Below are 144,179 nucleotides of genomic sequence, written 5' to 3'. Positions count from 1 at the left end.
CCTGATTTAATTACTGCTGCAAAGAAATCCAGCTAGCAATAATCACAAAAAACCTTCAGTATCTTCAGATCTCCAATTAAGATCATCTTTTAACCATCTTGCACTTATACTTAGTTTATATAGTAGTAGATTAGCTTGAGAAAGACAGGGAACAAATTCCTGTGTTGAGCTTCTGCCCCATTAGGGGTGACGCCATCCTGTCAGCATCAAAGATTATTAGACAGATTTGACCTATTCTTTCCTTTCCATATTCCATCAACCTTATACCCTCCAAGTTATTAAACTCTTGTTCAAACTTAGTCAGTTGGTGTGAGAATCCTCTGACCTAAATTACATGGGCCTGAATACATATACCAAAACCAGCCTCCATCTTGCCTGCTTCTGTGGCAGTTGGGATTTTATGAGAGAGATCAGCTGTGAAGGCATTTTGAACATATTATCCAGCCTTCATTGGGAATTAGATTCTGACAGCAAGAGTCTTCAACTACTTGTGAAATTATTCCTTCTGATATCAAGTTCATCTTGGAAGAGACTTAGTCAGTTAAAAAGCAGACACTGATTGACCATTTTTTACAGTTAAGGATCAGCAGCCAGAGTCCTGAACTACCAAGGGAGATGGGAAGAGTTCTATCAATTTGCTTCCCTTCCCCCACCTGAGGCTAGCGTTTCCAGCCAGGTCTCTGGTCTTGTTGCATCTTTACACCTCAAAGAACTTACATTCCAAAGGAGAAAGACAAAATGTAAAGATAAGATGGAAAATTAGGTACAGGAAGGAAAGTACAGGACTGAATATAATGGTAAAGTCCAGAGAAGAATTCAGGATGGTTGGACTGGGCCTTTTCTTCAAAATGAGAGATATTCTAGGAGAAACTGATGGGGAAGGAGGGTATAAGGAGAAGGACATTCCAGGGTCAGAGGTGCATCATGGTCAAGCCTGGAGAGTTTAAAGTAAAGCCAAGATAAGAACAATAATAGTGTGAACAAAGTTGTTAAAGTAGAGAGTATTACTACTGACAATCCACAAATCACTTATATTTGGCATCTGATAAATCATTTATTCTCTCTTGCCCATGAATTTTTTTAATACTTTCATTTAGGTTAATATCAAAATTAGTTTGTTTACATTGAACATATTATTATAGTAAAGTTAACAGGAAACAAAAAGATTTTGGAAATCAGAGTCAAACCAGTGTAGCATGGAAGATCTGATGGTAAACTAGGCAATTTTGTGGAATTGTATACATTTTCATATATTTAATAAAAATTTAGCTTAATAAATTTTATGTATTTAATTTCTTTAATAAATATTAACCTTCAGTCTGCAAAGCACTATGCTAGGTCCTAAGATTACCAAGATAGAGGTTATGTAGATCTTGTTCTCACTGAAGCTATAATAGATAATAATAACCTATAATAATAAAAAGGCATATCAGCATTGGTAGTACAAAGGAGAGTGTAAGTAGAAAGGAGCTGTCAAGATAAAGTATAAAAATTGAAGGAGGAGGGATTCCTGTCAGCTGGAGGTGAAAGGAAGGGATTTGGATAAATTGTGAAAAGTCAGAGATGAAAATAGAGAAGTATGCTGAATGCAGCAAATGGAATGTGAAAAGAAGCTTGCAATTTTCAATGGGGGTTCTGAGTGGCTGGTACTGACCGTTGGGGGAGAGTGAGGAGTTTGTGGATGAAGACACAGCTCCTAAACTGAACACTCTCCTGATCCAGTTGGAAAACTATCCAAATTGACTATCCTGGTTCCGGTTTTTCCTGAGTAATCCTAGCATCTACTGACTCCCAAGAAGCTATTACTACAGAAATAGACTTTGACTTCTGAGTCACCTCAAGTGGGCTCAGCCTACAGACTGTTGTGGCTAGGTCACTTCTGTCACCAATCAAGAATCTAGCTCCGACCTCAACTTCAATGACTGACTGGATGGATTTAGCAGAGATATTTTGACAGGGATATTGGGACTAGGCAGAGAGGGAGTAGTACAGCTCCAACTCAGTTGGACACCAAAGATGTCTGTGAAGACCAGTTTGAGGTCCTGGGAAAGATAGATAATATTAGTTAAAAGGGATTTTTTCCTAGCCCTCCTACCCAAACCCTTCTTTTTATCAACTTTAATAAACATACTTTGTTCAGAGGACAAGAGGGAAAAGAGATCAGAAAGGCATCACGAAAGAGATGGCATTTGCCCCTTCAAAGGAATAACCCAAGTATGTATTATTTTATTATATTATTATTATTATTCCTATTGACTCCCAGAGGAACATAGGGCCGCAACCATTTCACACCAACGGACTCTGTTCTGGGCAACTTCCCCCAACTGGGCCCATGTCACTCTGATGGTCCCTGTCTCGTTCTCGGCATATCTCCGCCAGGTCTGCTTTGGCCCCTCCTTGGTGGGCTCCAGCTCAGTGCCTGTCAGGCAACGCTGTCCTCTGATTTTCATAGCGTCCTGACTGATGGGACACCGAACCATTCCCCCCTAGAGTCTGGCATTGGAGATCCTCTCAGGCCATCCGATGTCCAACATGTGGCGCAGGCACCCGTCAACAAAGACCTGGAGTTTGTTGACTTTTGCCAGCACGTGTCATGGACTCTGTTGGAGAGCAATCTTCCAGACTAGGTGATCGTTGGTTTTGTTGGTTTAATGAGGTTGCAGTTTCTGTAGCAAGTGAGATTTTTACGGGGTGAGGTTGCTAGCCTCGCGCCCAACCCTCCTCCTTTTTCAGTCGGGCTTGGGACCGTCCTTGGTGGAGTTAACCCAAGTATATAGGAAGGGGAAATGATGTGAGCAAAGGCAGGAAGACAACAGAAGACAAGATTAAAGTGAAGTCCAATTTGATTGGAATATTGGAAGAAATATGAAAATATCTGGTAAAATTAGGTTGGAGCCAGCTTTCAGAATCTTTGAAAGCTAATTTATTTGCTAGGCAGTGGGAAGCCAAGAAAAACTTATGAGCAGAATGATGTCCTTTAGAAGGATGTTTTAAGAATCTGAAAGCAACATAATGTAATAGATAGAGCATTGTACTTACAGTCAAGAAAACCTGAATTCAAATCCCGCATCAGATGCTTACTAGCTGCCTGGCTCTCCGCAAAACGAGAACTTAATTCTTCAAGACTGTGGTTTCCTCAACTATAAAATTAGGGAGTTGAATTTTATTTTTATTATTTAACATTTAACATTTAACATTTTTTATTTATTTATTTATTATATCATCTTTTAATTATTCCAGTAGTAAAGAAAGGGACAGAATGGAGCAGAGAAAGACTAGCTTTCGTTGGTTGACCTTAAAAGCAGAGGTCAGCAAATCAAGGCCTGCTGCCTGTTTTTGTTTGGCCTATGGCCTAAAAATAATTTTTACATTTAAAGTGGTTGAAAAAGGATCTTAAAAATAATATCTTGTGATACATGAAATTATATGAAATTCAATTTCAATATCCATAAATAAAGTTTATCAGGTACAGCTTTACTTATTCATTATGTTTTGTCTATGGCTGCCACCACATTTCTATGACAAAAAGGAGACATAGATTTGGCATTCCTTACACTGCTGCTCGATACACTTCAAATTGCAATATGTTATACTGACAGCATTTTGACTACCATGTGTATTGCTGTGCCATCACATTTTTTTAAATTACCAGGGCATTCTCAACATGTCAAAACAAGAACAAAAGACAAAAATGTTTTATTATGACTTTTTAAGATGGAAATTTTTCTGAAAGAAATTGCCCTCAAACAAGTATTATGAACTTTTTAAAATCCCTACCTTCTATCTTAGAATCAATATTATATATTCATTCCAAGGCAGAGGACTGGTAAGGGCTAGACAATAGGGTTAAGTGCTTTCCCAGGGTCATACATCTAGGAAGTGTCTGAAGCCAAATTTAAAACTAGGATCTTTTGTCTCTAAGCCAGGCTCTCAAACCACTGAGCCACCCCATGGAACTCTTAATGGCTTTGGAAATTAGCTATTGCTGCAAATTTGATGTTAATGAATTCAGCATAAAATTACCAAGCAAAACAGTGCTTATATACAAAATTTGTACTGGGGCAAACCAATTCAACCACCATTGTTTGAATCACAACTAACGTGAGCTATTTATTAACTCCTTAGCTATCAAAACTTCAAAGAAAAAGCAAAAACTCCATTTCCACCCAAATTTGTGGATAGAGCTTATCAGCTAAAACTACAGTTCCAGCAATATTTTTTTTCAGGTCTTGATGCAAAAGTAAAAGAGGGGCAGCTGGGTAGCTCAGTGGATTGAGAACCAGGCCTAGAGACAGGAGGTCCTAGGTTCAAATCCGGCCTCAGACACTTCCTGGGCAAGTCACTTGACCCCCATTGCCTACCCTTACCAATCTTCCACCTATAAGTCAATACACAGAAGTTAAGGGTTTAAAATTAAAAAAAAAAAAAAGTAAAAGAAATTTATATATTTCAAAATCTATTTAATTGCAATTTAGGAGCTTCTACCCAGCTTTCAATTGGAAGTGATCAATTTAGAATGTAATGACAAACTAAAAGGCAAACATCAAGAAGAATTTTATTGAATTCCATACATGCCTTCCAAGTGATATACTCAATTAAAATCATATTCTCAGAGAGTGATATTAGTATTTAACAGTACTTGTGTGAAAAGTGTTATATTGATTTTATAACAAAAGACATTTTCAAAGATGAAATATGTAAAATTTCATTACAGATCAGCATTAACAAATCAACATCTGTAATTGATTTTGATAGGGAACACTAAACCCCTAGTAAGCAAAATGTTATCCTCAAAAACAGAATTCCACTCTTCTCAGTAGATCTACATTACAAAAACATTGTATTCCACTATTATCACATTTTGAATTTTGTTTAAAAATTTGCATCATATTGGGAAAAGAGATGGTAAAATTCCATAATGTAGATTGCTCGATTCTAAGAAAAATGTATATAAATATAAATATAAAAATTTGAATGGAATGAAAATCAATAAATGCTGTAGTAGTAAAATCTCCCAAGTTTTTATAGGGAGGCAGTAAGAAGTAGATGCTGACAGTCTAAAGTTATCTACATCCCAGATATTTGCTATTATCCATGATTTATTCTTAGGAAAGGCTTCCAACCTGCCAGAGTTGGCATAGCTTTTAAGAAACTAGGGTCATTTCCATTTTAATAAATCAATAAGCATTTAGTGAGTCCTTATTATATGACATACATTGTGTGATAAAAGATAAACAGTCTTCTCTAAGAAGAATTCTTAAATTCTTATGGTGTAGATATACTCTGATGAGTCACTGAAGGCAGATTTTAGTAGTGCATGCATACATATAAGGAAGCTAGGTGACATAGTAGTGTTATGGTAAAAGTAATAGAAATATAAATGAATTTAAATAAAGTTAAAGTTGGTTTGCAGAAGCTAGCATGACCACATGCTAGGAACTCTAGAGAAAAGATTCTGGCATGTGGGAGGAGACATTTTGAAGGAGCAACAACCAACTAGGCTCTTCATGTCCAGGAGCTGAGAGAGGAAGGAGCTAATCTCTGCTTATCCTATTTTACCAAGTCTGTTGGTGAGAGAAAGGAAACCTTTTGATTTCCTTTGGAAGTACGTTTTCTTACAAGAAGAAACCATCCTGAAAGATCTTACATACTCTCAACCCTGACAAAGAACAGCTTTATCCAGAGTCAGTTGTTGGTGTGAGGGCTGAGGGGTCAACCTCAGGCCTAGCCCAGCCGGGCTGAACTCATATATCTAGAGTTCATCCTTTTTCATCTTGAAACCTGTCACATCTTGATAAACCAACAAGGGAGGATTTATAGTGTCAGGAAGAATAGAGAGGGCTTTGGGGATATTAGCAAGAAGCAGGGAGTGAAAGGGAGCACCAAGTAAAAAGAAGGCTTTACCTTATGGTGAATTTAGAGGGAAGAAAGAGGGAAGTGAGAGACCTTAGTAATTAGGGCATCCTCGTTCCTAAATCCTCTCTCCTTCCCTTTTGTTTTACCAATAAATCTGTTAGTTTTTACATCAACTCTTTGGAAGACTGAGTTGCGCTCTGGCCTGGTGTGGTAAGGCCCAACTGCCTTATTGAAACAAAAGGGGACTGAGGTATGGTTTCAACATCCACACACCTCAGTGTACCCTACTCTTTCAATTGGTGAGCAACGATGGACAAGAACCTGAAAGATTTGGGGTTTTGAGGGACTAACAGCCATCTTAGGCCTTCTTTAGAACTTTGGTTCTCATAAAGGGGTCTGAGCAGACTTTAGAATCTTGAGAGCTGACAGGCTCAACGGAACACAGACACCACTGTAATTTCCGTGGCTGGGCCAGTAGGTGGCTCCAAAACCTATCTCCCAGGAGCTGTCACTCAAACAAGACAAGCAGTTTCATACAGACAGCTTAGTTTTGTTACAATGGAGGGGAATAGAACCTCATGTTTCCCTAAGGAAATACAGCTTACTCAAGAGATTAACTACTCCACTGTGACTACACATAGCACAATGGAGATGCTATGGTATCAGTTCACCATGACATTTTGCTTTTTCATTATTGTTCTGCCGGATTATTTACATGAGTTTTTGGGATTTGAAGCTCTACTTCCCCTCATGGACATGACTATATGTAGAATCTGATGAAGAATCTAATAAAATGATAAAAGAATTTAAGAGGGTGATTAAGATTTATGATCCTGATTTTGGGGATTTTGAATTAATTATGGAAAAGCTTCTGACAAAGAGGGAGAAACAGCAGTTCATAGAGCAAACACATAATAATCCTGATCTAACACCCTGGCCACTGCAGGATCCTCAATTGGAGATGAATTTGGTCAAATATTACAGATTTTTGAGGAAAGCAAGAGAGTCAGTTTTGGAAGTCATGAAAGCAAACTCTAAGCACCCAGATACTTGGTCTAAATTTGAAAGAATTAGACAAAAGTCTGGGGAAACACCTGCAAGCTTTCTAGATAGAATTATAGAAGCAGCAGAGCAATTACTTGGGATGGATGTTCTGATGGAAGAAAATCTTAACCATATTCACTGTCAGTTTGTGAAGAATTCTTGCACTGCTGTTAGGAATTTCTTTAGAAACAACTTTCCAACCTGGTATAATATGGGCTTGGAGGAGCTAAAGAGAACAGGTAGTTACATTTATCAGGCAGAAAAAGATAAACAATCTGAAGACAAAAGTGCCCTGAGATGATCTCAGGAAACAACTAAGGGAAGCAAATAAAAAACTGAAAGACAGTGAAATAAAAGAAGTGAAGGCAATTGCAGCTTTAAGATCATATAGATCCAAACCTAAGTTTACTCCCAATCTAGGAAAAATCCCCTAGGTGTTATCTGGGTAATCGAGTGGGTCATTTTATGAGGGAATGGTTCAGGGGACAATTTCCTGGCCAAGCATTCCGAATGAATCGAGGCAATAGCTTTAATAATAATAATAGCAATGGATATAGGCAGAATCAATATAATTATAAGAGCAACAGGTTCCATAATAATGTTTACCAGAGACAGGACCAGAATAGTTGCTGCAATCATGGATATTGCCATGGGTTCCAACAAGCTCCTGATTTGCAAACTATGCAGGATTTGTTAAGAATGGTGAAAGACCAAAATATTCTCAGGTGGCAGGGGACAATTGCCAGAAAGGGGATATGCAAAAGGGTACCTGTGCATTATGAAGGTGTGCACAGAACAACACAGTGATAGAACACAGGAACAAAGAGACAGATTGTGGGGAAGACTATATAAATAATGAAATCCTAACTGAGAGCAATGGAATAGATGCAGATTGTGAGAAAGGAAACATTGATATAATAACATCAAGTGTGAGCAATGGAATAGAAACAAAAAGAAGGTGTGGTAAAGCAAATAAGTCCTAGCAGAATAACAACAGTGTAAAATTCTGGCAAGACAGTGATGCAAAAGACAATGGGAGGGGGCAGCTGGGTAGCTCAGTGGATTGAGAGCCAGGCCTAGAGACGGGAGGTCCTAGGTTCAAATCTGGCCTCAGACACTTCCCAGCTGTGTGACCCTGGGCAAGTCACTTGACCCCCATTGCCTACCCTTACCACTCTTCTGCCTTGGAGCCAATACACAGTATTGACTCCAAGACGGAAGGTAAGGGTTAAAAAAAAAAAAAAAAGAAAAAAAAAAAAAAAAGAAAAAAGAAAAGACAATGGGGAGGTGGGATGTGATGGACAGGAATTAGAGATGCAATTCCCAGATCCAACCATTTTAGCACCAGTTATTCAAACTCATTCACCACCAAATAGCACAGAACCACATTTATCACTGAAAGTAGAGGAGCAGATTTATGACCTTCTTGTGGATACAGGTGCTAGCACATCTGTTTTGCAAACATCCCCTGAGGAGTGCAAATCTATAGGAATTATGGAGGTAGTGGGGGTAACTGGGAGACCACAAAGGGTAAAGAAGTTTCAACCTAAAATGGTATCATTAGGTCCTCTGTCTGTAGAACGTTCGTTCTTGTTTATGCCGAATTCCCTGGTAAATTTACTTGGCAGGGATCTTCTGTGCAAATTAAGAGTTACAATTCAGTGTACACCCTCTGGAGATATATCTTTAGAATTTCCAGAAGAATCCTTAAGCATATTTCCTGTGTTATTCTTAAACACAGGTGAGACAGAGGGGGAAAGAGGATCATTTATCAGTTATCTATTTCAATGGATAGAATGCCAGGGCTGGAGTTCAGAAGACTCATCTTCCTGAGTTCAAATCTGGCCTCAGATACCTGTTATCTGGATGGCCTTGGGCAAGTCACTTCACCCTACTTGCTTCAGTTTTCTCACCTGTAAAATGAGCTAGAGAAGGAAATAGCAAACCATTCCAGTGTCTTTGCCAAGAAAACTCCAAATGAGTCATACAGAGTTGGATCTGATTGAAAAATGACTAAACAACTGCAATAGATGGAGTTAGGATCTATCAAATTCTTCTTTGCCTTGTTTATGGTTTCCCATCTATCATGCTTTTACAGTAATATCATGGAGATTTTTCACTGTATCTTTTATTTTACTCCAAAGAAAGCAATGATTTTATTTTTACATATTCTTTACATAAGTCTTTGGAAAAAAGCAAGATCTAGAAATAAAGACAATAATGAATTTGCATCTGTCTCTTTCTACTAACAGTGAAATTAGTGATAATTGACTGTAATCTCAAACTGATTCCCTCAATCAATGTTATTGGTTATTGTATTATTCCTTGGTAACATTTGAAACCACTGAAATTTTGACTGCCCTAAATTGCTGGATGTTTCAAGGCTTATTTCATTTGAGAAACATGAGGATTTTTTTTAGTTATACTCTACCCTAATTTTTTTGTTTAGGCTGGTCTCTAATTCAACAAACATTTATTATGTTAACAAGGCTCCAGTGATAAAAGAAAAATGGACCTCACCTTTAAGGAACTTCCAATATGGAAGTGATGGTGGCAGAAGAAGTAAGTGAATACATATTTAGAAATAAATACAAAGTAACTTTTGCAGATATAGAACAGCTATTTACTCAGTAATTTCAAAAAGGAGAGAATACTAATGGAGGGTTTGGCTAAAAGGAGGAAGCAGATAGCACACAATTAAAAAAGGCCTCTTGTGCTTTAAAAAGCTGGGGGTGTTAACTGCCAGGCTAAAGATATTACATTCTAACCTGGAGGTAATAAGAAACCATTCTTGAGGTGGAGTGATAGGGGGCTTTAGGAATAATGCTTTTTTCAGCTGTATGTAGGATGGACTGGAGAAGGGGAATTCTTGGAAACAGGAAGAAAATTTAGCATGCCAAGACAGTAGAAAATGAGAGATGATAGAGCCCAAATTGGGTTAGAGTTTGTGTGGATGGCCAAAGCAGGACAAAAATAAGAGATGCTAGGAAGAGAAGATTAAAAAGCCTTGGCAACTTTTTGGGTATGAGGGTCACAGGAAAGAACCCAGGTAACTACAATGTTCCAAAATTAGATATCTGAAAAGATTGTGGTACCCTTGAAAGAAATAAGGAAATTTGAAGAAGGAAAATCTTTAGGGTTAATACAAGTTCTCTTTGGGCCTGTTTGTGAAGTCTATGAGATATCTAGGAGTAGGTGTTCCAATAGGCTGTTGGGAGTACAGGATTGAGGAGGGCAACAAATAAATGTAGATTGGAGTTAAGGTCTTCTCACCTTAGCTAGAATTTTCAAGAAGCACACATTATAATAACCGGGGGAACAAAATGTATGAATGTCTTACTGCAAGGCTGATGGAAAGGTCCAAGGTGTCCATAGGGTAAAATGGTTGGGTAGAAGTCAAATTCTAGGGGTCCTGGCTTTAAAATAAAAAAGTAAATTTTAAAATTTAATTATTGTAAAGCCTGATAAAGTTGTATTTATTCATGCAAATTAATATTTCTTAAAACATCTCAAATTTGCTAGTTATCAGGGACATAAAAAAAATAAGGAATAGTTTCATGCCTCAAGGAGTTTTGTGCTGACAGCTGACAGCCAAGTGGTACAGTGGATAGAATACCTAGCCTGGAGAGAACTCCAGGGTTCAAAGTTGGCCTAAGACATTTACTAGCTACGTGATTGGATGACCCTGGGCAAATCATTTAATCCTTTTTTGCCTCAGTTCCTCATTTGTAAAATGAACTGGAGAAGGAAAAGACAAACCTCTCCAGTGTCTTTGCCAAGAAAAACACAAATAAGATCATGAAGAGTCACATGTTATTGAAAAACAACACAAGTTTACAAATCAGGCACAAGAATAACACATAGGCATTAAGTGTCTACTATATACAATATGCTAGGTGCTGGGATTATAAAGGCAAAAATGAAATTAGTCCCCACCTATGAGGTACAAACATTCTTATATATACAAAGATATACAAAAAATATATTCAAGTAATTTGGTAAGGGGAGGAGTTTCTTTGTAGCATTAGAGGGTAGAACCATGAATTCCTCAACCTCCATTTAAGGAGGGGCATATGTACAGACATCTCACTTACTGCCCTGTTGTATTCATTTTGGATTTTTTTTTTTTTACTTTTTCATTGCCTCCCCATTGGGTACCTTTCCCATCTCCACATCTTTTTCCTTCCTTTGTGTGCTATCTTCCTTTGTTAAGACTGTAAGCTCCTTGAAAGCATATCTTTTTTTTCATATTTGTATCTCCAACACTTATCACAATGCTTAGCTCATCATAGATGTTTAATGTTTATTGACCACAGACTATGAGAAAAGGTCTGAATAGGGGGTATCACTTGAATTAAACCTTAATAAGTAGAGCTAAAGATTTCCAAAAGGAAGCAGTCTCTGCCCTCAAGGAGCTTACAACATACAAAAGGAAGCAGGAAAACCGGGGTTGAGGGAGGGGAAGAGATGGGGGCGTGTGTGTGTGTGTGTGTGTGTGTGTGGGGGGGGGGGGGGGGGGTTTCTTGTTGCTTGGAATTGAAATTAGTCAGGGCAGCACAGACAAATTGTAGTGCAACCTGATCAGGCTAATACAATAGCGAAAAGAGATTCTAAATGCTTGAGCTAGGATTATGGTTAGGAATGAAGAACACATTTACAAGAGATGATGTGAAGGTAAAAAGATTTAGCACTGAGTTGAGGAGAATGAGTAATGATGCAGCCATTACTAAAAAGAGTGGCCATGGGGAGGCTGTGTCATTGACAGGAGCCAGGTTTCAGAAGGGCAGTGCCAGGGCTGGAGTCATGAAGACTTATCTTCCCGAGTTCAAATCTGCCCTCAGACACTTACTAGCTGGGTGACTGGACAATTCATTTAACCCTGTTTGCTTCAGTTTCCTCATCTTTAAAATGTGCTGGAGAAGGAAGTGGCAAACCACTCCAGTGTCTTTGCCAAGAAAACCCCAAATGGGGTCACAGAGTCGGACTTAACTGAAAAACGATTGAACTGAACGTTTCAGTAAGAACTAGTAGATGAAAGGAGCGAGAAAAGAAAAGATTTAGGATGAAGTTTGGAATAGGCATTCCACAGGGCACAGTGGAAAGGCTGGATAGGGTTAGAATGAAACTTTGAGGTATCAGGGTTGAGAGGGATAAATAAGGAATCAGGAGGTACACGGTTGTTGAGAGGGATTTGGATGATGGTCTAGGATTTCGGAGTTTAACTGTAACAGGTATGACCAGATGTGAGATTTCAAAAAAGGTTTCAGACAAGTCTCGTATAAGATCCTCACCTCGCCCCCTCCCCAAGCCTTCAGACAAGTCTACCATAAGACATACAGAAACGCCAAGAAAAGACTTCAGTCAAATCTACCGTCAGACACCCCCCCCCAAAAGCCTTCAGACAAGTCTACCATTATACGCCCACCCCAAGACAGACACCCCCCAAAAGCCTTCAGACAAGTCTACCATTATACGTCCACCCCAAGACAGACACCCCCCAAAAGCCTTCAGACAAGTCTATCAATAAAATACCCCCTCAAAAAAAGCTTTCAGACAAGCCTACCATAAGAAACACCTTCCTAAGTCTCCAGAAAAATCTACCATAAAAAAGCTTTCAGACAAGCCTACCATAACACACAGAGAGACATCCCCAAAATGCCTTCGGACAATTCTCCATAAATGGAATCCCGGCTTTGTCACTTATTAATCTCTTAGGGCTCAAACAATTAACCTCCCTGAGATTCACTTTCAAGTTATAAGCACGTGACACGAAGCCAATCTCTCCAGCCTCTTCGTAGCTGCTGCCGGTGGGCAAGCCTGGCCCCTCCGTCAGTTAGGGATAAAAAAAAAAAAAAAAAAAAAAAAAAAAAAAGTAGATTCATTTCTCCAGCCTAAACTAGATCAAAAAACGGAACTACTCCAAGACCCTCATTCTTGCTGCTCCCTCCCAGACCGACCCGCCTCACTTCCGGATTCCTCTACCTCGGCCAATCGCCGGACTTTGTCCCTCCTCTTCCACTCGGAGGGGGCGGGGGAGCAGCCGGCCTGCCGCAGAACGACTTCCGGCGGCGGGAGCTGCGCGGCCCCTTATCATGGTGAGTGGGCCGTGGGCCCGGGCCCGGGCCCGGGGCGTGGGGTCTCTGGCCCCGTGCTGGGAGTGACCATTTCCCGGTGCCGCTGCACAGGCGAGGTGGGGCGGGGGCGGTGCGGCTGTCTTCCGTCCTTCGTCTCTCCGGAAGCGAGGCTACTGCTGCTTCCTGGAAGGTCTCTCCCATCCCTTCCCTTGTCGCTCTCAGCTTTCTCTTCTCATCTTTTGGGGCCCCAGTCTCTTGGTCTGTCGGAGCTGCGAGCAGCTTTGGGGTTCAGCCGCTCCTGCTTTCACTGGCCTGGGGGAAGCTGCGACTATCCTCAAGATTTTAATCGATGTCCCGCGCCCTCTGGCTGCCGAGTGCCCTGAGCTGTCCACAGGTGCCAACGACTCCGCTCTGCTTTTTTCCTTAATGTGAAAAATAACTGAATTAAGAGCCATTTCCCAGGGGGTTAGCGGACATTAGGAAAGAGTTTTCAGAATAAGAATTGCTAGTAACTCGAGGAGAGAATCCACGAGCATTTATTAAGCACCTGCAACGTCCCAGGCTTTAGGTACTCCCCATCAGTAATAAGAAAAATACATGTCAAAACAACTTAAGATTTCATCACCTCATTTCCCCCGAACTGTTAAAGATGACTAGGCAGGAAAAGTCAACAAGCATTTATAAACTGCTTACTAAGTGCTAGATCTTCGTTTCAGTCGTTTCCAACTCATCGTGATCCCATTTGGAATTTTCTTGGCAAAGATACTGGAATGTTTTGCCATTTCCTTCACCTCTTTTTACAAATAAGGAACCAAGGCAAACAGTTCAGTAACTAACTTGCTCGGAGTCACCTGGCTAGGAAGTGCCTGAGACTGCTTTTGAACTCCAGTCTTCCTAAGCTCTTCGCTCTATCCACTTGTACTTAGCAGCCCCCATTAGGTTATACACGTTTATGTATTTTCTGCATTATTAGATGAGTTTGGGAGCTGGGATTGTTTGTATTTGCTGATAGACGACATTGTTAAGTTGGAGTGTAAAAGGAAGGCCTAAGAGCTTTGGGGGGAACCTGAAACTTGTTGCAGAAAGTAGGATTTTAACTGAATCTTTTTTCTTTTTTTAAACCCTTACCTTCCGTCTTGGAGTCAATACTGTGTATTGGCTCCAAGGCAGAAGAGTGGTAAGGGTAGGTGATGGGGGTCAAGTGACTTGCCCAGGGGCACACAGCTGGGAAGTATCGGAGGACAGATTTGAACCTAGGACCTCCCATCATCTAGACCTGGCTCTCAATCCATTGAGCTACCCAGCTGCCCCCTTTTAGTTGAATCTTGAAGGAATTCAGGTTCAGGGTAATAAACTTGGATTAAGAAAGATTATTAAAGAGTATTAATATCTGTAAAGTGTATTAAAATCTGGCTTTAGTCACTGGTTGTAACTGAACCATTTTCTGTGGCTCATTTTCCTCATTTGTGAAATGAAAAAACTGAAATTCAGTAACCTCTAAAGTTTCTTCCAGCCCAAACCTGTAGGACACTAGAAAGTTTTCTAGTACTCTGGGAGAACTAGAAGCTAGGATGGTGTATATTTGCTTTGGAATATGTTATATTTACTTTTTCCTCACACTTTGTTTTCTTGGAGCTTAACACAGTAACTGACAAATGTTACAGTACTCAATAAATGCTAGGTGATTGAATAAATGACTTCTATTTTTTTCGTGCTGATTTTTTAACTCAGTGAAACTTAAGTGTAGAAACTGTTTAGTTTTGTCTTCATATCTCTTGTGTATCAAGCATAATTCCTAGCACATACTAGGTGTTTTGTAAATGTTTGTGAAATTGAATTGAATTATTGAACTGAGGACAGTGATGTCTGCCTGAATTAAGAGTGTGTGTTTGTATGTGTATGTGTTTAAGAACCTATTTTCAACTTTGTTTCAAGATTTCTAATCTTGTAACATCTCCAAGTCTCTGTTCCTTGAAGGATTTTGGCAACTATTTTATTGTGGAGGATATCAATTAAATGGCCACTAATTATTTTCTGTATACTTTCCAGAAAAATTTATTTGTTTAAATAAAGACATATGTTGGAAATACTTCATATCCATCAATTGACTTATTTTTTTATAATGCTGAAAGTTTCTGGCTTTTCCTTCCCTCTAAAAATTATCAATTTTATTTTGTTATTATTTTCACACAACTAGGAAGTGTTTGAGGTCAAATTTGAATCCAGCTCCTCCCAATTCCAGGCCCAGTACTCTGTATCCACTGTGCTACCTCGCTACCCTACATACCCATCAATTTTGAACTTTTTAACTTAAAGATTCATTAGTCATAGAGTTTAGACAATAGTTCTTTGAAGTATTTGGTAATAGGAGGTCCATAGCATCAAGATGAAAGATTTTGTAAAAGTCAATTTATAAGTTCTCCCTTTCTCTCTCTCTTTCCTCCTCTCACCTAGTCAATATGGCAGTAAAGGAAATTAGTAAATGTTGGAAGGGATGTGGCAAAATTGGGAAACTAATGCATTTTTGTTGGAATTGTGAATTAATCCAATCATTCTGGAGGGCAATTTGGAACTATGCCCAAAGGGCTATAAAACTGTACATACCCTTTGATCCTGTAATGTCCATACTAGGTCTGTATCCCAAAGAGATAATACAGAAAGGTAAAGGACCTACTTGTCCAAAAATATCTACAGCACTCTTTTTGTGGTGGCAAAAAATTGGAAATTGAAAGGATGTCCATCAATTGGGGAACAACTGAACAAATTGTGGTACATGTTGGAAATGGAATGAATACTACTGTGCTATAAGAAATGATAAGCAAGATGATTTCAGAAAAAGATAGAAAGATCTGTGGGAACTGATGTAGAACAAAATAAGTAGAACTGGGAGAACATTGTACACAATAACAGCAATCTTGGATGATGATTATCTGAAAATTTGGCTACTGTCATTAATGCAATGCTCTAGGACAATTCTGAAAGGCTTATAACAGGGAATGCACTTCCAAAAAAAGAACTGTTGGAGTCGTCTTGCACATAAGTGTATTTTTTGTTTTATTTTGGGGCTTTGGTTATCTGAGTTTGCTCTTACAATAGTGATCAATATAAAAGTGGGTTTCATATGACATTTTTTTTAAATGGGGAAAAAAGTGCTGCTTTATAACATGGATGCAAAAAGAACAGACATTATTAGCATTTACCACTTTAGAGTGAAACATAGATGCCTAGTTAAAATGTTACATTTAAGTAGGAAAGAAATACTTATTTGGGCTATATTGTTTCTTTTTACAGGGGACAATACATCTCTTTCGAAAATCACAAAGATCTTTTGTTGGAAAGTTATCACAGGAATTTAAATTGGTAGCAGCAGACCGAAGGGTAAGTCAATTTTAAATATATAATCATAATTATAATTTAAGGGAAGTAAGTAGAAATCATTGGCTTAATTTCAAATTTATTTGAAGAAAAATTTGATTAATGTTTTTTTTTAAGACCCTTAACTTCTGTCCAGAATCAATACTAATTATTGGTTCCAAGGCAGAAGATGAGGACTAGGCAATTGGGGTTGAGTGACTTACCCATGGTCATACAGTTAGGAAGGTCAGATTTGAACCAGGACCTCTGGTTTCCAGGCCAGACTCTCTATCCACTAGGCTACCTCTCTGTCCTTTAGTGTTTGCCCCATCATTTTAATTTCCCTTAATTGTGCTGACACAGTCTGGGATATATCATGCCATTCATAGGTCAAGCATTAAAGTAAAATAAAAGAAATAATTGGTCCAGCTAAGACTATTTAAAAATAGTTAAAGTTATGAATAGCATATTTTTGGTGAAATACTTTAGAATTTTTTTGGCTACATTGTTTCTGTTACCATCATTAGAATCAAAATAATAAAATACGACTTCAATGAAATATGGATAATATGCAGAAACTTATAGCATTGTAACATAGAACATAAAACTAATGAATAATTTGTACTGTAGAGCACATGGAAATCTACTGTACTCAGCTAAGAGGAAAAAAACCTTAAGAACTATAACCTATTGATCCACAATTTGATTTAACAGCAGAAAGAGTGAGGAATTATTGAACTGAGCAAATTTATATTCATGGGTAGCCCATTTTAAGACAAATTAATTATCCTTTGAGTATAAAGAAGCCTGAAGGTAGTGACTATGTTCATCTTGAAAGGATAAACTATTAAGAAAACTGCTAATTGGGGGTAGCTGGGTAGCTCAGTGGATTGAGAGCCAGGCCTAGAGACGGGAGGTCCTAGGTTCAAATCCGACCTCAGACACTTCCCAGCTGTGTGACCCTGGGCAAGTCACTTGACCCCCATTGCCTATCCTTACCACTCTTCCACCTATAAGTCAATACACAGAAGTTAAGGGTTTAAAATTAAAAAAAAAAAAAAAAAGAAAACTGCTAATCTAGTCCTCTGCTCAGCCAGGACCATTTTTACAGTGTCCTTAATAACACTGTGACCCTTACCCCATTAAACTATATAAGGTATATTAATCCTGTGTCCTGGCTCATTCCCACCGACCAGTGATGGGCAAACTTTTTAAAGAGGGGGCCAAAGGAAAGGAAATGTTCATCTGTCAGTGTGCTTCTAAGGCACCTTTTTCGAAGTTTCATTGTATTCATTCATTCATTGTATCGAAGTATTCATATGTAATGACATATATATTCATGTCATTCATTCGTCAGATTAGGAATAATGTCTTGGGGCCAGATAGAACATTTCAGGGGGCCGCATCTGGCCCGCAGGCAGTAGTTTGCCTATCACTGCCACAGAATACTTTGCTCTGTTTCTGAGCTATAAGATTATTGCCAGAGAAAAATAGCTTGACCTACTATAGAGTACTGTTGAGTGACTTCAATTAGTATCTTTACTGAATGCACCTCAGTCTTTTTTTCATCTGTCTCTTGCTGATTTCCTAAGACCCACCATGTCTTCTTTCATCTCCAGGCTCCATAACTGACTCTTTGGACTTTCTCTACCAAGTCCCTTCAGGGTACCTCTATATTTTCCCCTCATTTCAACTTTCTTTTATATGTTGTCTTCTTCCATTAGGATGTAAGGAATTGGCTTTCTCTTTCTTTTTGTATTCCCAGTGCTTAGCCCAGTGCCTGGCACTGTTAAGTGCTTAATTAATGCCTGTTGGCTTATTGGCTTATTAGCTTATTTGGAAGAGTATTTGCATGAAGAGGGGGGATGCAAATGCTTTGCACAAAGTGGACTCTTAATAAATGTTTGTTAAATTCAGTAAATTTTGAAACAAAGTCCTAGGGGAAGCAGGAGGAAATATGCTCAAAGTAGAGGTAAAGTCTTAATACTAAACTTATATACTCTTTGTCTCTTCTTTGGAGAGAGGATATCCAGTGAAAAGAGTATTGGATTTGGACTCAAAAAGAACCTAGGCAAGGCCCAACCCTTCTCTCAGCTTCATTTTTATAGGCAGCTGGGCTGCGTAACAGATAAATCATTGGGCTTGAGTTCTAATTCTGCCTGAGATATTTAACTGTGTGGATCTGGGCTAGTCACTTAACTTCTTGATCTCAGTATTCTAATCAATAAACTTAGGTTGTTAGATTTCATTGACTCTAAGGTCCTTTCCAGCTTTAATCCTGTGATGGGAAGAAGAAAAGAGAGAAGGTAGAGATGTTAAGATGGTTTAAAGAATGGATCAGGGAAACTGAGGATATATGATTTTAATGGAATATTATTGCACAATAGGAAATGACAGAAAAGACAGTTTCATAAAAACCTGAGAACACTCATGAACTGATGCAGAGTAACTGATCAGAACCAGGAGAACAATTGATACAATAACAACATCATAGGAAAGGAAAACCACTTTGAAAGAATTAAAAATTTTGTTCATTGCAAGGACCAAATATGATTCCAGAGGACTGATGGTAAAGCATGTTACCCACTTCTAAACAGAGAGCTAGGGGAAGCTAGATGGGTCAGTGGATAGAGAGAGCCAGGCCTAGAGACAGGAAATCTTGAATTCAAATCTGGCTTCAGCAACTTCCTTGCTTTGTGACCCTGGGCAAGTCATTTAACTCCAGTTGCCTAGCCCTTACCGTTCTTCTGGCTTGGAACTGATATTTAGTGTTGATTCTAAGATATAAGGTAAGGGTTTAGGGTTTAAAAAAAAGAAAGAGAGAGAGAGAGAGAGAGAGAGAGAGAGAGAGAGAGAGAGAGAGCGAGAGAGAGAGAGCGCGCGAGAGCGAGCACGCGCGCGCGCTGATGGACTCAAGATGTAGAGTCAGGCATACTTTTTTTTTTTTTAACCCAGAAAATATGGACATTTGTTTTGCTTGGAGGGGTACACACACGCACACGCACACGCACATGCACATATACTTTCTGTCTGTCTGTCTCTCAGTAAGTGAATGGCATTCATTCATTTATTGCAAGAGTTTGGGGCTTTTTTTTCCCCTTTTCATTGGGAAAGAGAGGGAAGTTAAGGATAGAGTAACCAAAAGAAAAAGGTCATTGAACCATTTTTTTTTAATCACAAAAGAGAACATAAGGCCAGAAAGAATCAAAAAGACAGCTTTGAAAGTTACATGTTAAGTTTATTTTTTTCTATTTAAAAACATTTCAAATCTTTTTTAACAATTCCAGAATTTCTCCTGTTATTTTCCCAAACCTCTTTCAGAAAGCCAGTCTATATAACAAATAATATTTTTAATTTTTTTTTGAATTTATTGATTGATTTAGAATATTTTTTCCATGGTAACATGATTCATGTTCTCTCCCTCCCCTCTTCGCTTCCTGCTCCCGGAGCTGACAAGCATTTCCACTGTGTTGTATATGTATTATTGCTCAAAACCTATTTCCATGTTATTCACATTGGTAATAGAGTGATCTTTTAAAACCAAAACCTCCAATCATATACCCATTAAACCACTTGATCAATCATATGTTTTTCTTCTGCATTTCTACTTAAACAGTTCTTTCTCTGTATGTGGGTTCTTTCTCATAAATCTCTCGGGATTATAAACTCAAAGAGCCCAACTTTTGGGACATAAATCCACTATTTGACAAAAACTGCTGGGAAATTTGGAAAACAATATGGGAGAAATTAGGTTTAGATCAACATCTCACACTCTACACCAAGATAAATTCAGAATGGGTGAATGACTTGAATATAAAGAGGGAAACTATAAATAAGTTAAGTGAACACAGAATAGTATACTTGTCAGATCTCTGGGAAAGGAAAGATTTTAAAACCAAGAAGAGTTAGATAAAATTACAAAATGTAAATTAAATGGTTTTGATTATATTAAACTAAAAAGCTTTTGTACAAACAAAAACAATGCAGCCAAAATCAGAAGGGAAACAACAAATTGGGAAAAAATCTTTATAACAAAAAACTTTGACAAGGATCTAATTACTCAAATATGCAAGGAGTTAAATCAATTGTATAAAAAATCAAGCCATTCCCCAATTGATAAATGGGCAAGAAACATGAATAGACAATTTTCAGGTAAAGAAATCAAAAGTATCAATAAGCACATGAGAAAGTGTTCTAAATCTCTAATAATCAGAGAAATGCAAATCAAAACAACTCTGAGGTATCACCTCACAACTAGCAGATTGGCTAAAATGAAAGAAGGGGAGAGTAATGAATGCTGGAGGGGATGTGGCAAAATTGGGACATTAATGCACTGCTGGTGGAATTGTGAACTGATCCAACCATTCTGGATGGCAATTTGGAATCATACTCAAAGGGCTATAAAAGATTGCCTGCCCTTTGATCCAGCCATACCATTGTTGGGTTTGTACCCCAAAGAGATCATAAATAAACAGACTTGTATGAAAATATTTATAGCTGCGCTTTTTGTGGTGGCAAAAAACTGGAAAAGGAGGGTATGTCCTTCAATTGGGGAATGGCTGAACAAATTGTGGTATATGCTAGTGATGGAATACTATTTTGCTCAAAGGAATAATAAACTGGAGGAATTCCATGTGAACTGGAAAGACCTCCAGGAATTGATGCAGAGCAAAAGGAGCAGAGCCAGGAAAACATTGTACACAGAGACTGATACACTATGGTAAAATCGAATGTAATGGACTTCTGTACCAGCAGCAATGCAATGACACAGAACAGTTCTGAGGGATTTATGGTAAAGAACGCTACCCACATTCAGAAGAAGGACTGCAGGAGAGGAAACATAAAAGAAAAACAACTGCTTGAAACACATGGGCATGATTGGGGATGTAGACTCGAAACTACCACACCAATGCAACTATCAACAATTTGGAAATAGGTCTTGATCAATGACACATGATAAAACCAGTGGAAATGTGCATCGGCCATGGGTGGGGGGAGTGCGGGGGGTGAAGGAGAAAGTAGGAGCATGAATCGTAACCATGTTAAAAATGAATATTAATAAATGGTTTAAAAAAAATTCTCTTGGGATTGTCCTCGATCATTGCATTGCTGTTAGTAGCAAAGTCTATTACATTTGATTGTGCTGCAGTGTTTCAGTTCCTGTGTATAATGTTCTCCTGGTTCTGCTCATTTCATTACACATCAGTTCATGGAGGTCTTTTCAGTTGATCAACCCTTATAACACAATAGTATTCCATCACCATCATATTTTTAGAACATATTTAGAACACTTTTTCATGTGATTATTGATGTTTTTGATTTCTTTATCTGAACACTACCTATTCATGCCCCTTAACCATTTGTCAGTTGGGGAATGGCTTGATTTGTTTGTAAATTTGACTTAGTTCCTTATATATTTGGGAAATTAGACCTTTGTCAGAGAACTATGTTATAAAATTTTTTCCCAGTTTGTTGCTTCCCAACAAACAATATTTTTAAGGGAAAAAAAAAAGAGAAAAAATTCAGCAAAAGCAAGAAGTCTGAAAATGCATACAATGTTCCATACCTGTGGACTGCCAGCCCTGCAGAGGAATAGGCTAGGAGTGTCTTCTTATATTTCTTCTTTGAATCCATAGTTGTTTTTTTATTTTTATTTTTTAGAAAAGTTATCATGGTTACATGATTCATGCTCTTACTTTCCCCTTCACCCCCGACCTCCTCCCCTCCCAAAGCCGATGCACATTTCCACTGGTTTTAACATGTGTCATTGAGCAAGATCTATTTCCAAATTGTTGATAGTTGCATTGGTGTGGTAGATTCGAGTCTACATCCCCAATCATGTCTGCCTTCAACCCATGTGTTCAAGCAGTTGCTTTTCTTCTGTGTTTCTACTCCTGTAGTTCTTCCTCTGAATGTGGGTAGAGTTCTTTTCTATAAATCCCTCAGAATTGTTATGGATCATTCCATTCCTGTTAGTACAGAAGTCCATTACATTCTATTTTACCATAGTATATCAGTCTATGTGAACAGTGTTCTTCTGGCTCTGCTCCTTTCACTCTGCATCAATTCCTGGAGATCTTTCCAGTTCACATGGAATTCCTTCAGTTTATTATTTCTTTTAGGACCATAGTATTCCATCACTAGCATATACCACAATTTGTACAGCCATTCCCCAATTGAAGGGCATATCCTTGTTTTCCAGTTTTTTGCCACCACAAAAAGCGCAGCTATAAATATTTTCATACAGGTCTGTTTATCTATGATCTCTTTGGGGTACAAACCCAAGAATGGTATGGCTGGATCAAAGGGCAGGCAATCTTTTATAGCCCTTTGAGCATAGTTCCAAATTGCCATCCAGAATGGTTGGATCAATTCACAACTCCACCAGCAATGCATTAATGTCCCAATTTTGCCACATCCCCTCCAGCATTCATTACTCTCCCCTACTATCATTTTAGCCAATCTGCTAGGTGTGAGGTGATACCTCAGAGTTGTTTTGATTTGCATTTCTCTAATTATTAGAGATTTAGAACACTTTCTCATGTGCTTATTGATACTTTTGATTTCTTTATCTGAAAACTGCCTATTCATGTCCCTTGCCCATTTATCAATTGGGAATGGCTTGATTTTTTTATACAATTGATTTAACTCCTTTGAGTAATTAGACCCTTGTCAGAGTTTTTTGTTATAAAGATTTTTCCCCTAATTCATTGTTTCCCTTCTGATTTTGGCTGCATTGTTTTTGTTTGTACAAAAGCTTTTTAGTTTAATATAATCAAAACCATTTAATTTACATTTTGTAATTTCTCTAACTCTTGCTTGGTTTTAAAATCTTTCCTTTCCCAGAGATCTGACAAGTATACTATTCTGTGTTCACTTAACTTATTTATAGTTTCCCTCTATATTCAGGTCATTCACCCATTCTGAATTTATCTTGGTGTAGGGTGTGAGATGTTGATCTAAACCTAATTTCTCCCATATTGTTTTCCAAATTTCCAAATTTTGTCAAATAATGGATTTTTATCCCAAAAGTTGGGCTCTTTGGATTTATCATACACTGTCTTGCTGATGTCACTTACCCCAAGTCTATTCCACTGATCCTCCCTTCTGTCTCTTAGCCAGTACCATATCATTTTGATGACCACTGCTTTATAGTATAGTTTAATATCTGGTATTGCTAGGCCACCTTCCTTCACATTTTTTTCATTATTTCCCTTGATATTCCTGATCTTTTGTTCTTCCAAATGAACTTTGTTATACTTTTTTTCTAACTCAGTAAAGAAGTTTTTTTGGTAATTTGATAAGTATGGCACTAAGTAAATAAATTAATTTGGGTAGAATGGTCATTTTTATTATGTTAGCTCGTCCTACGCATGAGCAATCAATGTTTTTCCAATTGTTTAGATCTAGTTTTAATTGTTTGGAAAGTGTTTTGTAGTTGTGTTCATATAATTCCTGTGTTTGTTTTGGTAGACAGATTCCTAAGTATTTTATATTGTCTAGGGTAATTTTAAATGGTGTTTCTCTTTCTACCTCTTGCTGTTGTGATGTGTTGGAAATATATAGAAATGCTGATGATTTATGTGCATTTATTTCGTATTCTGCAACTTTGCTAAAGTTGTTGATTATTTCTACTAGCTTCTTAGTTGATTCTCTAGGATTTTTTAAGTATACCATCATATCATCTGCAAAGAGTGATAGCTTAGTCTCCTCATTGCCTATTTTAATGCCTTCAGTATCTTTTTCTTCTCTAATTGCAACTGCTAGTGTTTCTAGTACAATGTTAAAAATAATAGAGGCGATAATGGGCATCCTTGTTTCACTCCTGATCTTACTGGGAAGGCTTCTAATTTATCCCCATTGCATATGATGCTTGTTTATGGTTTTAGATATATACTGTTTATTATTTTTAGGAAAGGTCCTTCTATTCCTAAACTTTCCAGTGTTTTTAATAGGAATGGGTGCTATATTTTGTCAAAGTCTTTTTCAGCATCTATTGAGATAATCATGTGATTTTTGTTTGTTAGCTTGTTGATATGGTCAATTATATGGATGGTTTTCCTGATGTTGAACCATCCTTGCATTCCTGGTATAAATCCTACCTGATCATGGTGGATAATCCTCTTGATCACTTACTGAAGTCTTTTTGCTAGTATTTTATTTAAGATTTTTGCATCTATGTTCATTAGGGAGATTGGTCTGTAGTTTTCTTTCTCTGTTTTTGATCTACTTGGCTTTGGAATCAGTACCATATTTGTGTCATAAAAGGAATTTGGTAGGACTCCTTCTTTGCTTATCATATCAAATAATTTGTATAGTATTGGGATTAGTTGCTCTTTGAATGTCTGATAGAATTCACTTGTGAATCCATCAGGCCCTGGCAAATTTTTCTTAGGGAGTTCTTTGATGGCTTGTTTAATTTCTTTTTCTGATATGGGATTGTTTAGGTATTCTATTTCTTCTGCTGTTAATCTAGGCAATTTATATTTTCGTAATTGTTCATCCATGTCACCTGGATTGCTATATTTATTGCCATATAATTGGGCAAAATAGTTTTTAATGATTGCCTTAATTTCCTCTTCATTAGAGGTGAGGTCTCCCTTTTCATCTTTGATACTGTCAATTTGGTTTTCTTCTTTCCTTTCTTTTTATTAGATTGACTAGTACTTTGTCTATTTTATCTGTTTTTTCAAAATACCAGCTTCTAGTCTTATATATTAATTCAGTAGTTCTTTTACTTTGGATTTTGCTAATTTCTCCCTTGATTTTTAGTATTTCTAATTTAGTTTTCATCTGGGGATTTTTAATTTGCTCTCTTTCTAGTTTTTTCAAGTTTCATGCCCAATTCATTAATCTCTGCCCTCCCTAATTTGTTAATATATGCACTCAAGGATATAAATTTCCCCCTGAGTACTGCCTTGGCCGCATCCCACAGAATTTGGTAGGATGTCTCATCATTGTCATTTTCTTCAATGAAATTGTTGATTGTTTTTATGATTTCTTCTTTGACTGGTTTTGGAGAATCATATTATTTAATTTCCAATTAGTTTTTGATTTTCCTGTCCAGGTGCCCTTACTAATTATTATTTTTTGCTTTATGATCTGAGGTTACATTTCTTATTTCTGCTCTTTTGCATTTGTTTGCAATGTTTCTATGCCCGATAACATGGTCAATCTTTGTGAATGTACCATGTGCAGCTGAAAAGAAGGTGTATTCCTTTTTGTCCCTATTTATCTCCATATATCTATTAAATCTAATTTTTCTAGGACTTCAGTCACCTCCCTTATCTCTTTCTTATTTATTTTTTGGTTTGATTTATCTAGATCTGAAAGAGGAATATTTAGATCTCCCACTAGTATGGTTTTACTATTTCCTTCTTGAGCTCTGCCAGTTTCTCCTTTAGGAATTTGGATGCTATGCCATTTGGTGCCTACATATTGAGCAGTGTTATTTCCTCATTGTCTATACTGCCTTTTATCAGGATGTAATTACCTTCCTTGTCTTTTTTAATCATATCTATTTTTACTTTGGCTTTGTCAGAAATCATAATCGCTACTCCTGCCTTCTTTTTCTCATTCGAAGCCCAAAATATTTTGCTCCAGTCCAGTCCTTCACTTTTGATTGTTTTGTGGTTCCTTCCATTTATATTGCAGTCATATCTATTGTTTCCTTGTGTCTACTTACTTTGTTCTGAATTATTTCTGGTAAATATGTTTCTGCTTTTCTGTATTTGTCATATTCATTGTTTTTTATGACACACTAATATTCTATTACATTCATATACCACAGTTTTTTTAGCCATTCTCCATTAGATGGGCATCCACTTTTTTTTTTCAGTTCTTTGCTGCCAAAGTCCTACTATAAAGGTTTTGGTGTATGTAAGGGCCATTTTTTAAAAAATCACTGATCTCATTAGGTTATAAACCTCCTAGTGGGATGTCTAGATCAAATGTACATGGACATTTCAATCACTTTATTTGTATATCTGCATTCCAAAATGGTTGTACTGATTCTCTGCTCTACCAATCATGCACTGGTGTGCCTGTTTTCCTACATCCCTTCTAACATTGACTATTCCCACCTGTTGTCATCTTTGCTAATTTGCAGGGTATGAGGTGAAACTTTAGGATTTTTTTGATTTTCATTTCTCTTATTAATGATTTTAAGCATTCATTCAAATGGTCAGAATTTATTATTTTTTTTTAGAGAAAAGCAAGTTGTATATAATAAAGGTTGGCAGTTTCACATATAATTCTTTTTTCTGTTTCATATATAGTTCTTTTTTCTGTTCTGCTGTATAGATGGAAATTCTCATTTGATTTTTGTTAAGTTCAGAATTTTTAAAATAAATTCAAATTTTTTTCTAAAAATAACCATGAGAATAAAAATTCTATTGCATATGTATGTAGCTTAAAATAGCTAACACAAGAATCAATAATTTTAGTAAAATGGCAAACAAGAAGGATATAGCACAATGGACTTTCTGTAGTTCTAATAAAGTAATCCAGTCCTTTTGATCCAACATTTTTGTTTTGTTTTTTTGCAAATAAGTACAAATTTTTCATTCACAGTCCTGGAAGATCTTGCTTTTTGGTGCTATAAACTTATTGTGTACTGGATTCCTGCTTATGTGGTGCAGTTCTACTAACAGTATAGGTATGTTACAGTTTTTACTTTTAGAAAGTTTTATTATATATAGGCTTCTGATTGTAAATAAAATGTGCCTTATTTAATACCCTAGATGTGGTCCAAAAATGTGTATAAATTTAATTTTTGTGAATTAACATTTTAAATGTACTTTCATATTTAAAGGATAGTTGATAAACACTGCCTCCTTAAAGCTAAAATTGGTTTTTAAAAATGTGATTAACCCCCTTAATTTTATGTTTAAATTTTAGATGCATTTTCTCAAAGCAGAGAATACTTGTGACATTTGGTGTCAATGATCTATTATTCTTATAGCACTGTTTTTCTCTGACTTAATTTATAGTAATGGTTTTTACAATTATACAAGAACGTTGTGTTTACCCAGAACAAAATAAAGTAGATCTTCAGTTATTATTTAGTTAATTTAATACAGTATTTTCAGTTTAAATGTATGAATAAAACCCAATTCTCTTTTGCTGTCTACCTTAATTCAACTAATGAGAAAATTGCCAAATATAGGTGTAGACAGCTAGAGGGTGATGACCTGAATAATGAAAATTGTGATGGCTTGACAATCAAATGTTCTCAAGATAGTTAATTCTTAACAGTCAATCCAATAACACTTCTTTTTTGTTTTTTCCTTTTTTTCTCAACAGCTTTAACTGCCTATACATATTTGACAATCTTTGATCTTTTCAGGTAGGTTTTTAAAAATTGAATTATTTTTTGCTCTTGTAGAATTACTTCTTTTCATTAAAGACTAAAGGAATTTTCCTTTTCAAAAACAAAAAAATGGAGTTTGAAATATAATCTGTTGAATGAAATGAGCCAGAGATTTTGCTGCTATGTGTATATCCCCCAAAAGATTTTTTAAAAGGCCTCATTTACATCAAAATAAACATAGCAACAGTTATTGCATTAATAAAGAAGTGGGATGGGATGCTTGTTGATTGAGGAATGGCTAAACAAGATGTAGTGCATGAATGTGATAGAATATTATGTGCTATTAGAAATAAATATGATAAATACAGAGAATCATGGAAAGATTTATATAATTAAGGTAAAATGAAGCAAAAGCAAGCAGAAACAGGAAAACAGTATATCCAGTGATTATAACTATGTAAATAGAAAGAACAACAAAATAATTAAAACTGATTGCTGTGAAATTATAATGATCATATTTGGCCCTAAAGACAACTTAGGAAAAGTCACCTCCTTCTTTTCTTTGCAGAGCCAGGGGACTATAGATATAAAACACTGAAGATGTCAGACTTTTTAAGTGTGTTGATTATGTTAATTTTGCATGAAACATTTTTTCTCTTATTTTTTGATATGAGGAATGGATCTCTTGAAAGAAATTAGGTGATTTAAAAATAAATACTATCAAAAAAATACTTTTAAAAAGAAAAATAATCAGGATGTAATAATCCTTGTTGTAAAAGTTAAATAAGAAAGAAATAAGATTTTAACTTGAAAAAGAGTTTTTCAAAGTTTTTTAAAAATCTCCATCATGAGGGGCAGCTAGGTGGCTCAGTGGATTGAGAGCCAGGCCTAGAGACGAGAGGTCCTAGGATCAAATCCAGCCTCAGACACTTCCCAGCTGTGTGACCCTGGGCAAGTCACTTGACCCCTATTGCCTACCCTTACCACTCTTCCACCTAGGAGCCAATACACAGAAGTTAAGGGTTTAAAAAACAAACAAACAAAAAATCTCCACCATGATGTATTTTAAGAGACTCAGTTTTAAATTCAATAAATTCAGTAAATATTTGTCAAATACCTACCTGGTGTAAAGCAGGATACTGGGGTATGTGGGGACATGAGATATATATATGGGAGGGAATACAAAAATCAAATTTTAGAGATCTCTGCTTTTAAAGGAGGAGACATAGACACTTCCAAACCTGGACTGAAAGCTTGTTAAATTATCTGAAAGCAAAAGGGAAAATATAATTAAAATATGGCTTAAATGAAGAGTAAGAGCAATTGTAGTTTCCTAAAAATGCAGCAATATGCTTGGAAAAAAAATGGCAATGTAAGACATTTCATTAAAGACAGTATAAGTTAGCTAATACTGATGTAAAGGGTCTTCAGTAGATGAATGGTTAGCTTTAAATAGGCAATTCATAAAAGATGAATCACAAATAGTAAATAAACAATTGAAAAAATGTTTGGTTTCACTAATAATAAATAATTAAACTAATCATAGAAATGAATAATAAATAATTAAAGAAACTAAAACAGGCCTGAGATATTAATTCACATCTTTTAAATTAGTAAAAACAATAAAAATCCAAAATTGGTGAGGTTTTAGTAAAATATGGGTACATTTATACACTCATGTGCTATCTTTTTAGAATGTAATCAGGTAAAAAATGAGTCCTAAAATTGGCCTGATCCTTATTAGTCCCAATATTGAGAATATTCATCAGTGGTTTCACTGATGCTGATATTTTCTCTATTGACAAAAGATCTCAACACTTCCACACTTTAGTATATGACATTCATGAATTTTGGTGCCAGGGATTCTGGCTTTTGAGATTCAGAATATATACTAAGGAAGTACAATTTTTAAAGACAAAAATTACTGTTATTATTTTGAACTACTCATAGTTCAAATCAGTTAATCAGCAGTTGAAATTAGGCATATAAACAGTCACAACCTTGAACTTCGAACCTTTTACTTTTATCTTAATCATAGAAACATAATATGCCATACATTCAAGAAGTTATTACCTTCATTTTTTAACCTGTCTCCCTCTACTCAGCAAGCAGCCTTTTATCCATCCAAGAAAAGAAAAAATTATTGTTCAAAACCAACATATCTGCTTGACAGTATATGTAATATTGCACACCCAAAGATACTCCTTCATCCCCTTCCCAGCTTTCAACAAAGAAGAAGGTGCAATTTCTCAACAATTCTCCAAGGCCAGCCTTGGTCAGTTTCATTTAAAAAAATGTATTCTTATCATTTATTGTTTCGTTTTGTTTTTCTGGTTCTGCTTACTTCACTTGTCAGTTCATATAAATATTTCCATACTTTTCTGAATTCTTCATGTTTTTCATGGGTTGGTAATATATTTTATTGTATCTACATATCACCATTTGTTTAGTTATTTGCATATTTGACTTACTTTGTGTATTTGGCTATCAATATGTAAGAATTTAAAATTTAGGTTTTATGCTAAATATGAGAATTCTATGGTAATATTGTGGTTGCTGATTTAAAGATATTATAACTTAAGTCAAAATGACTTTTAGTAGCTTTATTTACAAAGAGGTGGAAAGAGTGAAAATGGGAAAATGTAAGAAGGAGGTAGAGAATTACCTAGCCCAGTGATTCCCAAAGTGGGCGCCACCACCCCCTGGTGGGTGCTGCAGCGATTCAGGGGGACGGTGATGGCCACAGGTGCATTTATCATTCCTATTAATTGCTATTAAAATTTAAAAAAAATTAATTTCCAGAGGGCTAAGTAATATTTTTTCTGGAAAGGGGGTGGTAGACCAAAAAAGTTTGGGAACCACTGATCTAGCCTATCACCCTAAGTGCTGCTCTGGTGTGGGGCTCAGCCCCAGCAGGCCTCAATAATCTTCAGCCAGAGGACTAGGTAGTGTCTTTAGCAAGGATTCTACCAACACAGTCTCCTCCAGGAAAGAAGACCTCTCTGGAACAAATCTCTCCAGAAGCCAGGAAAGGAAGGCCCGCTACTTACCCAGCTTACTGGCACAGGATCCAGGGAGAAGTCCAAAAAGTGAAGTACCAAGGTGAAGTCTCAGGAGCAGTCCAAAGGAGAAGATCCAAGTCGAAGGTTCAAGCCAAAGATCCAAACTGAAGAACCAAACCAAAGATCTCCTGGACAGGAAATTCAGGACTTTTTATAGTCCTTTTTCCATGTCACTTCCTGTCCCTTCATCCACTTTACAATGTAATGACTTTTGTAGGAAGCCATGTTGGCCAAGCATGAGTGCCAGTTACTTGGTTGGAACACAGAATATAGTGAGGGCATTTTGAGCTGGCATGAGACCAAAAGTCAGTTGAGATTGGACTATAAAAGCAGAAAAGATCAGTGCATCACTCTCAATCGAGGGAGACTGTTGGGAAGGAAGGCGTCATCTCAGGATTGTCTCATAGCTAGGGGTAAGTGCCTAAGCTGTTGATAGGGAATTCTGTGTATAGCAGCATCCAACACCATTATTGAATAACATCTATAAAGTCAACACCAAAATACCAGCATAAATACCAGCCAGAAGATCACTATAAAAGCTAATTCTTAGTGGACTGAGGAAACCTTCAAGTTTTAGGATTAGGCCTTTGGCTTAGACAGACAACTGGCCAAGCAGGCTTCAAGATACCAGCTGATTTATAATCAACAACATATTTAGATAAAGGTTTAGGATCTTCCTTTAATCCCTCTCTCCTTCACAATTTCCCCAATCCTTTCCTTTACCTTATTAATTAATATTAAATAGTTGTTATAAGAAAGCTATCACTGACCTGGTTATTCTAAGATTCTAGCAAGTTGTCTGTTAGAGATCCACCTGGCCATTGGTGAAGATAACTTCACAATTATTGATCTTCTGGGTGATTCCATCACAAATCACAGTCAGAGATTGAAATCAAGGGACATCTTCCTTGAAGTTATTACTCAATTGGATTACTAGTTGAGGAAACAATCAGTTACTCTCGTTAAGTGGGAACCAGTGAAATCATTGAGCTGCTCATTTATATCAGCAGATTCTATACAGTTTCAGGCAGCAGCAAAGATCACTGAAGCTGCTGTTAAGTAAACCTATCTTGGCATCCAGATAGAAGATTTCATCAAAACCTCTCATCGTTTCTCACCTCCATCTATAAGATTCCTGGGCTGTACAATAATCATTTACAAGTTCCCCCCAGGATCATTACATTGGGAACCAACTGCAGTCTTTCAATTTGCCTAGTACTGCCCAAGGGGGTTGGGCAGTGGCCTCCCGAGTGACTTGTGAACTTTCTTACTTAGTGTTAAATAGGGATGCTTAAATTTTTGATTGATTAATTTAAAAGTTGCTGATTGATAGACAAAGTTTGATTCACTCTTCATAAATGGGATCTTGGGTCAAAGGTATAGATGGGTTAATAATTTTTTTTGCATAGTTCCAAGTTATTTTCTATATAGTGATTGGACTGATTCATAACTCTGCCAATAGAGTATTAGCATTCTTGATTTCCTGCCAGTCTTTGTCCACCAACATTGCTTATTTCTATTTTTTGTCTCAAGTTGTCTTATTTACATTTTCTTATTAGTGATTTAAAGCATTCCTTCAAGTAGTTTTTGTTTGTTTGTTTTTCGTTTTTAAAACCTTATCTTCCTAGAATCAGCACTATTTATTGGTTCCAAGGTAGAAGAATAGTAAGGGCTAGGAAATGGGAGTTAAATGACTTGCCCAGGGTCACATAGCTAGGAAGTGTCTGAGTCCACATTTGAACCCCAAGACCTCCTCTCTCCAGGCATGGCTCTTGGTCCACTGAACCACTTAGATGCGCCTAGGCAATTCAAGTGGTTTTCAAAAGCTTACAGTTCCTTTTTTGAGAATTGTTGGGTCATATCCTTGAATACCTTTCGTCAGTTACTCTCGACCTTATTTATTCTCTATATATTCTATCAGATGTTAGAAAATTTGATACAATTATATTTAATAAATAAAATATAAAATATGTTTAATAAATAAAATCATTTAAAAAGTGTTTCCCTTTAGCCTCCCTCTGATTTTGTCAATAATTCGTTATTATTAATTTAATTGAAAAGAAAAAAGACTAATGTTTACAAAGACCTGGGCATTCTCTTTATGATAGTGACAAAATGAAAATATGGCTACCCCGACTTTGGTATATCAGTGCAGTAGAATATTGTGTTGCCAAGGAATATTATATTCATGCTGAATATACCTTTATAGGGAGTGCTAGATAAATTAAGCACACTGCCTCAAATGATAACAAAATGTATGTATATAGATAATAAAAATGCATTTATAAAATAATGATAACAAAATGTATGTATAAAAACATATACTTTATAACTGAATTTGCAGTTTTAGAAACCTAGAAATCCCTAACTGTCCAGAACTTAAGAAAACCATTAAAAATGCTTCAAAAACAACCAAAACATCAATGTACATTGGAGTATGGTCTATAGTGATCTGTTTGTTAAAAGTCTTTTGCTGAATAAAGCTAATTAGAATAAACAAAGTAGTTCTTAAAACTCCCCCCCCCCAAAAAAAAGGAATGTTTAGCCAAAAACAAATTTTGGCCAAAGTACAAAATAGTGTTCAATTCATTCGGCTTCATTAAAGAACTAAAATATTTTTCTCAACTTTTGAAATACTATCTTTTACCTTTGGATATATTATTCATTTCATTTACTCTAATTAATCATCATTTCCAGCTCAAATGATAGTGGACTCATACTCATTTCTAGTTAATTGAGAGAATCTGATTATTTTGATGGTGAATAAAAATTGATGCACATCCTGTTGATGAAGAAGCTGTAATATTTTCCTGGTTCCCAAACTCCTAAGTCTCTTATTTCTTTATAATGTCTCATGTCACAGAGTAATTGATGATTTCCCACCTATTCTCTAAAGGAACTTATTACCCAAATCCCCAATTTATCAGAGTGAAACATTGTTTTCCTCATTTTCCCTTCAGCTAGTGGCAAATTCTTTAGCAGGCTGCAGCCTCTTTGACAGTACCACTGCCAGTAAGTAGGTTTGCTGTCATAAAAATTCCATTTTGGTGACTACTCCTTACCTTTCTCTGCTCCCTTCTGTTTTGTTTGTTTGTTTGTTTGTTTGTTTGTTTGTTTTTTAATATCTTCTGAGATCCAGTGACTATTTTTCTAGCAAAATGCTAGACTCTGGACATTTTCACTGACTGTCCCCCAGGCCTAGAATTCTTTCTTTATCTCTACCTCTTGACTTCTTTCAAGGTCCACCTAACATCTCACCTTCTACAGGAAACCTTTCCTGATCCATCCTAATTATAGTGCCTTCCCTCTCTTGATTATCACCAGTTTACTCTGTATGTGCCTTGTTTTTGCATAATTGTTTGCATGTTGTCTTCTCCATTAGGTCGTGAGCTCCATGAGAGCAGAGACTATCTTTTACCTTTGCATCCTAACCTTGCACTTAGCACAGTGCCTGGCATACAACAGGTGCTTAATAAATTAACTTTCTGGGATACAACCTTAACCTGGACCTCCATAGAGGAGAAACTCTCCCCCTCCATTTTGTTGGGCACTCAAAGAGAATTTTCACCAAAAATTCAATTGAAGGATAAGAATTAGGCAGAGCTGGGAAGAAAGACCACAAAATGAGTACAGCCACTCAGGGCTAGATGACCTGGGGTTTGTTTAGGACAGTAATGGCGAACCTTTTTGAGATGGAGTGCCAAGCCTTGTCCCCACCCCACCCTCCCAGACCAAGTGCTATGCCCACCCCATTCCTGACCTTGTGCTGTGTCCCTCCTCCCCCATTACTCCACACAGGAGAGGGAGAAAGGACTCCCATTGGACTGCTGGGCAAAGGAGTGGGGGATGTGAAAAAATGTCATCAGGCAGGGTGGAGAGAGGGAGGGGAACAGCTCCGCCCAAGTCCTCTACCTTTCTAGTAATGAACTTTGGGGGGGGGGTGCCATAAGCCCACAGAGAGTGCTCTGTGTGCCATCTTTGGCACCCATGCCATAGTTTTGCCATCACTAGTTTAGAGAATAGTACTATTTATAAGACGGAGTAAATTACATACATTTTCCCCATGCAGAATGCTAATATAAATAAGTATGGTTGTGCTAACTTTTCAATATTTTCGTTATTGAGCATGTTAGTAAAAAATATTATTTTATGTTATTTTTCTATATCTTGATAAAATGAACATTATGATGTAAAATGTAGTTAAATTAGAAAATTGAGTTAAGAATTTAAACATCATTTCCATCTAAATGTCTGTAAAATGTTATAATCTTGTAGAAATCATCTGCTTGGTTTCTCTGTAACTTGCCCATAGTTTTTATACAATGCTTGAAAGTTATCCAACAAAGATTTAAGTGCAAATTTTAAAATAAAATAGCCTATAATCCTGTTAGAAATGTTTATTATTAATTTAATATGGACAATCACAGGTATCCTTCAGAAACTTGTTAACTGTGAAACTCTTAATAATATAGATCTTTAGCTTGAAATAGACAACATCTAATTAAATGTATTTTCATTTTCTAAATTCAGTTTAATGACATGTCTGATAAGCTACTGGGTGATGGTGAGGAAACCAAGCCCAGTCTATTCATTTGGGTAAGTGAACTTTATCTCCTACTAAGTGGTTAGTTATAAAATCAACAAATATAATAAGTAGTTTTCAGAGCTGTTATAAACATAGAGGACCGGAGGGGTGGGGGTGAAGAGAAAAATAATGAGGAAAATAGCTTTAAGTGAAAATAATAGAATGATTTTTCTAAGTAGATGAAATTCAAAAAGTAAATACATGAAAAAAAGTAGAATCTCTATCTTGACCCTGGCCATCTGGCTATTCCTTAGACAAGATGCTTCATTTCTTCCCTCCAGGGATTTTCACTGGCCCCTATAATAGGCCTGTGGTGTTCTTCTTCCTTTATCTCCACCTCCTGGCTTCTTTGGCCTCCTTCAAGGTCACACTAGAAGCCTATCTTCTACAAAAAGCCTTTCCTAGTTCCTCTTCATTCTTTTTCTTTCCCTCTGTTAATTATTTCCTGATTATCTTGCATATAGCTTGTTTGCATGTTATCTCTTCCACTAGATTGGAAATTCCTCAAGGTCAGGGACCATCTTTTGCTTTTCTTTATATCCCCTGTACTTAGTACAGTGTTAGACAGTAAATGCTTAAATAAATGCTTGTTCATGTCATTGGGTTGGTGGAAAATACAAAGGACCTTCACATGAGTTAATCATTCCATATGGTATGATCAATGTATCTTTTGGAGTTAATACAATGTAGTATGACAAGATTCTTGGGATAGCAAGTATAATAGCAGTGGATTTATACAGAAATTGAATTTAATCTATTAGCTGTACTTATAGGTTTCCATTTTAACAAAGTGAACTTGAAATAACTTAAACTTGAGCAAGAAGAGAACTTTCACTGAAATAGTAGGGTAGACCAAAAAAAAGGCTATACTTGGTTCTGAAAAAGCATCTAATGGAAGAACAATGGAATGACATTGTAAATAATGAAGATATTTGTATTGAAATCTACAAAACTGAGTAGAAACATTGTAAAGAACATTGGTGTAAAGATTTTTTTAAAAGAACAATTGAAGCAATATTGTTTTAGAAACATACTGTGGACTACTCATCTAGATGACAGATGTAGATAATAAATGTTTCCTTTGTACCAATTACAGATTTGACACAGAAGCTATGAATAGTGATGCTGAATTTCAAACAGCTGAGCATCTGTTAGAAGTTTAATTCTGCCCAAAACAAAACATTGGCAAAATTTTCCTTTTTCTAAATGACATTTTAGCCCCTCAAAGTAGAGAAGGCCATCAGAGGAACTTATGCTTAATCAGCTTTTAGATAACACTAAGTGCCAGGCACTATACTAAGTACTTTATAAATGTTAGCTCATTTGGTTTTTTAAATAACTCTGGGAAGTAGATATTATTATCCTCATTTTACAGATGAGGAAACTAAGGCAAACAGAGATTGAGTGGCTTGCTTATGGTCACATAGTTAGTAAGTATCGGAGGCCAGAAAACAAGGCTTCCTATCTCCAAGCCCAGAGCTCAATCCACTGACTCACCTACCTGTCTCTGAAGCAGCAAAGGAGAACTTACTGGTGATAGAAATGACAGAAACCTTGGGAGAAAATGTGTTTCATCTTGAAGTTTATAGTAGTATGGATTTGGAAAACCAATAGGTAGATAAGCAGACATGTCACCCCAGACATACAGGTGTTGACAGGAAAAATTAAGGATGTTTACATCAAGATTGACTTCTCAAAGAAGTGTGGTGAATGTGGACTATAGTGGTACAAATGTGTAGGGAAGGAATAAGAATTCACAAACAAAAATTCAATAGTCCATTCTATGGTAATCTCTCTCTCTCATGCTATTTCCTGAAATGATGGGAGATTCTAACAGGTTGGCTTTGGCTTTGGGATAAGCAAACTATGATGTATGTCTTTACAAAGAAAGTCTTCAATATTCCCTCATCTCATAAAGTAAGGAGAGTTATGTTGCAAATATCAAGAAAAGAGATCATCTAGACAGGATTCTAATACTTCCTAAGTTATTAGAATTCATTAGAATGGCTTTGGTTCAGTTAAAACCCAAAGGGATTGTCATATTTAATGGTTCCTAGAATGTCCCCTTTTCTTTTCCATCTTTAGGTTTGTTGCCCACGGATTATGGATTATAGATTTGGAGTTGGAAGGGGTCTTAAAAGTTATTGGTCTAGTCTGTCCCAAAGTAAATGAGACCCAGAGAGATTGTGACTTTTCCAAGGTGGAATAGGTAGTAAGTGGCATAATTGAGATTAGAAGTCTGGTCCTCTGAATCTCATTTCATTGTCCTTTTCACTGCATCATTCTGTCCCTGTCTAATCATCTCAATTATTTTTTCCTGGAATCTTCCTATAATGGTTTTCCTCCTAAACCCAATCCTTGGCCATTCAGTTGTATGGCCAGATTCCTCAGTGACTACCTTTCCCTGGTCCTTCATGGATGCTTTCTACATATTACTGGTCGATCAGGAGAATGCCCTAGACATATCTTAAAATGGACATAATATGTCTTGATTTTAGTAAAACAGTTGAAGACTCTCCTTATAGCTTTGTATGTAAGATGGTAAAACATGAAGGAAATAATAGCATATTTAAAGTGGATTCACAGTTTGTTGATCAAACTAGCCAAAATGATTTGATTATTTATTAGTAGTCTACTTGAGTGGAAATCTCTAGTGTACTGCCTCCTATTTTTACATTTTTCTAAGTAATTTGGATGAAGATTTCCAAATGACACAAAGATAAGATAGCTAATAAAATTGAAAAAATCAAGATGCAAAATTATCTCCACAGATTGGAACACTTCACTGAAACCAGCTAGAGGGACACAGTGGAATGTAAAATCTTGCATTTAGGTTGCCTCAGAAGATACTGAGCTCCTTGTTAGGGCAGGTTTTTAAGCAGATGCTGGAGGCCCATTTCAGAAGAATGTTTTAGAAGGGATTTCTATATTATGTGAGGTGAGCTAGATAACCTTTAAGGTTCCTTTACTTATAATATTATGTAATTGTAAAGTCTGAATTGACTTTACAGCATTTTAACTCAGAAATATGATACTTGTTTTTTGTTTTCTAATTTAACTTTTATTTTTATTGTTTATTTTTGTTTTTTTAATTTAACTTTTAGTTTTAGTTCCAAATTCTCTCCTTCACTCAAGTCCCCTCCCCACCCATTGAGAAGGCAAGAAATACAATACTCATTATACATATGAAATCACGCAAAACATTTTCTCATTAGCTATTTTCTGGGGTGGGGATTTGGGTAGCAAGAGAAAGGGGAAAATATAGGCTTCATTCTGCAGACTGAGTCTATCAGTTATCTATCTGGAGATAGATAGCATTTTTCATCATGAATCCTTTGGAATTGTAATGATCAGAATAGTAAAGTCTTTCATGGTTGATTATCCTTAAAATATTGCACTTATTGCACAACTATCAATAAATATCGGTATGGCCATTCCACTATGAGCAGGTACAGTGATTATAGGCTTCCGAAATAAACCCAAAATATCATTTACCCAGTTTTTACCACAAGGTACCCCTACTCCATTAATCCCTGTACTAATTATTATTGAAACAATTAGCTTATTCAACCTTTAACTTTAGCAGTTTGACAGCCAACATTACTACAGGACATCCACTTATTCACCTTATTGGTTCAGCAACATTAACTCTCGTCAATTAACATAACTATCAACCATTACATTCCCAATTCTATTTCTCCTAACCATTCTTGAACTAGCTGTAGCAATAATTCAAGCCTATGTTTTTACACTTATAGTAAGCCTTTACCTACATGATAACTCATAATGACCCACCAAACTCACGCATATCACATAGTCAACCTTAGCACATGACCCATTAACAGGAGCACTTTCAGCATTACTTTTAACCTCAGGGATAATCATATGATTTGATTTTAATTCTATCTTATTATTAAGCATCGGACTAATTTCTATACTTTTAACAATATATCAGTGATGACAGGATATTGTTCGAGAAGGAACATTTCAAGGACATCACATCCCTGTAGTACAAAAAGGATTATGATATGGAATAATTCTGTTTATCCTATCAGAAGTTTTATTTTATATTGAACTTTTCTGAGCATTTTATCACTCAATCTTAGCTCCTACTCCAAAATTAGGGGATTGTTCACTTCCAAAAGGTATTGTTGTCCTGGTTCTGCTTACTTCACTTTGTATCAGTTAGGTTTTTCGGAAACTGTCACCCTCATCATTTTTTAAAAAACCCTTACTTTCTGTCTTAGAATCGATACTGTATATTTCTTCTAAGGCAGAAGAGTAGCAAGGGCTAGGCAATGAGGATTAAGTGACTTGCCCAGGGTCATACAACTTGGAAATGTCTGAGGCCATATTTGAACCCAGGACCTCCCATCTCTAGACCTGGCTCTGAATCCACTCAACCACCTAGCTGTAGCCCCGCTCCCATTTCTTAAAGGACAATAGTATTTTACCACATTCATATATATTATACCTTGTTCTTCAATTGTTGAACATCCCCTCAGTATCCGATTCTTTGGTACCACAAAAAGCCACTATGAATATTTTTGTATATTTGAGTCTTTTTTTCTTGAATATTTTTAAGGTCTAAACCTAGTAGCAATATAGCTGCATTAAAGGGTATGCATAGTTTTATGACCATTTTGGAATAGTTCTAAATTGTTCTCCAGAATGGTAGGACTAGTTCATAGCTTAACTAGTAGTGCATTATTGTAACTATTTTCTCACATCCCCTCTAGCATTTGTCATTTTCCTTTTCTGGAGGAATGTGATTCTTCAGTCTTTTAGATTTTACAACAGCAACAAAGCATACTATTATCCTTCAAAAGAACTAGACCACCTTACAAAAACACCATCTTCCTTACACATTTGGACTTCAGAAATTTTATCTCCTGCTCAACTTAAAGCAAGATTTTAAAGACTAAAAAGAAGACATATAGCAAGGGCCACAGAGTTAGAAGGAACCAGATTATTTTTATTATTTTAAGTTGCCTATATATTGGCTCTAAAAGCTGTCTAACATTATGTTCCTCTGATCTAATCTTATTGGGCTCTAGTCTCTAGTTTCGAAAATGCCAACGTAGAGAAAGTAGCAGTTTATTTTGAAAGTGTATTCTTATATCTGGTTTGATTCTGTTTGTTTAGACTTAAATACCAACTTGCAATCAGGAGACCTGAGTTTAAATCCTACCTCTTACACTGACTAGCAGTGTTATCCTGGACAAGTAAATTTACTATTTCTTCACCTGTAAAATAAAGGCCTTGGTCCTAGATGTGTGATACTAAAAATAAAAATTTTAAAAAGAAGAGGGAAAGTAGTTTAATTTATTTAATATGCAAATTATATGCAAAATCCAGAAGTAGTAAGATAAATGTTTGCCTTATTGAAAACAGTTGCTTTTTTCTATTTTTCTTTGTTTCTCATTTCTATAGAAATGATCTGTTTTAGAGATACTTAATGTTGGATCTTATTTAATATTTAAAATTGAAGTAATCAGCCTAATTTTCTGATTATAGGTTTGAAAGATTAGAAGTCCTGGCAGTATTTGCTTCCACAGTCCTGGCACAGCTGGGAGCTCTCTTTATATTAAAAGAAAGGTAAGAGTATTTTCTATGAAAGTTTAATTCCAACTTTTATAGCCTTTTGAAGTATAGTTCTGCTTATGACACCCTTTTAGAGTAACGGCAGTGGTTACTTATTAATTATTCATATTCGCATTCATGTCACTGTTGAGTTACCAGATATAGTGGTATATTGTACACCCATTAAGAGTGTACAGTCTCCATATTCTTTAGTAGAAAAGTTGTTTTCAGTTCAGTTCATTCTAACTCATGTTGGGATTATAATCATAGGCTGCTCTCTGTTCAGCAGCTGGACAATGTTATACCTCTGGGGAGGGTCAGAAGGCAGACACTGATAGAATTCTTAACTGAAAATAGGCCAAGATCACTGTTTCCTTGATGACATATAGCTCTGTATCTTTTTGATGTTGTGTTGGTTATGTTGTTGATCTGACTGTGAATAGTACTGATGATCTTGGATTGATTAGAAATTAATTACAGGGGCAGCTGGGTAGCTCAGTGGATTGAGAGTCAGGCCTAGAGACGAGAGGTCCTAGGTTCAAATCCAGCCTTAGACACTTCCCAGCTGTGTGATCCTGGGCAAGTCACTTGACCCCCATTGCCTACCCTTACCACTCTTCCACCTAGGAGCCAATACACAGAAGTTAAGGGTTTAAAAAAAACAAACAAACAAAAAAATAATTACAGGCAGGAGTTGGTGATTAGCCTGTATAATCCTCCCCAGCCAAGGAATTAATCCTAATTGTCAGGTTTGACAGTGAGAGTCTTCTTGAAGGTGATGGATTAGGCCAGTAAGTACATCTCAACAACAGGTAACTAATTTAATTAATAGGTACAGGAATATCTTGATGGTATGGGGATTAAGGAAAAATTGGTGAGGATAGAGGGTTTAAGAGGTTAAACTAAACTAATATCTAGTTAATAAATAGTCCCAGGAAAAGCCTGGGATGGAATTCTGCCGCTCTGGCTGGCTTGGCGACCTTGGCCTAGTTCAGCTGCTAGATGTCAAAACTAAACTTGGCTGGTTATAATTGGCTGTTAATCTTCAGAGATGAATTTCTTGATGGTATTGTTGAATATTGTTGATGATGATTATAAAATTATACTGCAGGATATGACAGTTGACCTAAGTAGCTGGACCTTTGTTAAAGTCTTTGGTAAAGGTTCTGGGTTTGATTGGAGAGTTTTTCCCCTTCCACCCATTATCACCCACCTAACTCACAACTGAGTCAGTTTGTTTGGGGGTGACCTCCTATTTATAGGGGTGCTCCAATGGTCTTTCACTGTCTCATGCCTGCTCTGGGAATTCCAAAATCTGAACCCCCATCTCGCAACAGTTTGCACAAGATGGCTTCTTGCAAAGCTATTTATACTCAATAGTCATATACTAAGCACTTACTATTTATATTGTACTATAGCAGATACTTGGGTTAAAAGGATGAAACATATTGTAGTCTTTGACTTTAAGGAACTTAACTTAGTAGCAGAATCATGATTTGTATAATATAAGTTAAAATGCAATATATTTATAGGAAAGATCCTTTGGAGAGTCAATGAGGTGAGTTAGTTCTTGTTGAAAAGATAAGAGAAAACTCCATAGAATATGCAGCACCTGAGCTGGTTCTTAAAGGAAGAGAATTTCAAAAGAGTCCATGAGAGATGGTGGGGGAAAGGAGGTAAAAAATGGAGAGTGCCTTATTTAATTTATCTGAAACAGAGTATTGAAAGCCTAGGAAAACAGGTTAGAGTTAGATCATGGAAAGTCTCAAATTCCAAGATAAGTAGTTTATTTTTTACAAAGCTACTAAAGGTTTTGAGTAGGGAAGCAACTGACCAGACTTACTTAATAGAAATATTACTTTGTTACATTGTGAAGGATGAATAAGAAAAGGATCATAGCTTTGGAACTGAAAGGAATCTCAAAGACCATCTAGTTCTACCAATGAGAAAACCGAGGCTCCAGAAAATTAAGTGATATGCCCAAGGCTACCTAGGAGAAGAGACTTTTAGAGACATTAAAACCAGTTAAGAGGTCTTTGAGGGGTCAGCTGGGTAGCTCAGTGGATTGAGAGCCAAGCCTAGAAATGGTAGGTCCTAGGTTCAAATCTGACCTCAGACACTTCCCAGCCGTCACTTGACCCCCATTGCCTAGCCCTTACCACTCTTCTGCCTTGGAACCAATACACGGTATTATTGGTTCCAAGATGGAAGGTAAGAGTTTAAAAGAAAGGAAAAAAATAGAGGTCTTTGAAAAAAAATCTTTTATAATCTAGAAAAGGACAATTTAAAATTAGCTGTCGGTAAATTAAACTGCCAGCCATGTTGGATTTTTGGAGGATGTTCTAAATTTAAGACTTGGAATGTACTTTTAAATATTTGAATCAGTTATATACCTGTTCACATTTTCTTTTTAAAAATATTTAATCTCAGGGGGCAGCTGGGTGGGTCAATGGATTGAGAGTCAGACCCAGAGAAGGGAGGTCTTGGGTTCAAATTTGACCTCAGATACTTCCTAGCTGTGTGACCCTGGACAAGTCACTTAACCCCCATTGCCTAGCCCTTACCACTCTTCTGCCTTAGAATCAATATCCAGTATTGATTCTAAGACAGAAGGTAAGGGTTTAAAAAAAAATTTAATCTTAGGCTAAAATAGCAACAATGCTTCCCGGTGTCTACAAGACTAATTTCTCTTGAATTTTTTTGTCTGCCATAAGATATTGATTAATGATGTCTTTATTATAGCAGACTCATTAACAGAGGTTATGATCTGGTTCTTCGGGAGCACAAAACACATGATAATAGAAATTAAATGAACTGAGTGAGCTAATAGAAAATTAGGGCTTCATTGTTATCTTTCTTGTTATTACTTGCAGGTATCTATATAGCTTGGTTCTCCAATGTAAGATTTAAATTAATATCAATAACTCCAAGTATTATATTTATAAAATTTATTAATAATCACTTGAAATAGAAAAAAAATAAACTAAAAGAAATAGAAGTTCAAACCTAATTATCTAACAAAAAGTAAACCCCACATGAGTAAGTTCTCTTGCCTCTCCAAAAAGCCCTCTTCAGCAGCCATGATTATAGGAAGAGAAAGCGAGGGGTGGGGCTACACAAAACTTATATCCTCCCTGCATCAGCACTTAACTGTGAGAAGGAAAGTAGGATGCTGGGAATTAAAGTCCTGGGAAGCAAATTCTAATTACACACCTACATGTCATACTACTCCTCAGTTTTCTTCACTGGTTCATCATTTTCCTCTTGCTACTTAACTATAAATGTCCCTTAGGGATTTTTCTTTGACACTCTTCTCTTTCTTTTCTCTTTGTCACTGGTGATAGCTTTCTTTTCTATGATTTAAATAATTGTCTCTCTTCATCTAATTACCAAATCTTTGTATTCAATATCAGTTTCTTTCTTGAGCTATGATTATACATCTTTAATTCCTTACTGGATGCTAAGATGTCTTTGCTGGACATCTTAGCCAAAATGTGCTCCTACCACACCAAATTTAATCTATCCAAAACTTAATTTGTCATCTTCCCAAAACTTCCTCTCTTTTCAACTTCGCTGTTTTTGTTAATGGTATTATTATCCTCCCATTCATCCAGATTGAAAACTTCATAGTCATCAACTGACTTTTCTATTTCCCTTTCTCTCTCTCTCTCTCTCTCTCTCTCTCTCTCTCTCTCTCTCTCTCTCTCTCACCATTATCTTCTGTTTTAGAACCTATACTGTGTATTGGTTCTGAGGCAGAAGAGTGGTAAGGGCTAGCAATGGGAGTTAAGTGACTTGCCCAGGGTCACACAGCTAGGAAGTGTCTGAGGCCAGATTAGAATCTAGGATCTTCTGTTTCTAGGCCTGGATGTCTATCCACTGAGCCACCTCACTGCCCCCCCTCCCCAAAACATCTTAAACATAGATTTTCCTATCCTTTTACATTACTAATAGTCCAGTTCAAGTTCTCCTCACCTGTAACCTAGACTGTTGTAATATTTGCTTACCTGATTTCTTTGTTTCTACCTTTTTGCCCTATTTCCAGTCTGTCTTTTGAACAGCCTCCAAATTAATTTTGGTGTCCAGATCTAGCTTGATTATATCACTTGCTTATATACAAAAACCTTCAGTGGGTCTTAATTTCCTTTAAGAAAAAGTTAATACTCCTTAGTTAGTTGCTCTCTAGTCTGTCACTGTTCTTAAACTGTGGTAGTCAGAACTCAATACAGTATCCTAGACATAGTCACCACAGGATAGAGCACAGCAAGACTATCAAGCCCATTGCTTCTTTATTCCTAGAAACTACTACTCTCTCTCTCTTTTTTTTTACTACTACTCTCTTAACACAGCCTAAGGTCAAATGAGCTTTTTTGACTGTCACATTACACTAGTGACTAATGTTGGGCTCACTGGTCACTAAAGTACCCAAGTATTTTTTTCAGAACAGTAGCAGTCTGATCATCTTCTATAGATAGGATAAATTGGTGATTTCAGAGGGAAGGCATTAGCATTAATGGGGAATGTTTAAAGTCTCTTGCAGCAGTTGAGATCCTAGGGGGTAGCTAGGTGGCTCAGTGGATTGAAAGCCAGGCCTAGGAATGGATTCAAATCTGGCCTCAGTTACTTCCTAGCTATGTGACACTGGGCAAGTCACTTAACCCCTATTGCCTAACCCTTACCACTCTTTTGCCTTGGAACCAATCAATACACAGTAATGATTCTAAGACAGAAGGTATGGGTTTAAAAAAAATGGTCAAGAATCTAGCCGAAATTTTAAGGCCTCCAGGAAAGCTAGGAGGCAGAAGCAAAAAAGGATGCTTTTCAGCCTTTGGGGAGAGTCGTTGAAACTTAGAATCAAGAGCTGGAGTGTTTTGTAGAAGGAACAGCAAGGAGGACCCTGGATTATAATAAGGTGTGCATAGGAATGAGGTGTAAGAAGACCATAAAGGAAGGAAGAGAACTAGGTTATGGAAAGTTTTGAATGCCAAATAGAGGTCCTGGAGGTAGTTAGAGTGTGGCTGGAGTTTATTGAGTAAAGGGATGTGTCAGAGTCAGATCTGTGCTTTAGAAAAACCACTTTGACAGCTGAGCAGAGAATGAGCTGGAATGGAGAGTCTTGAGGCAGGGAGACTGGCTAGCAAGTTATTGTAATAGTCTAGGTGTGAGGTGATGGCAGTATCGAAAGAGGGACAAAAAAAAGTATATACAAGCAATGTTGCAAAGCTATTTCTTATTGACTCATGTGCAAATACTGTTACTGGGGGTACAAATACAAAAACAGAACAACTCCTGCCCTCAAGGAGTGTATGTGCTGTTGAGGGAAGAGATAACTATATGCAGATAAATAAATACAAAATAATCTGGGGATAGAGATGGAGGACTCACAACTAGGAAAATCAAGAAGGTTCTTTTGTAAAAGGTGGCCTTGAGCAGTGCTGTGAAGAAAAGTAGGGTTCTTTGAGTCAGAAGTGAGCAAGGAGAGCATTCTGGGAATAGTAGGCAGCCTGGGCAAAGGTATGTAGACAGGAGAAGGAATGTTATCTTCAGGGAGAAGTAGGCAAGTTGGGTGGATGATAGTGAGGGAGAATAATATGGATTTTAAATGCCATGTAGAGATTGATTAATTCTTAGTGTGGTTTCTCAAACTTTCTAAATAGAAACTTCACTTTAAGTAGAAAGTCAGCATAGAATATCTCTTAGCTCCATAGTCTTTTTTTTGAGATTCTTGATTTGTTTTTTTATTTTTTAAGTTTACATGCTCTTCCTCTAAAGCCCTACATTGCTATCTCATTGAACATTAGACATGACCGTGGTCTCTCAAAGGTTAAACTAATTAATGGATTATACACTTTCAAAATTCTTAATGAGCAGGGAAATCTTTGAGTTTGAGCCCAAAGATGGATTGTATGCCTAAGTTTGGAGAGGTTCAACTCCAGACTGACCATAGCAATTCTCAAAGAACTTCCACTTAGAGCAGTTGTGATCTGCATTAGTTGGGGAAAAGAACCCACAGTGATGAAATCAAAAGTTATTGGTATATTTTCAAGGCAAATTTTATGGTATAAAAGTCAGCTATCAAGTTTAGACCAAATCCATTTCTTGGTTATTTAGAACTCTTTTGGAGAGGCTTTTAGAAGCAAATGAATCTTCATTCTTAGTCATGGAAACTCAGCATACCTCTACAGTTAGCAGAGGGCAAATCCTCTGAAGGTTGTGATGACTGGACCTAGAATCTCAAGTCTATGCTAATGAATGTCATTGGATACAGAATTATGCTCTTAGTGCCAGTGCTTTTACAAATGCATTGGATGCCCATACTTTCCCTTGGAAATATATAGTCAATTTTGATGGGTAGTTGATCCGTGGTTGCAGGCCAGCTCTCTTGCCTTTCTGAATATTGTATTCCAAGCCTTACGGTCTTTTAGCGTGGAGGCTGCCAGATCCTGTGTGATCCTGATTGGTGCTCCTTGATATTTGAATTGTCTCTTTCTGGCTTCTTGTAAGATTTTTTCTTTTGCTTGAAAGCTTTTGAATTTGGCAATAATATTTCTAACCGATTTCTTCTCTGGGTCGAATCTAGTGGGTGTTCTATGAATCCTTTCGATGTCTATATTGCCCTCTTGTTGTAGGACTTCAGGGCAATTTTGCTGAATAATTTCTTTTATTACGGAGTCCAGGTTTCTATTAATTTCTGGTTTTTCTGGAAGACCAATTATTCTCAAATTGTCTCTTCTAGACATTTCATATTTCCTTCTATTTTTTCAGTCTTTTGACTTTGTTTTATTTGTTCTTGTTGTCTTGAGAGATCATTAGCTTCTAATTGCTCGATTCTAGCCTTTAGGGACTGGTTATCGGCTATAATCTTTTGGTTTTCCTTTTCAATCTTGTCATTTCTGGTGTTCAATTTGCTTATCAGTTCATTTGATTTCTGAGCCTCACTTTCCAATTGCAAGATTCTACCTTTTAAACTGTTATTTTCTTGCCAGATCTCTTCCATTTTCCTCAGAATCTCAGTTTTGAACTCTTCCATAGCTTGTGAGGAGTTTTCCTTATTTGAGGAGGGTCTGGATGCTTGTTTGTTCTCCTCCTCTGTTTGCTCGGTTGTCTGGATTTTCTCTGTGTAAAAGCTGTCGAGTGTTAAAGACTTCTTCTTCTTGTTATTATTCTTTCTCTTCTGAACTTCCTGATGCTGAGTAGCCATCATTAGCCCAGCAGCTTCTCAGCTTTATCCTCGGGCTCAGTGTCTGTTCCAAATCTATTGGCTCCTGAGGTCTGAGTTCTGGTTTTTTCCAAGGTCAAGCCCCCTGGTGGGCCCTCTTGCTTGATCCTCTGCCAGAGGTTTCTTTACAAGTCTCAGGGCACTGCTTCCATAGTCGTATACCCGTCTGCACTGGTTCCCCACTTAGGTTTTAGTTCCTGGTTGTGTCTGCCTCCACCCACACCTCTGCTCAGCCCGCGATTTAGTGAGAGCTCTTTATAGCCTGGAAATGTCTCGATTCCACGTACCTTCCACGCTGTGCCCTGTTGTGGGGTTCCTCCGTTCGTCTGGACTTGTTTTTATGTCCCCTTGAGGAGTTTTGTGTGTTTTGGTCAGGAGAGGTTAAGAGCTGCTTCTTACTCTGCCGCCATCTTAACCCGGAAGCCTCTACAAATGCATTGGAGAAAGAAGTCTGACAAGCATTGCAGTGTTCAGGCTTTTTAGGTGAAAGTATCTGATAAAAGAATTTGTATTATACCATAATCACCTTTATTAGTGATTATAGAATCTGTCTCCTGGACTAGTGTCAGCATTTATGAGAGAGAAAAATAGAAAAGGAATTGAGAAGGCAAAGTAGCAAAAAGGTAAAAGGAGAGTATGCATACTGATTGAGTCACTACATATCCTATTTCATCTTTGGAAGAGTATGTAAGCTAAATATTTATCATCATTAGTTCTATAAAGTGACTCAAAGAGATACAAAATTGATTAATTTGGTTTTGGGATAATATAGGCCATTTTTCTTCTCCTTTTCTCTCATTTTTTGATGCTTCAAAATTCATAAGAAAATGTATAAATGGAAGGAAAGGAGACAAAACTCAATTCAGTGAGATTCTTCTGCTTCTAATAAAGAAATTAAAATTATTGAGTAAAATAAGGTTTTGAATTAATCTGTGAATTGATTAGTTGACATTCCCATTCAAAAGTTAACATTTATTATGAGAATTGGGGTAATTTTGTTTTGTTAGGTTTGCATAGGTCAAACAAATTTTTCCCTTGTAATAATTTATAGAATTTACTTAACAAAATCTATGTCATTTCTTTCTTTAGTGTGGAACGGTTTTTGGAGCAGCCTGAGATACATACGTAAGATTTTATTTTTTCATGTCATTTTTATTTGACTTTTAATTCAAATGTTTAACTATTAATAGTAGGTTTTTTTTCTGCTAAAGTTTAGCATTTAATAGTAAGAATTTGCTTCAAGGGCTTCAAGGACAATATTCCAAAAGTAATTTTATTCACTAGGTTACCTCACTATTTTCTTTCTCAGTCTCATTTAATTTTCCAGGCATGGCCCAGAGAAATTATGCAGTGAGTCCTAGATTATAATTCCCATGATAAGCAGCACTCCTCCATCTTTTCATTATGCTGAATTGGGGGCGGAGGGAGGGGGAGGCATACACAAATATATATACATATAAAACATTTTAAATTGTTATTATAAACTACAAAAAAATTGCCAGGAAGATAGTCCATGTATACCCTCATGTATGACCCCAAACTATATATTTTCAAGGGAAATATTCATTCAGTTTGAGTTTTTAAACAAATATTTATAAAATAACATGAATGCTAAATACTCTTTTTCTATACTACTTGAGAAGCAGTGTGCAGTAGTAGATGAAGTACTTGAATTTGTCTCCAGATTTTCCTTCCAACAATTATTAATTTGTAGCCAAGGGCAAATCTCTTAACTTCTGAGCATCAGTTTATTCATCTATAAATTAAGGATGATAATAACACCCATAGTTCCTATCTTACAGGGTTGTTGTGAGGCTCAAATGAGATGTGTGTAAAACACTTTGCAAACCTTTAACTGCTTTATAAATGTCAGTTATTATTTCTTTTAGTACTTAGGGTGAACAGAAGTATATGGTCCAATATTGGGGACACTTGAGAGGATTCTTTAAATTAAATTCAGATTCTGGTTTTGAGTCTTGAATCACTGAAAAGCATCAAGCAAATAAATAGCTTTATCTCTCCATTTTTCTATTTGTCCGTCTTATGGGTATAGATAGTGATACATATCATGTGAGACTACACATTTACTGCCAAAGGAAAATAAAGGTGAATTTTTTTTCTTTTAGGGGACGATTATTAGTTGGTACTTTCGTGGCACTCACGTTCAACTTGTTTACAATGCTTTCTATTAGGAATAAACCTTTCGCTTATGTCTCTGAAGGTATGTTTTTTCATTTGCCATAATAATAATAAGTAAGAAAATCCAGTAAAAAGATGAGTTCTTTTTACCTTGATTGTTTTCTCAGTCTCTCTTGTAAAATAGTATTTCTTTTTCTAACAGAGAGCATGGAATAGTGGAAAGAGAGTTGTCCTCTGAGTTAAGAAGACAGAGTTTTGATACATATTACCTGTATAACCCTCAGCAAGTCCTTTAACTTCTCAGAATCAGAGAGATTCACTCTCCAGCAATTTTCTAAGGCTAAAAGTTGAGGAATAGGTGCCAAAATGCATTGGTAAAGGAAGTTTCCTCACTGTGACTCCTTCAGAGGAGAAATGCAGATCCAAGCCAACAATTTTTTTTCTTAATTTCTGAAAGCTTCATTATACATAAAGTGTTAGTCACATACATCAAATATAAAATTGTGTTCTGAAAAGAAAAAATGCAAAGAGTGATGTTTCTTAACATGTTTTGGTACCAGTTTTAAAGCTCAAAATACAGTAGAACTTTGTTAATTCTGACCTTACTAATTCAGTTTTGGACTAGGCTGAAATATATTAATACTATCAGTAAAGCAGTGGTTCCCAAACTTTTTTGGTCTACTGCCCCCTTTCCAGAAAAAATATTACTTAGCGCCCCCTGGAAATTATGAAACTATTTACTGAACTCAGAACAGAATGTAATACAAAAAAAAAGTGTGGCCATCTCCGCTCCCCTGGATTGCTGCAGCACCCACTGAGGGCTGTAGTGCCCACTTTGGGAATCACTGCTCTAAAGGAAAAAAGGTTTTGTTAAGCAAATAGCCTTTTAAAGGGAATTTTTAACCTTAAAAGAGCCATATTTGGGGATAATAAAATTAAATAAATATTTAAATAAAACAATTGTGTTAATTACAAATAATTTTAATCCAGTTAAAACAAGTCCAAGAGATTGTTTATTAGGAAACATTTTTTAAGTACATATACTTGAAAATAACAAAACTGTTTTTCTTTCAAAAATATTTTGCAAGTCAGAAGTTTTATTGATTCAGACTGGCTATCACTTTAGTGTTCCAGTTAATAAGGTTTAGTTAGGGACCCTTAACTCTTTGGGATCCATTAAATCAAGAAAGATGGATGGAAATGGTAGGAGCTGAAGTGGGTGATTAGGCAGAACCATTGGTGACATATCAGAGAAGCTGGGACATTCAAGGAGAGACTTGTAATAGGACAAGCATTCTTCATCTGAGGTCTGTCAACTTAAAAAAAAACTTGGTTGCTGAATTGCAATCTATCTGTTCTTTTGTAATCTTATGTATTTCATTTTATACATTTAAAAACTTGAATTCTAAGAAGTAGTTCATAGTTTTTAGCAGACTATCATAAGAGATTTATGACAAAAAAAAAGTTAAGTGCCCATATAGTAGGGGAGGATGTCTTAAAACTGCATACTAGGGTAACCTGGAGAAAACAGCTGCTGACATTCTTATTTAAAATAAAACACCGTCATAAGTCATATTTCTTATGATCCAGAATTTTGGGGCCTAGTGGCCCAAAAAAATAAAGGGATAAAATTTGAAGTGAACAGATTAATCACATTTATGTCAATCTGAATGAAATCATCTAGAAGGTTTTGCCGAAATGGGTTTGTACAGTACTCTATAAATTAATTCATTTTTTTTTCAGGCCAACCAGTTAGAAGATATTGGAGCAAGAGACTTTTGCTTCAGTCTTTTGTCTTAATGGTCTACAATTCTGTTCAATTCAATAAGCATTTATTGAGCCTCTGCTGTGTGAAAGGCTTTGTATGCTAGGTGTTAGAGGATACAAAGATAAACATAAAAAAATATTCCCTGCCTTCCAGGAGCTGATAGTCTACTTGGGTATATATCATCAAAACAGATAAAAATAGATAATTTGAGGAAAGAAGAAAGCATTAACAATTAGACCAGGAAAGGCTTCCTCTAAGTGACACATGCAGAAAGAAAGCTATCTAAGGAATATTATCAGAAGTACCTTTGCATATAACTTTGCCTAGTATTCATTAAACTTATTGAAAAGTTTAGGAAATGAGGAATGTTGGATTGTTCTCCCTAGATGTCATTTTAATAATCTCTTATTTTATATAGCTGCTACTACTAGTTGGCTTCAAGAACATGTTGCTGATCTTAGTAGAAGGTAAGCTTTAATGAAGTTTGGTCAAAATTTAATTATACAATAATACATAATTTTTAAAAGTTCAAGAAATTAATCTCTACAGAATCCGTAACATTCTGCAAGTACATGAATGACACAAAAGGGAGTTTCTTGTTCTAACTTTACTTTTCTTATAAACTGTTTGTTGAATTTGTTGAATTAACATATGTTCCACAGATAAAATAAAATTTAAGAATCCAGTAGACTGTTGTCAATTATTAAAATTATTAAGAGCTTTGCTTTTCAAAATTTTATTATGTATTACTGAAATACAATTCATTTTTTTACTAAATTCTTAGCAGAGTAGTACTAATGCATACTACTTTGGTTTGTTTTTCCTTATAGCTTGTGTGGAATCATTCCAGGACTTAGCAGTATATTCCTTCCCCGAATGAATCCTTTTGTCCTGATTGATCTTGCTGGAGCTTTTGCTCTTTGTATTACATATATGTTAATTGAAATAAAGTAAGTATTTTTCTTATTACTATTAGTACTACCAGCTTCTCTATAGAGCTGATTTATAAGGGAGTTTATATGATGTTATATGAGTACCCCTGGATTAGAAATCAAGAAACTGGGTTTTAGATCAACTGATTCACTGATGAGTTGTTTTGCCTCAGTCAAGTTTTTTAACTTCTCTAGTCCTTAGCTGCCCCAGGATTAATATGAGAGTGGGAACTGATAACCACTAAAATTCCTTCCGCTTTAATGATTCAAGGTTTTTATAATTAATAAAAATACTGAGAGTTTAATGTTTTGTGAACTATCACCAGAAAAAGAAAACAAATTGATTTGTCTGGGAATGACTTATATAATTCATTTTATCTGAGCTCTGGAAGGAAATTTGGTCGGCTAATTATGAAGAAAACAAAACACCAACTATCCGCTTTAAATGACTAATACCCACATTGCTTCTGCACTCATCAGGCAGCTATTGCTATTAGAATAATGCCTTTGTTGCTAATAAAGCCTTCCTTATTTTAGAGAATAGGGGCATCAGTTACCAGAGAAATACTGCATATATTGAAAAGCACTTGGGAAAGGAGTATGTATGAGGAGCCTATGACCTTGGAGCATTGGACCATCTCATAAAGGAACTTCTGAACAAATCAAGCCATTGGTGGGATTTTGTACTCTAGCAGAAAAGCCTCCATCTTAAAAGGCTAGAAAACCCACCCCAGGGAGTTCTAAGCTTTCAAATGTCTATCAGGAAGTTAGTATCTCTGTAGCAAATTGAATGAACCCTTAAATTCCTTTTTTTTAAAATACACACTATAAGCTGATTTTGCTTCAGAGAAATAATTAGTGGTCTATTCTGTTTGTTTTAAGCATTTGAATAGAATTGAAACAGATGTTTGATAAAGAAGTTAATAAATATTATTAATATCACAGGGTATAACATTATTTTCCACATCATCTCTTGCTTGATGTAGTAATTTCCTTGCAATGCAGATATTCTGCATGTAGGTTTATTTTTTGTTACTTAATGTAAAAATTATTTTGTTCATATTTATATATACACAGGCACACCTTATTTGTCTACGTATTTATTTATATGCAATTATGTTAATAGCTTTTTTTTTTTAACATTTTAAAGACTGAACGGTAGGGGGAAATTTAATCCTGAAAAACTAAGAATTCTTTGTCTTTTCCATTCCTGGTATTGGCCAGTTTTAATAATAGCACACACTTTGAGAATTGGTTACAAGTAGCTTGAATTAGAGTGACTAAGGGAACTTTCATTTACTCTTAGCATTATTTTCTCATTTCAGTAATTATTTTGCAGTAGACACTGCTTCAGCCATAGCCATTGCTCTGATGACATTTGGTACTATGTATCCAATGAGTGTATATAGTGGGAAGGTGTTACTCCAGGTAAGAAAAGTTTTCTTAGGTTGCTTCTCCTCTAAACATGCTTGCTTGGTATAATTTTTTCTTGAACTTTTTTCACATAAATGGGCAAGATATCTTATAACTTACTGACTAGATTCAGATACACTAAAATCAAATTATTTCTCCTAAAACATAACTAGATACAGTAAAAACTCATAGCTGACTGAGATGATGGGTATTCATCCTATAATGCGATGTGTAATGTAAGGCAAAAACAGATTAGTAAGACTTTCCCTATACTGAATATGTTAAATGAAAAAGCAATGCAGCATCTCATTTATATTTATGTGCATATACAGTTTAGATTTCATAAACTAGTTACTGGTAGTTAGTATTTTAGACCTATTGAGCCCCAAATCTATGATTTCTTTTGCTATACAGACTTCACATTTCACATTTCTATTCACAAATTACCATGACCTTGATGCAACCAGTTGGTCAACCAGGATTATCCCTGGAGCTAAGACAAACACTTCACTCCTTCTTTCCAGTTTCTCCAATATGACCTACTTTCAGAAGCAGGGAAAGTGACACTTTTGTAATCACTTTCACAAAGTTTCTAGATGTACATTTAAGTTGCTGAGCAGACGGCCTCAACAAATGAGCTAATTTACGCATGGGCTGATAGCCCCAGGAATCTGTATGATAAAATTGTGGATTCTTTTAGCCCAATTTCCCTATCCTGTCCCCAGATTTGGTTGTTGTTGTTGTTATAGCACTATATTCTTATAGTTTCTGAGTCATTGAGTCAACTAATCTTCTGTCATGTATTGATCATAATTTATTGTTTCCTTCTAGACTACACCACCTCATGTTATTGGACAATTGGATAAACTTATCAGAGAGGTAATACTAGGTGATATTTAGATGGGCTACTTAATAAAATCACCAGTATTGTGAAAGTATGCCTAAGGAGTAGGTATGAATAACATTCTGTTGGACTCCAAAGTATATATTTCATTATAATCATTTTAGCAATGTAGCCTAGCTAAGAGTAATAGAAGGTAGATAAGTCAGAGGGATAGATCATCAACACCAGCCCGTGAGTTTACTAAAGACTAGTATTGGAAGAGATAAAGTGACATACCTTGTTTCAGATGACTTTTCACTTGTCTCTGTTGCAGTTGTCCTCTCAACCATTACCTAGGCTTCAGTGGTCCCTGTATCCATTGTATAGAGTCTACAGCTCTTTCTCCAAACCTGGCATTGTGGGAAGGGTTTCACTACTTCAGAGCCTTGAGTTCCGGATTTTTACCTGGTTGCTATTTAATTTTGTAAATTTACTAGGGATAGAGAACATATTTATGACTTGATTGGTATAAGGAAGTTCTTTTGTCAGTACAAGGTAGTGCCCAATCTGCTATTTGCATTCTTAGAGAACTTCTTAGAGCATTGAGATGTTAACAGATTTGCCTGGTGTCACAGAGACTCAAATCTACATCTTTTTGGTTAAGGCTAGCTCTCATTACTGTCTCCTATAAAAATTCACTAATGCCAATTAGTAGAGACATAAGAAATAATTAGATTTTGGATATTAGGAAACAGTAGTTGGTAGAAGATAGAGTGTGTCAAACATAAAAAGTTGGACTTTATAAATTTTTTTTAATCTTTAGGTTTCTACCTTGGATGGAGTCTTAGAAGTCCGAAATGAGCATTTTTGGACACTGGGATTTGGTTCATTGGTAGGTTTTCTATTGTGTTATATTTGTAATAAGTTAAAATATAAAATTAAAAAGAAAAATTTTAAACATTTCTTTGATACCTATTTCATACAGTCAAATCTTAATTATTGAAGGGTTTGAATTTCATTGTAACTCTTAGAAAGCAGTCATTTAGTAAACTTAAGTGTTGAGTGATTTTTCTCTTTTCCTTCTCACTTTCTTGTTCCCCACTCTCACTAGATGAATCATTGCAGTTGTTTCTTTTTTCCATTTTAATATAATTTATTTGCTAAATATTTCCCAATTATATGTAAAAATTTTTTTGTCTTCCAAATTCTCTCCCTCCCACTCCTACCCCTTCCTTGAGAAGACAAGCAATTTGATATCTATTTTTACATGTGAAATCATATAAGATACATTTGTATTATTAGCCATGTTGCAAAAGAAAACACAGACCAAAAAGCAAGAAAAAAAAGTTTAAAAGTGTAATTCTTTCTCTGGAGGTGGATAGCATTTTTCATCATGTATCTTTTAAAATTGTCTTGGATCATTGTTGTTATCAGAGTAGTTAAGTCATTCATAGTTGTTCATCATACAGAAATTGCTTTTACTGGGTGTACAGTGTTCTCCTGGTTTTACTCACTTCACTTTGAGTTCATATAAGTTTCTTCCCAAGTCTTTCTGAAACCATCCTGCTCATCATTTCTTATACCACTATATTCCATCACAGTCATATACCACAGTTTCTTTAGTCCTTGCCCAATTGATGGGCATCTCCTGAGTTTCTAACTCTGTTACAACAACAAGAACTGAAATAAATATTTTTTGTACAAAGAGGTCCTTTTCCCTTTTTTATATATCTCTTTGGGATGCAGACCTAGTCATAGTATTGCTTGGTCAAAGGGTATGCTTTTGGGCATAGTTCCAAATTGTTCTCCAGAGTGGTTGTATTCTCAATTCCACCAATAATGCAGTAGTATCCAAATTTTTCCACATCCCCTCCAGCATCTGTTATTTTCCTTTTCTGTCATGTTAGTAAATGTGATATATAAGAAATGGTACTCAAAAGGAGATCTAGGCATTACAGTTGCCAAACATTGTCTGGTTCTAAGTCTAGTGGCTAGCACAGGGGACCCCTGTAATTTCTTTCTGACCAGTTTCCAGGTCCCCTTGAGAGTTCCTGATGCCACCACCTAGTTCCACCTCTGATGTTTCATTAATATAGGCCCTAGGCTAGCTTCCACCCTCCCATGTAACAGATCCTTCCAACAAAATTTGTCTTGGACTGGAAGAATGTTTCATTCTGACCTTTTGTTAGCTTTGCCACTCCAGAATTTGATTTGAGCCATTATTTTAAAACTTTTTGGAGGGGAATGTTGGGAAAGTTCAGCTTCTTCTTGTCTTTATCCCTTGAAGTCCTGAGTTGGAGTGAGAAGAGACTTAAGACAGGGAGACCACTGAGAAGGCTGTTGTGATTATCAAGCATAAGGTGATGGCAGGGTGCCACACAGACCAGCAGCTGTGTGAGTAGAGAGGAAGGGACATATATGGCAAATGTTGTGAAGATAAAAACAAAAAAACTTGGCAACTGATTAGATATTTAGGGTGAATGAAAAAATGGATGACCTGTTTGCAAGTCTGAGAGACTAGAAGAGTCATTGACAGGTTTGAGGCCTGTCAATTACTTTTACCATGGTTTAACCCATCTGCTGAGATGGTATTACTGGGCCACTGGAACCATAGGTAAGAGTTGAGTGTGAGGTGGACACAAAGATAAATGAGTAACCTTGAAAAAGGCTTGGCAAGCCCTTACACCAGAGGTGCTTGTCCTCCCTGAATACTCAGTAAACCCAAGCTATTGAATAGAATTGTAAAGAATATCGGCTATTGGGTGACACGTTATAAATCAATATCCTTTTGAAATAGTTTTTAGAATTTTAATGTTTGAAAGGAAACCCTTGGTTGAAAAACTTGGATTTCTAAAATGATTCATTCAAAAGTTTTGAGTTTTTAATACTATAAAATGTGCCCCTCACACACAGAGAGCCTTGCCTTAAAATGATTACTTGGGAAAAAAGAGGGGATGAATTGCAGCTGGGTGGCTCAGTGGATTGAGAGCCAAGCCTAAAGACGGGAGGTCCTGGGTTCAAACTTGGCCTCAGACACTTCCTAGCTAGGTGACCCTGGGCAAGTCACTTAATCTCCATTGTCTAGTCTTTACCACTCTTCTGCCTTGGAACCTTGGTTCCAAGACAGAAGGTAAGGGTTTTAAAAAAACAATAAAATAAAATAAAATGATTGCTTGAAGGAACTAAGGATAATAAACTAAATTATTAGACATACTCACTGTCTTTAACATTTTTAAATATTAATTAATACTTAAGTAATACTAAGAAGTATTCAATTTAGTACATTTGGCAGAGGGCAGAAAGAGGATCAATAGGGAGATTTAATGAGATTTCAGTTCAATAAAAGGACTAATGAAACTTGTCTAAAAATGTAATGGGCTATCTTGGGAAGTAGTGAATTAAAAGTAGAAAATAATCACTTTTTTGAGGATGCTTCTGTTAGAGGTTGGACTATATAAGTGACCTAGTTGGAATGTCACTTTGAACTCTAAAGATTATATGATTATATGAGTTTAAAATATGGAAATAAGACACATGAAATAGTAAAGAAAATATTATATTTAACACCATTGTGTTCTATCATAATATTCTAAAATATTCAGCACAAAAAACAAATCAGTATATAAAATGTTAGTAGTATAGTCAGTAAATGCAAAGATAAGAGAGCTCACTATTGACTTTTCTGTACCTTAGCTCTAAGGAGTAAGTGGACTTTGAGGAATGAGTAAGATACAAACAGAGAATAAGGTTTTCTGAGGAAGAGAATAGCATTTTGAACCAAATTGAGGAAACTATGAACATAAATTGAAAACAAAATGTAGCTTGTACTGACCAGAACAAACTGTTCCTCTTTGAGAATAAAAGAGGTGGTAGAGCTTAGTCAGGTTATGAAGAGCCTCAAAAAATCTGGGGGGAAGTGTTTTGACTTGGCAATAGGAATCATCATAGGTTCTTAAACAGAAATAACACTCAATGTTTTTAGCAGTGTTAGTCTATTAGTCATGTGCAAGATGAAGTGAAGTGGGAGAAAGATGATCAAAGAAGGGGCAGCTGTAAAAGCCCATACGCCACTTTCTGATGAAGAACTAGATTGTGGTGGGAGTGAGAGAAAAGAGGATTCTGGAAGCAAACATTTATTAAATGCCTTGTGTTTGAAAGTGCAAAATATAAAGATGAATTCTTGCCCTCAAGGAACTTAACAATCAATTTTGGTAAGTATGATGCTTGAAAATAAGTGCAGTACAAATTAGACCATGATTGGCTGAGTGAATTAGAAAAAAATTTCTATAGGTGTTTTAGAAAGGACAAATTTAGAACACTGTATAGAACAATGGACAAGATCTGATGACTAATTGGGTGTGGGAGGTGAAGGAGAATTCACAGGTTACTATGATGTAAACTAAACAAAGAGTCAAATAAAATTTAAGCAATCTAGCCAGACATCATGTCTCAAATACTGACTACAAGATTGACTAAAGAATTTTTGATATGATTCTGTTCTGTAGAATTCTTCAGTCAATATTGAAAAGGCATCCTAAACCCTTTTTTGTTTTGTTCTCATCTGGAGTGTATTCAAAAACCTACATGTTCTCTCTTAGTTACTGTCTGTACTTTTATTTACCATGCAAAAATGGTTTTATGAATTTTTTCCCCATGTAGTCTTTGTTTATGAAATGTTAAGGAATTATGCCTTCCCTTTTGTTTAAGAAAACATCACAACCAAATCATAATGAAGTTTTTCTTCCTTACCAACATCTTAATTTGCCTTAGTCAGACTCTCATGTATTTACTCTCTTGTAGGCTGGATCAGTGCATGTTCGAATTCGAAGAGATGCAAATGAGCAAATGGTTCTTGCTCATGTAACCAACCGACTCTACACATTGGTGTCAACTTTGACTGTTCAGATTTTCAAAGATGATTGGATGAGGCCTGCTTTAATATCTGGACCTGTTGCAACCAATATGCTAAGCCTGTCAGATCATCATATAATTCCAATGCCACCTTTAAAGGGTGATGAATTGAACCCTCTGACATCTACTCCATCTAAACCTAGTACCGCACCTCCAGAATTTTCTTTTAATACACCAGGGAAAAATATGACCCCAGTTATTCTTCTGAATACACAAACCAGGCCTTATGGTTTAGGCATTAATCATGGATCCATACCATTTAACAATATGTTCAGCCAAGGATTTGGAACACCAGGAATGGGAACAACTCAAGGATTCAGGACTGGTTTTACAAATATAGCAAGCAAATATGGAACTAACAGTAGAGGGCAACCCAGACCATGAAACACTGCTATTCGATCTTATTTATTCTTATTAGGGGTATCAACTTTTTGACCTCTGAGATCTCTTTAGCTGTCTGAACATGTCAGTATCTGATCATTCATTCTAAATGTTGAGAATTGATGGTCTAATCCCCATTTCATGAAGCCTGTGAAACTTTATTTTCATAAAATGCATTTAAGCTAATGAAATTCTCCTGAATTTGCAGAGCTTAAATGGATTTTCTATATAGAAAGTGTGTTCCTCTAAATTCAGATTTTGCTTTTGTTTCATTTTCTGAATTTGATTGCAGTATGATATTATGTTAGCTTTAAGAGGAATCACTTCCCAGAGTGGCAACATTTCATTTTCTTGCTTTAAAAAAAAGATGTTTTCTTCACTTGAGATTATGAATCTGTTTCCTGAATAATGGTAAGAATTTCAAGAATAAGAAGAAATTACCATTATAAAAGTAAATGTCTCTTCTACAGCTTTTCCAAAGTCAGTTATATTTTCTTCGGGGCCACACTAGCTTTTGGAAGTTATTGTGTTTCAAAGTAAAATCAAATTTTCCTTTTACTTGAAGTTTTCTATACATATTTTACTGACCAACAAGACTTTAAAATGTCACAACTAGATTTTTACCATGGTTTTTAATGTTGTTTAAATTTAGCTATCAATAAGGATTTTTCACTAATTTTTCTGCAGTTTTAAATGAACCACACTTCCCTTCATTACGTTTTTGTTTAACTTTTTAACAAATTGTCAATGTACTATGAACAATACCAGGTTTCTATTCTATGATTACTCCAGTAAAGAATTAATGGTGGAAACAGCCATAATTATACAACTTGTATAATTTATGACCCTTTTACTAGTTCACTCTTCTGTATTCCATGAACACAGCTGTATTGGCTATATCATACTAGCAAATTTGCTTAAGTGTTTTGTTTTTACACTATATGATGTCACAAAAACAAAACAGACTTTAGATTGTTATACAATATTACATCTCCTGAGGGCAGAATTGTACTTTATTGCCCTGCTTTATCAGGAGTAGTGAAATAGTAATGGTGGCAATATTTTGAAAATGGCATAGAATATTTTATTTATTTTGAATGTGTTCCATGTATGTATTATGTGGACTTTCCAGGATAGCTAGTGATGCTTTGTATAAAGCACAGTAATACCCAAATGTTCTCTTAAATGGAGTCAGTTTTATATGACCTCTATGACCACTGTTTTAAAAAAAGAGATTAATGGGTAAATGAAGTTAAAATTCCCCATTCCCCATTCTTCTAGTAGTTATATTCTTGATGTTCCACTTGGTGCTGCTTTTAAGGACGCATGACCTCAATACTTTTAACATCCATTCACAGAAGATTTTCGTTGAATTCAAAATATTCATGAAGACTATGAAGCCTTCAACAAAATATCAAAACTCTCCCTGTCACAGAGGGATCATGAGATGGAGGCTTGGAGCAAATGGGACTGAAGAAGTCATTTTGAAATCCTTTGAAAGACTCTCAAAAGCTTCAGGATGAGGTCTAGTCTACTGATATCCAGAGGATGACAGCTCTGGAGCAGAGTTGTATCATCCATTGGAAATATGTAGCCATATCCTAATAACTTTCTTGGTGAGAAGTCATTTATCTTTCACATTATAGTATCATGTACAAAGTTGGGGACATAGGAGAATCTATTCAAAATTGCATTTGACCCCTAAAGATAATGAGACTTACTAAAATTGGGTAGGGCAGCTTTCCCTCTCTCCTGTCTTATGCTATACCACACCTATGGCAGTGCCTGTTAAAAGGCTACTGCTAGAAGAAGGGCTTACCGCCAATGACCGAACACAAATGCCTGGGAATGTCTTCACACAGACCAGAAGAACTTCCATATCTTGAGAGGTGGTAAAAGGTATGTTCTCCATATGATTTCCTCTTTCATCCCCTACACACAACCTCTACTTCTATGAGAGTAATGGTTTTTGGGTGCTGATGTTGGGTCTGTGGGAAGTCTACTTCCTCCACAGCCATTCAGAGGTGGCCATCTATACAAGTGCCCCACCAAAGGTGCTTTAATTATGTTTACAGTAGTTGAGAGTAATTATTCAAAGTTGTCTATGGGATGAGAAAGTACAACTGGCTCTACCAGCTGATGTTCCAATGCTGCAATCTGCTTTGGGTGATGCTAGCCTATTATGCATTTTATTTCAAAAAGTATATTTTCTAGACTATTCAACAGAAAAAAAAGTTTTGCTAGCAAATGGCCTGTAAGAGCCTTGATGTTGTTTAATACTGACTATAGATATCTAGGCTTGAAATTTGAAAGGATAAATACCATCTAGTTTGAGTTTGAGTTCGATGAAAATTTCTCTGAAGATATGATCAGCAGGCATTGAGCTGAGCAGGATCACGTGTGTATCAATGCCTTCTTGCTGAATAAAGAATGTTGAGCCCAGAATTTTTTTTTTTATTGCAGTGACTACCTCAACACAATGGCCAGCTTTAAACCTATACTGACACCAAAGCCATTAATTTGAGCTGCCATGGGAATGGGAGGTGGACAATTTGGTGATAAATGAATAGTTAGTTTTTTCCCAGACTTAACATGAAGGTAAGGCTAGATTTCTGAACTAGCATCATATTTTCTTTTAGGTTCATTATATTATTTTTGTAGAGTGGGAATTAGGGTGAGGGGTGCTAAAATTATTTGGATGACATGCTTTTGATTCCTTTGGAATGCAAAGAAACATGGATCTCTCTTTTTTCTTTTTCAAATGACTGAAACCTGTGATTGATGATTAAAAGGCATGGCAGCTCCTTGATAGAAAACCTAGATTTCCTGCATCTGATTCACATTATTCTGGCTGAGTTATGAGCAACTGCAGATTTTCTACTAGGGTAAAGGATACTGATCCATCTCTAATAAGAGGTGTGTTTTTTTTTTTAAATTTTAAACCCTTAACTTATGTGTATTGACTTATAGGTGGAAGATTGGTAAGGGTAGGCAATGGGGGTCAAGTGACTTGCCCAGGGTCACACAGCTGGGAAGTGTCTGAGGCCGGATTTGAACCTAGGACCTCCTGTCTCTAGGCCTGGCTCTCAATCCACTGAGCTACCCAGCTGCCCCTAAGAGGTGTGTTTTTTAAAAATATATTCTGTTTTATTTGAATTAAGCTATTTGAGCCCAAGAATGTTTAGGAACCTTTAAATCTGATTTTATGCAATTATTGCACTCATTTTGGTACATTTCATCATGTCATTTATGTAACTGATTGTTTTAGAATATAGCTTATACAAAGCATCATGCTAGATATTGAAGCTAATACAAAAATGAGTCAGATGTCAATTCAGTTTAATTCAACTAATATCATTAAGTACTTACTACATATGAGATACTGCTGGTTGCTGGCATTACAAAGACATAAAGAAAACCAATTCTGCCCTCATGGGGCTTTTCATTCTGATAAAAGAGATGATAGATATAAATAGCTGCAGTTCTTCTATTTTAGTGACTCTACCTAGTCCCTTTTAACTGATTTCATATTTGTTTCTGCTTCAGCTAGTAAATATGGGACTGCTAAGTGGGGAGTGAGCATTCTGAGGTTCAAAGTGGAAAGAAAGAGAACAGATTTTTCATTTTATATAATCTTGGAGATAACTGTAGAGACTATTACATATTTAATAGTTATTCAGTATTTCAGGATGCAGAGCAGTATTTTCAAATATTTGTATGTTTAGACTTTTTAATAGTTTCTAGTTTAAATTCACAAGATTGGGTCAGCTAAGTGACTCAGTGGATTGAAAGCTAGGCCTGGAGTTGAGAGGTCTTCAGTTCAAATATGGCCTCAGACACTTCCTTGCTGTGTGACCCAGGAAAGTTAAGTGACTTTCCAGGGCAAGTCATTTAACCCCAATTGTCTAGCCCTTACTTTACTTCTGCCTTGGAACAAATACTTTGGTAATTGATTGCAAGGCAGAAATTAAGGGTTTTAAAAAGTAATAAATACATTTACTAGATTTAATAACATTGAAATCATCATTAAACATAGCCATCTAATCAGTCTGATTTCTTGCAAATAATTTAGCTTTGGTTATAGATGATCACATTTCCTGGCCAACTGCGGATCAGGAAGCAATTCTTTGGTACTTAAGTAAAAAAAAAAAAAATCAGTTCCTTGAGATTCAGTAATGTGCCCATAAAGGTAAACCATCCATTACTGCTCTCACAATTTCTTGCCAAATCCAACCACTGAAAGTTTTCCAGAAGTTTCTTCTCAAAAAATGACCCCAAGAATAGAAATAATAATAGTGTTAGTTTGAAGCAAACATTAGTTCCTTGAAAGCCATGTTTTTGCTTTTTGTTTTATTAATTTTATTAATTTTATTAATTTTCTTTCCTTTGTACATTGAAAGAATCATTTGACCTGGTTATTTGTAAATACCATGTTTGGACTAGTATTGAGTGCCAGAAAGCAATGTAGATATTTTATCTTTGAGGTAACAGGGTGCTACATGATTTTATTGAATAGAAGGTGACATAATCAATCTTGTTTAGGAAGATTATTTTGATAGTTAAATGGAGAATGGGCTTGTTTCAGGAGATACTTGAAATAGGAGACCAACTATGAGTCTGTTGCAATAATCCAGATATGAAATAATATGAATCTTCACCAGATTGGTAGCAATGTCAGAGGAGAGAAAGGAGAGTATACAGAAAATGTTACAGTGGCAAAAACAATGAGACTCAGCAAGTGATTGAATATGATGGGGATAGAAGAGGTATAGAGAATGAACGGTCAAAACTTGGAAGACTGGGAGCCATAATGGTACCATCAATCATAATAGAGAATTTAGAAAGAAATGAGAGTGTGTAGGAGTAAGGGAGATAAATGAATTTAGTTTTAGACATGTTGAGTTTAAGATGCCTATGAGGTATCGAATTTGAGATGGCCAATAGACAATTTGAAATACAAGATTATAGGAAAGAAGTTAGGGGTAGATAAACAGATCTGAAAATCATTTGCATAGAAATAATTAAATCCAGGAGAGCTGATGAGATTACCAAGTGAAGAAGTATATAGAGAGAAGAGAGTAGGGCCTAGGAAAAAACCTCAGGGACTTTCCACTATTAGTGGGCATGGTCTAGATCAGTGGTTCCCAAACTTTTTTGGCCTACCACCCCCTTTCCAGAAAAAATATTACTTAGCGCCCCCTGTCACATACTATCACCACCTCCTTACAGTTATTCACCACCCCCAAATGCACCTGTGGCCATCACTGCCTACTGGATCACTGTAGCACCCACTAGGGGGTGGTGGTGCCCACTTTGGGAATCACTGGTCTAGAGCAAGATTCAGAAGATGAGACTGAGAAGGAATTGTCAGATAGGTAGGAGGACAATCAGAAGAGAGCACTGACATAAAAAGAAGAGACTATCAAGAAGGTAATCAACAGTGTCAAAAGCAGATGGGACTGCCAATAACATTAAAATGCCAAAATAATTAAAATGATACCTAAATTAATGTACAGATCTAGTGCCGTGATCCACCATGATACTGATAGGGAAACCACTAAACTAGTACTTTACAGAGCTAGACAAAATAATGTAGTATGAATGAAGGAGAATATTATGTAATATTGCTGAAAAGATTGTGAAAACCTTTAACTGCCCCCAAAGAGGACCTTATATCTGATCCTAGAGGCTATAGAATTGCACCCTGGATTTATCTAGTCTACCCTCACACCAGGCACCTTTGTCTCCACCTACATCCTGTGCCTCCTTTCATCTTTTTATGTGTTGCCTCCCCAGTTAGAATGTAAGCTCCTTGAGAGCAGGTCTGTCTTCCTTCTTGTATTTGTATTCCCAGCTCTTAGCGTAGTACCTGGCACGTAGTAAGTGCTTAATAAATGCTTATTGATTTAGAGAGGAACACCTGGAATTTGTTATAATCTGGATATATACCAGCCAACTTTGCTTTTGATACACTTCATTAGGAGGGAAAAGCCTTCCATCACATCAAATTCTGGCAAACCAAAGGGTTCTCATCCTATTTGACAGCTCAGGAGCTGTGTGAACAAAAATGGAGTCACCTCTCCTATTCTCCTTGCAGAGAAGCCATTTGAGATCTAGTCATAAGCAGTGAGCTGTGGTTCTGGATCAAAGCCACCCAACAGGAATAGACAAAAGTAATTCAGTTGCCAAGATGCCATTCTCTAAAATGGCACAGGAATCAGATGACAGGGAACAGAATAACAATTCTCTACAAACAAGGTAGGCTGAAAATAGGCCTCTGCTTCTAAAGCAAATAGGCCACCCTGTTCCTATTTGGCAAGTTACTGAAGAAGATCAAGTATAACCAGACTGAAGTGGTTTCTGGGACCTCTTGGCCTCCTTGTTGTGATTGTATCTGCATGAAACTATGAGAAGCAAAACTAGTTTTTATCAGTTGCCACATCTTCATGATCATACAGTAGTGATCATCACTAACATTTACATAGTTCCTACAGTGTGTCAGGCACTGTATGTTAAAGTATATAAAGTACCACTTTACCTATATTATCATCTGTTCCTCACTACAGCCCTGGGATCTTGGGACTATTACTCACCCCACATGCTCAGTGGCACTGCTAGTGTTTGAGGCCATCCTAACTCGTCTTTCTAATGCCAGACCCAGCACTTAATCCACTGTACCACAAAATGTGTAGATAAAATAGTAAGATCCTATTGTTTACTGTTAGTTGATTATTTAAAATATATCATTAATTCAAGGCAATAAGCACTATTTTGCATACATTGGGCAAAGTTCTAAAGTTCAAATTTATGATACCTGCCCCCCAAGCAGCTCACATTCTAGTGGTGAAAACAACATGCAAAAAATTACACATATGTTATATATATATATACACACACATACACACAATGTGAATTTAAAGTGATATCAAAGGGAAGGCACTAGCAGTGGGGGAAATAGGCAAACTTTTGACTCAGTAGAGCAAAACAGAAGTGTAAAAGTTCTCCAATAAATTGCATCCTTTTTTTTTAATGGCACAAAATATTCTTTGCACTATGAGCCATCAAGATGACTGATCACTCTCAAGTGAGGAACAAAACAGGGAAATCTATGCTAGACAAAATAGTGGGTGACCATATGTCCTGTTTCCTTTTATGATGGGGAGGAATTTTGGGTAGCTCTAGAAGTAGTTCTTTTTTGGGGGTGTGCAGGGCAGGATATGATAGTGAATGGCTAACTATTTACCCAGAGGAGATTGTTACCTATTTTATTCTGAAGTTTGCCAACTTGTGGCTGCAGGATCTAGGAAAGGGCCATTCTAGAGGAAGGACAGCCATAGCCAGGCCTTGAACAACCACTAGGAAAGCTATTAAGGTCTGATGAGTAGAGAGAGAGACATCAAGAAGGAACTTAAAACAATAAAAATCACTTGCCTGCAAATAGTTCACTGAGCATTCATCATAAAAGAACAGTAGGAGAACAGTGTCCCATGACTATCTTTCTGAATTCCATTGAATATAAGAAAAATAACAAAACAAACACAAGGGAAAAACAGTGACTGGAAAACAAAAAGAGCAATCCAAAAAATGACCTGAGATATAAAAAGAAACCCATTACTGAGTTAGTCATTATTGAACAAGTCAGCCAGAAAGTGTCATTACATTTATACTACCTTATTGATTACCGATAATGTTTTATTGCTTTTTATGCTTGTGAAGCTCATGTATTGCAAGTATATAAAAAGGATCCAAATATTAATGAAAATGCTAGAAATTCTCCAATAAGTTGCTACAGTAATCAGTCTGCAAGGAAAACATCCACTATTTAACATGCCACCAATACAATAAAATAACAACAGAGAATCTAGTATTTCTTAGGGAGATTACCCAAGGCTGTTATGTGTCTATTTAGCCCTAAATCCATCATCATCTCTTCTAACTAAAATCAATAAGCATTTACTTAGTACCTACTTAGTGCCAAGCACTGTGCTAGGTGCTGCAAAGAATGGCATAAATCCCTCTTCTCCAACAGCTTAGAATCTACTGCTCTCCAGAATCATTCTCAGAAATGGCTTTCTTTTAATGAGTTTTCTCCCTTTTCATTGGTTGTAGTCATTTTGCATATTGTTATCTTGGACCTGTTTCATTCTACATTAATAAGTTGATCGACAAGCTTACAATGTTCTAGACACGGTGCTGTGCTAAGGCTGGGGAAACAGAAAGACAAACTAGAGCTCCCTGCCCTCAAGGAGTTTATATTCTATTGGGAAAAACAGAGCAAGTATATGGAGAAGGTTTTTGGAGGGGAGTGGCTAAGGAGGGAGGAGAGGAAGACAATGAAAGATGTCCACAAAAGGTACTCTGAGCTGAGTTCTAAAGGCAGATGTGGGGAGATAGCATATTCCTGGCACCGGGGACAGCTAGTGCAAATGCAGAAGTGTTGTATATATACCAGGAACCAGAAGGTGGCCAATGCTGCTGGATCATAGACTATAGAGAGGAATAAGGTATAAGAAGCCTGGAAAAGAAGGGGCCGAGTTGGAAAGTGCTTTATGTTCCAAGCAAAGGGTCATAATATTTTGAGTGTGGGGGTCACAGGGTCAGACTGTGCTCTAAGAAAACCACCCAACACCTGGGTTGAGATAAGGAGAATAATTATAAGCTATTTCAGTGGTCCAATTCATACCATTCTCCTCATGTTTCTCTTAGTTACTCGGATTTCTTGCTATACCATCACATCCCATTACATTTACATAGTGCAGATTTCCCTCACCTCTTTAAAAGGATTCTTTCTTATTACCAAGCACGGTCATGATGAACTTCATTCACCATCTGATGTTCTCTTTCTCTTGACACCAGGCACTGGTCCTCCCAATTATGTCAGTGCTTCAGCAGTCTCCCAGTTTCCCCTTCCAATCTCGTGAATCATGAATGAAGTTATCCAAATTATCTAGAGTTGCTGCTCCCACCATTTAGGATAGGAGATTTGATGGACTGAACACAAACTAAAGACTAAGAGAAAATTCAAAACTTCCTACCACAGAGTGCTCTCAGATTTTCAAAGCTCACTGTATTACATTATTTCATCAGATCTTCACAAGGACCTTGTAAAATAGTTCAGTCACAGGAAGGGTTCTTAATCTTTTGGGTTACCAACCTTTTTGGCAATCTAGGTCCTTTTCTCACAATACTGTTTGTAAATGTATAAAATAAAATTAACTGTATTAAAATACAGTTATCAGTTTTTAAGTTCACAGACTCCAGGTTAAAAAGCCCTATGCTATTTTATAGGTGAGGAAACTAAGGGTCAGGGAAGTTAAATGACTTCCCACAGAGCTCAATAAAAGTCAGCAGTGAAATTTGAACCCAATCCTCTCCTCACTTGAAGCCTAGTGCTCTTTCCACCACTAGAAGGATAATGAAAACTTCATAATTTTGTCTAGAGCTGGCCTCATTCTTTCATGTTCATTCCATACATTTTTCTCTCTAGCACTCACCCAAGATTTGTATCTCAGCATCTGTAAGAATCCATTCCTTTAAGCCAACTGCAATGAACTGCGGCAGTGATTGCAAGCACTCTAGAAGTCTTGTCAGGCACAGATGCACGTCGCAGCCCCAGGAGAGCAGCAGTGTTGTCAGCTATTTCAGGACAATTTAACCTGTCCCCTGAACCAGCAGGAAGTAGTTCAGTGCAAGTAGGCTCCAACATCAAGATGATTCATTCTGAAATCAGAAAGACGCAAATCCTATGTGTAATGCTACTTGGTTCATCCCCAGGAGATAGGTCAGGAAGAAGGCAGGAAGCCTTGGAGGTTGCAGATACTCTCTTTCATCCTGCCCTCCCTGAAGAGGCAAAATGTTCATGGTGTAATGAAAAGGGATTTGCTGGTACAAGAGACACCTGTTCTCCATCCTAGACTCAATGATGCTTAGAAATGGGTTAAACTGGTTCATTTCTGTGCAAGTGGAAAGCTATGAGATGAACAAAAGAGACCACAGATATCTCCTATAATTGGGTTGTCCCTCCAGGGCCAAGATCAAATCTACTTTCACTACCCTAGTCTACACATGCAGATGTTCATTTTCAGCTGTTGTCTTTCATAACCAGTTTACATGCTCTTTGGCATCCATTTCCAGCTGAGTTTTGGATATGTCAAATTTGCTTAGCTTTGGCAAATTGTGATGATTCTAAGCTAGAAAAAGAAAGTAATTCCCATTAACAGTTGTTAATAAAATGCTTTCATAATGGAACAAAGATGATCTGGGAAATGCCTGATTTGCTAGAACTAGGGCACATTCTGTGGAGCTGGACATGTGCCCTCGCCCTTTGCAGAGGGACTTGGGCATGCTTGGATTACCCAGTAGTTGTTCCTGACTGACCCCCAGTTTCTGTGGGCTGGCCCCAAGATGACTGGAGATTGAGAGTTAGCAGGAAAGTCTTGAGAAACCTCATTCCTGAGCATTCTATAAGAACCATTATAGAAATGTGTCTGACTTTTCTGTTTTGGAGCCCTTTCCTTTGCAGAGCAATTCTCAACCTTGGACTTCCAACAGAGAGCCAGAGCACATATTGAACTCAAAAAGTGCCTTAGTCCAGCAAATCAGGTCCTGATCACCCTTTTCTCAATGATAACTCCCATTTATAGAAGATGTAGTACTTTATCTTTTTTTGTTTGAGGACTCTCTTTGGCAATCTAGTGAAGCCAATGGATCCCTTCTTGGAATGTTTTTAAATATTCAAAATACATAAGATTGCAAAGAAAATTAGTTATATTGAAATATAGGTCTCAAAATGTTTTCAAAAATAAGTTCACATTTAGAACTCATACTACAAGATTTTCAAAGCCTTTTTTCCTCATGACAACAAATTAAAATTTTCCTCATAACAACACTAGTGGAGGAAGAAAGTGAGAAAAACACTGCTTGAGGACTCAGAGGCTCTGGGTTCTAATTCTGCCTATGATTATCCTGGGATTGGTGTTCATGTAATTTCCCCCACTTCCTAACATCTCTCACCCCATTTAGAGATTATTAATGGTACTTTCCCTGAGTGTTCCAAGTTGGACTGCATTTAAAAAACCCTTCCTAAGATGGTATATACATTCCTTGGTACTTGATTACCTGAAAGAACAATGGGTCATATTAAAGCTGCTTTAACAAAATTAAAAAATAATTATCTATTTATCAGCAATGTCAAGGATCCTTCTCTACTGAACAAGCTGTCCTCTTTTCTCCTTTTATTCCTTGGTCCTGCTCTTTTTTTCTGGCCTTCAAGGCAGGTTGCCATGTGGTAAACTTAAGGCCTTTTCCAGTTCTGACTTTATGATCCTAGCACTATAAGCCTATAAAGTTCAGAGAAAATGAGATGCTTTGCCATTGTGTTATCTGCTTAAACCCTAATTCTTAGGGAAAAGCCATGGAAAAAAATACACAAAGTAAGTTGTTTTTTTTCAAAGCTAACTGAAAAATACAGAACACTTCATGAATTTGTGACATCCTTGTGCAGAGTCCATGTTAATCTCTGTATCATTCCAAGTTTTTAGTATATGTGCTACCAAAGCAAGCACAGAGTAAGTATTTTTAAAGGATTCATTTATAACCTTTTCTAATTTCTCTTCTACCTTTATTTTGGAACAAAGACCAACCTAAGCGTTTATTGGTATGTATATGGTCACAACTTGTTAATCTACACATATTTTTACTGTAATAATTAAAATTAAATTATGAGGCTGCAAGTAGCTTTAGTAGTTTTATTACATCAAAATAGTGATAGTAAAGAGAGGGAAATGTAGGAAAGAGGTAAAGAGTTGCTTAGCTAAATATCCTAGTTGCCGTTTGATAGATTGAAGCTCACCACCAACAGGGGTTCCTCCAGGTTCCAATCTTCCACCAGAAGAGCCCCAGAGAGAGGGAGAGCAGAATATTGGTCTCGCCTTATAAGCAATTTTCTCCACCCATTAGCTCTCCCACGTCATGCCCCAGGAACCAATCATAGTTCCTTAATTTGCCTGGTACCACCTGGGGGAGGCGGGGAGTGCCTATGGGATCAGTTTCCCAGCTTGTTGGTTTTAACTTCCTTTCTCCGAGGGCCTCTCTATCCCTGTACATCTCAATGGTAAAGGATCTTCAGGTTGTTGATTGATGACATCAAAACAAAGCAACATAATGGGGAGGAGAATTTCCTTCCCACGTTACCCAAGGAAGCAGAAGGTAACAGTTACCTAGAGTTTTCATACCACTAGCTATTAAACAGGAAATGAATTGGATTTCTTTAAGATCATAACCTCGAATCACAACATAAACACAACTCCATTTCCAGCACCAGACAAATGGGTCAAAGAAATGCAAATTCTTCAGGATCATCAGGCCTTCAGCTGTCAGTGGATTAAAAAAGAAACAAGAACATAAAACTTCTAGAGTAAATTATACTTCAGCATGAATTTATAGAGGAGTTACTGGTAAGCTAAGAAACAGTTATCTCTGGAGACCCTTAATATCTTCAAAAGATGCTGAAGAATTTCAATAAGAGAAACCGAGGACTTGGATGTGGGTTGGTTCTATTATGAGAATTTGAAAAGAGGGAGGTGGGTGAAAAAAGCAAACTGAGCTAGTAGAAAGGAGGATAAAGCTGACTATCTTCTATAATCAATGTATATAAAATGCAGAATACATAAACATATTGCTTGGCTTGGTTCAAAAGGTTGCACTTGGGTTCATTCCTATTTTCTGACGTCCTATCTTGCCTCTTTTAAACTGGTCACAAGAGTGAAGTCTTTTGTTTTTTGTTTTTCTTTTCCGAAACTGAACTAAAGAGAAAATTTCCTCTGTCTTTGGGGAATTTTTTAAATCTCATAAAGTAATACTAAAAAAGATTACCATCCCTCTAGTCTGTTATCATTGGTGTTATTTAATTTCCTAATATTTGGATACAGTGTTTCTACATGGGTAAAATGAAGGGAACTACACACATAAAACTCCTGAAAATGGAGAGTTCTACTTAGAAGGGATATTTGCAAAAATACCTGTATTCTCTCCTATGAACAATAAGCTTTTCATTTGGAAGGAACTGTGTGTGTGTGAATTATTTACATGGTAAGTGGTGGATTTAAAAAATGTCTTCTCAAAACCCTATCTTCAATGATCATAGAGAATGATAAACAATACAAGGAGAACCCCTAGGACTGGTATTGTTTTATTTTGTCTTGTGATCTTGGGAAAAGTTAGAAATGGAGGGGATAAGGTGCAGTAATAAAGAAGGAGATGCAAGGGGAGGAAAACCATCATCATCATAATATAGGTGCATAAGGTGGAACCAGCCATAAGCATTTATTGTCTACTATGTGCCAGACATTGAGTTAAAAACTGGAGATAGAAAGAAAGGAAGCATTTTACAGATGAGGAAACTGTGGCAGAAAGCAATTAAGTGACTTGTCCAGGGACACACAGTAAGGGGCAACTAGGTGGTGCAGTAGATAGAGTACCAGAGTACTAGCTCTGGAGTCAGGAGCATCCAAGTTCAAATCTGGCCTCAGACTTTTACTATGTGTGTGACTCTGGGCAAGGCACTTAACTATCTTTGCCTCTGTTTGTCATCTGCAAAATGAGCTAGAGAGAGAAATGGCAAACCATTCCAGTATCTTTGCCAAGAAACCCCTCCCAAAGGGATCACAACGGAGTTGGACACAACTAATCAACAAAACAGTATTACACAGCCAGTGTCTGAGTCAGAATTCAAGCTCAGGGTTTCCCGACTGCAAGCCAAACACTCTTTCCATTGTACTACGTATCCATTTAAGATGAATAAAAACAAACTTCTAATAAAAGCCAAATACAATAGCTTTTTCTTGAAACTACTATTTCTGGCTTGAAACTTCACCCCAAATATTTAGAAAATGATACAGTTGAATCTTTGCCATTTGAATGCCAGCTTTCTAGAAGACCCAGACTTCTGGAGCATCCTTCTGAACTGGTGACCAAGCACAGAGAGAATATACCTGCAGAGGAGAAAAGTGGAATGCCAAGATGTATATATAGTAAGTAAACCAGTTTGACTGTTCAGTATTCAGTGAGTGTGTGACAGACAGGGAATACAGTGAAGTAAGCCCCAAAAGGTAGCTTTGGGCCACATTGTGGCAGTCTGAAAAGTTTGGATTTTCTTCTAGAATCAATAGAGAAGCATCACAGGTTTTTAAGCAACAAGTGACATGGATCTTCATGATAATCTCCTTGATTCAGGAAGACAGGACTAAATTATTTTCCATTAAGAAAGCAGGGAAGTATATAATACATTTCAGATGATTGAAAATCACTTATGTTTATGGGGGGAAAGTTCACGAGGAAATAAGGGAGAAAGAAGATCAAAGAAGATAAAATATGTAACTTTTATCAAATAAAATTTTAAATGTTTTGCACAAATAAATCATAAAGCTAAGTTCAAAAGGGAAACAGCAAACTGCAAGAATAGTTTAATAATGAATTTCTCTGATAAAGGTCTCTCTTTTTTCCCAAGATAAAAGGAATCAAATCAAATTTATATGACTAAAAGCTATTACATTCCCATTAGACTCTGAGTTCCTTGAGTGCAGAGACAGTTTCTTGCCTCTCTAAATCCCCAGCACTTGGCCCTGTATTTGGTACATAGTAAAAAGACTTAATAAATGTAAGTGAATAATTGATCAATTCCCAATTGATAGGTAGCCTAAGGATATAAATGAGTAGGTTTTTTTTTTACTTTTTTTTTTTTTTTTAATTTTAAACCCTTAACTTCTGTGTTTTGACTTACAGGTGGAAGAGTGGTAAGGGTAGGCAATGGGGGTCAAGTGACTTGCCCAGGGTCACACAGCTGGGAAGTGTCTGAGGCCGGATTTGAACCTAGGACCTCCCGTCTCTAGGCTTGGCTCTCAATCCACTGAGCTACCCAGCTGCCCCTAAATGAGTAGTTTTAAGGCAAGAATCTGAGGCCATCCCTAGATATGAAAAATACTTCAAATCACTAATAATTTGAGAAATGAAAATTAAAACAATTCTAAGATTCTACTTCATGTCCATCAGATTGGCAAAGATAACCAAAAAAAGGAAGTGAAAAATTGGAGAGGCTGTGGAAAAAAACAGGCTTATTTATGTGCTGTTGGCGGACCTGTGAATGAATATTTTCGGGAAGTAATATGAAATTATAAACAAAAAATTACTAAACACTGCATGCCTTTTGATCCACCTAGACTACACCCAGAGGAGATAAAAGAAGAAAAGGTCCAACAAAAATGGCAATAGCTCTTTTTATGATAGCAAAAAAAAAGCCAGCTGGATACTAAAGGGATGCTACCAATTGAAAAATGGCTGAATAAATTGTGGCATATGATTTTGATGGAATACTATTGTGCTATAAGAAATGGGAAAATAGATTATTTCAGAGGGATGTAGAAAGATTTGTGCATGTGCATAATGAAGTGAGTAGAGCCAGAAGAAGAATTTACAATATTATCTCAATATAATAAAAATGAACAATTTTGAGGACTTTCATAAACAGATAAAGAGCAAAAATAGCAGAACCAAGGGAATGATTCATACATCAAAAAAATTACTGAAGTCTGAATTCATATCAAAGCATACCATTTTTCACTTTTTTTTCTTCATGAGTTTTTTCTTGTAAGTGTGATATCTCTTCTTTCACACCTTAAAAATATTGACATATGTATTGCACAAAAGCACTAGTATAACCTGTATTAGATTATTAGCCATCTTGGGGGGAGGGGGAGGGAGAGTAAAATTGTTTCTATGTGTAATTGAAAAAAAATGTTAAAAGAAAATTACCATAAAGATGAAAAACTTTGAAAGCTGTAAGAACTATGACCAGTAAAAAGATCATCCATGATTCTGGAGGATCAATGATGAAATATGCTATATACCTCTTGTAGAGAAGTGATGAATTTAGGGTACAGAATGAAATAGACAGATATAGAGATAAAAATGTATATATTTTGTATCTTGCCAATGATAATTTGTTTTGCTTGACTATGAATATTTATTAAGAGGTATTTGGTTTTTTTTCCTCTATTTTTCCCCATGGTGAAATGGGGAGGAGAGAAAATAGATTTCTGTTAAAAAAACAAACAAACAAAATACTTTAAGTAGAGAGGTGTGGGGCAGGAGGACTATAGATATGGAATACTGCATTCCCTTTCCTATGAGGTCAATGTATTGATTTGTTGTTGTTCAGTCACTTTCAATCATGTCGGACTCTTTGAACCTCATTTGGAGTTTTCTTGGCAAAGATACTGGAATGATTTGCCATTTCCTTCTCCTGCTCAATTTATAATGAGAAAACCTGAGGCAACAGGCTTAAGTGATTTGTCCAAAGTCACACAGTTAAAAAGTTCCTGAGGCCAGATTTGAACTCAGGAAGATGAGTCTTTATGATTCTAGGCTCAGTGCTTTATCCACTTTGCCACCTAGCTTCTTCTATATTGATAGTTTGCTTAATTGTTTTACTTTGTCATGTGAGATATCTCAAGGGGTAAAAGTGATTTAGAAATTTTTGTAATGTAAAAGCAAAACATCAGCAAAAGAAAAAATAAATTTAAAAACATTTCGGACAGATTTTCAGCACTTAATGTAACTAATGCTCTATTATCTGAGTAAGCGGAAGTAGACTTTATTCTTTCTCATGAGAAAGGGACAAATGTCCCACTGGCAGATGCCCATGTATGCGTATAGATACAAACATTATATAGGTTCCTGATGCAAGACCCCCTCCCATCCTCTGTATTACATCCCCTTGTCTAGGGGCCAGGACTTACAATATAGGCAGAAAGTCTACCCCAATCAGAAAACAGCAAGATACATAATGTGAGCTAATCATGAGCTCCCATCAGGGAGGGGTAAGGTTATGGGGAGGTAGGGCCCCTGGTTCATTCAAATATATTCAATGTATTATGGATCTTTTACAAGTGGGCCCTGTAACTTGGGGGCCCTATCAGTCATGTCCTCAGGAGTGACTCTTCTCAATCCTGAAGGTATGAGGAGATAGTGAGGTAGGTTTGCCTAATGGCTTTCATCCTTGAAATGAGATAAAAAGTCTCCCCGTTCACTGGGCCTGTGACAATAATGAAATGTCCTTAAGGTCTTATTCTATAAGTCTAAACAGATTTTAATTCCTGATGTGGGGGGAGGATGGAGAGAGAAGGGCAGGGTAGGATGGATGTCCACCCTGAGAAGAACACATTGATTCTTTTTATTCCCCATAAGAAGAAAGCTCATCTATTCAGAATGACTTATTCTCTAATTGTTCTCTTTGATTTGTGATCTACACTAGAAAATTCAGGTGCAAGATGATTCCTGTTATAAATAAAAAGTAATCTAGAGGCTTATTACTAGACTTATAAACATTTATTAGTAAAGAGAGCTAGAAAGAGGGTTTTTAGCTTTTCTAACTTTAGGGAAAGATCTAATCCTCCATTTCAGCTGGATGGCTGAGGCTGTGGCTTACCAGAGATGGCCTGATAAGATAATGGAGAGCTTTGCCACTTAGTTCCAGAGCAGAAGTAAAAATGCCTCCCTTTCCTTCCAGTCTTTGCTTTTTAGATACTCATCTCCTCCCTCTAGAAACTCATGCTGACGCTGGCTGCATTAGTCGGGGCATCAGGTGCGTGACTCTGGGATACCTGTCTTGCCACTAGGGTGCACAGGATCCAAATCCCCTAAATAATTGACTTAACACATTCCTCATGGTCCCAATGTATTTGGCTGATAGAGTCAATGGGCAGCTGAAAGTTCACTCACATTAAAGTTAACAAACATATATGTATGGCAGTAACAGAAAGGTTCTTAACTAAGAGTCCATAAATCTATTTTTAAAAATAGTTTGATGAATGTATTTCAATATTATTGCTTTCCTTGGCAATCCTATGCACTTTATTTTATGCTTTCAAAAACTAGACTTCCAAAGAGGTCCACGAAACAAAAAAGGTTAAAAACCTCTGATTTGTATTATGCAAATCACTGAGAATCTGCTGTTCCACTTTGGCATATTCTTAGGATCCTCCTGCTTGAACAATGGTTGTTAACCGGATGGTTTCTTCTTCCTCAATGAAAACAACTCCTGGATTAGATATATATTTCCTTTATCAACAATCCTGTCTGTGATTGTGTGTGAAATGGAGTTTTTTATCTTAACTTATTCAATAAAGTACTTGGAGAGCTCCACCCTTTTAACTTAGTCAGGAACTCAGAGGATCCTTTTGATAAAAGTTCACATCCTCAGAGGACTGGGAGGTAGATCCCATAGACACTGCCCTGCTAGGCAGTGCCAGGCAAATTAAGAAACTATGATGGATTCTTGAGATGTGACGGGGAAAGCTGGTAGGTGGAGAAAACTGCATATAAGTGGGAGCCTCTGGGACCCTCAGTCTCTCTTTTGGTGGCTCAGTCTTGTGGCAGCTCAGTCTTTTGATTAGGCATTCAATTCTGCCTTGGATTCAGCGTTGGTGGATGGAGGAGTTCGGCTTTGGTGACTACCTTGGGTTGAGGAGACTCTGGCTGGAGACACTGGCTTTTCAGCTCTTCTCCTGTCTTTGGTGGGATGCTCTCTTTGGTGAGGCACTCGGATACATTTTCCCCCTTTACTATCTCTACCTTACTGTAATAAAGCTACTGAAAGAAACTAACAGTCTCGTGACTTAAGAGTTAATTTTTATAAATGGTGACCATAACAATTTTTAAAATTCTTATTCTTGTCAAATCCATTTTAATTATTACACATGGAAAAGATAAGATTAGCTTCAATGCTTGTATTGTGTTTGATAGAGTTGATTTATTAATATTGTTATCAGTGTTACTCCATTAAGATCCTTTAGATTTCAGACCATGTATAACAGAAACTCTGTCTAGTCCTATTACACTAAAAAGATATCATGTGGAACCAATGCGTCTATTGTCTAAGACCAGTTTAAAACACAGAGAACTAAACTTTGCATCAGATGTCTGGCTGCCAGGATTCGATGTTTTCCAACTGCTGCAGTTTACAAAACTACCAAGACAAGGAGTTATCATCTACATTGATGGAGGTGGGATAAAGGCCCCCCACATTGATAAAATAATGGGTTCTTGAAATATTCCCTTTTTTCCAACAGAATCTGAAGCATTTGATGAGCACTGTCTTATAAATTCCATGCAATTGTCCACACCTTCAATTAAGGCCTATTTAAGATCAATGAGGAAATAGTATGTCTGGATCTTTACAATAAGGGGCATGCCAAGGATGTGGTCAGTGTGGTGCAACAGGAGGCTATTCCTCAAGCTGAATCCTAGTGCATGGCTTTTCTGGCGAAAAGGCCCAGGTCAGAAGCAGTGATGCCACCTGGTGGTTTAAAAAACCCATTTACAATGTTTCTTGGGGATTAGAAGGGAAACAACAAAAGGAGGAAACTTTTTATAATACATTTCTCTGATAAAGGTCTCATTTCTCAAATATATACAGAACTAAGTCAAATTTATAAGAACACAAAGCATTCCCCAATTAATAAATGGTCAAAGGATCTGAACAAGCAGTTCTCAGATGAAGAAATCAAAGCTATCAATAATCATATGAAAAAATGTTCTAAATCCCTCTTTATTTGATTAGAGAAATGCAAGTTAAAACAACTCTGAGGTACGACATCACACCTATCAGATTAGCCAGTAGGATAGTAAAGAAAAGGGATAAATATTGGAAGGGATGTGGCAAAATTGGTACACTAATACATTGCTGGTGGAGTTGTGAACTGATCCAACCATTCTGGAGGGCAATTTGGAATCATGCCCGAAAAGTTTTATAACTGTGCGGACCTTTTGATCCAATAATACCACTACTAGGTCTGTATCCCAAGGAGATTTTTTAAACGGGTGTGGAGAAAAGGACCTGCTTCTACAAAAATATTTGCAGCAGCACTATTTGTGGTGGCAAAGAATTGGAAATTGAGGGGATGTCCATCAGTTAGGGAATGGTTGAACAAATTATGGTATATGATAGTGATAAAAAACTATTGTGTTATATGAAACTATGAACAAAATTATTTCAGAAAGAGCCGGAAAGATCTACATGACCTGATGCAGAATGAAATAAGCAGAACCAGGAAAATATTGTCCACAATAACAGCATATGGGATGATCAACTGTGAAAGACTTAACTGCTCTCAACAATACAATGATCCAGGACAGTTCTGAGGGATTTACAACAAAGAACACTATCCACCTCCAGAGAAAGAACTATTGGAGTCAGAATGTAGATCAAAACATACTATTTCACTGTAGTTTATTTGGATCTTTATTTTGGAGTTTTGATTTTATATGAATATTCTCTTACAAAAAATGAACAATATAGAAATATGTTTTGCATGATAATATGCATATAAACCAGATCAAATTGTTTACCATATCCAGGAAGGGGGAGGGAAAGAAGGGGCAGAGACAATTTGAATCTTATCATTTCAGAAAACGTATATGGAAAATTGTTATGTATAATTGATAAAATTAAGCATTGTTCAAAAGAAGATACATAGCCTAAAAAATAATAAAATAAAATGTTTCTTGGGGCAGGAGTTAAAGAATTAAAGTGGCAAGATAAGTAATATATCATTAAATACAACTCTACATAAAGTATTCACATGCATCCTTCCCTTCATATTCTTCTTGTAAAAAAGGAAATATTTCAAAAAAGAACACACTGATTTACAGGAATAGATTTTGTATGATCAACAGTAAAACCAGAAAAGTGTTTTCTAAATTATTTCAACTAATCCTTTTGAATATTTTTCTGATAGTAAAGGCAAAGTTGTCTTACATGCTCAATTATGAACAGTGGCTACTGGCTAATAGATTAAGAGAAAAAAGAAAAGAAATGAGACATGACAAGAGTTTTGCAGTCTTTCAAAATGGTTCATTTTTATAATTATAAATTATTTTCCAGTTTCTTTTCACTTCATTTTCAGCATTTCATGTAAGTCTTCCCTGGTTTCTCTATCTCTGTCTCCTTTATCATTTCTTTCAGCATTATCACATTTTATTACATTTATATAACACAATTTGTTTAGCCTTTCTGTAACTGATGAGTCGCCTGTGTTTCCAGTTCTTTGTCACCATAGAAAAAGTTGATGTAATTGTTGCAGACATTCTGGAATAAATATATCTTTTCTGATTTCTTTGAGGCATAGCAGTAGTAGTGGTATCACTTGGACAAGTATGCACAGTTTAATAACTTTGGAGATATAATTCTGAAGTAGTCTGAATAAATGAAATAGGTTAGAGAATAAAGTAGAATTGAAGTTGATTAATCCATTCCTGCATTATTTAGGAAACTGACCTCATCCTTCCAGGAGGCCAAGCAACCTATGTAGGTGGTGGGTCAGAGTCCAAATTTCCCTATGGACAACAAAGGGACATTAGGTACAAACAAATATGTCAGGATAGAATGCAAGGTAAACATATAGCTAACTTTGGATGAATGTTTAGGTACATGTGAAAAGTAAATATCCCCTGAGCGATCTGAATGTTATCCGCTTATCACTACCTGTGTTTGTGATGAGTGTTTTCTTGACAAATAAGAACCTGGATGTGAAAGAAAATAGCCTTGTATCTTGTAACCTATATAAGCTGTCTTGTAATGTCAGTCTGATACAGCTTCCATTAGGGAAGTCTGTCCCAGCTGGTAGATTTTTCTTTCTTTTTTTTTTTATCAATAAATAACAATTCCAATTATTGAATTTCTGGGTGTCTGGATTCGTGTTATTAAGTACCCCACTTCAATTCCAAATTGTTTTCCAGAATAACTGGACCAATTCACAGCTCCACTACAAGTATATCAATGTGTGTGTTTCATGTTAACCCATCCAACATTTATCATTTTTCTTGTCAGTTTTTCCAATATCCTATGTAATGTCTGAAATACTTGAGAGGCAGTATGTCTTAATTTTAAGTTGTTTTTAATTGATTACTCAATAATCTAAAATGTTCACTTCATATCTAAACAGGTGCCCAAGAACACAAGCAGCACAAAAGAAAGAGCCAAAAAAAGGAGAGCATGGTCAAAGACTGAGGCAAAAGAGAGAATGCCTCTTTTATAGTCCAATATATACCCCCTGCAACCTCATGACTCATTCTCTCCCCTGGGCATCAAAAGGCATCCCAGATTGGTAAATAGCCACTGAAGAGTTGAACTTGAAGACTTCGCCTCCTCCCTCATTATTCATCACATCAAGAATCAGGTCTCAGGGATGCCAACATGCCCTTTCCTCCCTAAAAGTTTGGCTGGCTCACCATACTTCCCAGGTTGGAGGCTAGAGCCTGCTGACTTTTCTTATCTAAGAGAGTTCTTGTTTACAGTTAAATAAGGATCACATCTCTCTCCCTCTATCAAAAGACAGCCCAATGAGATGCCTTGAGGCTTGGGAGTAAGTTACTTTATCTTGAAAGTTGGCTGGCCTTCAAAACCTGAGGTTTAAGAAAAGTTTAATATAAAAACAATTATAATTCAATATTAACTTTCCACATTTGGTATAAGGAAGTATCTGAGTTTGCTTTAACTTTCATTTCTATAATTATTATACATTTTGAGTATTTTTTTCATATAGCTATAGATAGCTTGGACTTCTTTTTGACTATCAATTTAGAGATGGTTCTTATTCTTATATATTTGAATCAATTTGAATTCAATTTCTGGCAAATAATGAGTCCTTACCCCAATAGATGGACCTACTTCTTGCTTCAAAACTTTCCTCTGCAGAGCTTTAAATAGAACGGGCTGCCTAGATCTTTGTATGCACAAAGATTGGGATCTCAGCCTCATGCCTCATGGTCCTCCAATGGAGAGATTGAGAGGAGAAAGACAGGAAATGGAATACCCCAGGCCTTCAGAAGGAGGAGGAGAAAATAGGCACTTCATTTTTTGGCACAACCACACCTGGAAAACCAGGGCAGCTCCTGGTCATCTGAAGTCCCTTTTCTTTCTCCAAACAACCCTGACTATTATCCTAAGAATAAATGGGGAGGATATTGAAGTGCTTTTTTCTGGTATGACTTCCTAGTGGAGACAATTCCCTTTCTTTGGAGAAGACCTGTCATAGAAAACTCGGTCCTTCAGAGAATTAGCCTCCCCTCCATAAATAAAGTCTAGAGAAGCAGTCCAGCTTTTTTCCAAGGGGCCAAGACCTCGAAGTGACCTCATTCTGTGAGTAGATCCTGGGCTATAGAGATCACTTCAGTCTCCCCAGGGCTCAAGTCTGAGGTAGAGACTTGAGGTTCAAGTAGGGAGGATTTCAAGAACTCTGAAGACCAACTCCCTTCCTCCCCCAACACACATACATACTTCAACTTATGGCTGTGAGAAACTTAGACATGCTGCCTGTTAGCCCTGAGTTCTCTGGTGCCTGCCTGTTTGGAGCTCCCAAGCTTTGAAGGAAAAGTCGAATGTGATTTCTTTCCCCTTAAAGTTCCTTGTCTGGCTGGATTTTCATATGAAGTGCTCCCGTTTTACATAGTCCCAATGTTTGCGGATCCGTCACAGATGTGATTTGCTGCTCATCTTCTATGGTGAGAGGTGTGGCTTCTACAAGGAAAGCCTGATTTTAAGAACTCTTCAGATTTCCAATTCTGTTAACATACCGCCTGAAACTAGAGGCAGAGGTGCAGAACTTTCTCAGCTACATCATATCTCAATTATTTAGTTTATTAAAAATCCTTCAGTACAGCCTCTAAAGTCTTGAACTCCTGTTACCTGTTAAAGAACAAAGAAACCATCCTATTAGGGATGCAAGGTGGTCAGGGTCCTTTCACACCTTTCATGGTCCCATCCTGGGAAGTAGTAGCCATCCTCAGTGAACCAATTTTATTCAATCAATAACACTTAAGTACAGGAAGCTAATAGGCACAGTGGATAGAGTGCTAGGTCTGAAGTCAGGAAGACTCATCTTCCTGATTTCCAATTGGCCTCAGACACTTGCTACCTGTGTGACCTTGGGCAAGTCACTTAACCCTGTTTGGAGGAGCTGGAGAAGGAAATGGATAACCATTCAACACCTTGGCCAAGAAAACTCCAAATGGGGTCATAAAGAGTCAGACATGATTGAAACAACTGAACAACAACACAAAAACCACTCAGGCAATTGTAGTATCAATGGCACTCTGTCTCCAGGGGTAACTTGGCGCCCAAGGAGACTTCCGTGCTGACAGATAGTTGCAAGATGTTCCGTGATAATTCTAGTGGCCTCAATCAAAGGCTCACATTTGTAGATAGTCATGTTGCTGTAGGTTGTTGTGATGTTGGAGGTGGTTTGACATTTTTTGCAGGTAAGCTTTCCCTCTGGTCACCTCCTCTGACTCCTCTTAAACCATCATCCAGCTACGTACTCCCGAAATGACATATGAAAGAGCTCATACTGTCGCCTGAGTCTTTGAGCTGTTTATCTTCAAAGGAGCCCAATACTCAACAGAACATCCTCATTTGCACCGGAAAGATCCTCTAGTTCAAAATCAAACCTACGGCCAAATACCCCCATTGAGGGCCAGGTCTCCAAAGTGGTCTGTGCTCTGGGCCAACTCACTCTCTGCTATACCTTTTATCTTGTTTGTTTTTTCGCACTAGCAGATTATAGAAGGTGTAGAGCAGGGAAGTCTGAGTATTTGGGTGGAATTCATTTTCCATCATCACAAAGAAATGTATCTACATTAGTTTCTTCAGGAACTTGGACCTCTTGACCTAGAGGAGCAAACCATGTGCCAGATCCTTCATGAAGACTTTCTGAATGAGAGCCTGGGCACCATCTTCAGCCAAATGCCCTTCTTCAGCAACTAGCGCTCCAGATTGCCTCACCGGGCTCATGTAGTGTTGTCATGGTGATGATGACTGTGTTCTTGAAGTTGTAATTTTCCTTAATCAGGGTTTCTATGTCTAGGCAGCTTTGGGATTTGAATTCATTATAACCACCCAACAGGAAAAGAAATCTATCCCTTAGTTTCATCAGAGCAGGCAGAAAGTTTTTCTTTGTTTAATATATCTGGTCACATAGAATTTCAAAAAGCCCTCCATGGCCTTTGCTTAGCCTTAAGAAGAAAACAAGCTTGAACTTGGCCAAAGCCAGGCACTCTCCTTAGGTCCACAGCATGGCAATTCTTTAAAGCAATGTAGATTTCTTTTTCCCAGAGTCTCCTTCCATGATACAATGATTTTTAAAAGTTTATAGAAGGATGTGCTAAAGTAGGCTGTTCCTTTCAGTGACGGTGACAATCCTTTCCTCCAAAGGATGGATTCTGCAAAAGTGCTTTTCCAATTAAAGATGATATCAATGCCATTACCCAAGAGATGGAAGTTTAGGAAGGATGGTGACATTATCAGTCCTTAAATCTTGGACCAACTGATGGAACCCTTTTTCTGACACCACTTGGAGGAGACCTAGAATTTAAAGAGGATCAACTTCTGTATCTCCCCTCAGCCTCAACCAGTACTAGACATGGTGGGGAAGGAAAGATGAGTTGAGAGGCAGTTATGATGTACTTTTTATGGATTTCTGTTCACCAGTAAGTGTAACAACTCCTTTCCAACCTTCTTTCTCTCTTCGCTTTCTAACTCTTCTTGTCTCTTTCTTTCCCCTTTAAAACCTAGAGCAATGGATGGGTAGGATGCAGTTTGAAGAACTATTCTAATTCTCCATACTATCTCCTAAAGTATGCCCTTGACTTAAATCATACTTTTGTGAGCATTTTCTTACAATACAATACAATGAAGAAAAAGAATAACAGTACCTAGTTTGTATATAGTGTTTTAAGGTTTACAAAGTACTTTACAAATTTTATCTCATTTTATCCTTACAATTATCTAGAGAAATAGGTGTTATCATTATATCCATTTTAGAGATGGGAAAACTGAGATTGAAGGAGGTTAAGTAGTTGACCCAATGTCACAGAGCTAGAAAGTGAGTAAGGCAGAATGTGAAATCAGGGCTTCCTGACTCAGTCCAGAACTCCTAACAAACTGTATTGTCAAGAATTTATCATTTTGGACTTTCACTAGTGATTATCTAAATGCAAACTAAGAGAATTCTCTGCAGGTTGAGGGCAGAAGCACAAACAGTAAGTTGTGCTTGAGATAAGACAAATGTTATCTGGAGTTCATGGAATTAAGGAAAACACCTTTAGATCTACTTTTTAAGCTAGGATGTTCCCCAAAAAGGTGCTGGAGCCAGCTTGAATTGACTCAAAAAGCCAATTGTTAAAATCTCATTATGAGCATTTATACTTCAGGAATCAGTAAACCTTCAGATCAGAGTTTGATTTACTATTCATTTATTTATCTATTTTCTGTCCATCACCATTTAGTTTTCTGCTAACCCAATAAAGTTATTTTTGGATCCAGTCGCAGTGAATGCAATAAGTAGTTAAGTCGGTCATTTACCCTGTGAAAGAATCCCTAGAGATAAAAGTTTTGAAGACCAAGGGCTGGTTCAGGTATTTGGCTCCTAATTCACTCAAAGTCTTTCAAATTCCATGTTTGGCTCTGGTGCCCATAGCTATATCAAATAGAGCTCATTAGCACCAGAAAAGGCCAAAGATGGGGCTGCAGGGATAATGAAAACAGGTTATGTTCTGAGTCATGGCTCATCTGAACCAATTAACCACAGATTAGAGAAAAAAACAAATCAGAGCTTACTTTGCCCACACAAATGCTGAGACAGAAAACAGTTCCATTTCTCCAGAGATTTAAGGAAAAGATTACAGGCTTCCAGGCCATTCTTCTAAATCATTATGAATGATTTCTCTTGAAGCAACAAATATTTCTGATTCCGTGTTTGCAATATTTAATAAAAAAAGGTCCTGAATTGGCTTGACAATTATTCCCACTGAGGCAGCTTAGTGGATGAATAGAGAGCTAGGCCTGGAGATGGGAGGTCTTGGGTTCAAATTTGGCCTTACATACTTCCTAGCTATGTGACCCTGGGCAAGTCACTTGACCCCCATTGCCTAGCCCTTACCTCTGTTCTTCCTTGGAACCAATATTTAGTATCAGTTCCAAGGCAGGAAGCAAGGATTTCAAAAAACCCCAACTATTCCCATCCTTTGGATCAAAGTTTTGACTTTTCTTTAGGAAATTCCCTGAGGAGAGAAAAAAAAATTTTTTTGGAGAGAAAAAGAAAGCACTTTGGGAGTCTATTGCCAGAATCTAAAGATTCCTTTGGACTCATCTCATGTTACTATTTCAATATCAGATGTTTTCATTTCTTAATCCCTCCTCCCACCTCTATGGGCTTGAACAAATGACATATCCTTGTTTTCCCTTGCTCTGGATCTCCATCTTTGCCTTCCTGTTCTAACTATGCATGTTTTCCCAGGGTTTTCATTCACTTGTTCAGTCCTATTCAACTCTTTATGATCCCATTTTGGATTTTCTTGGGGAAAACTGGAGTGGTTTGCCATTTCCTTCTCCAGCTCATTTTACAAATGAGGAAATCAAGGCCAAAAGGGGTAGGTGACTTGTCCAGAGTCCCGCATCTAGTAAGAGTCTGAGACCGGAATTGAACTCAGGTCTTTCTGACTACAGATCCACTCTTGCATTTCTCTTATAATGCATATCTATGCATTACCTAGCTTTCATTCACTTACCTATATGCCAGGAATACCTAGATCCCTTTCTCTCTCCACTTGATCACTCCTCTGTTCTCAAAAAACCAGTGTAGCCAAAATAGATGAAAAACAGGAAATTGGGGGTGGGATGGGGTTTGGAAATCTTTATTGCACGTTTCTCTTATATAAAGGTCTCATTTCTCAAACACATAAGGAACTAAGCCGAATTTATAAAAAGAAGAACCATTCTGCAGTTTATAAATGGTCAGGTTTTTTTTTATTTTTCCTTTCTTTTTTTTTTTTTAATTTTTATTTTGAATATTTTCCCCTAGTTACATGTTTCATGTTCTTTCCCTCTTCCCCAAGCCCCCCAACCCCACCTTAGGAATAGGCAGTTTTTAGAAGAGCATATCAAAGTTTTCAATAGTCATATAAAAAGATGGTCCAAATCACTAATAATTAGGAAGATGCCATTCAAAACAACTCTGAGGTACTACCTCACAACTATCAGATTGGCTAACATAACAGAAAAGGAAAAGGATAAATGCTGGAGGGGATGCGGAAAAATAGGTACATGAAAGTTCTGTTGGTGGACTTATGAACTGGTCCAACCATTCTGCAAAACAAATTTGGAACTTTGTCCCAATGCTTTAAAACTGAGCATACCCTTTGACTCGACAATACCTCTAGTAGGTCTGTATCCCAAAGAGATCAAAGGAAAACGAAAAGGACCTCTAGGTATGAAAATATTTAGAGCGTTTCTTTTTGTGCTGGGAAAAAACTGGAAATTGAGTGGATGTCCAGCAGCTGGGGAATGGTTGAACAAGTTTTGGCATATGAATGGGATGGATTACTATTGTGCTCTAAGAAATGGTGAATGGGATGGTTTCAGAAAAACCTCAGAAGACTTATGAACTGATGCAAAGTAAAGTGAACAGAATCAGGGTAACAGCAATGTTGTCATGATAATTAACTGTGAAAGACTTAGCTGCTCTGATCAATGCAGTGCTCCACAACAATTCCGAAGGACTCATCATGAGAAATGCTCTCCACCTCCCACAAGAGAACTGATGTAGATTGAAGGTTCTCACTTTATCTGCCTTGCTTTTTGGAGGGGGGTAGTGCATAAATGGAAATTTTGAACCTTGGACTTCATCCCCTATAAGTCCCTTAGTTTTCCCAAAATTCCCTTTAATCTCTCCTGCTCCTCCACATTTGTGTGGTCATGTTATTGTTTTATAGTTTGCTGGAACTCCTCCCTCCCTCTCTTTGGTTCCTGGGAGTGAGCTGGTTAGTACCTTTTAGTTAGTGTCTTTTGTTTGTTTATTATTAATAAAATATTTAGTATTTTGCATATTAATTTTAACCTCCACAGTAGGACATGGCTAATATTGAAATATCTTTTGTATAACCTCATATGTCTAATGGGTATAATGGGTAGCTAGGTGGCAAAGTGGCTAGAATGCTAGGAAGGGTGTTAAGGAGACCTGAGTTTTAATCTGGTCTCAGATACTTACTAGCTATGTAACCCTGGGCAAGTCACTTAACCCTGTTTGCCTCAGTTTCCTCATCTATAAAACAAACTAGAAAAGGAAATGACAAATGACTCTAGTATACTTGCCAAGAAAACCCCAAATGGGGTCATGAAGAATTAGATATGACTGAAAAAATAGCCAAACAATAACAATATATCGCTTGCCTTTGTAGGGGAAGAGAGGAAAGGAAAGAATTTGGAACTGAAAATCAAAAAAATGGATGTTAAAAAGTAAACTTTTAAAAAGCTAAGTGTAAATTGAAGCTTTAAAAACTGGTTTAGGGGGCAGCTGGGTGTCTCGGTGGATTGAGAGCCAGGACTAGAGATGGGAGGTGCTAGGTTCAAATCTGGTCTCAGACATTTCCTAGCTGTGTGACCCTGGGCAAGTCACTTGACCCCCATTGCCTAGCCCTTACCTCTGTTCTGCCTTGGAACCAGTACACAGTATTGATTCTAAGATAGAAGGTAAGGTTTAAAAAAATAAACAAACTGATTTTTATATACCACAGGAACTCATAGGTTCATAAATTTAGACTTGGGGAAGATCCAACAGGTCATCATAGATGAGGACATTGAGCCCAAAGCAGGTAAATGGTTTGCTCAAATTCATCTAAAAAATGACAGAACTGGAATTTTAACTTACATCCTCTGATTTCAGATTCATACTGTATCAGGCTAGGGAATTCTTTTATAAAGTGAAATATTTTTTGAAAACAAATAATCACAATAAATTGATTTACTTTGTAAATGTGGATTTTCATTTGCTATCAAAACTGATTTATTTTGTCTAAGAAATTTCTCTTAATGAATCCTCCTACATACCACAATAATGTAATCTGCCCTATGATCTTTTGTACTCCCTTGCTCTGACATAGAACAAAAGTAGCCCGAGGACATGCATGCTGTCTGCATGAGGCAGTAAGCAGTAAACTTTCAACACTTCCCAGGTTAAGTTGGGCCTCCTGCTAACTCAGGTTAACTTCAGGTCTTATACCAGAATGAGAGTGAAGAGAATGTGGAAGACTAGTGGAAAAATCAAGAAAGGTTCTCCACTAACCAGTCTCCCCCTCTACCCCTTAGCCTGGAGTTGGCAGATTTTTTAAAATGAGGAAATCTGGAAATTTTACATTATTTCCTTTAGAAGGATTAAAAAACATCTAAAATACTAAGTTAAAATGCGAGAGAGGAAGATTAAAAATGCATAAGATAAAACTGTAAAATTTGATCCTAGTATTGAATCCTACAATCAGATTAGCTGACCAGAAGATTTAAAGCTCACAATCGAGGAGAACAGCCTGGGAAGGTTGAGCAGCTTCCCCAAAGTTACAAAATAAGCATCTTGGAAATAAGAGCAAAGATGGGTCATGCAGAAGGCAACACAGATATAAGAAATACCATGGAAGAAATGTATAGTGACTCTCAGGAAAGATTCCAAAACAGTATTATGAAGGTGTCTATATGTTAATGCACACAATTTGAATAATAAACAAAATGAACTGGAAATTTAACACAAGAAGATGAATACATTCTTTCAAATATCCCTAAAATAGTAGGATGGGATTTATGTCTAAAATATGGCAGGAGAAAGATATATATTCTGTTCAAAAGAAACAAATAAGGAAGCAGCTAGAAGGTTCAATGGATTTGAAACCCAGACCTAGAGACCAAAGGTCTTAGGTTTGAATTTGACCTCAGACACTTCCTGGCTGTGTGACCCTGGGCAAGTCACTTGACTCCCATTGCCTAGCTCTTACCACTCTTCTGCCTTGGATCCAATATACAGCATTGATTCTAAGATGGAAGGTAAGGGTTAAAAAATAATAATAGATAAGTAAACAAATGTACTTTATAAAGACAAACTACTTCGAAAGATTTAAGAACTCTGATGAACACAATAGCCAATCACAATTCCGGAGCACCAGTGACAAAACATGTTACCTTTCCTTTGACAGAGAGGAGATGGACTCAGTGAGCAGAACGAGAATATATATTTTGTCCATAGCCAATGTGGAAATCTATTTTGCTTAACCATATATATTTATTATAAGGGTTTTGCTTTTTTTTTTCCTTTCAATATGGGGTAATGGAGGTGAAAGAGAGAAAACAGATTTTTGTTCTTTGAAAATAAAAAATGTATAATAAGGGAGATGAGAAATTAGGATTTTATATTAGGAAAGCATTTGTTTACATAGAAATACCCAAACCTGTGGGTAGAAATTCACTGATCATTTGCATGAGGACAAAAGGAGATGGAAATCAAACATTGATGTGAAAGTACACCTAACCTAGCCAGGAGGATGATATAACACCATTTTCATAATATCATATCATAAAATTTACACAAAAATAATAAAGTAGGAATAGAATAACCATGTAAATAGTAACCTACTGGAAATTAATTCTGATTCTTGGCCAACGTGTTTAATTGTTTTGGTTGACTGTACTGATTTGTCATGAGAAAGCTTCTCTTGGAGAGGGTTGTGTGTGGGATGAGTTAGTGGGAAGTGATAGAGATTAAAAAAAAAACATGAATGAAGCAAAAAAAAAAATAGAAGAATGTAAAAAAGTTCAGAAGGGGCCACAAATAAATGACAGTTTCGTTAGTGCAATGCTAAGTTTAATGTGCACTTTTATAAGACAAACTTTATACAAAACTTTATAAGACAAACTATATTACATAGTAATATAGTAATAGAAGTTTATGGTTTTATGTACATCCTTTTGCATATCAGAAAATTTCCCTATTATTGTTTTCATAGTAAAAAATAAAAACAAGATTTCCCAAAAAAGGAAAGAAATTAATTCTGATAAAAACAGAACATATACAAAATTCTTGACCTTCTCAAAATTTTGTCACTCAGCAAGTTCAGGAAACATCCAAGAATCTCTACTTGAATCTGTTCAAAAAAGAACTGCTGAATGCTGTGAAAGTGGTTGGAGTTTGAATGACCAGGACATTTGGTGTGTTTCAGGAAGGCAATTCTGTTTCCTTCACTTTCCATAGGCAGCACATTAAAGCAAGGAGGGTCCCAGGCTCTCGTCCCCATTATGCTGTGGGTTGACAGAAGGAAGAGCAAGAGAGCTTTGAGAGAGCTTTTTCTGACCTAGCACTGCAATTCCAAAGATCTGCTTTTATTTGGGGGATTTTCTGTGTATCCCTGTTAGTGTTTCCCTAGAACAGGTCTTCTACATTGGATTGGTGCTATAAGTTGCCTGCCATTTTGGACAATAATAATGGTAAGTAACAGGATCAGCCTTCTAGGCTTTCATCTCTGTTACACCACATTATCCCATACCTTGTCACATCATCTGGGAAGTTGAGGGACCTTAGCACCTTGAGGTAAGGTGAACACATCATCTTGGAGTTCTTTATGATGAAAGCAAATCCTAGACTAATTAAATGTGTACCCAAGATCAACATTCTCCAAACATTTTGATTGTTCACTCCTATCATTAAAAAATTTTGCACATGTATCTTTAACTTACATATAAATTAAATACTGCATAGTACCATTTAACAATGACATGCATTATAAAAATTAAACAAGGAGGGGAAGCTGGGTGGCTCAGTAGATTGAGACAGGAGGTCCTGGGTTCAAATCTGACCTCAGACACTTCCTAGCTATGTGACCCTGGGCAAGTCACTTAACCCCCATTGCCTAGCCCTTGCTACTCTTCTGCCTTAGAACCAATAGACAGTATTGGTTCCAAGACAGAAGGTAAGGGTTTTAAAAGATTAAAATTAAAATTAAACAAAAAAAATTGACATTAAAAAAGAATGATCCTATTTGACCCTAGAATCAATAGGTTGGTGCTGGAGTTTAAGTAAGGAAGAAGCATGGTCGAAATGGTGTTTTAGGAAAAGTACTTTGTTGGCTGTCGGAAATTGGAGAGAGGAGAGACAAGGCAGGTAGACTAATTAGGAGGCTAGCAAGATTTATGGTTACTGACAAGAAATAAAGGGAAATGGGGTTCCAGAGCAGGATTGTCGGGATACGGCGTGTTCTGGGGTATCTTTAAGACTTAATAAGCATGTATGGTAAGAAGTGGGTGAGGGATGGATGCCTTGGCAAGGGCTTTGGGGGTTAGCGAAGGATGACGGACTGAATGAAATGAGGCCTTTCCTTGTGTACCATGTAGGGGAAGGGCTTAGAGAGTAATTAGGAACTTGTTCTTTGCCTTTATGAAGTAACTCAGGACTGGATGCTTCTACGGACTTGGCTAGGTTAGTGAGGTCCAATAAAGCCCCGGACACATCACTAATTCTGGTCAGTCTTATCTGCCTCATTGGCTGTGGAGAATTCTGATATATTGACTGTATTTGAGCCCCTTAATAGTCTCATGAGATTCTGTATGCACAATGTGGGCTGGATGATGGGGCTAGACCTGGGATTCAAATGAGTTCAGATCCTACCTCAGACAATAATTAGCTTTAACATTTCACCTCTCTCCTAGACTTGGTTTTCCTATCTGTAAAATGGGTATGATAATAGCAAAAATAATTGTTCTACCTAAATTACAGGGCTGTTATGAAAACATTCTTCAATTCTCCTGACTCTATGCCTTTGCCCCTGTAGAAAAGGCAGGCACTTCAGAACAGGAGTTTGAGAAAAGCAAATTGAGAGAAGTAATTACATATAGGAGATGGGAGGAATTCTTCCTGCCACTTCCTTTGGATTCCAGCTCGGCAATCCTAGAGACTGCTAAAAGTAGATTCTCCCTCCGCCTCTCCCCTTGCATCATCCCCTGTGAATATTCCAGTTCCTAAAGATTTCATTTCATTTGGGGCATTTTTCTTTTGCTCTTATCTACATAATTCCCCTCATTTCTGTTTGCTACTTACTTTGATAAAGGGATATCCTAGTTATTCATGATGGTCTTTGAAGTAACCAGAAGTTAGTGGGAAGGAGCTAAACTGTCAATAATTAGATAAGTATTACCCTCTCTATGAGAAGATGCCTTTTTTGCTGACCCCCTTAGTATGCTCTTAGACCACAGATATTTGATACACATTTAATATAATTCTAGCTAACATCCCTCTTAGTGATAGCAAAGTAAAGGAGAGAATTACCTTGCCCCAGCAGTCCTGGATCCTTTCTGCTGCTTCCCCATGAGGCTACTGGCTGTGTCTGTATAGCCCTTTGTCTGCCTTCTGCAAAGTTGTAGATTGCAGTTGCCCTTGATGATGGGCTAAACTACATCTCAGATCACTTATCCATGTTATATGCAAGTTATCTACCAACCACTTATATCTTACCAAAGTAATGGCTCTTTTTTTTTTAAATCCTTACCTTCCATCTTAGAATCAACACTATGTATTGGCTCCAAGGCAGAAAAGCAGTAAGGGCTAGACAAGGTGGTTAAGTGACTTGCCCAGGGTCACACAGCTGGGAAGTATCTAAGGCCAGATTTGAACCTAGGACCTCTCATCTCTAGGCCTGGCTCTCCATCCACTGAGCTACCCAGCTAACTCCTCCCCCATAGTAATGGTTCTTACAGGTTATTCAGAGCCCAGGCCAAGTCCTTCAAAAGTCCAAGCATCACAAAAACCAGCATTCAAATATCTCTATAGATAAAGCTTGTCCAAAATTGTAATGTTTAAATTTAGTTTGGTTCCCACCCATCGACCTCATAGTACCAGCTCTCTGTAATCTAGCTAGCTGGTGGCTTCTCCTTCCTGCAGGATAAAGTGATCTTTTTTTTTTCCCTTTCATCATATCACTAGTTTTATTATCATGTACTTTTGAGGTCTTCCATGAAAGAGGAAAGGGATGACCAAACTTTCCTACAGCTGTTACACAATTAACTTCCTTCCCTGCAGACTACAAATGATAGTGCAAGAAAAGGAATTTCTCAAATTCTCCCAAGACTGGTGAACCAACCAATCTACAAGCATTTATGAAACACTTACAGTGTGGATACTGGGCTAGACTCTGGAGGTACAAAGACAAAAATAAACCAGGCTCAGACCTAAAGGAATTAACTTCCTGTCGAGGGAAAACAGCATCTACACAAGAGAACAAATTGAAAACACACAGAGGAGCAAACAGCAGCAAAATGTATGGAGTGATGAGGCACTAGGAGCCGGAAGAATTCAAGAAAGATCCTACTTAGGAGGGAGGCACTTGAACTTAACTTTGAAAGAAGCTAGAGGCTACTAGAAGAGGTAGGGAATGAGTTCAAAGTGAAGCCATCAATTAATCCACAATTAAAAAAAAAATTAAACCTCTTAAGAAACCTAACAGTGACTATGGATGCAGTCAACTCAAACTTTAAACTCTCAGTCACTCAATCAACAAACATTTAATAAATGCCTACTCTGTTCTAGGTGCCTTGGTAGGAGCTGGAAATACAAAGATAAAACTGAAATAGTTCTTGCCCTAATCAAGTCTCAACGCATCAATCAATCCATATGTTTTAGGCGCCTATTATGTGCCAGGTACAGTGCAAAGAAGCAAAAGACAGCCCAGGCACTCAAGGGGTTTACAATCTAATGGGGGGAGATAACATGCAAAAACACCTCTATACTGTAACAAGGATATTGATTAAGTATTGATAAGAAAAGGAACTTTAAGAAAGGTGTTTCTGCGACTGCAAGCCAGGCAGAGTTCTGGGCATGAGCTGAGAACTTGGAAGAAGGAAGAGCAGGCAAAGTTCTGACAGCTGGTCTCTAGCTTCTGATGAAGACAGACTCAATTGAGACCTTGCTCTCTGCTGGTGATAGAGAAGAGAGAACTTTGTAACCCAATTAGGAGGTTTTCTTCTTTCCTGACTGTGAGAATTCACTGGGAAGAGAAAGCTGTCAAGTCTGCTGTGTTGGAGAACAGTTGTGGGAGGAGAAGGACCAAAGTTGCCTGTTTTGCCTGAGCTCTGAGAGACATCTCAGAGATACACTCTGGTCAGTTAGCCTGGGAGACATTGGGCTAACCGACTCTAGTTACTTGGAGACATTTTTAACAAATTAAGTTACTTTTGATAAGGAGTATAGATTAGTATAGTCAGATAGCATGTTTTAGTGTTTTGTTTTGTTTTTTTAAACCTTTACCTTCCGTTTTGGAGTCAATACCGTGTATTGGCGCCAAGGCAGAAGAGTGGCAAGGGTAGGCAATGGGGGTCAAGTGACTTGCCCAGGGTCACACAGCTGGGAAGTGTCTGAATGTTTTAGGTTTTTAGTAAGTGTTAAGCAGTCCAGAGTAGCTTGAAGAAACAGAAGACTTTGCTTTGAGGCAAACATGGAAGAGTAGGTGGAGATTTAGTTCCCTTAGATCTAGAACATCCTGTTTACTAATCCTTACTTTAGTTGTTGTTATATATTATAAACAAATAGTTTTTTCTATAAATATTCAGTCTTCAAGTAGTCATATACTGGCCTAGAGAAGGGAAGTTCTTCCTGGCTTTCCTTCAGAGAGAAGAGCTGAAAGATACTTTGTGAACATCAAGCAAAGTATTTTACCACAGCATCCTCCTCAGTAACATCATTTACAATCCTAATACTTCAATACAAAGCAAGCTATATCCAGGATGAACAGAAAAGAACTAACAGCAGAAAGGCACTACAATTAAAACTGGTTAGGGATGGTTTCTGATAAAAGGTAGCATTTTATTTGGTACATAAAGGAAACCAAGGAAGGACAGATAGATAGTCCAATGGTTAGAGAACTGGGCATGGAGATGGAAGGACCTGGATTCAAATGTGATCTCAGATACTTTCTAGCTATGTGACCCTGGACAAGTCACTTAACCCCTACTGCCTAGCCCTTTCCTCTCTTCTGATTTGGAACCAATGTACAATATTTATTCTAAGATGGAAGGCAATAGTTTTTATAAATTAAAAAAATAATAATAATAAAGGGAACCAGGGAGGTCATTAAAGCAGAGGAGGAAAAGCATTCCAGGCCTGGGAGGCAACAAGAGAGAATGCTGAGAGCTGAGTGTCTTGAAGTATCTTGCTCATGGAACACCTAGGAAGCCAGTGTCACCAGAATGAAGAGTAAATGTCAGGGAATAAGGTGTAAGACTACCAGAAACACAGGAGGCACCTAGGTTTTGGTTTTGGTTTTTTTAATTTTTTTTTTTAAACCCTTAACTTCTGTGTATTGACTTATAGGTGGAAGAGGGGTAAGGGTAGGCAATGGGGGTCAAGTGACTTGCCCAGGGTCATACAGCTGGGAAGTGTCTGAGGCTGGATTTGAACCTAGGACCTCCCATCTCTAGACCTGGCTCTCAATCCACTGAGCTACCCAGCTGCCCCCAGGCACCTAGGTTTTGAAGGGCTTTGAATACCAAGTTGAGCAATTAATTTATCATAACTTTTCTAGTCATTCCCCATAAATTCCTTTTTAGATCCTTTCAATTCTCATTCGCTCTTCCTCTAATACAGTCGCTCTGTATACATACTCCATTTGGTGGGTTTCCCTTTACAGTTTCTCATAAAGGGCTTGTCAAATACTCCTAGTCACCCAGGCTTGCAGTCTAGGTGTCATCCTAGACTCTTCACTCTCTTTCACCTCCCAGATCCAATCTGTTGCCAAGGCCTATCAATATCACCTTTGCAATGTTTCTCACATACAGCCTCTTTTCTCCTCTGACACTGTCACCCCCATACTGCAGGTCTCATCGTCTCACACCTATATACTATTGCAATCGCCTGAAAATTGATCTCCAAGCTTCAAACCTCCCTTTATTCCAGGCCATCCTTCGTTCAGCTGTCAAACTAATCTTTTTTTTTTTTTCCTTTTTTAATCCTTACTTTCTGTCTTAGAATTTAAACTAAATATTGATTACAAGACAAAAGAGTGGTAATGTCTAGGCAATTTGGGTTAAGTGACTAGAAGTATCTGAGGCCAGATTTGAACCCAAGACCTCCTGTCTCCAGACTTGACTCTCTATCTACTGAGTCAACTAGCTGCCTAATTGGTTGATTGGCCTTTGGGTAGTAATCACAATTCCTTTTTCTAATATATACTGCCACTTATCAACTCTTACCTAGACCATGGCAGTGACCTTTTTATTAGTCTCCCAGCTTCAAGTCTCTCCTTACTCGAATCCATCCCCCACAGAGGTGCCAAAGTAAATTTTCTCAAGTACAGATCTAACCATGTCACTCCCCCACTCAAACTCCAGTGGCTTCCCTTTGTATTTTAGATAAATCATAAACTATTCTGTTTAGTTTTTAAAGTCCTCCTCAATCTGGTCTCAAACTATCTATCCAGAATCAGTATTCATAATCACTTCCATACCCATTCCAAATGAATTGACTTCTCTATTCCTCAACAATACATTCCATCTTCTATCTCCATTTGCAGAACATAAGATGCAATAAAAATAATAATCCATTCAGAGACCACAAACCAAAGGCACAGACCCAAATGGAGACTTAGCAATGAAATCTTTAAAACATACATGAATCAAATAAATCATAGAAATAATAATTTTTGGAAAGAAAATTATTCTGTTGTAAAAATATACCAAAATTTATGGGATGTGGCTAAAATAGCTTTCAGGGGAAAAATCACATTCCATACATTAATAAAACAGAAAAAGAAAGGTTTAATAAGCTAGATATTCATTTAAAAATATAAATCCATTTAAAAATTATAAATCCAATAAATGAACAGAACTAAAATAAGCATAAAAAGGAGATATTTAAAAGTAGCAGATAAACTAGAAACCCAAAACTACATAAATAAAACTCAAGCAAGTTATTTGAAAAAACTAACAAAATTGATAAATGTTTAGTCCATTTGATTAAAAAGGAGGGGGTAGAAAATAAAAGCAATCAAGTAGCAAATGAACAAGTTGAAATTGCAACAAAACCAGAAAAAAATACAGTGTTAGAAGCTATTAAACCCACAACTATGTGCTAAAACAAATAAACTGAGAACATAAAAGAAATAAATGCCTTAACAAATATAAAATAATGTATAGAAAATGGTCAGCCTTTTTTGTAGGTGCAAAAGAGCAGTTTGCCCCTTTAGAACCCAAAACCTGGCAAGGCAGCCCTGGGCATGTGCCAATCTGGTAGTAGGGAAAGGAGTATAAATTGGGGAGCACAAACCCCTTGAGGACCACTTCTTCTTTGGGTTGGGAGGTAGAAGGTTGTCTACTGTCCAGGCTGCAGAAGGAGGGAAGATTGGTACAGGCGGGCAGGCAGAGTTTAGACTTCATTGCTAGCTATATCAATCACCTTAATATTGATAAGGGCACTGAGCCATAATTATCAAACAAGATTACTTTCATCAAAATATCTAGAATCAACAACAGCTTCTGAGCTAGGGGAGACTCTCAAAGTCTCCTGGACTCAGCACCTAGGCCAACTTTCTGTTTAGATATTATCATTATTTTTTATACTTTTTATTAGGTTAAAACCTAATAGGGTTCACCTACTTCCCTTTCTCCCATCTCCCAGTTTACCTTTCCTTCAAGCAATCCAATAAACACAGTTAATCTACAAGCCTCTAACAGCCTTTACTTATAAGTTGATAGTCTACCTTACTGAGGACAAAGATATCTTCATCTTCATTTAATATCATAGTCAGATCTTGGAAACTAGCCTAGCTGATCTAATTACATCAAGATCAAGCTTGGGATAGGATTATAAATATTGTTAAGGTCCCAGGAAGTCAAGACCAACTTCCTAGTTACATCTAAGCCAACTGATTCCCTGGGAACTATTACTAGGGCATCAAGCCTGTTATAGAATTCCATCACTCTTCAGTGAAGCTTTTATCAGGAATTTGTAGGAAGTAAATTTCTGTCTTTCACAACTTGGCTAAACTTCAGTGCTTCACTGAATTAATAGATATAGGACCTTAACTCCCTTTCATAACAAGTGTTAGAAGCTATTAAACCCACAACTATGTGCCAAAACAAATAAACTGAGAACATAAAAGAAATAAATACCTTAACAAATATAAAATATTCAAACGAACAAAACTAAATAAATATCTTAATTCAATATCAAATAAGGAAATAGAACCAAAGGGGGTGTAGGGGAGAAACTCTTTGTCCTAATGGATTTGTGGGAAAACTCTAACAAGCATTTTAAGAATAATTAGTACGAAAAAAACCCTTACCAGATTCCTTTTATGAGACAAATATAAACCTTATACCAAAACCAGGCAAAGACGAAAGCACAAAGAGAACTATACACTGTCATTAATGAATACACAATTTTAAAATCTTAAACAAAATATTGTCTGATTACAGCAGCTCAACCAAGAAATCATTCATTATGACCAAGTTGGCTTTATGTCAGCAATGCAAGGATGCCTTAGAGGTATGGACAGGGGAAAAGACTCAATCATATTAAAAACAAAAACATCAAAAACAACATGGATATCTCATAGATGTGAAAAAAAGCTTTCAACAGTGTAAAATACCCAATTATTCTAAAAGCCCTATAAAGTTTAGGCATAGAGGGGCCTTTTTTAATATATTAAAAAGAATTTATCTAAAAGCAAAAGTAAGCATAATCTGCATTGGGGATACACTAGAAACTTTTCCAGTAAATACAGGAATAAGATAAGTATGCTCATTCTTCCCATTATTATTCAACAGTTCTGGAAATTATAGCAATAACAATAATGTAAGAGAAAGAAATTAAAGTTGCAAAGAAAGATGAAAGTATCCCTATTTGCTAATGTCTTTTAATCAGATCCGTTTTTACTATAGCTTTGTCTGATATCATGATTGTTAATCCTGTTTTTTTTTTAATTTTAGATGATGCATAATGAATTCTGCTCCAGCCTTTTACCTTTAATCTGTGTGTGTCATCCAGCCTCAAATGTGTTTCTTGTAAACAACATATAGTAGGATTCTGATTTTAAATCTACTCTATCTTCTTTCATTTTTTGGGTGAGTTCATCCTATTCATATTCATACTCATGATTACTGTATATTGCCCTCCATCTTATTTTCCCCTTTTGATCCTGCTTTACTCCCTTTTACTCCATTCCTCCTCACCAGTGTTTTGTTTTTTATCACCACACTTCCCCCTTCCTCCAATTCCCTACCCCTTTCCTTGTCTTATTTCCCTTCTACTTCTCTGTAGGGTAAGATACAATTCTATACCCCAATGAGTGTATTTGTTTTCCCCTCTCTGAGCCAGTTACGATTAGAGTAAAGATTAAGCATTACCCATCACCACCCTCATCTTCCCCTCCCCATAATAATTTTTCATGCCTCTTTATATTATATAGTTTACCCTATTCCATCTCTCCCTTCCCTTTTTCTCTCAGTGCAATCCTATTTTTTCACTCCCATTTTTTATGTATCATATCATCATAATTGGCTTACTTCCCTACCCTCTTTCTAAGATTATTCCTTCTATCTTCTCTACTACAAAGAAAAATGTTTAAGAATTATGGATATCCTCTTTCCAGTAGAAATACAAACATCTGACCTTAATGAATCCCTTAAATTTTCTCTTTCTTATTTACCTTTTTAGGCTACTCTTGGATCTCATGTTTGGACTTCAAATGTTTTTATTTAGGTCTAGTTTATTTCTCAGGGATGCTTGGAAATCTTCTATCTTATTGAATATCCATTTTTTCCCCCTGAAAGAATATACTCAGTTTTGCTGGATAAGAAGCTGATAAGTTCTGTGTGATCCTGATTGTAGCTCCATGGTATTTGAATTGTTTCTTTCTGACTGCTTACAATATTTTCTCCTTGACTTGGACACTCTTGAATTTAGCCATGACATTCCAGGAAGTTATCATTTGAGGATTTCTTTCTGGAGATGATCTGTGGATTCTTTCCATTTCTATTTTGTTTTCTTGTTCAAGAATATTTGGGAGGGGGCAGCTGGGTAGCTCAGTGGTTTGAGAGCCAGGCCTAGAGACGGGAAGTCCTAGGTTCAAATCTGGCCTCAGGCATTTCCCAGCTGTGTGACCCTGGGCAAGTCACTTGACCCCCATTGCCTACCCTTACCATTCTTCTGCCTTGGAGCCAATACACAGTATTAACTCCAAGATGGAAGATAAGGGTTTAAAAAAAAAGAATATTTGGAGGTGGGGCAGCTGGGTAACTCAGTGGATTGAGAGCTAGGGCTAGAGATGGGAAGTCCTAGGTTCAAATCTGGCCTAAGACACTTCTTGTGTGACCCTGAGCAAGTCACTTAACCCCCATTGCTTAGCCCTTACAGTTCTCCTGCTTTGGAATCAATATTTAGTAGTGATTCCAAGACAGAAGGTAAGTTTTTTGTTCTGTTTTTTTTTTAAATAAAAAAATAATAAAAATTAGTGTTTGGGTAGTTTCTTTGATAATTTCTTATATTATGATGTCCAAGGTTTTTGTTTTTTGTCTTTTGCTTTTTGGATCATGGCTTTCAGGTAGTCCATTAATTCTTAAATTGTCTCTTCTAGATCTATTTTCCATGTCAGTTGTTTTTTCAATGAGATAGTTCATGTTTTCTTCTGTTTTTTCATTCTTTTGATTTTGTTTTATTGTTTCTTTATGTCTCATTAAATCATTAGTTTCTAGTTGCTCAATTCTAATTTTTAAGGCCTGATTTTCCTCCATCAACTTTTGGGTCTTCTTTTTTGTTTCTTCTTGCATTGCTTTCATTTCTCTTCCCCACTTTTCCTCTGCTTTTCTTAACTGTTTTTTGAAGTTCTTTTTGAGCTCTTTCAGAATCTGAGTCCAATCCATATTTTTCTTTTGGACTTTGCGTGTGTTTGCTTTACTTTCAATGTTCCCTTCTGTGTCCATACCTTGCTCTTTGTCTCCAATAAAATTCTTTATAGTTAGGTATTTTTTGTTGTTGTTATCTGATCATTTTCCTTACATTTTTATAGTTAGGCTCTGTTCTCTGGGAGATTAGGGTACCCTCTTAAACTTCAGTTCTTCCTTGATGCTATCCTTAGATTTATTTCTGTGTTTCTGCCAGTTTCAGTTCTTCCAAGATGGTATGATGGACTGAGGGCTGGGATCTCTGAGAGCTACCTCCCACTGCTGATTCAATTAATCCTTGAGATGCTGATAGCTGAAATTCTCACTTCAGACTTTGGCGCAAGCTTTTGGTCTCACTGTGGGCTTGATCTTGTCAGGCACACAGTAGATTACCCTGTCCTGGGGCTCCAACTTGAGTTTTTGACAAGAGGATCAGAAGACTCACTTCCCTCCCCTCTTTGGGTCTGCCAACTACCCAAACTGGGATCTATTTCCTCACGAGATCTCAGGATCTGGATGTTGGCTTGAGCTTAGGTTTTGAACCTGGAACAGCAAATGTGGAGTGGAGGTATACTGCTTCTTCTTGGCTTGCTCTTCACTGCTTGCTATAGCCTCTTGCTGTCTGTGCTCCCCTCTTACCCCAGTGTCCAGATGTTCTCTGCCTACCTTTTAGGTTTTTCTCTTCTTGAAAGTTGTTCCACTCTGTCTCCTTGTTAATTTTTTCACTCCTGTATTCATTTTGTGGCATTATTTTAAGATTGGTTGGAGAAGATTCTCAAGGTGACTTTGAGCTCCTCTACTTCTACTCTGCCATATTAATTATGCCTCCAGATATATCCCTATTTCCTAATGAAATGGTTTTTTACTTGGAAAATCCTAAGGAATTCCTTTGAGCACAATAGTATTTCATCACCAACAGTTACCACAATTTGTTCAGCCATTCCCCAACTGAAGGGCATACTCTCATTTTCCAATTTTTTGCCACCACAAAGAGCAAGGCTATAAATATTTCTGTACAAGTCTTTTTCCCTATGATCTCTTTGGGGTACAAACCCAGCAGTGGTATGGCTGGGTCAAAAAGTAGATAGTTTTTTAAAGCTCTTTGGGCATAGTTCCAAATTGCCATCCAGAATGGTTGGATCAATTCACAACTCCACCAGCAATGCATTAAAGTCCCAATATTGCCACATCCCCTCCAACATTTATTACTTTCCTTTGCTGTCATTTTAGCCACTCTGCTAGGTGTGAAGTGGTACCTCAGCGTTGTTTTGATTTGCATTTCTCTAATTACAAGAGATTTAGAACACTTTTTCATGTGCTTATTGATATTTTGATTTCTTTATCTGAAAACTGCCTATTTATGTCCCTTGCCCATTTATCAATCGGGGAATTGCTTGATTATTTTGTACGATTGGTTTAGCTCCTTAATTTGAGTAATTAGACCTTTGTCAGAGTTTTTTGTTATAAAGATTTTTTCCCAATTTGTTGCTTCCCTTCTACTTTTGGTTGCATTGGTTTATTTGTACAAAAACTTTTTAATTTAATGTAATCAAAATTCTTTATTTTACATTTTGTAATTTTTTCTAACTCTGGTTTTAAAATCATTCCTTTCCCAAAGATCTGACAAGTATACTATTCTATGTTCACCTAATTTATTTATAGTTTCCTTCTTTATATTCAAGTCCTTTGCCCATTCTGAATTTATCTTGGTGTAGGAGATATATTCTTAACCAAGCAAGGGACAGAAGAAATTGTAAAAGATTAAATAGATAACTTTGGTTGAATGAAGCTGGAAAGTTTCAGCACAAGTATAAGAAAAGAAATAGTTAAATAAAAAAACATTGTATTAAATTTTGGTGATAAGAGTTTGATATTTACAGTATATGAAAACAAATAGATCTATATTCTATATTTATGTGTGTTTTACCTCACATCCTACAAACTGACAAAGATGACAAAAGGTGAGAATAGTCAATGTTAAAGGGGTTGTTGGAAGATAGGCACATAAGTGTATTGTTGATAGAACTGTGAATAAGTATAACCATTTTGGAAAGCAATTTGAAATTATACAATAGAATAACTAAAATATCCCCTTTATTGACCAAGAAATTCCATTCCTGGGTTTATAACCCAAGCCACTGAAAAGAAGAAAGTCCTCACATATCCCAAAATATTTATTGCACCCCTTTTTGTGACCATAAAGAATAACCCCTATCATACATTTGAATTAGTTCCCTAAATATTTTGGAAACCTCTCTTTGTCAGAGAAATATACCACAAATAACTTTTTCCTAGTTAATTGCTCCTAAGCTGTTTTGGATTTGTTTGTACAAAAGCTTTCTAATTTTATGTAATCTAAATGTCCCTGTTAACTTTTATTCATTCAATTCTTTGTTTGATCATGTATTGTATGGGATGTTCTGGAAAGACTAGCACCTATGGTATGAGAGCTTCCCTAGCCCTTTTCAGCTGTGTGGGACATACCTTTTGCCTAACTCTCATTTGTGACTTCAATAAGCTGTAGCATGGGCAGTGGCCATGTTCCCTGTAAAACAGTCTTGGCAGATGTGCTAAACCAAATTGAGGATAACTGACAGACCTCAAACCCATTGATGAGTTGGGGGGGGGGGGGGATATCTATCCCGTGTGTGAAGACCTCACCTGGCAGAACGAGTATATGAGAACAATTTGTTCCAATAGCCATGAAGGCAGCTGAAGCAGATACTGGAGTGCTTAGAACGTGGGTCAGGCATTGGTGGCCCTGGTCACCCGGGCCATCACCAATCATCCTGATTTTTGTCTTGTCACCGAACTCTGGAATAGAGAGTGAGGCTGAAGACTTTGTGTAATTCTATCTAACTTAAATTTATGAGTAAGTCAAGACATTGGTCTCATTCAAAAACAAAGGATGTGTAACTCTTACACATTCCATAGATATAAAAGGTAATTTCTTTCTTATTCTTCTAATTGCTTGTTATCTGACCTTTTCTATCTAGATCATATATCCACTGGAATACATGAATACATGATATAAGGCACAAGGTGTTGGTCTGAATCTAATTTCTCCCCGTCTGCTGTTCAGTTTTCCCAATAGTTTTTTAGAGGTCTTTAAATTTATTCAACACCAGTTTTATTTGTTTTTAGTCTAGTTTGAGATACAGGATCCTTTCTTACCATTCTTTTTCACTATTTTCCTTGAGATTCTTGATTTTTGTTGTTGTTGTTGTTTCCTTGTTAGAATGCAAACTCCTCAAGGGAAGGGGCTATTTCGCTTTTGTCTTTGTATCTCTAGTGCATGGAAAATACAAGGCACTTAATAAATATTTGTTCACTGACTCATCTATTCATTCATTTAAACAGCATTTATTTAAGCATTTACAATAGGCAAGATGTTTAAGGAGTTGAGGAAGAGAGAGAAAGGGGGGAAGAAAAGGGAGTAGGTATTTCTTAAGTGCCTACTATGTGATAGGCACCACACTAAGTGCTTTATAGATATTACCTCATATAATCATCACAACAATCCTATGAAGTAGGTGGTAATATTACTCCTTTTTTAAAATGAAGAAAATGAAGTAGATAATAGGTCAAATACCTACTTACCCAGAGTCAAATAGCTAGTGAGTAACTGAAGTCATATTTGAGTTCAGGTCAAACTGACTCCAGACCCAAAACTCTATCCATAACACTATTCAGCTGTCTCTACAGGGAGTTGAGAAATAAAAATAAGACAGGAGCTTTTGGGGTGCTAAGTCTATTAGGGAAGTTAAAATTCATAACCAGATGAATATAATACATTGAGTGTAATAAGGACCTGTAAAGCTATAAACAAACTACTTTGAGTCATCAAAGGAATGAGATGGATTACTTCTGACCAGTCAATAGGAGGATGGAATCTGGGAAGATTTATGGATTACATAGTTGACATTTGAGCTGGGCCTTGAAATAAGGTAGTGATAAAGGACTAAGCTTTCTGACTGTAGGAAATGGTATAATCCAATGGTGTCAAATTCAGATAAAAACAGATCCCTGTGTCATATTAATTTAGAAAACCACAAATTAAGATTATATTGTATTCTATTTTTATTTATTTTGTTAAGCACTTCCCAATTGCATTTTAATCTGTTTGGGACCCCATGCCAGAGTTTTCTGGCCAGGTGCTGCTATCAAGTCTTGATTTTGACACCTCTGGTGTAAGCACAGGCAGGGAGGCAGGAAGATTCGGATTTATTTTGAGAAGGTCAACCATTCCAGTTTAGCTGGAACCTAAGGTTCATGAGAGAAGAAGTAGCTTAAATATTTACAGCATCTTAAGATTTTTAAAGTGTTTTCTTCACAGATAAGAGAACTAGTACAAATATTACTATCTTTTTATAGATGAGGAAACTAGGTAACCCAGGACTCTTTTCACTAGACAATGCTGCCAGAGTTTCTAGATAAAGCTGGTCTTGGTAGGTTGGAGTCAGTTTTGGGAGCAGCTTTACTGCCAAACTAAGGTGTCTCTGAGGTATCTTCAACATCTACAAATCTTCTGTCTATATCCAAGTTTAGATTGTATTTAGCAGAGAGTAAAGAATTATTGGAGGTTTCTAAGCGGGGAAGTGGCATGATCAGAATTCTATGTTAGGAAGTTAGTCTGGCAGCTATGTGAAAGATAATTTGAGAGTAATGGAGGCAGGATTGGAAAGGTTGATTAAAAGGCCATTGAAATATAACAGGTAATAAAGGTCAGACCTAGGGAAGTAGGAATGGAAAGGAACAAGAGATAGAAAAATAAATTAATTTAAAAACTGGCAAAGGAAAGAGAAGGCTATCCCAGGAGACCATCTGTTCATTCATGGTGCAGCTGAAAGAACATTGGCTTGAAAATTGGATCTCTGTTCTATGTCTCTGCCAAAATGACTTGAGCAGACCACTTAATCTCTCTTGGCTTCCTTTTCCTATCTATAAAACAAGGGATTAAACTGAATGGTATTTAGAGGGTTTTTTTTCTGGCTGTAATTTTGTGATCTTATGAAATCAGATAGTGATGTGGAGAATGAGCCTCAGAAATAGAATGCTAGACCTAGAGTCAGAAAGTTCTGAGGTCAAATCCAACCCAACACACCCTCCACTTGTATGATCCTGTGTAAATCACTTAACCTACATTTGCCTCAGATTTCTCATCTACTAAATAGAGGTAATAATGGCACCTTCTCCTAGGTTTGTCATGAGGGTAAAATAAGTTAATATTTGTAAATCATTTGGCGTGCCTTAAAAAGCTATATGAATGGTATAAATGTCTGATCTGGGATGGTATTAATGTCTGATCTGGGCAGTGGAAACCAAAAGAATGTTTTTAATCATCATAATAAGAATTGATATCTGATCCTCAGTGAAAATGGCCCAAAATGACCATAATATTTGTTCCATATGTAAGAGGCACTGTGACATAGTGGCTAGAGTGCTGGGCTTGGAGTCAGGAAGAAGAGGGTATGTGTGAATCCTGACTGCGTGACCATGAGGAAAACACTTGTCCTCTCTAAACCTCAATTTTCTAATCTGTAAAAGGGTGATAATAATAGTACATGCTTCACAGGAATGTTGAAAGAATAAAATGAAATAAAATGGTTGATGTATTATGCGGACCTTAAACTGCTATATAAAATTCTGACTGTCATTGTTAGTGATATGCTTGCAACAATGATATAGTTGAATTATGTGAAAAAGATTCGTATTTATAATAATACTTAGAATTTATAGAATGCTTTAAGATTTACAAATATTTTACATCTATTATTTCTTTTGATTTTCCTTAGAACTCTGTTGGTAAATATCTTAGTTATCATTATCCTCATTTTATAATGCCTATGACCACAAAGCTTGCTTGTGGTTTCAAGAATCAAACCTGGTCTCAACTGACTACATTACCACACTGTCTATTAGACTATGTTGCCTTCCCATATATTTCTTTGTAAATTTTTTCTAGTAAAAATCTAGAAAATGTGAAACAAGTAGTATTCTACTACCACATTCTGGCTCTGAGAGATTGTTTGCATCCTTTATTAAAAATAATATATTTCATCTCTTGGGGTTACTGGAATGTATTACTCTTTCAGATAGCTCAAATAATACTTCTCTTGGGTCATCCTCCTTATCATACACTATAAAGAGTTCTTTATATGTCCTCAAAGTGTCTAAAGAATTAAATAAAATCTTTTCAATAGTCACTGGTTAAGGGCAGCTAGGTCAGTGGATAGAAAGCCAGACCTGGAGACAGAAGGTCTTGGGTCTAAATCTGACCTCGGACATTTCCTAATGTAATAAGATATTTGTGAATTAAGAGTTAATTTAGTAAGAATTCAGTAGGAAATAGAGTTAAGTAACATAAGTTATTTTATAGATGCATAAGAAGGCTAAGTTGGGTTTCTTTAAATGGAATCTTAGAAATGGATTAAGAGTAAGAGAATTTTACCAGAGTGCCTTGAGAGACAGTTACCCAACCGACTTTGCACTCTTTGGGGCTGATCCTGTCGTGATAGTGTAAGGGAGGAAAAGGTTTTTTTGGTCGAATATATTAAAAGATGGTCGCCAGAGGATTGAACAATTATCAATCCTCAATTAAGAATAATCTCAAGTCAAAATTGACTTTATGAAAGTTTATTTACAATTGAGAAGAGAGTGAGGAAATAAGGAAATAAGAATCTAACACGGTAGGTAAATTACTGCGATCCTCTAATTAATCCAGGTAAATCTAATTAACCCTCAGCCAAGAGTCAGAGGGCCAGAGGTATGGAGATGAATGAAGCAAACCTTCATTCACAGAGTCTATTAAAGGAAAGTTCCTTAAGAGAAGTTCAGGAAGATTCAGTCTTTAAACTCACCATGTAGACTTCTAAAGAAGATATTGAAAGCAGTCTCACCAAGGTCTCAGCGTTCCAGCCAGCACTCCTCCACAGACCAGAAGAGCTCCTTCTTCAGCCACCCTCTTTACCAGAAGCTCCTCTCACTCACTCAACTCACTCTTTTTTAAAGGGGTCACTTATATGTCACTTCCTGTGCCTCCCTCCTAGTTTGTGTGCCCAATCACAAAAGACACTTCTCATAGTACTGCCTAGGGGGCAGTCAGTCGATTCTGATTTGTCACCCATTCTAGCACAAGTGGGTTACAGACCTCCCAGAATTGGAGGTGCTCTCACCTTTGGTGATTAAATCTAAAGATGGGCAGTTTAGACTTAATCTAATTATCACAATAGGAGGTCTCAAGAGTGGCTTGGCTAGACAGGGAAATTCTCAGTTGCTTTCTACATCAAAAATTCATCTAGCAGCCCATAACAGCAAAGATCGTTGGGTGAAAAATTCATTGCAAGCCCAGCTGGTTTGCTGTGAGTTTTGGAGGAAGGCTGTGGAGATTCTGAGCTGTTTTTTTCCAAATATACAGCTAAGAAGAGAAACCAACCTACTCTTTTGTATATAAGTTAAGAATTTAGATAAGATAAGATAGATTTAGGTATTTGGGGATAAGATACAGAGGAAGAGAGTTTAGCCCCAACCAAAGAGACCCTTGTGGGTCAGAATGAGTAGTTAGATAAGAATTTATTAGATTAGGGATCAATATGTCATAAAAATTTCTTTTCTACTCATTTCCTTTTTCTATCCTTTTTCTTTATTTTTTTAAATTACAATAAATATATTTTTGATATAACTGGCCCAGATGGGATTCTTAAGACTGCTCTGAGACCCATTTTTCTCAACAGTCAAAACACCCACAGTCAATCCACCTTGGCCAAATTAATAGTGATACCACACTATATAAATAATCTAGTAAGGGTTGGTAAATCCTTACAACAGTTTACAACACTAGCAACTATGTACTTTCTCTCTTTTAGCTATTTCCTTTTTTTTCTATATGTCTAGTTTTATACCTATTTGCCTATTTGTTGTCTCTCATTAGCTTGTGAGTTCCTAAAAGGCAAGGATTTGCTTTTTTGTATCCCCAGTGCTTAACACAGTGTTTGGCATATAGTAGACACTTAATAAATGTTTATTGACTAATTTCCTTATCTGATTCCTCTTCCCATGCTATTTTGTATTTATTTTCTTTATACCTAAATATATGGATGTTGTTTCCACTGTCAGAATGTAAGTTTTGTTTTTTTTTTTAAACCCTTACCTTCTGTCTTGGAATCAATATTGATTCCAAGGCAGAAGAGTGCTAAGGGTTAGACAATGAGGATTAAGTGACTTGCCCAGGGTCACACAGCTGGGATGTGTCCGGGGCCAGATTTGAACCTAGGACCTCTTGTCTTTAGGCCTGGCTCTCAATCCACTGAGCTACCCAGCTGCTCCCAGAATGTAAGTTCTTAATGGTAAGAACTGTAGAATTTTTCTCCATCCAGCACAATGCCTGACACATAAAAAGTACTTAAATGCTTGCTGAATAATTAATGCTTTAATAACAAATTCCACTTTAGAAAATTAATGTCAGCCACAAATTAGACAGAATGAGCCATTAACACATATTTTATGTGTTACTTTTTTGATACTTGTTATGATCCTTGAGGGAATCAGTAGAAATGATTGATTTGCTCAGAGGAATAAAGCAACAAACCCCAGATGTTAGAAGAGCTTTAAGCCTCCCCTTGGTTTCACCAGGAAGTCTGTTGGTATAACCAGACTTCTTTTGGAATTCCCTCAACCAGTCACAGTATGGTTCTCAACTGATGATCAACTGATTATAAGTGAATCTACTGATTATTAAAGTATTGATGAAGGTCAATAACATATCTGACTGCTAATATGTATAATTAATGGTAATTAGTCACTGTTTCAAAGGATGAAACTGGACACATCTCTGTCCCTTCAAGTTCCCCTAAACTCCTTTGAGGCTGCTTTGTTGTCAGGTCAACCAACAAAAGGTCAGTAGATGGTTTAAAGTTTTATAACAAGGATTTTACTTGAGTTATTCAAAATAATAGGGAAGCTGAGGGAAGGGAAGAGGGTTTTAGGAATTCCTAAATGAAATCTATTCCAAACTCAAAGTATATAATCCAACAGTTTCAGAATGTTGAGGTTGGGCTTAGCCAGGCCCATTGGCCTGCTGTCATTGACACCACCTGTCTATAGATGGTTTAGGTTGAAGCTTGATTGAAGAGAATTAGTTGGATAAATCTTCTGTAGTAGTTTGTTGAATGGCATTAATTGACCCTAAAGCTCAATAGTAAATCCTGTAACTTCAAGGTATGCTGGTTGATTCCTGATCTAATCAATAAATTGAGAAGAGAAAGATTTGCCCTATCCACCCAGATCCCCGGCTCCAGAATGAATCCCTGGACTGAGTTTCTCTCTCCCTTATAGGGCACAGCCAAACTGATGATTGGTTTCATGCCCTGGCATGGCATCATGAATCTCCCAAGATTCTAATTGTCCAACTGGCAGCCCTGCCCCCAGACATGGGTTCTTGCAAATCTTGCAAAACTTAACTTACATACTCCACAAACATGAATGATATTCAGTATCCTTACCATAAAAATTGGCTATGTAGTAGGCACAGAGATATTGCAAACAAGTTTAAACTGTAATATGCAAAAATGGGTAGCCATTTCTCTCTGGGTACAAGTTAGCAGGTGCCACTTTGGAACACAGAACCTGGCATGTGCCAGGGTGACAGTTAAGGACAGGGTATAAAAGGGGATCCACAAACCCCTGGGGTCTTCACTTCTCTCTCTCATCTCAAGGGTTAGGGAGGAGGTGGTTCTGGGCCCCTCTGGTGATTTGGAAGTTTTGGTTAGGCAGGCAGGGATAAACACGATTGCCACCAAATTCAGTACTTCATTGGCATAGCTAAGAACCTTCTTTTCAATTCACTGTCAATAGCCATCATCAAGAACAGCAGCATCTGACCCAGGGACCTGACAGCCTCTGGGCTCAGCTACAAAGCAATAGAGTTGGGATCTGCCCTCAAGGCTTTCTCATTCTCTGCACCTAGGAACAACAACTTGTGTTTCAAGACTTATTTAACAACAAATATTAGACAAGTGGAAGGAAGGCACAGGAAGTGATGAAAGGAATGGTCTTTAAAAGTGGGAGAAACTTCCTGTGACCAGCTCTTTAGCCTTTGAACTTGACCTTGAAGGAACTCCAGCTTGAGACCTCAGACAACTCTTGGATTTTCCCTTAGAACTAATAAGTTTCTAGCAAACCTGAATTTAAGAGGTTAACACTCTCCCCCTTTGGCCAGGAATGCAGCTACCTGGTACAGCCAAGGCTAAAACCTTATCAGGAGCAATTCAACCCTGAGATAATATTCCCAGACTTGGCTTTCTGATAAGAACCCAGTCAAAATTCAGCCTTGGCCTTGTTCTGTTCTGAAGCCAATGAGACCTTTTACTGTTTTGATATGACATAATTTGTAACTTCTGCATATCTGCGAAGTTTTGGGGGGGTGGTTCTTTTGTGTGAAATGAGTCTTGAAATATATATAATAAACTCCATGCTCCTGGAGACAGAGCTGGAAGCATGAACTAAAAGACAACTCCAGCATCCCGTTATTTCCTTATCAACTAAGCTATCCTTATAAGATTATCTAAGATAATAAAAAGATCTTGAGATAAATCCTTACCTTCCATCTTGGAGTCAATACTGTGTATTGGCTCCAAGGCAGAAGAGTGATAAGGGTAGGACCTCCTGTCTCTAGGCCTGGCTCTCAATCCACTAAGCTACCCAGCTGCCTCCCACAGTATTGATTCTAATATGGAAAGTAAGGGTTTAAAAAAAAAGATACAAAATGCTTAAATATCATAAGACCATATGAAGATCTTAAACAGCTTAATCTTGGAAAAAGGAAATAGATTTATCTGTAAAGAAACTACCAAGAGTAGGAGAGGGAGAGAGAGGAGGGCACCTTTGTACCTGATTAATTCACTGGAGATTTTCATCAAACTCTTAAAGAAAAGTAAGTACCCATATTTCACAAACTATTCTCAAAAATTGTGAAAGAATCTTTTTATGGGATGAACACAGTTCTAATACCTAAACCAGAGAAAGTTAAAATACAGATAGAAAATTATAGGCCAATATCATTAATGAATTTTGAGTTGAAACATTTAAACAAAATCTTATAAACCAGATTTCAGTGATTTATCCAGGAAACTGTTCATATGATAAGGTAGGGTTTACACCAGTGATACAAAGATAGTTAAACACTAGGGGAAATTGACATAATTAATCATATTAAAAACCCAAACATCCATACATATATGATCTTTTCAATAGATGCCAGAAAAGCCTTTGACAAAGTTCAGCACTTTTATGCTTTTTAAAAAATAGGCATGAATGACCCAGGACAATCCAGAGGAAATTAGGAGGAAGAATGCTGTCCACATCCAGAAAAAGAACTGTGGAAACAGAAATGCATTAGAAAAATATGTGATTGATCACATAGTGTGATAGGGATATGATTGGGGTTTTGATGTTAAAGAATCGCTCTACTGCAGATATGAATGACACAGAAATAGGTTTTGAACAATGATACATGTATAACCAAGTGGAATGCTTGTTGGCTTTGGGAGGGGAGAGGAGAGAGTGCAGGTGGGTCATGAGTCATGTAATCATGGAAAAATATTCTAATTTTAAAAAGGAAAAAAATAAATTAAAATTTAAAAATAGGCATGGGAGGATCTTCTATTAATATTATTTTTTAAATCTACAAAACCAAAACTAATTATTTTATTAAATCCAAGATTTAATTTTTTGATTTTGTTCGAGAAAAATTCTCAGGGAAAGAAACTTGCTGATTCCTTAATCCAGAGAATGAACTGTTTGCAGAGAGATGCCTGAAGAATCTACATTTAATTAAGAGATCCAGAATGAACTTTGGGTTACAATTGATTGAACTGATGGGGTTTGTTGCATCGAGTGATCCAGAATGAACTTTGGGGTACAACTGATTGGACTGATGGAGTTTGAACAGTTACTTTAAATGTACATGTTATACCAATAGAGGACTGCCCCCAATTGGTTTCTTGTCAATGCGCTTAGCAAACATTGGTTTTGCTCTCTCTCTCTTCCATTCCCCTCTTACCTCTAACTATTGTAGTTAGAAGACCTTGGTGAGTATAAGATGATTATGTAAAATGATCACTTGGGGTGACTAGGCACCCAATGATCATCAGGGGGGATTGTGTAAATGGAATTAGCTCAAGCCCATTCATAGTCAAAACTTTACTTACCAGAAATGATATCATCCCCACCTCCCTTAGTGGGGAAGGGGATGAGTTACCCACACGTGACAATAAGTAACAAATCAAGAACAAAGGACTGCCCTTTGGGCAGTCTAAAACAGTGTAGAAGCTACCATTTGTCCACTTGAATTAGAGGTGGACCCACAGGAAGTGATGAAAGACACTATCTCTTCAAGTATGTTGGTTACTTCCTGTTGGGAGAGTTCCTGCTTTGAACTTGGTGCTGAAGCATCTCAGCTGAGACCTCAGGCAGCTTCTACTCTGAATTGTCACATGGGTAAGTTAGGCTGACTTCCTTGGCCTACCTTGGCGTTTTCCAGACTCTACCTTAAGTAGGCTCTTGCCTCTCTGATTGCTAAGGCCTTGTGGCGTGTATTTAGTTTAATTAGCCTTTTAACCTTCTCTCTCCATCCAGGCCTCTGCAGGCCTGGACTAGCCTCTCCCTCTTTTTTATTCCCCTACCTTCTACCTTCCTAATTGTAAATAAACTACCTTAAACCCAATCCTGACTTGGGTCTATTTTAATTACGGAATCAATCTGAACTATTGATTCCTGGTGGCCACACTTTAAATATATATCTATATAAAATCTAAAATCTCCCTCTTACAATACAATGAGGCTATACTAGAACCTTTTCCAATAAATACAGAAGTCAAGTTAGGATGCTCCACTCTCTTTACTATTATTTGTTGTAGTTCTGTATATGCTAGTAATAGCAACTGAAAGGAATGAAAAGAATAAAGAGAGATAAAGAGAAGAACTTTCCCTATTTCCTGTTGATTTGATGGTTTACTTAGGAAAACCCTAGAGAATCAGTAATGATACAAATTGAGATAAGTAATAGCTTCAGCAAAGTTACAAGCTACAAAATAAATTCTCAAAAATCAATAGCATTGGGGGCAGCTAGGTAGCTCAGTGGATTGAGAGCCAGGCCTAGAGACAGGAGGTCCTAGGTTCAAATCTGACCTCAGACACTTCCCAGCTGTGTGACCCTGGGCAAGTCACTTGACCCCCATTGCCTACCCTTACCACTCTTCCACCTATAAGTCAATACACAGAAGTTAAGGGTTTAAAATAAAATTAAAAAAAAAATCAATAGCATTTCTGTATAACAACAAAACACAAGAAACAATAATAGAAAGGGAAATCCAATTTCAAATAACTACAAAAATGCACTCAAAAGACTTGTAGAGATTCAATTACAAAGCATTCCTTTAAGAATTAAAAGAAAAGGAACAGTTAGGTAGCTCAGTGGATAGAGCCAGACCTAGAGATGGGAGGCCCTGGGTTCAAAACTGATCTCAAATACTTCCTAGCTGTTTAGTCCTGGCCAAGTCACTTTACCCCCATTATGTAGCCCTTACTGATCTTCTGCCTTGGAACCAAAACACAGTATTAATTCTAACATGGAAAGAAAGGGTTTAAAAAAATTAAGAAACAACTTTAATAACTGGGGAAATATACAGTGTTCTTGACTAGATTGTACCAATATGGCAAAAATGACAATACTACCAAAATTAATTTAAACTTTCAATGCTATAACAATCAAATTACCTAGAGCAGTGATGGGCAAACTATGGCTGGCGGGCCAGATATGACCCCCTGAAATGTTCTATCCAGCCCCCTCGACATTATTCCTAATTTGACGAATACAATGAGTAGGATACAATATAATGAAACTTCTAAAGAGTTGCCTTAGAAACAGACTGACAGATGAGCATTTCCTTTCCTTTGGCTCCCTCTTTAAAAAGTTTGCCCATCATTGACCTAAAGGATACTTTATTAGGCTTGTTGAAAAACAAAAACAAAAGCTCTAGAATATCAAAGAAGATGATGAAAAAAATTAAGGACAAAGGAGAAATAGTACTTACAGGCCTTAAACTATATTATAAAGGAGCAGTCATCAAAACCATGTAATTGGTTTTGGAAAAAATAGAGATAGATCAATGAAAAGACTAACCAAAGGAGACTTAGAAATAGTAGCATTCAGAACCTCAGTGTTTGATAAAATGGAAAGCACAAATTACCTATAGAAAAACTCAACATTTGATAAAAAATACCTGGGAAAACTAGAAAGCAGTCTGACAAAAATTAGGCTTAGAACAATATTTCATATCACATTCCACAATAAATTCTAAATATTTGAACTTAATATTAAAAATCATACAGTAAACAATTAGAAGAGAAACTAATCATATACCTTTTGCAACTATGGGTAAAATGTATTTTTAACCAAACTACAGTTTGAGGCAATTACAAAAAATAAAATAGAAAGATTCAATGGCCTGAAACTGAAAAGTTTCTGTGTGGACATCATTAACATGTCTAGAACAAGAAAGAAAGTGGTCAAATGAGAAAAAAAATTGTATCAAATGTATTTGATAAGGATATAGTATTCAAGATATATAAGCAATTAATGAACATATGATTAATAGCCATTTTTCAATAGATGAATGGTTAAAAGATACGACAGTTCTGAAAAGAACTGCCAAGTATTCACAACCACAAGGAAAAAAGCTCCAAAACATTGATAATAAGAGAAATACAAATCAAAACTGCTTTGAGGTTTTACCTTACACCTGGCAAATTGAGAAAAATTACAAAAAATGACAGCACTCAATGTTGGAGAGGTTGTAGGAAGATAGCCATACCAACACATGGCTGGTGGAGCTGTGAAATGATTTAACAATTTTTGGAAGATAATTTGGAATTATGCAAATAAAATGACTAAGATGTCCATACCTTTTGAACCACAGATTCTCTTACTCAGTTTATATCCCAAGGAAGCCATTAATAAGAAAAAAGATTCCATACATTCCAAAATATTTATAGCAGTACTTTTTGTGATAGCTAAGAATTGGAAACAAAGAAGATGCCTATTGATTGGGGAATGACTAAATGAATTGTGGTAAATCATTGTAAAGGAGTACTATTATGCTGTAAGAAATGATACAGGTAATGAATACAGAGGAGTGCAGAGAGATTTATATGAATTGATGCAGAGTGAAGTAAGCAGAGCCAAGAAAACAATGTACACAGTAACTTCAACAATGTAAATGTTGAAAAAGACAACCATATATTAAAAATCAAGAGTAAATATAACAAAATTATAACAATCAAGTGGTATTGGAATGAAGAGATAGGCGAACCTCTTCATAGAGATGGGAGATCCAGTAGTTGTTACACATTGCACTTTTCCAATATATTAACCAATTATGCTGACTTTTTCCCCCTCTCCATATACCTACACACACACACACACACACACATATAATTTATAATATGGAATAGCTTGTGGAGAGGGGAAGGAAAAGGGACACATGACATACATAATATAAAAACCAGAAAATATAAATTAAAACATTTTTTAAAGAAAGACAATTTCTGTTCTCAAAGAGTTTACACTCTAATGGGAGAAGACCCATAAAAAGGAAACTAAAAAGGGAAGGGGTAGAATGAAAGATGGATATAGTGGGAAATTCCCATATTCAGAAGCATAATCAAGAGGGTTGGTCCCATCTATAATCCAAGACCCTGAAAAGAATGCAGCTAAGTCATGTTGGTGAAGTTGAGAATCAAAAGCACAAGAAAGAAATGAAGCATGATGGGGCCTGTCCCCAAAATGGAGGTGGCCCTGAAAGAAATTCAGCAATGAGAAAAGGGGAAGAGGAATATTCTAGAGCAGTGATGGGCAAACTTTTTAAAGAGGGGGCCAAAGGAAAGGAAATGCTCATCTGTCAGTCTGTTTCTAAGGCAACTCTTTCAAAGTTTCATTGTAGTGTATCCTACTCATTGTATTCATCAGATTACAAATAATGTCTGGGGCAGATAGAATATTTCAGGGGGCTGCATCTGGCCAGCCAGCCATAGTTTGCTCATCACTGTTCCAGAGTAAGAACTCTCTCAAGCAATGAGAGAAGTTCCAAGGCAGCTAAAATTTTTTTGGCAAAATTAAGAGAGATAGATAATTCGTTATGTCAAAGGTTAATGTGTCATTGAAATTGCAGAGTGGAATTCCACTTGCAAGAGAGTGGGTCAAGCCTCAGCTGAGAATTCCAGGGGGGCCCCCCAAGAACTCTGGGTGAGAGGGCAGTTTAAGGCAGTTAGGGGCAGTTGATTCCTGGAGGTTGAAGTGAGCAGGTCACTCTGTTTGCTGTTCCCAGATCTTGGGGCTCTTGAGAGCTGCCAACTTTGCTTTTGCCTAAATAGACCTTCAATCAACCTCACTATTATGTCTAATTAGTTATTTAGACCATAGGAGAAGATTATCTATTAGGTTAGAGAGCTAAATAGCTAACCAAGATACCTTTCCCCTCTAGGGGGAGGGGCTGCTTGGACCTAACAGTTTAGGACTCCCCTGACCTTATTTTATCCTTGTCAAATCTCCCTTTCTTCCCTTCCCCACATATCATTAAACTCTTCATCTTTTGGGAGCCATGCCTGGCTATTATATAGGGATATACTCACCTCCTCAAACTGAGCTTCTCCAGCCGTGTGGCCCAAAGCCTGACCCTTCATCTGTCCCTGAAAGCCTCTAGACATCAAGCTTTTACTATTTTCTCCTTACTCAAACCTGTGGGGAAATAGTTTAGATAAAGTTAATATCTTTTGAGATCAGCCTTACCTAGTTCCTTGACTGAGATCTGAAGACAATAGAGTAACCACCATTTGTAACTGATCCCTGACTGCTTGGTGGGAGGGGGAAGTAAAGGAGTGCTCCCAAGATTGTGCCCCTCCCTTTTCATTCAAGCCTGCTGAGAGCCTGTGTGTGTGCTCTCCATATACTAAAGGACAACTAAGTCCTGACTGATACAGACCACTGGCATTTTACAGCTTCCCACAAATATCAATGTTTAAACCAAAATAACAGTAAAAAAAAAAAAAAAAAAAATGAAACCCAGAACTAAAGGCCATTAGATTGGACAATAAACAATGAAGGAATTTCACTACATTTCTGAGGTAGAAAGGAATTCATAATCCAACTTATATCTGAATAGGAATCCTCCCTGCAATCTTTCTCAGAAGTGATCATCTAGTTTTTGTTTTTTTTTAGACCTTACTTTTCATCTTAGAATCAATACTACATATAGTTCTAAGGCAGAAAAGAAGTAAGGGCTAGGCAATGGGGCTTAAGTGATTTTCCCAGGATCCCAAAGCTAAGAAGTGTCTGGGAACAGATTTGAACTCAGGACCTCTCATCACCAGTCCATGACTCTCAATCCATTAAGCCCCCTTTCATCTAGCTTTTTTTGAGGACTTCCAGTAAAATGAAACTTCACATTTTTTTTAATCACTGAAGGACTTAAATACTGTGAGAAGATAGCTTTTAAAATGTTCTCTCACATCAGCTGAGAGAACATTTTCCAGGCTTTTTTTTTTCCTGTAGGCATTTAAAAAAGATCTCAGACCCAGTTATGACCTACTTGATTACAAATTTTGGAGATAGACACAAATAAATAATATAAATTCCACACACCCTGGTGAGAGTTTATGACTAAGATGCACAAGACCTACCTATCCTTTAGTCATTAGTGGAAGGCTTCAAACCCATTGGTGGATTAGTGGAATGTCTACACCATGCATGTGAAGATTTTCCCTGGTGAAATGGGGGGATGAGAACAATTTGTTCCGATCACCATGAAGACAGCTGAAACAGGCATGTAGAGGCCTAGAGGTTGGTCAGACATGGAAGTTGCCAAAGTCATCCACTGTATCCATGGCCATTGCCAATCGTCTTGACTTTTATCTTGCCAAAGGACTTCAATGACTGGAAGAGAGTGATATTGATAACTCTGTGCAACTCTGCCTCACTTAAATCCAATTCAAGTGCAAGTCAGAACATCACCCAGTGATGCCATTTGGTCCTCTTCAAAAACAAAGGACAAATACCCCCTAGAAAAGCAGTAAGGGTCACTTAGTTGGTGACCCTTTTCCTTTCATTAATCATTGTTGACAAAGAAAAATATGCATAAAAGTCTGGGGGCAGTGAACCTCAGAGAAGAAAGACTTGTCAAACTAACAAAAAGAATATTTATTGAAGTATGAAGAGATATCTATCTCTTCTGTCACTATATCTGTCTTTATCTCTATCTATGCCTATGAGTAGAGAGGATTCATTATCACCAAGAAATGGGCCAACAGAAAAAAATAGGCATGAAACTGAAACAAAATCAAAATGGCAAGATAAGAAAGAAAATGGTGATTAGAAGGGAAAAACCTTTATATCAAATATCTACTAAGGTTCTAATATCCAAGTTATATGGTAAATTAACACAAATATGTAAAAATAAGATATATATATATATGTATATATGAATAGGTAGTCAAAAGATATGAAGAAACAATTTTCAAAAGAATCGCATATTAACAGTTGCATGAAAGCTTATTCCAAATCATTAAAAAGAAGAGAATTGGGGCAGGTGGGTAGCTCAGTGCATTGAGAGCCAGGCCTAGAGACAGTAGGTCCTAGGTTCAAATCCAGCCTCAGACACTTCCCAGCTGTGTGACCCTGGGCAAGTCACTTGACCGCCATTGCCCACCCTTACCACTCTTCCACCAAGGAGCCAATACATAGAAGTTAAGGGTTTAAAAAATTTTTTTAAAAAAAGAGAAAAAAAAGAAGAGAATTGCAAATCAAAGTTACTATGTTTTAGCTCATACCCAACAAATTAAAGATGACAAAAGATGGAAATAGTCATGACTGAAAACACAACAGGCCCACTAATATTCTATTAGTAAAACTATGCATTGGATATAACCATTTGGGAATGTAATTTGAAACCATGCTAAGTGGCTAAAACATCCTGATATTTTGATAATTTCTGACAAAGACCATTCAGCTATATGTATATCCCAAGGAGGTCAAAGAAAAAAAAATCCCATGTGTGCCAAATAGTCTTAGTAGCATCAAACTAGTATTCATTAATTGAAGTATCCCTAATCGAAATATGATACATGAATCCAATGGAATATGTAAGAGCAGGCTTGTATGAATAAAGCTTTGGAATGTTCAAGGACACAGAGCAAAGGTTGAGCTGGAGCAAGAGATCATGGGAAGGAGAGCCTGAAGGAGGGGGCTTTTTGATCTTGGATCTCGGGGAAAGTGGGTGGACGCTTGCCCACCTGAGATCAATTGAGAGCCGACCCAAGGGTTTCATCGGACATCAATATCCCAAAGACCTTGTGTGTTCCCTGAAAGCCTCAGACATCAACTAGAAGGAGATTTCAGGTCTTCAGGGGCCTGAGGGGACAGTGGACTCAGCCAGCGCTGATCCCCAAAGACCTTTCAACCTTACCTGCCTTACCACAAAGACCCTGACATATTATTAATGTATCGATTAGTTTAGATTAAGTAAAATAGGGGAGGGAAGGTGAATTTCCATTTGGCTCTACCAGAGGAAGAAGGACCTTGTTTGGGAAAATTAGATTAGGGATCTCCTCCACCCACTGCCCTTCTCTTGTTTATAATAAATAATAGACCTCTTATAACAGCCAGATGGTGGCATTCTTGAAGCCAAGGAGAGTCCAGGGGAAGAAGGGCCAGGAGGAAAGGCTGTTGACTCAAGCCTGACTTCCTCTGTCAAGACCCCGTGCCGGGCAGTTTTACCCTGTAGTAGGTGGTTACCTGAAGGGGGTTTGTGGGCCAAGCATTAGTCAGGCCTCAAGGTCCAAACAACTTTATTCCCAAAGGAAACACCACTTCGAGTTAGTAAGTCCTGCTTCTCTCTGGCATAACATTCCTGTACAGAGAATACCCCTTCGGGCCCCTTGTAAGGATGAAGGGAGTTGAAGGCAGGATGCGGTCTACTAGCCTGCCTTAGCAGAGCACATTTAAGACTCCTTTAAATATCATCCTTACAAATATTACTGGGCCATAGAAAATGAAGGACGCGGAAAGGTCAGAGAAGCGTGGGAAGACTTATATGAGATGATGCAGAAGCAAACAGGTGAAATGTGAAAATTATATATACGATGTCTGTTATAATGTAAACTGCAAAGAACGTGAAACTGAAACTGAATGCTGGGTAATTTACTACATTTAGCCTCCCTTTTTTTGTAGAAGTGGGACATTATAACTGTAGAATATTACATAGAATTCACAGAGAAGGTTAATATGTTGGTTCCTTTTGCTGAATTACTTTCATCATTATTACAAGGCATGGTTTACTGGATAGGGTAGGGGGAAGAATAAATTTAGACATGAATATGATATAGTAACAACAAAAAATCAGTGAAAAAAATGAAAAAAGCAGATATTTAGGAGTAGGAGTTAGGTAGATACACAGAAGAGTCAAAGTTAGAAAACATATTGTCAAGAATAAATGGGAGGAGGATGGGGTCAGCTGGGTAGCTCAGTGGAATGAGAGCCAGGCCTAGAAATGGGAAGTCCTGAATCTGGCCTCAGACACTTCCTAGCTGTGTGACCCTGGGCAAGTCACTTAACCTCCATTTCCTAGCCCTTACCACTCTTCTGCCTTGGAGCCAATACATAGTATTGATTCTAAGATGGAAGGTAAGGGTTTACAAAAAAAGAATAAATGAGAGGGCCAGCATGGCCCTATAATATTTACCTATAATCCCTATAATCTCTGTACCTGGCTAAATTGAGGTTGGTAGATTAGTTTGAAAATTCTGAGCCACAGTAGGGCTAAAGCCTATGAGAAGTCTTCACTGAGTCCAGCACCAATACAGTGAGTCCTCTCATGTTGAGAGTGGGGAAGAATGATGATATAGGGCAGTGATGGGCAAACTTTTTAAAGAGGGGGCCAAAGGAAAGGAAATGCTTATCTATCAGTCTGTTTCTAAGGCAACTCTTTCAAAGTTTCATGGTATTGTATCCTACTCTTTGTATTTGTCAGATTAGGAATAATGTCACATGGCCAGAAAGAACATTTCAGGGGGCTGAATCTGGCCCAGAGCTGTTTGCCATCACTGATAAAGGGAGATCTAGTCTCTAAAACAACACACACATATACATATGCACATACATACATGCATATGTACATACACAAATGTATGTCATGTACATATATATAAACAAAAATAGATGAGTTAATTAATAAATATTAAAAGGGAGGTAGAAGGAAAATATTGTAAAGAAAAGGAAAGAAATGGAGAAAAGACATAGCCATAGATAGTTTCATCTTTTAGAAAGAAATACAACTTGATAAGTGATTTTTTTAAATCCCTGAAAACAAGAAAGACCTGAAATAATAGATGCCTTAATATTTCATTTATCCATTGATCAAAGAATGTACATAATACCGAAAGATCTAAACTACATCAATATTATTCATTCCTTCCTCCTTTGGCTTCCATGCCACTGTTTTTTCATTTCCTTCCCAACTGTCTGACTATTTGTTCTGCTATAGCATCATTTATCTATGATTCTCATAGAGTGAATGTTCCCCAGTGCCCTATCAAAGGCACTCTCCCTCTCTACACTTTCTCACTTAGTGATCTTGTCTGGTCTCATGGATTCTTGAATCATTTCTATATAGCTGAACTGCCCCCACCCCAAACCATGAAGCCTAATAGGCATCTTAAATTCAATATATCAAAAACAGAACTCATTTCTCCTTTAAACTTACTCCTTCCTCAATTTCATTATTTTTTTAGTCAAAGATATCACATCCTTCCTTTTATCCAGCTTTGTAAATCTTAGAATAATCCTCGAGTCCCCATATCTAGTCTACCTCTACAACAATCTCTCAAATCTACTCCCTTCTCTACATTTATGTGCCTCTCTTTGTCCACAGAGTAATACATTCATGAGTGGACACCTGAGAAGGAGAATTGGAAACTGAGGGAGGATGAGTGAAGAAAGTAGAAGGAGAGAGAACACAACAAAGGAATAAAGACTCAGAGACAACGGCTTCAGAACACGGGATTCAGCGTGAGTGCTCTTCTGGTAGTGGTAGAGAGAGAGAAAGTTGCACGTGTTCCCAAACTTTTATTGGGGTGTCAAGGAATGTGGAATGGGAGGTAGCTAATGAACATGTGACATGGTATAGGATTTAACATTGGCTCAATAGACAACCACATGATCAAAGAGGAGGAGGTTAATCAAACATGTGAGCTGGAAAGGAATGTGGTCTGATAAAATGTTAGCTAGGACCATTTGGCCCTGTGTGGGAATTCTGACCATTTGGTTTGGAGAGTGGTCAGGATTAACAGAGTACCAATTACATACAATGATCAAGAAATAAAATGACCATGAGTCTGATATTGAGCAGATAGGTTACAATAACCGTACATCGATAATACTTTCAAGATAAGAATATACCTGGTATGCCATAATTTATATGACCAACATTCTAGTTTAGGCTCTCATTACTTCTCACTTGGGCTATTGCAATACTTGTCTGTGGAAAATTAATATTGAACTGTAATAATTTTTATAGGAAATCTTTCTTAATCCTTAAACCTCAGCCAACTTCCAAGTTAAAGTAATTTGCTCCCAGACCTCAGAGCATCTCACTGGGCTGGCTTCATTAGAGGCAGAGTAGAGACCAGCTCCTTATCCATCTGTAAACAAGAATTTTTTTAGGCAAGAAGTCAGCAAGTTTTAACTGCCATTTTGGACTATAGTAACTCATCCACATGGCAAGGATGAAGGGGGCCTGTTGAGCCCCTCTTCCTGTGATGAGATAATGAGGGTGGAGCCGGGGTCTCTAAGTCTACCTTATTTGTGGTTATTTACCAGTCAGAAATGTCTTGGGAGGTGCAGGGGAGAGATTGGATGATGAGGTCACAAAGGGTATATAAGATGTGCCCCAAAGTTTCTTCACTCTTTTGCCCATCTCTTTGCCTATGCTCTTGCTTTCCCAGAAGCTTTTGTTTGGTCCAAGGCTCTTTGGCCCTGCTCTGTATCTCTTTGTATTATGGAGTCTACTGCCTAGTTTAGATTTTCTTGAGTAGTTTATTAATAAATTAACTTAAAAATGAAGAAATACAGCATCTCAAGAATTTCAGTTGTCAAATGCCTAACTGTTCTTCTTGCTCTCTCCTTTCTGGTCCCTCTTCTCCCTTGTACATCTCACACACTATTTGAGGACACAATTACCAAAATAATTTTCCCATAGAACAGATCTGATCAAATGACCTCCTGTTCAAATGCCTTCCATAGTCCCTGCTACTATATGTTAATATATAAACTGTTTAGCCTTGTATTTAATATATGACCCTCAATGATTAGGCTCACACATATTTTCCTAGACAATTTCATATCACAAAGTTCTTTTATTTTTTAATGATTTTTAAATGCATTTATTTTATTAATTAATTTAAAATATTTTTCAATGGTTACATGATTCATGTTCTTTCTCTCCCCTCATCCATCAGCCCTTCTACAGTCAATGAGCAATTCCATTGGGTTTTACATGTATCATTGTTCAAAACTATTTCCATATTATTAAGATTTGCAATAGAGTGATCATTTAAAGTCAACATCACCAATCATATCTCTATCGATCCATGTGATCAATAATGTTTTTCTTCTGTGTTTCTACTCCCACAGTTCTACTCCCACAGTTCTTTCTCTGGATATGGATAGCATTCTTTCTCATAAGTTCCTCTGGATTGTCCTGGGTTAGTGTATTGCTGCTAGTAGAGAAGTCCATTACATTCAATTGTGCCATAATTTATCAGTCTCTGTGACCAATGTTCTCCCGGTTCTGCTCCTTTCACTCTGCATCAGTTCCTGGAGGTCTTTCCTGTTCACATGGAATTCCTCCAGTTCATTATTCATTCCTTTGAGCACAATAGTATTCCATCACCATCAGATACCACAATTTATTTAGCCATTCCCAAATCGAAGGGTATCCCCTCATTTTCCAATTTTTTGCCACCACAAAGAGGGCGGCTGTAAATATTTTTGTACAAGTCTTTTTCCTTATGATCTCTTTGGGTATAAACCCTTTAGTGGTATGGCTAGATCAAAGGGCAGGCATTCTTTTAAAGCCCTTTGGGCATAGTTCCAAATTGCCTTCCAGAATGGTTGGATCAATTTACAAACTCCATCAGCAATGCATTAGTGTTCCAATTTTGCTACATTACCTCCAACATTTATTACTTTCCTTTGCTGTCATATTGGCCAATCTGCTAGGTTTGAGGTGGTACCTCAGATTTGTTTTGATTTGCATTTCTCTAATTATGAGAGATTTAGAACACCTTTTCATGTGCTTATTGACAGGTTTGATTTCTTTATCTGAAAACTGCCTATTCTTGTCCCTTTCCCGTTTATCAATTGGGGATGGCTTGATTTTTTTTTTGTACAATTGATTTAGCTTCTTATAAATTTGAGAAATTAGATCTTTGTCAGAAGTTTTTGTTATAAGGATTTTTTTCTGAATTTGTTGCTTCCCTTCTAATTTTGGTTGCACTGGTTTTGTTTGTACAAAAATCTTTTGAATTTAGTGTAATTGAAATTATTCATTTTGCATTTTGTAATATTCTCTATCTCTTGGTCTTAAATTCTTTCCTTTCCCATAGATCTGACAGGTATACTATTCTATGTTCACCTAATTTACTTATAGTTTCTTTCTTTAAGTCATTTACCCACTCTAAATTTATCTTGGTATAGGGTGTGATATGTTGATTTAAACCTAATCTCTCCCATACTGTTTTCCAATTTTCTCAGCAATTTTTGTCAAATAGTGGGTTCTGTATTAATGGCCCAATTAGAGAGAGATTAGGTGAGAAAGAAAGATGGGTCAGTGAGCTGATTCTCTCTTCTCACTCTTGTGGTGTCACTAATACTAGAACAAACTAAGAGGGGTTTCTCTGGGATGGTGATCTTCTGGAGAGGGTGTGCCAGCTCTGTCTGGTCAGGCCCAGAGTCTGGGTCAACACAAGCCTCCCCCCTATCCAGTCGATGGCTCCACAGCAGGTCTGGCTCAGCTGTCTCCAACTGACATTGTTGCCTCATGTTCCCCTCATGCAACATTCTATGCCCAAAATTCTTTTTTCCTCACCCTTCATCCTTACAGTTCTTGTCCCAAAAGCTAGGATCTTTGGGTTTATCATATACTATATTGCTGAGGACATTTACCCCAAGTCTATTCCATTGATCTTCCCTTCTGCCTCTTAGCCAGTACCATATTGTTTTGATGACCACTGCTTTATAGTACAGTTTAAGATCTAGTACTGCTAGGCCACCTTCCTTCACATTTTTTTTTTCATTAGTACTCTTGATATTCTTGATCTTTTGTTCTTCCAAATGAACTTACAAAATCCTTTTGAATACCTTATGTCCATGCTGAACATGGTTACTATTCCATACTCTTAGTATTCCATCTCTCTCCTCTGCAAATTATTATTATTAACATAACCCAGCTGCCCTCTGATCCTGGAACTTCCCTCTTCACCTGAGGTCTTTTCAATCTGCAATATCCCTCTAAGATACTGCCTATGGTTTTTATTCTCCCTTTGTTTATGCTTCTGACTGTACAGATTTTGCCATCATGATACAAGACAGGTACTCCTTATCTCTTTCGCTTTCCAGTTCCCTTTTCCTGTTGTCTTCCTCTATAAGAATGTAATAAATTATTTGAGAGCAGGAACTGCCTTTCTTTTTGTTTGCTTTTATATCCCTAGCACTTAGCACAGTGCCTGGTACACAGAAAATGTTTGATAAATGCTTGTTGCCTTCTACAAAGAGAATGGGAAGAGGCAGGAAACAAACATCCATTAAGCACCAAGCATTATGTTAAATGATTTACAATTATTATCTCATTCGATATTCACAACACCCTTCTAGGTTGGTGCTATTATCCCTATTTTATAGCTGAGGAAACTTGAGACAAAAAGAAGTTAAGTGACTTGCCCAATAGTAAGAATTAATCTGGAGGCCCAATTTTTAACTCAGGTCTTCCTGACTCTATGGCCAGTGCTCTGTCCACCAGCTACATAGCTACTCCTCAGACAATAAAAAAGTATGATTTTAGGGTACATCTGATTGATCCCATTTTGCCGTGCTCATAATGAACTTAACTAAGACCACAATGAGGATAATTGCAGTGTAGGTACAAATCTTGGTTGCTGAGGAAAAGGAGGTAAAGAAAGTGTGATTAACTGATAACTCCCTGACCAATTCAATATTGAGGATGTCAATGCAAAGCTGTGCATAAAGGAGGATAATAAAAAGTAAGTAGTAAAATATAATTCTGGTTTAAAAAATAAAATCATTGATGTAGCGGAGGAATTTTTTTTCACTTATCTCTGGATTATGTCAGTTCTCATTTTCTGCCTTCTTTCTACTTTCACAAATGCCTTGAGATTTCTTGTATTGTTCTGAAATCCACTGAGCTTAGCTTATAAGTAAAAATGTATTTCCTTGGAAAACTAACTTTAAAGAATATGTATCTAGTATATACTTAAAGAAATATTGAGGAAAGCGGTTTCAATATTTCACACCTAAAGTCAGGCAAATTAGAAACAATGTTTTGGGTCCTTCCTTAATGACCAACAAGTGGTATATTTGTGCAAATTACAGAAATAGGAATCATGGTCTGAAAACATGCTGCCCTCTCTGCGACCTAACTACTGTTTGGTCAGTTTTTTTCCCTATATCTTCACCCAAATAATGTACACTTTCTATGCAGATGATTTTCAGATCTATTTGTCTTGCTCTGACCTCTATATGAGAAAGAGTTAGCCCTGGGAATCAGGAATAAAATTGCAAAGAGGAACAAGTCAAGGGAGCCCAGATTAATAGCCTGCCCAAGAAAGATGCTATGTATAGTGGGGAACAGCATGAAAATACTAGGAGAAGAGAGGACCTTGTGGCCTGGCAACAATAGAGGTTAAGAATGAATTGCCTTGCTTCTGTGTACTGTAAGTGTGTGTTTCTCTACCAGTGTACTCTTTATGTGTTTTTTTGTCTTCTTGCAGGTGCTGTGACTGTGGGAGAGTGGATGCCAGATTTGGGGGAGACAATGTTTCTGTTGCTCATGTTAAATCTAAAGCTGTCCACAGACTTCACAAAAGTTCCTGGTAGGTAGAACACTCAGAAATGGGGACTGGCATGGGCATGTACCCCCAAAACTATAGAAGTGTTTCAGGCAAACTATAAGCAGGGAAATTCCTTTGCTCCCTTCTATCCTTATGACTCCTAACCCAAAACATCTGATAACTCCTATAAGACCCTGAGAGAATTATCCTCCTTAGATTATCCTTTAGAATTCAGTGGTTCCCAAACTTTTTTGGCCTACTGCCCCCTTTCTGGAAAAAAATATTTCTTAGACTTGGAAATTATTTTTTTTTAAATTTTAATAGCAATTAATAGGAAAGATAAATGCACTTGTGGCCATCACTGCCCCCCTGGATCACTGCAGCACCTACTAGGGGGCAGTGGCACCCACTTTGGGAATCCCTGCTTTAGATGGACAGAGAGATACACCTCCTTGATATCATCAAGTTGTATCTCAGACATCCATCTGTCCTCTAAACTATGAGGGTCACCCCTTATGTCTTCAGGCAGACCTGGTCAGATGACCAAATCCCCTACGGAATGCCTGGTGTTTACCACACTAGAGTCACACAGAGTCAAGTCTCCACTGTTGTAGAGAATATAAAAACCTCAGGACTGAAGCATTCTGGGAGCAACCCCTCAGGGTTGTTCTACTCATGCTGTCTTGCTGGCCATAATTCTACATTACTAATAAATCTCTCTTTTTACTTTTAAGCTAAGTTTCAGTCTTGCACTCTTGCAAAAGGTATCCTTCCCGAACCCAGGGGTTCATCATTACACTCCACAACAGGACCAAGGACTGAGAGAAAAATGGGTAATGGGTTAAAGTCTAAGGGAAAGAGAGCATAAGGCAAAAAAAAAAAAAAAAAAAAAAAGACATAAAGACAAAGAAAGTTCCATCATGAAGTAGTCAGACAGTGAGTTAGCTCTGATGGAATAGAGCTTAACTAGAATAGAACTCTGGTGGTGAAGAACTTGCTTAGTCCATAATGATGTTTTTATTAGGGTAACAACAGTAAAGGGGGAATGGAGAATAATAATTAAACAAGTGTTCTGGCAAATTAATATTATGAATTAATATGTGACAAGATACAAGGGAGTGTCTGGGAGGGCTCCTAAGACAATAGTTATAGCTAATGCCCAGATAAGGAGTTCATATGGCCTAAGGCTTGTTTGATTGGCAAAACAAGGAGACTGAGATAGCTGGTAAATTTGACAAGATTAAGGTTTTAACTTAAACCTTATCATTAGAAACCAATCATTAGAAGTATCATATGTCAGTTTTTTGAGCACTCTTAAAATATTATCAAGATTAGCATATGCCTGGATTCCTACAATATCATTTTGCTAAATTTCTTTGCTTTGACCCAATTGTGTCAACTGATTGACTATAAATAGTAAATGTACCAGTGGGGGTTCATTAATTAGCTATTATTATAAGAGTGCAGATTCACTATGTGGTTTGAACCTGGCATAATCATCCTAGAGGGAATCAATACATAAGTATATATTAAGAAGTAGTCCAGAAGAATGCAATACTTTCATATATGTTGTTTTCCCTGAAGAAATATGAGCTTCTGAAGGTCAGAGACTATTATATTTTTGTTTTGATCTCTTCAGCATCTACCACAGTATCCAGCACATAACTAGCATTTAATAAATGCTTATTGATTGATTGGTGGAAACTGTTAAAGCTTTATATTTTATTGTCATAATCTACAGAAAGCCAGGTTTTTCTTTATGCCACAATGAAATATGAGAATAGGACTTTTATTGAAATTTGTTTACCTTGATGATCAGAAGTTCTTCAAATAATAGGCATGACACGATTTTACCAATTTCCACAAGTTTATATAATAATTGACTTGAAGTTAGTTAGCTTCTTTTGGGTGTATAGTTAGCTAATTCTTCCATTCCCTATTTCCTCTGTTTCTATAATTCAAGTAACATATCTAAAACAATTTTTAAAACCTTAAACGTTTTAGCATTGGCTATATATTCCTCCTCTTCTTTATTAGTCAAAGAATTTTGCATTTATCACCTATATAAAACGTTAGGGAATTTTCCTTTCTGTCTCCTCATCCTTTTTGTCATAAGTTCCTTTTGTCTTTTCCTTTTGCCTTTTTTTTAAAAATCCTTACCTTAAGCCTTAGAATTGACACTTTGTAACAGTTCCAAAGCAGAAAAGTGGTAAGGGCTAGGCTATGGGGGTTAAGTGACTTGCCCAGGGTCACACAGTTAGGAAGTGTCTGAGGCTAGATTTGAACCTATGACCTCCCATCTCTAGGTCTAGTTCTTAGTTCACTGAGCCACCCAGCTGCTCCCCTTTTCCTTTATTTTCTTGAAGAAAATTCTAGGTCTGTCTTTCATTTCTTCTTACATTTTTATAATCTCTTTAGAAATCTCTAAGAGTGTTTGTTAAATACTTCTAACTCTATGGAATCATAACTTCTAGCTAATTTATAGATTCCTTTCTTAGGATTTGTCCTTTTCCCTTAAAACATTCTTTATATGTTCTATCCTCTTCCCCTCTTTTCCCCAAGGGCTAAAAGCACTAGGAAGTTAAGAACTGTATTGTTTTTTTTTGGTTTTCATCTTTCTATACTCATTACCTAGAACTGACCCTTATATATAGCAGCTACTTAGAAACTAACTTTTAAAGTGTGTTGGATTTTCAAGCTATCAACATACATTTGAATACCTATCATGGGTAAGCAACTATACCAGAACTTAAAGAAATATAAGATAGTTTCTTGTCATCAACATGTTTTTCATATATTTTTGGAAGAAAAACTAAGCGGTTAAATGTTTTTGAAATTAATCTAAATATTTAACTGAATAATATTAAATTATATTTATCTAATAATGAATTGAATTTTTTTTTTTTAAACCCTTACCTTCCGTCTTGGAGTCAATACTGTGTATTGGCTCCAAGGCAGAAGAGTGGTAAGGGTAGGCAATGGGGGTCAAGTGACTTGCCCAGGGTCACACAGCTGGGAAGTGTCTGAGGCCAGATTTGAACCTAGGACCTCCCGTCTCTAGGCCTGGCTCTCAATCCACTGAGCTACCCAGCTGCCCCATGAATTGAATTTTTAATATTAAATTAAAATTAAATAATATTAAAATATATTTATTTGTGAAATTACTTATATAGATCACAAATCCTATAGGAATTCATAAAGGGAAGAATAAAGTGAGAAATCTTTAGGGGAGGAGGTAGGAACAATTTCAGATGTATTAAAGAATAATCAGACTTTGGATTCAAACTTTAAATTTTAAGTTAATTATTTTTTAAAAACAATGTACATATTTACTACAATAATGTAAACAAATAGATCATTACAAGGAAGTTGAACTGAGTAACAAAATAACCCTTATAGCAGAGTGAAGGACTAATAGGACTAATCATCATTGAAAACTGAGGTGGTCTCTGCTATAGGGTATTTTGTCTTGTTTTTCTTTATCACAAAAGATGATTCATGATATGTAGAAGGGTTGGAAAATTAATATAATTTAAAGATAAAAGGCATTATTATCACATACTCTAGGGCACACTCTCTCAATTCATATTCTGACTACCAGATTCTCTCCTCAGGAGTCTGAGGAATCCCCTAGACTAGTAATTGAGTTGGTTTTCCTAGTATTATAATTCATAAGTACCTTCACAAGCGGGTTTCCCTGGGTGCCACGGTAAACAGAGTGCCAGGCCTAGAGTCAGAAAGACATAGGTCTTTTCAGCCTCAGACACCTACAAGCTGTGTGACCCTGGGCAATTCACTTAACTTCTGATTGTCTCAGTTTCCTTGTCTATAAAATGGGGATAATAGCACCTATCTCCCAGAGTTATTATAAGAATGAGATAATAATTGTAAAGTGCTTAGTATGGTGCCTGGCTTGCATAGCCAATATTATATAAATGTTAGCTATTATCATTATTATCATTTGATATAAATTAGTTAGGTGTACCTAATTAGCTTTTAGAAACAGATATTTCCTACAGTGGTATAATAAAAACAACTAGTACAACATCCCCCCCTCAAAACCAGGGGTGGTAATCATATACTCTCCCATAAGTGGACTCAAACTTAGAGGACACGTGTTAAAGTGGGATAGGGGTGACCTAGCTCCTAGAAATCCTTTTCCTGAAAGTCCTTTTGTCTCCTTCATAGGGCTCTCATGATCTTATTCTTAGGTATTGTGTGAAATGGAAGTTTAAGGGAACTTTGAAATATCAAGGTATACCCTCTTTAGCCACTTTTTCAAAATAAGTCTGGGGAGAACCATCAATTAAAATGCAACATTTTATTGAGAGAGATAGGAGACAAAGTCATTGACTTAAGACAAAATGCCCCAAAACTTACATAAAAATCCCTTATTTTTAGGAGAATCCTGATACAATCTAGCCTCCCTGAAGGGATTAAAACATTATTACAATGGTTGAAGACAGAGGTTTTAATACAGAAATGGACATAAATATTATACAAAGAGAGGAGTTCAGGGCTGGATTACCTGGTAGAAGCTGATGTTGTACAACAGGATCATTCCAGCCATGGGGCTTGACCACCTGGGATAAGCCTCTGATACAATGGAAGACTTAAAATTTGATCATGGGGTACTTCAGGGTCTAAGACAAGGTCAGTCTGGGACAAGTTCCCAGACAAATTCCAAAGATCTAACCCAAAACACTTACAGGCTGTAAAGCCTTTGTCCTGCAAGGAGGAAGGATGGGGTGGGGTAATCTTGTCTTGAAGGGAGAAGGATGGGAGTGGGGAAAGAGCTTTCCTAACTTCTTGAGAATAACACATTAATTTCTCACTCCACACAGTTTTAGGTAGATATTTCATAGACTCCTTATAGAATCTTTTTTTAAAATAGATTTTTATTGCTATCTTTTGTTTTTTACAGTGCTTAGATTTTCTAACTGTATCCCTCCCTTATCTCTCCTCCCAGGGGAGTCACCTTTTATAACAGTGAGGGCAAGCCTATGGTATGAATGCCAAAAATAGCACATAGAGTGCTCTCTGTGGGCATGCAGCCACCCTCACTGCCCTCCTCAGAGTTAGTTACTAGAAAGGCAGAAGGACCTTTGTGGATCTGTTCCCTCTCCCCTCTCTACTATATCTGATGACATTTTTTCACATCATTCACCCCTTTGCCCAGCAGTCCAATGGGAGTGCACAGAGGGTAAGATGGGTGGTTCATAGGTGGCAGAGCAGGAGGGGAGCAGAGTACTTGGGCCACTCCCCTCCTCCTCTCTACACTTGCTAAGAACACTCCTCACCTCACCTCCCTCTCTGCTCAGCAGCCCAAGGGGAGTGCTTTCTCCTCCTATGTGGGATGAGGGGGGGGGGTTTGGAGGGGGGAGTGAGCCCAGTACATGGGGGGAGGGGGCAGGAACAGGGCCCAGCATTCAGTCTCTAAAAGATTTGCCATCACTGTTTTATAAGAATTTTTTCAAAAGAAAGAAAAAGAAGAAAAAAATTCATTAAAACCAATGAATATACCCACAAAGGCTTATATTATATGCAGTATTCTATACTTATGGACTCCTATGTCTGCAAAAAATCAGAAGTAGTTTTCTCATATTTCAGTCAATAAAACAATGGACTTGGAATAAGGAAGACCTGAGTTCAAATTTGATTTCAGATACTTACTAGCTGTGTTACTCTGGGCAAATCACTAACCCCTCCCAACCCCCCCACTACCTCTGTTTCCTCATCTATAAAGTGAGGGTATCATAGTAACTACTTTACAGGATTGTGAGAATCAAATGAAATAATATTTGTAAAATACTTTGTAAACATTAAAGCACTTTATACATGCTAACTATGATAATTATTATTACTTATTGTATGTCAGTGTGCTAAAAACTGAAGGTAAAAATACAGTCTTGTGCCCTTAAGAAACTCACACAAATAATTATGTACATCCTAGATATAAATGGAAAATAAAAACAGCAAGCCCTAGCAGCTGAAGGACTTAGAGGGACTTTTGGAGTCAAAGGTTTCCTTGTAGTCATTTCCTTTCATCCAAGGCCTTTCATGCTTTCCAAAAAGATTATCTAGTTTAGAGCTTTTGACTGTTCTTACCTGATTAAAGCAATTATGTGATGTGGAGTAGGGTCATTGATTTAATGAGTCTATTACACTTTACAAAGTAAAACTTATTTTTTATTAAAATCTCAACAATCATGAAAAAAAAAATTAAGCATCACAAAAGGAGATGCTTTTTTTTTTTTTTTTTTTTTTTTTTTTTTTTTTACTGGACCTGTAATTACACTGGTATAGGGCAAACTCATTCTACCAATTTAAGTTTCTACTGGCTCCCTAACTTATCGCCTTAGAGTTTTCTGGGACTTTGTTGTTTTTCTTATTGAGTCACAGTCCAGCTCTTTTGTGGTTTTCTTGGCAAAGATATTAGAGTAGTTTACCATTTCCTTCTCCAATTGAGGAAACTAAAGTAAACCAGTAAATAAACTTTAGGGTTAAGGCTGGATTTGAAATCAGGAAAGTGAGTCTTCCTGATTTCAGACCCAGTTCTCTATCCACTGAACCATTAAATTAAATGACTTATCCAAGATCTATGTACTGAGTCATGATTTGAATCCAAGACTTTGTAATGCTGAGGCCAACATTCTATCCATTAACTACATTTTGCAGAAGGTAAAAACCAAAACCAAATCTTAATTTTATGATAAAAATCTTAAATTGTCATTTTAAACCTATTTCTTGTAGTTCCAATAATTAGGAAAAATCAAGTTTCTTGAGAGAGCAATGTGGCCCAGTGAGAAGAACAATAGCTTTGGAGTTCAAATCCAACCCTTGCTACCTGCTTGTTTAACCTTGAACTAATGATCCGAATTTCTACATCTGTAAAATGAGTTAGTAGGTCTTGGTGGCCCCTGGGTTTCTTTCCAGCTCTAAGATAAAGCTGTAGCCATTTCTTGATGAAAACAATTCATCTTCCTACTCTGAAATTTTACACTGGATGTCCTCATGCCTGCAAATCTCTCCTTTCTCCGCTTTCAGTCTTCCTTCACATTTCAGCTAACATGTCATCTAAAAAATGCCTTTCCTGTTTTCTGAGGCTTTTTTCCCCTCTGATATTTCCACCATTCTATTCTGTATGTCTCTTTTTTGTATATCATAGTTTGGGTTTTGCCTCCCCCATTAGATTATCTTGGAGGGATGTTTTTGCTTTCTTTTTATCCCCTGGATTGAATTAGGAGCCTGACACATAATGGAATTTTAATAATGTTTGTTGATTTGATTCTAAGATCCTATGTAATGTAAATTAACCTTTGGGGAACATAGGGTTTCGTGGTGGTTTTTGAGTATTGCGATTTTTTTTTTTGTCTTTTTATCCCCAGAGAGCAGCCCAGTGCCTACAGGGAACCCAGTAGGTGATTAATAAGATCTGATGATTGACCGATAAGTAAAATAAAGATTTCTTCTCCCAGTAAAACATTGTCATTTCTAAGACGACGATCGCTCCCTCAACACCTCAATTCACTATAAGTTCCCAGTAGTGAAAGACTGGAGAGTTGAAAAGAACGAAGGAGAAAGGAATCTTCAAAGGAAAGAACGCACTAGAGTAACAAAGGAATGCAAAAATAGGACAGAAAAGTTGGAAGCTATGAGATGGGAAGCCCATCAACTTCACCAATCACAAGTAAACTTCCTAGCCCAACACAGGGGAGAACTTCCTGAAGCAACAATTAGAACAGCCAATCAACATCACCCTCGAGACAACCAATCGGCGGCCGCATTACAAACAGCCAATGGGTGGGGGCCTGTTAATGTTATGGTTGTGTCCGAGCGCCGGTGTCGCGGGATTTGGGCGCTAGCCACCGGCACGGCCCCTGTCAGTATTTGGGCCCGGCTCTTCTCGAGCTCATCGTTATCCTCCTGCCCGCTTTCCCCGCCCTCCTTGACCGCAGCTCGAGAATCGAGAAGCCGCCGCCGTTTGCGCGACTGGGGCCGGACGAGTTTGAGGGTCTGGGGGTCGGTGCTGCCGCCTTTGCCTCCGAGCCTGGGCCCAGCCGCCGCCGTGGTCGCCACCTCGGCGGGGCGGGGAGATGCAGCCGCCGCCGGGCCCGCCCCAGCTGTATTCGCCCACTAACGGGGACTTTACCTTCGTTTCCTCTGCAGATGCTGAAGGTGAGGCCTTGGTGACCCCCGAAAGGGGCCTGAGGAAGCTGGCGCCCGAGCCGCACGGGTTTCGGCCTACTCGGAACCAGGGTTGGAGTCTAGTCCGGGTGCCGTTGCTGCGAGGGGCTGGGGCAGCGCAGGGCAGGGTAGGGATGGGACGAGGCTTCTTGGCAGGGTCGGGAGCCAGACTCACCCAAACCTATTACGGTGACAGCTCGTGGGTGAGGACTTGGGAAGCCTGAGCCAACCCAGGCTTCATCCCAGAGACTGAATCTGAAAAGGCCCCCGGTCATATAGGAGGGAAAGATGAGGAGAGGAAAGGATGGAGTGAGAGAGAATGTATGCGTGTGCCCTTAATAATAACTGACACAAAGCGCTTTGAAGTTTGCCAAGCACTTTGCATACGTTTTCAGTGGACAAGCTTTTATGAAGTTCCTCATCTGTGCTAGGCATTGGGCTATTTGCTTAGGACACAAAATGACAAAAATGAAACAACCTTTTCCTTCAAGCAACTTATATTGTTCCCATTTGGTCCTCACAATATTATTAACCTGTTGATATCATTGATGCTGTCATTAGCAGTATTTTACAGAGGAGAAAACAGGTCCAGAAATTTGTAGAAGTGATTTGCTCAGAGACTTAGCAGGTATCAGGGAATTTGAACCTGGATATTTCTTAATCTCAGATTCTTTGCTCTGTATGGGTGTTTATTTGCATGTACTGAAAGACTTCCTAGGAGTAATGTTATCAAAGGAGCACCAATTTTGACTTCCTGAATCATTGAAGCCAAATTTAAGGTATCTGTATGGTTCAGTCAGTAACTTAATTGCTTGCTGTTGACATTCCTAGAATGTGAAAAGCTGTAAGGGATCTATTATCTAGTTTTACATATGAGGAAGCCAATGTTATGGTGACATAGCTTGTAAATGCCAGGGCCTGGCCAGGTATTGAGAGTCCTGTGTGTCCCAGCCACCAAATTTTGATGCAATTCTGTAATGTAATAGTGGAAGCAAAGTCTGCTGGAGAAAAACTGTATCAATTGAGTATCCTTAGCCTCTATACTGACACTCCCCTTTCTCCTGTTGTTCTTTACAACTATATTACTTTTTTTTACTCTGCATAACATTGAGTTTTTAAAATTATCTTTTGTTTTTATAAGACTAGCTTTTGCAATGTATCTTTCTCTCAAAGTTGCCTCTTTTACAAATAATAACAAAGAAAAAAATTTAGCAAAACCAACCAACATATCAAAAAAGTCTGAACATTCTTACTCCCTCACCCCTGCAAAAATGGGAGGGAAGTACAGTCACATTTCTCCTTTGATGAAAACTTTATATCTCTGTTATGGTCTATAATTACTCAGCATTCAGTTTCCATATTTTGTTGTCCTGGTTTTATTATTATTGTGTAACATTCCTAATTCTATTCATGCACAACATTTTGTTTAGCTCCTTCCAATTAATATCTACCTTGTTTCCAAATCTTTGCTACAATGAAAAGTTCTGTTGTAAATATTTTTTTTATTTTTTACAGGGCCACTCTTTTTGTCATTGTTTTCCTTGAAATATATGAAGCTAGATGGTACAATAGATGAGAGACCTGGATCTAGAGCCAGAAAAGACCAGCCTCAGATATCTTAATAGGTGTATTGCCCTGGGGAAGTCACTTTCTCTGTATGCTTCGGTTTGCTCTTCTGTAAAATGTGAATGATAATAGCACCTACCTCCCAGAATTATTAGGATCAAATGAGATAGTTTTTGTAAAATTTACAATAAATTAAAAAAAATTAAATGTGCCTAGCAGTGGGATTTCTGAAAGAGAGGGTTTGGATCTTTTAGTCATTTTCTTTGCAAAATTCCAAATTGCTGCCCACAATGATTAAATTAATTTGGAGCTCCATCACAAGTATTTTGTTGTGCTTGTTTTTTGACAGTCTTTCCCTGTCCCCACATTGGCACAACAGATTTGAACTCAGGTCTTCTGCTTGCTATATTTTTTCTTTGGCCTGGAAGCTTTAGATTTATAAGTTCATGGGAGTTTTAATTTTGAAAATACTTTCAAAAAGTAACCAATGGGCTTTTTTTGTATTTCTATTTGTCCTCTGGTTCTAAGAGGCAGTTTTCTTTTATAATTTCTTGAAATGTAATGTCTAGGCCCTTTTTTTTTGGTCAGGGCTGTGATTCAAGGCTCAGCATAATCTCCCCATTTACCATCAGTTGCACTGCTTTTTTTTTTTTTTAAAAACATCTTTGAATCTCTCCATCATATCTTCCTTTCCCAGGAAACTCATCATTGGGAAATCTCATTATTCTGAAAGACTGAATCTGTCTGGTACACACACCTTATCAACTTTCCTTACTGACTAAATTCCCCTCCTGTTGTCTTCCCCCATTGGATTTAAACACCTTGAGGACAAAGGCTATATTTGTTTTTATTAGTATCCCCAGTACCTAGCATAGTGTCCAGCATATTAGAGGCATTTAATGAATGTTTATTGACTGACTTGTGTTCAGGTAGTCCAATGATTCTTAAATTATTTTTCTTTAATCTGTTTCCAGATCAGTTGCATTTGCTCTAAGGTACCTTAAATTTTCTTCTATTATTCTCTTTTGATTATGTTTTGATATATTTTGTTTCATGGAGTCATTAGCTTCTATGTAGTCCATTTTAATTTTCAGAGAGTTTAGTCTTCTTGGGTGAGGTTTTGTACTCTTATGCCAAGCTAATTTTCTTTTTAGTTCTTTGTTCCATAATTCACTTCTTTACTAGTTTTTTTCTCTTAATGTTTTCACTTTTTGTTTTTTAAACCCATATATTCCACTTTAGAATCAATACTATGTGTTGGTTCCAAGGCAGAAGAGTGGTATGGGCTAGTCAGTGGGAGTTAAGTGACTTGTCGAAGGTCACACAGCGAGGAAGTATCTGAGGCCAGAATTGAACCTAGGACCTCCTGTCTTTAGGCCTGACTCTCAATCCACTGAACCACCTAGCTGCCTCCTTAACATTTACCTTTTAAAAAATAATTTTAACCCTTAACATACTTCTTGTGTCATCTCATAAAAGAATTCTCATTGAATTTGTGCCCAAGCTGTGTTTTACACTTGACCTTTGCTTATAGATAATTTGGAGTCACTTTTCTGGGTTTGTGTCTTGAAGGTTCTTGTCACTACAATAATTTTTTACTGTGGAATTCTTTTTCGTTTGCTTGTCCTTCCAGATTACAAACTTAATTTAGATTTTTTTGGGGCTAGACTGTGAACACTTCTGGAGGGAATGTCTAAGCCAGTTCTCTTGCTGGTTCTTGAGTGTTGTGTTTTTTTCCAATGGGGAAGAGGGGAAGGTATGCAGGCCAAGGTCCTGTAAGCTTTCAGTGGTCCCAGAGTTGACCTGACCCAAGGCAAAATCTGAATTTTGCCTGTTTGTCTGAGTTCTGTAAGTTCTTACCTATATATTGGTCTGAGCCTTGTGAACTTGCCCATTTTGAAGTTTCTACAGACTGTTACTGGACTCATTCATGATCAGCCAGCAAGAAAGCTCTATTGGTGTAAAAGGCTGCCTTTTGATCTGAGAATTGTGCCCTGGTTATTCCCCTGTTGGCTTCAGACAGCTAAAAGTTAGAACTGAGACCTTGCTTTTGCTCTAGGGGGCACACAGCTTCTGATTGTTTCTGAACTTGGTCTTTGCTTAGTATAACAGTCTGGAGCTTATGACACTTCATCCTTGAATTTCATTCTCTAGATGCAGGTGCCTTCATCGTTGTGCCTTAGTTATGTGATCTGGTAGAGAGCAACAGAGTTACTTGTGCCTGTACTCTACACAAATTTTGGTCTCTTTGCTCTTGTGCACAGCCTCTTCTTGTGCTGAAAAACTGTGTATGTTTTTTCCCAACTAGACCCTCTCTGTCCCCAGTGTTTTCAGATTTCTTTATCTGTCTCCTTTTGCCAATACTAACAGGAAAAACCACTGTAATATTTTTCTTGGATTTCCTGATCACAGTTTCATCTGGTACATTTTCTAGATCTATTTGGAAGAATTGGGGGAGGGGAGGGTTTTCACTGGACCCTGCCTTTTTAGCTCTATTTTTATTTTTAACATATGGACTGAGATTATTTTATAATTAGAGATTCATTTAAACATATACATCTTGTTTTATTTATTTGTCATATTTAAACACCCAGTTAACTGTCTCCCAACCTAACTCATTAGAGAAGGCACCATTTGACAAAAAATATATGTATATATACATAATTATGCCTTATTTCTATTTATCAGTTCTTTTTCTTGAAGTGGACACACACAAGTCATTCTTTAAATAATATTTACGTTACTATATATATTGTACTCTTGGTTTTGCTTGTTTCATAATTTCATGTAGGTCTTTCCATGGTTCTTCAAAAGTAATCTATTCATCATTTCTTATACTGCAGTAGTATTCCATCACAATAATTTGCCCCAATTTGTTTAGTCATTCCCCAAATGATATGTATCCCTTTAGTTCCCAGTTCTTTGCCACCACAAAGAGAGCTGCTAAAATTTTTTTAGAATATATATCTTCTTTTCCTTTTTCCCTAATCACCTTAGGAAATAAACCTGATAGTGGTGTTGCTGGGTCAAAAGATATACACATTTTTATAACTCTTTGAGCATAATTCCAGATTGCTCTCTAAAATGGTCTGATCAGCTTGCCAAGTCTGTTACTGTCCTCATTTTCCTACAACCCCTTCAACATTGTCATTTTGATCTTTTATCATTTTAGCCAGTCTGACAGATGTGAGATTGTGTCAAACACAAGGTTATAGTAATCTTTTACAGTTTGTTTTATGTCTCTTTTGTTCTACTGATCTACTTTTCTGTTTCTTAACTAGCACCAGATAGTTTTCATAATTACTGCTTTGAACTATAGTTCAAAATCTGGTACTGCTAGATCACCTTCCTTTACATTTTTTCTCCACTAATTACATTGATATTCTTGACTTTTTGTTTTTCCAAATGAATTTTGTTAATATTTTTTTCTAGTTCAATAAAATTTTGTTTGGCAATTCAATTAGGATAGTATTGAATAAGTAGATTCGTTTTAGGTAGCATTGTCATTTTAATTATATTGACTCTGCCCACCCACAAACACTATTTCTTCAATACTTAAATCTGACTTTATTTGTATGAAAAATGTGTAATAGTTATGTTTATATAGTTTCTGGGTTTCTTTTGGCAGATAAGATGTGTACTCTTCCTAATCAACATTATTATTTAGTCTCATAAGCATGAAATAGTCAAAAGAGTGCTGAATTTGGAGTTTTAACAACTTGAGTTCAGATCTCAGCTCTTAAATCTTATATAAGTGACCTGGAGAAAATTACATGATTTCTATAGGCCTTGGTTAGAGTGAGAATTGGTGGACTCAATTATCCATAAGGCCCATTCCACCTCCAAAGCTGTGATCATATAATAAGTTATTTGCTATTTTATGAAGTGAGTTCAAACTACAAAGTGGAGATTTTGATATGACATTGCTAGAAATTTGAATGCTTTTTGCTTATTTCCTAAAACTCCCAAACCCTCCTCCTGCATTTCTCATTGAGATCTGCTATGTTATCAGA

The 144,179-nt window shown here is 37.0% G+C and overlaps 3 protein-coding genes and 1 non-coding gene across 5 annotated transcripts in view; 2 read left to right on the top strand and 2 right to left on the bottom strand.

Annotated features, from left to right (window-relative positions):
• The first annotated feature begins 26,900 nt into the window (after positions 1–26,900).
• Positions 26,901–61,013, top strand: SLC30A6 (solute carrier family 30 member 6). 2 transcript variants are annotated; one of them, XM_044660972.1, is made up of 12 exons: positions 26,901–26,985; positions 27,633–27,675; positions 35,232–35,297; positions 40,804–40,884; positions 49,178–49,213; positions 50,215–50,309; positions 52,414–52,462; positions 52,826–52,945; positions 54,253–54,355; positions 55,172–55,219; positions 55,987–56,055; positions 59,964–61,013. In XM_044660972.1, exons 1-12 carry the CDS (start codon positions 26,958–26,960, stop codon positions 60,456–60,458), a joined length of 1,233 nt encoding a protein of 410 aa, XP_044516907.1. In that variant the 5' UTR covers positions 26,901–26,957; the 3' UTR covers positions 60,459–61,013. The 2 variants fall into 2 exon arrangements, with proteins under 2 accessions (XP_044516907.1, XP_044516908.1); XM_044660973.1 differs by lacking the exon at positions 55,987–56,055.
• Positions 61,014–64,404: 3,391 nt separating this feature from the next.
• Positions 64,405–73,501, bottom strand: NLRC4 (NLR family CARD domain containing 4). Its single transcript, XM_044659587.1, is given in 5 exon segments — positions 64,405–64,593; positions 64,596–64,796; positions 68,905–68,942; positions 69,950–70,091; positions 72,612–73,501. Coding segments are annotated over 5 exon segments (645 nt in total). The 5' UTR covers positions 72,816–73,501; the 3' UTR covers positions 64,405–64,533.
• LOC123238396 lies at positions 71,916–72,019 on the bottom strand. Its single transcript, XR_006505586.1, has one exon. It is a non-coding gene; the product is annotated as a U6 spliceosomal RNA (small nuclear RNA).
• A 64,782-nt stretch (positions 73,502–138,283) lies between the features above and the next one.
• YIPF4 (Yip1 domain family member 4) overlaps positions 138,284–144,179 on the top strand; it is a 22,315-nt gene continuing 16,419 nt past the window's right edge. The window contains exon 1 of the mRNA XM_044660971.1: positions 138,284–138,591. Coding sequence (XP_044516906.1) covers positions 138,510–138,591 — 82 coding nt within the window. The 5' untranslated portion in view covers positions 138,284–138,509. The remainder of the gene's footprint in view (positions 138,592–144,179) is intronic.

This window comes from Gracilinanus agilis, chromosome 2, assembly GCF_016433145.1.
Source record: "Gracilinanus agilis isolate LMUSP501 chromosome 2, AgileGrace, whole genome shotgun sequence".
In the NCBI taxonomy this organism is placed as follows: Eukaryota; Metazoa; Chordata; class Mammalia; order Didelphimorphia; family Didelphidae; genus Gracilinanus; species Gracilinanus agilis.
This window is presented reverse-complemented; position numbering and strand designations above follow the sequence as displayed.

Bases quoted from the DNA above. Each gene is read 5' to 3' on its own strand.
- SLC30A6 (XM_044660972.1), top strand. From the start codon at position 26,958: ATGTGGTGCAGTTCTACTAACAGTATAG. The intron at 40,885-49,177 runs GTAAGAGTATTT...TTCTTTCTTTAG, and splicing joins CTCTTTATATTAAAAGAAAG to TGTGGAACGGTTTTTGGAGC. The intron at 52,946-54,252 runs GTAAGTATTTTT...TTCTCATTTCAG, and splicing joins TATATGTTAATTGAAATAAA to TAATTATTTTGCAGTAGACA.